Genomic DNA, 144179 nt, shown 5'->3' on the forward strand with positions numbered 1-144179 from the left:
ATCCTTTTCGCAAAATCCACCACCATTTGTCCTTCCAGATTTCTCCCCTTGACACCATAGCTACCCATCATCTCATCACCTCTGTTCCCTTTACCAACAGGTCTATTGAAGTCCGCTCCAATCACCACTCTCTCCTCCTTGGGTACCCTCTCCACCAGGTCATCCAACTCACTCCAGAATTCTTCTCTCTCTTCCATCTCACACCCAACTTGCAGGACATATGCGCTTATAACGTTCAGCAACACACCTTGGATTTCCAGCTTCATACTCATCACTCTGTCTGACACTCTCTTCACCTCCAGCACACTCTTGACATACTCTTCCTTCAGAATTACCCCTACCCTATTTCTCCTCCCATTCACACCATGGTAGAAGAGTTTGAACCCACCTCCAATACTCCTGGCCTTACTCCCCTTCCTGGTTGTTACGACCCTCGGTCTGGAGAGGGTGCAACTATTAGTGTACTGAGTAACAGTGAGGTGAGGGTGCAACACAGTGAGAGATAAACGTATAGATATAATAAATATATTTATTAACAATGACAGGACAAGGGAACCGAACGGTTGCCAAAACAAACTATTAACAAAAGTAACCCACCCTTGACAGTGCTGAAAAGCACCAAACCTAAAGACAAAAAGGTGGCAACCGCTGCTAACCTAGTGTGTCTAACAGAGGTAAGCTACGTGATGGGGTGTTTGCCCATGGGCATCTTACCTTGATCCCCTCGCCCAAAAGAGCTAAACATAACTCAAAATAGTCACAATGCAAACTAAACCAAAAACGGGCCAGACGTTACAAACACAAAGTAACTACATCTCACAAACTAAACTAGCTGGCCGGTGAACAGAAGACAAGTGGGGGTTTAAATGGGAGACTGCACAGCTGATGAAAATTGGATGATTCGTTGACCGGTTGATTAGGTGATGAGGAGCACCTGGCGGATACCTGAATGTAGAGTCAGTGATACAGGAGGCAACACAAAACTATACGGACACACCCGTGGCCGTAACACCCCCACCCATAAAAACAAGCCCCTACAGGCTTGTTAAAACAAAAACCCCACAAGAACTAGAACAAGACAATGTGCTACTTAACAGCAACATGTGACCAAACAAAACGGTGGAACACCTCAGCCACAACAAGTAGCGCCGCTACATCCAAAATGTGACCCAAATATGGCCAGCACCTTCCCACCAACACATGGTCACCTACCAAGTGGCCCTCAACCACAACAAGTTACTGACAGACAACACAAAGTAGCACACACACCGTCACGGTGGCGACCCACGCTAAATGACGTAGCTGCGTTCGACCCGCAGGTGAACCAGCTACAACTAGTGACGACACCTCGGTCACCGTGGCGACCCACGCCAAATGACGTAGCTGCGTTCGACCCGCAGGTGAACCAGCTACAACTCGTGACCACACCTCGGTCACCGTGGCGACCCACGCCAAGTGACGTAGCTGCGTTCGACCCGCAGGTGAGCCAGCTACAACTCGTGACCACAGTCACAACACAAGGTGTGCCAGCGTGGACCAGCTGGTGGTGGAAGCAAAGAGCGCAGCGCGCCCCGCACTCATAGCCTTAAAGGTCTACCGTCCGCAACTCCCCTCCAGCCTCTCTGCCACAAATCCCGCCCCCCAAATCTCCCACTGGAGACCTGACTCAGCCTGCCTCTCAGGCGGGCGTCAGCACCCACGCCGAGTGCAACACAGGGGACCAGGGATCGAACCACAACAGCCTGGCCGGCAGCTCCGCCCTAGCATCGGACCTCGTCGGCACGAAGCTCTGCCACCAGAACCAACACCATGGCAGAGGATGAAAGGAAGTGGACCAGCAGCCACGGCCGTACCCACCACCAAACCAAGAACACACCAACAACACTAAACAATAATGAACACTGTGCTCAACACCACCCAACACCGAACGCTAACACAGCACACTACAGGAAACAGCAACTAGCCAGACCAAAGCCGCCAATATCCCGGACGAGCCCCCATTTTGTTACGACCCTCGGTCTGGAGAGGGTGCAACTATTAGTGTACTGAGTAACAGTGAGGTGAGGGTGAAACACTGAGACATAAACGTATAAATATATTTATTAACACAATGACAGGACAAGGGAACCGAACGGTTGCCAAAACAAACTATTAACAAAAGTAACCCACCCTTGACAGTGCTGAAAAGCACCAAACCTAAAGACAAAAAGGTGGCAACCGCTGCTAACCTAGTGTGTCTAACAGAGGTAAGCTACGTGATGGGGTGTTTGCCCATGGGCATCTTACCTTGATCCCCTCGCCCAAAAGAGCTAAACAACTAAACATAACTCAAAATAGTCACAATGCAAACTAAACCAAAAACGGGCCAGACGTTACAAACACAAAGTAACTACATCACACAAACTAAACTAGCTGGCCGGTGAACTGAAGACAAGTGGGGGTTTAAATGGGAGACTGCACAGCTGATGAAAATTGGATGATTCGTTGACCGGTTGATTAGGTGATGAGGAGCACCTGGCGGATACCTGAATGTAGAGTCAGAGTGATACAGGAGGCAACACAAAACTATACGGACACACCCGTGGCCGTAACACTGGTCTCTTGCACACAGTATGCCTACCATTCTTCTTCCCACCATATCAGCCAGCTCTCTCCCTTTACCAGTCATAGTGCCAACATTCAAAGTTCTGACTCTCACCTCCACACTCCTACCCTTCCTCCTCTCTTGCTGCCTCTGGACATGCCTTCCCCCCCTCCTTCCCCTTTGCCCAACAGTAGCATAGTTTCCACCGGCACCCTGCTGGTTAGCAGTACCGGTGGCGGCCGTTGGTGACCAGGGCCTCCGGTATGGAAATCTTATTTATGATCTGCATATTTGATTTGACAAAGATTTTACGCCAGATGCCCTCCCTGACGCAACCCTCCCCATTTATCTGGGCTTGGGACCGGCACTAAGAATGCACAGGCTTGTGCATCCTCAGTGGCTGGTTTAAGTATATATTCACAAAGATAAACAATATATTATGCAGGACATTTCCACAGCGACCACACTGTCAAATAAAACAACTGCAAAAACATTAAAACAACAAAACACAGTATTTTCAGGTAGGCAACATCAACTCAATTTGAAGTGAACCTGAGCACATGACCAGCTAACCAGCCAGGGCACTTCGCTAACCAGTCTAGCATGAATAAGCAAGACACTAGCTCTGCCAAACATATTCAGATATGTGCAGAAACGACTCCAAAATGATACATCAGGAACTATCATCAATATAAAACAAACTAAGTTATGTAATACTCACAGGCATATATTCTCAAAACTTCACTGAGAGAAACATGCACACTACTTTTAGTAACGCAACAACTAAGATGGTGACTGGTGCAACGGACTTATGTAAATTAACAATGACCACTAGAGGGTACTCAACACCATGAAACTATACCTGGAGTTGGACAAATTATATGAATTACCAGCACAATTATGATAATTAAAAAGTGGACTTTGCAATTTGATTGATTTGATAATATAATAATTTCATATGTGTGTGTGTGTGTGTGTGTGTGTGTGTGTGTGTGTGTGTGTGTGTGTGTGTGTGTGTGTGTGTGTGTGTCTCAGCCCTGTGATGGCCTGGCGGCCTGTCAAGGGTGTCCCCTGCCTGCCGCTCAATGACTGCTGGGATAGGCTCCAGCATCCCCGTGACCCTGACGGCAGGATAAGCGGTTTGGATAATGGATGGATGGATAAATAATTTTGACCACTGCATGTCATTAAGTCAAGTCAAGTCAAGTCAATTTTATTTGTATCGCCCATTATCACAAAGTAAAAATTTGCCTCAGTGAGCTTTATAGCAACACAACATCCTGCCCTTAGACCCTCTCATCAGATAAGGAACAACTTCCAAAAAAAAACCTTTAACAGGAAGAAAAAATAGGGAGAAACCTCAGGGAGAGCAACAGAGGAGGGATCCCTCTCCCAAGATGGACAGATGCAATTGAAGTTGTGTGTACACAATTTGCAAAATACGAAATTGAAAGAGGATAACAGAATTATAATGGTTTATAAAATATATAAATAATATGATGAAGAGGATGCCAAGCAGTGTCCAGACGCCACTGGAACAGCCCGGGATCCGAGCCATGTGACCACCATGCAAGTTGCTATGGGATCGGTGGCGTGCTATTGCAGCTCCATGGGGATGACTGGAAGCCAGTAGCATACTGCTCCAGGAGATTGACTGATGCGGAAACCAGATACGCACAGATCGAGAAAGAGTGTTTGGCATGTGTTTGGGCCTGCGAGCGGTTTGAAAAATACCGCTATAGCCTTGAGAGTTTCAAACTAGTGACAGAAACACAAGCCCTTGGTCCCACTAATGAACAGCAAGGACTTAGACAATGTTCCACTACGGTGCCAGAGACTTCTTATGGGGCTCATGAGGTTTAAACCAATAGCCGAGTATGCACCTGGAAAGACACTCGTTGTAGCAGACACACTGTCAAGGAGCCCTGTGCGCCACACGGAGAACGAAAGGGACACACACTCAGATGTGGAGTGCTACATCGCAGCTGTCATTGAGAACATGCCTGCTACTCCACAGAAGCTGGCCAGCATCAGAGCAGCCACAGCAGCGGATGAGACGCTACAGATGGTGATCAGACACATCAGGTCAGGGTGGCCTGAACATGTGAGTAAAGTCCCAGGAAACAGAAGAGAGTATTTTCCAATGAAAAGTTAACTTTCAGAGTATAATGGAATGGTTACTAGGGAATGTCGAATAGTGATACCTGAAACATTGAGCACAGACATTCTTGATAGGGTTCATGATGGACATCAGGGCCTCACAAAATGTCGGGAGAGGGCAAACGCCTCTGTCTGGTGGCCAGGCATTTCCTCACAGATAAAACACAAGGTATCGTCATGTCAGTTTTGCTGTGAGTCAAGAAGAGCACAGCAAAAGGAGCCATTGATCTCTACTCCGCTCCCTGACAGGCCATGGAAGCGTATAGCTCTGGACCTATGTGAGTACAACAAACAGAACTATTTAGTTATCTCAGACTACTACTCTAGATACATAGGGATTCTACACATGACAACAACAACCAGTGCTTAAGTCACTCTGAAGCTAAAAGCAACATGTGCTCGGTACGGTGTACTGGATGTGGTCGTGAGTGACAATGGGCCACAGTTCTCAAGCGCCGAGTTTCAAGACCTAGCCTGTGAGTTCGATTTTAAACATATCACATCGAGCCCACACAACGCACAAGGAAATGGTCACGCTGAAAGGGCCGTGCAGATTGCAAAGAGAATCCGGAAACAGAAGGACCCTCTCATTGTACTCATGTGCTACAGGTCAACTCCGTGCAGCACCATGGGAGCCAGCTCAGCTGAGCTCCCAATCGGCCGGAAAATCAGGATGATGCTTCCTACCCTCGAGAGAAACCTGCAACCTAGATGGCCTAATTTGCAACGGATCAAACAGAAGGACAAGGCCAAAAGGAAGAAGCAAGCCTTCTATTATAACCAACGTCCCAGGGTGAGATCCCAACCTCCACTGCAGCCAGGTGGTCATGTTCTCACCAAGCTGGACCACCAGAAATCCTGGACAACTCCTGCAGTAGTGACCAGTGAGAGTGTCACACCACACGCTTACCTCATCAAGACACAGCAGGGTGGAATGTTCCGCCATAACCATCGCCATCTCCAGGCGATGCCTGCTCAAGAGCCAGCTGGGAGTATAGCGCCTGTCCCACCTGTTTGCAAGGATGCCAGTCAAGAGCCCTACGAGACAATTGGACATGGGACTGGTCCACACACCCCCAGTGTCAGCATACATGTTGGTACAGAGAAACTGTCACAGACCAGGTATGGACGGGTCATTAAACCAGTTGTTAGACTGGACTTGTGAGTGACTGTGTTCTCACATCTCATGGCCTTTGGGGGGATATACATTTATGAAAATAGGGGGGAAGAAAAGGGTGAACAAAAGGGGAAAAAAAGTTCCAGATGGTAAACTATATAACTCAGGAGTTATTTGGAAATTTCAAAGGAGTTCCAGCGTGTAATAGGTTGTGAAATGTTAAACTGAATGTTGAAGCCTTATTGTTGCTCTCAGTGTAGAAAGAGTTTTATTGATGCTACAGAAGAATAGCACTGTTTACATAATGTTTAACATAATGTTATATCTGTTTACTTTAAAAGGTGAAAGAAAAACTAAAAGGGGGAGATGTCATAGTATTACAGTTCATACGGTAATGTGCACGACAGTGACGGAAACTGTGAGATGTGGCTGTACATGAAAGGGGTTTTACGACAGTAGACTATGCGTGAAAGTCGTGTTGCATACATGTGAGCTGACCTATTAGCTGAATAAAGTAGATACTTAACCTGCTCCGTTTGACTGGACATTCCGTGATTTATTACACCAACTTTTACTGATGTCTCAGTTGTGGACGTGTGTTACATAAAATGTCTCTCCCGTTACCTATCTCTATCACAGAGTTCCTCTTAAAGGCACAGTACACCATTCTGTACATGACAGTGTCTGCCGACAAAGCTGAGCTAGTGCTAACAATAGTGTCATATATGTATTGTTAATTAGATTAACAATGAGGCGACACAATAACTCAGACGTATAGCACGTTGATTCTGCTTGACCGTCTTTTTACTGAATGCCTTCTTCTATGGTGTTACATGTCATTCAACTGGTACATTACAGCAGCAGCAGCACCACAGGCTAAGCCTATTTACAACACATCACAAATAGCAGGTCTGCTGTCAGGCCCGGGGCTAAGGATATCTGGAGTGCCCATCACATCTAATGTAATCCTAGCCAAAAGAAGCTGCTCTAACTCACGGACACGTCTCTCTAGTAGAGACAACCTATCTGTAGCTGCAGAACAGTCCCCACACACCATCATTTTAACGAGGCTGCTTTGACTGCAAATGCAATAGAGTAAACTGCTAAGCTAGGCAATCTCGAAGCTAGTAACAAACTAGCAATAAGAGGCTGCCTATTAAACACAAGAGTCATTTGAGAAAGAAAACTAGACAATCTAGTGATAAGTGAACTAAGTACAGAAAATAGCAAATAGCTACACTACCGTTCAAAAGTTTGGGATCACATTGAAATGTCCATATTTTTGAAGGAAAAGCACTGTACTTTTCAATGAAGATAACTTTAAACTAGTCTTAACTTTAAAGAAATACACTCTATACATTGCTAATGTGGTAAATGACTATTCTAGCTGCAAATGTCTGGTTTTTGGTGCAATATCTACATAGGTGTATAGAGGCCCATTTCAAGCAACTATCACTCCAGTGTTCTAATGGTACAATGTGTTTGCTCATTGGCTCAGAAGGCCAATTGAGGATTAGAAAACCCTTGTGCAATCATGTTCACACATCTGAAAACAGTTTAGCTCGTTACAGAAGCTACAAAACTGACCTTCCTTTGAGCAGATTGAGTTTCTGGAGCATCACATTTGTGGGGTCAATTAAACGCTCAAAATGGCCAGAAAAAGAGAACTTTCATCTGAAACTCGACAGTCTATTCTTGTTCTTAGAAATGAAGGCTATTCCATGCGAGAAATTGCTAAGAAATTGAAGATTTCCTACACCGGTGTGTACTACTCCCTTCAGAGGACAGCACAAACAGGCTCTAACCAGAGTAGAAAAAGAAGTGGGAGGCCGCGTTGCACAACTGAGCAAGAAGATAAGTACATTAGAGTCTCTAGTTTGAGAAACAGACGCCTCACAGGTCCCCAACTGGCATCTTCATTAAATAGTACCCGCAAAACACCAGTGTCAACATCTACAGTGAAGAGGCGGCTGCGGGATTCTGGGCTTCAGGGCAGAGTGGCAAAGAAAAAGCCATATCTGAGACTGACCAATAAAAGAAAAAGATTAAGATGGGCAAAAGAACACAGACATTGGACAGAGGAAGACTGGAAAAAAGTGTTGTGGACGGATGAATCCAAGTTTGAGGTGTTTGGATCACAAAGAAGAACGTTTGTGAGACGCAGAACAAATAAAAAGATGCTGGAAGAATGCCTGACGCCATCTGTTAAGCATGGTGGAGGTAATGTGATGGTCTGGGGTTGCTTTGGTGCTGGTAAGGTGGGAGATTTGTACAGGGTAAAAGGGATTCTGAATAAGGAAGGCTATCACTCCATTTTGCAACGCCATGCCATACCCAGTGGACAGCGCTTGATTGGAGCCAATTTCATCCTACAACAGGACAATGACCCTAAACACACCTCCAAATTGTGCAAGAACTATTTAGAGCAGAAGCAGGCAGCTGGTATTCTATCGGTAATGGAGTGGCCAGCGCAGTCACCAGAACTGAACCCCATTGAGCTGTTGTGGGAGCAGCTTGACCGTATGGTACGCAAGAAGTGCCCATCCAACCAATCCAACTTGTGGGAGCTGCTTCTGGAAGCGTGGGGTGCAATTTCTCCAGATTACCTCAACAAATTAACAGCTAGAATGCCAAAGGTCTGCAATGCTGTAATTGCTGCAAATGGAGGATTCTTTGACGAAAGCAAAGTTTGATGTAAAAAAAATCTTATTTCAAATACAAATCATTATTTCTAACCTTGTCAATGTCTTGACTCTATTTTCTATTCATTTCACAACATATGGTGGTGAATAAGTGTGACTTTTCATGGAAAACACAATTGTTTGGGTGATCCCAAACTTTTGAACGGTAGTGTAAATCAGTAGAACAACTAAAGAGGTTAGGGCAGAATATGGAGAAGCGATAGTAAGGTAACACAGGAGTTATCGATCTCATGAATGTGGAAGCCAGAAACAGCTGGCAGTGATGAGCAAACAGCTGGCTGATGTATTAGGTTATTTGCAATATTTAATTGAAGGGTTCCTTTAAAAGGGGCGGCACGGTGTTGCAGTGGTTAGCGCGGTCGCCTCACAGCAAGAAGGTCTTGGGTTCGAGCCCCGGGGTAGTCCAACCTTGGGGGTCGTCCTCTGTGTGGAGTTTGCATGTTCTCCCCGTGTCTCCGTGGGTTTCCTCCCAGTGCTCCGGTTTCCTCCTACAGTCCAAGACATGAAGGTCAGGTGAATCGGCCACATTGAATTGTCCCTAGGTGTGTGTGTGTGTGTGTGTGTGTGTGTGTGTGTGTGTGTGTGTGTGTGTGTGTGTGTGTGTGTGGGCCCTGTCCAGGGTGTCTCCCTTCCTGCCGCCCAATGATTGCTGGAATAGGCTCCAGCATCCTGGAGAGCAGGATAAGCAGTTCAGATAATGGATGGTTCCTTTAAAAGGGTTCCTTTACAAAAAAGTGTCCATGAGCACCCGCCCCTTTGTATTTGTTTGTTGCTGTTGTTGTTGTTGTTTAACTAGTCCCATTCTTAATCAAACAACCAATCAGGGTTAACTAGCATGTAACCAATCACAGCGACTCTGTACAAACAAGAGTCATCCAGGTTTTTTTGTGTCTCTGTTCGGCGCGGTGTGGCGCGCGCAGATGTTGTTTCTGGAGCTATGGCAATTTGTGCTAAATTTCCAATACTTCCTTTGCCAACAACTGCATATTGTACAAAACAAGCCAAAAGAAGGAAGGCCTTCAAGGAGAAGAGAGACAAAGAAAATGCTAAATAAAAAGAGATCAGACGAGGGTCAGCATCTGAGGCATATTCGAGATGGCAAGATCTGAGGGAGTGTTAAGGGACTGATGAGCGATGCAGAATGACACGAGGTAGCAGAGAAAGAGGCGGAAGGCTTTTTATTGGAATGTTCATGTTGCGTACTATGGCTTTAAAATCTCATAGGTTGACTGGAGCAGTGGCCCTTGTGGCTTGAAAAGCTCTGCACAGCAGTTCAGAAACCTTGCTATACCCAAGTGTATTACCATACCACATCACCATAAGTGAAATCATAAATGGATATAGTGCTTTTTAGCTGCAACAGCCACTCAAAGCACTTTAAAATTAACGTCTCGCATTCACACCAATGGTGGTGTCAACCATGCAAGGTAACAACCAGCTCATTGGGAGAAGTCAGGGGTTTGTTTAGGTATCTTAACTATAGGAGGAAGTTGGAGCAAAAACTTCAACTTCCTCCTGTAGTTGTTGTTCTGTTGGAGTTTTTGCTCCAACTTCCTCCTGTAGTCATCAGGAGGAAGTTGGAGCAAAAACTCCAACAGAACAACATGAGAGAGGTCTGAAGTGGTATGAAGGCTATCACTGGTTTCAGGCTGACTGGCAGCAAAGCAGTGGAGGGCAGCTTGGACAGGGCCAATGAACTTAATGTGTTTTTTAACAGATTTGACACAATGACCCCTCCCCATCCCCCCGGTCTCATCTGTTGCTTGCCCTCACCAACCGTCAACTTCACTGCCCCTCCCTCCCCCTCCTCCTCCTTACACCCCCCCCCCCAGCCTCCAGTGGGGGCCCTACTCCCCCAGCCCCGGGTTCTTGGACTAATGGCCCTCTCCATCCTGACGACCCCCCCCCCCCCACTTGTAACACCTACAGTGTGCTTCACGGTTGACCATGTCAGAAGACAGTTGTTGAGACTTCACGCAAGCAAGGCGGCAGGCCCAGATGGTGTTAGCCCCAGGGTGCTCAAAGCCTGGGCCCCTCAGTTATGTGGAGTGCTTCACCATGTCTTCAACATGAGCCTTAGACTTCAAAAGCTCCCTGTGCAGTGGAAAACATCCTGCCTCGTTCCTGTGCCTAAAACATCGCATCCCAGGTACTCCAAGGACTACAGACCGGTAGCATTGACTTCACACATCATGAAGACTCTGGAAAGACTCATCCTGGAGCAGCTTCGGCCCACGGTCAAGCCACACTCAGACCCCCTCCAGTTTGCCTACCAACCCCGACTGGGAATTGAGGATGCCATCATTTTCCTGCTTAACCATGCCTATGTCCACCTGGATAAGTCAGCAAGCTCTGTGAGAGTCATGTTCTTTGACTTTTCCAATGCCTTCAACACCATCCGGCCAGCTCTACCCGGTGAGAAGCTGACAGCAATGCAGGTAGATGCCCCCCTTGTGTCCTGGATTGTTGACTACCTTACTGGTAGACCACAGTATGTGCACTTGCGACACTGTGTGTCAGACAGAGTGGTCAGCAACACTGGGGCTCCACAGGGGACAGTCCTGTCTCCCTTCCTTTTCACCCTCTACACCACGGACTTCAACTACCACACAGAGTCCTACCATCTTCAGAAGTTCTCTGATGACTCTGCTATAGTCGGATGCATCAGTGATGGTGAGGAGGCTGAGTACATGGCTGTGGTGGGAAACTTTGTCACGTGGTGTGAGCCGAACAATCTGCAACTCAACCTGACTATGACAAAGGAGCTGGTTGTTGACCTGAGGAGGGACATGACACCAGTGACCCCTGTCTCCATCCAGGGGGTCAGTGTGGACACTGTGGAATACTATAAGTAGCTGGGGGTGTATATAGACAATCAACTGGACTGTGCTAAGAACACTGATGCCCTCTACAAGAAGGGACAGAGCTGAGGTCCTTCAACATTTTCCAGACAATGCTCAGGATGTGGTATGAGTCTGTGGTGGCCAGTGCTCTCCTGTTTGCTGTTGTGTGTTGGGGCAGCAGGTTGAGGGTAGCGGGTGAAAACAGGCTCAATAAACTGATCCGCAAGGCCGGTGACGTTGTGGGGGGTGGAACTGGATTCTCTGGCGGCGGTTTCTGAGAGGAGGACGCTGTTGAAATTACGTGCCATCATGGACCATGTCTCCCACCCACTCTATGGCATGCTGGTTGGGCACAGGAGTACTTTTAGGAATAGACTCATTCGGCCGAAAAGCACCACAGAGCACCACAAGAGGTCATTCCTGCCTGTGGCCATCAAACTTTACAACTCCTCCCTCAGACTCAGACTGTCAGACACTCTGAGTTAATGGTCATTGGCTTGGCCCTGTCGAGTTTTGTTTGTGCTACTTGTTGTGTGCTGCGGTAGTGCAGTATAGATAGGGTGTTATGTGCACCACGCTTGTTGATATATTTTGTTCTTATTTCTATTTCTTATTTATCTTTTATTTCTTTTTGTTTCTGTTTCTATTTTCTTATCTTGTATGTTGTTAGTTTTTAGTTATTAGAGCGCAAGTGTCTGTAATAGAACTCAATTTCCCCTCGGGGATAAATAAAGTATTCTGATCTTGCTCATGGACACCTTGACCTTTTTGCCAGGAGGAGCCAAGAATCGAACTGGCAACCGTCCAGTTATCAGATGACCTTGCTCTACCTTTTGAGCCACTGTTGCCCAAGTGCCAAGTGCCTGTAAATTAATCTCCATAAGTATCACCACCGCAATTACCACATCCCGCTGATATGTGGTAATTGCAGCAGGGTTCAAGCAATTAAAATACCAGAAATCCATTTTGAATTAAATAGTGGCCATCACTATTTTTTTTCAATACCTACCCCACTGTCAAACAAATAAAAAATCTGGGTTTTAACCATTAAAATTTAATCTCTGTTGATAAAGTATTTCTATAAGTAGGAGCTACTTGCTTTCCTCTTCTTCATTTTGCTGCTTTGCTGAAGACATAAAAGCTTCGCCTTATCATTTTTCCCAGCAGAGTCCTACAAAATAGTAATGAGAACTGAATGCTTTCAGAAAGCTTTTGTAGCCGCCCTAGTGGCTGATCTGGATATCTGTGGATGATCTATTGTCTTAAATATGCTAGTGATAGAAAGTAGCATCCATAGACAATAGTTGGCCTATAACATTTTAAATCTACAGGATTGTGGCTTTAAGTGTAAGATTGTCAACAACATCCAATCAAGTGCAAACTCTTAGGTATATCTGAGAGATTTTGTGAATAATATTTGCTGAAAATTTCAAGAAAAATTGTAGCATTCCAGCCGGACTTTATTCAGACGATGCACTCCAATAACGACTGATGGGTCTGTGGTGCGGTATCAGACCATTTATTGCAGCATTTTACTAGTCACACCGTAGACACACCATAGAACCACCGTAAGAGCTGAAAGCATATACATAAAACAATCATTCAATTATATGTGCGACCACGTTTCCCCCATAGCTAGCCACCAGTACGGGGTGCATAGCACTAGCTAGCATTAGCTTATCATTAGCGATCTCCAAATCACAAAGAACACATTGTAAATAAAAACATAACGAAATTCGAATCAAACAGTCAATCGGCACTCATACCTGTTCGCCTTCCAGCTAGGTGCTAAATAAATGATGATGATCAATGAATTATAAGTTGCGAATTCGTTCTGTGCATAGCGAACATGACCATCGTGTTCAACTTTCAGTTTTGTTCTGCCGTTTTCTCGCAGCAGCGAACAGCATCATGGGAGACCAGAGTTTTTCAAATAAAGGTCACATAACAAAAGGAAGTGTAATTCGCTGTTAATATCAATCAGGACTGTACTTTAGGCACCAAATACAAATCAATAATGAGCACCATACAAATCAATAATAATAAAAAATATTATGACAGAAGTATATGGGTCATTTACAAAAATTATTCTCTCAAAATGTGTGTGTGTGTGTGTGTGTGTGTGTGTGTGTTGGGGGAAGGGTGTAGATCTACTAGTAGCAAAGTAATGTGTTGAGATGGTAAGGCTGCTTTAGGTTCAACATGATTTAGAGTGTTTTATTTGTCTGTAGATCTGCTGCTATCCCAACACATACGTTTTGGCATTGCCTGCTGTGAACGGCAAAGCATTTTGGGGCAGAATCCACTTTTATGGTGAAAGCTGTACTGGGTTCAACCTACTAGAAATGGGGAGAAATCCCTTGTATAACCAGAGCCATACGAGATATTTTCCCAGTCTCTTGGCGTCCACCAGCTTAACATTGAGGGTGGGATCACAAAATACTCACTTGTCAGTAATGTAAGAAAGCAAGACACAATTTGTTGTGACTTTGACTATATCATTGTTACTACAATGTCTCTGCATATCATTGTTGTTGCACAATGTCTCTGCATGTCCCACTTAGACAAATCCCTACACATATTGCATAGTGCATTTAAAGCGATTCTAATTTCACACAGAAAATAAGTGATACTATATAACAGAAGCGGCATGCGAAAGTATGGCAATTCCCTTGTACACAAAAGTGATGGAAACTTTTTCCTTCATTGGAATCGATGAGGGAGATTATGCTGGAGGAGGAACAGGCATTTAAAAGCCAGATGTTAAATTTCAATAATTGTCCAACAAGCGAAGGGCATTCTGAATGTCAGAATTGCAAGAAGGTCATATCTATGACAACAGTCAATGGAGAAATGTGTCTCATGGGTGTGCAGTGCTGAAGAAATGAAACAGCTCTCACACAGGAACTAGATATCAATGAAGATGTAACATGCTACCGCGTAACAGCAAACTTGGAAGAGGAGAGACATCTCTCCTGTATTTGGATTTTTCTTTGTAAAAGTGCTAGGATTTCACAAAGACGCTGTACTCAAAATTGCCGAGATTGAACCCCAAAAAACTAATGAGGAGGACATCATAAAACATGAGGCTAGTGACCCCCCCCCCCCACCAATAGCTGTTCCTGGTCAAGCAGAGAAAAAAAACGGACTCTTATCTGATTCATCAAACATGTCTGGATCATTATTCAAAGGTGAACTTTCCAAAGTAATAAATCACAATTCAATTTCTGAAACTTTCCCACGCTTAGCGGTGGGAAAACATTGGTGAGGACTTTTAAATCGCTCTGTAGATAGTGTTGTGTAGGCTTGGGCATTTGTGGGACGATAGTATTGAATGGATCACACCATATTAACATTGAAACAGTAAAAAAACCTCTATCGAAAAATCACCATTAAACACCATAAAATAATTATAGTGACTGTGAGTGATTGGCAAAATTGATTGTTTTTGTGTTTAATAAAATATTTTCCTGCGGAGAGACTTGCGTTTAACTTTTAATTACAACGCGTCGTTAAACACCACCCCTTTTTGCGTAGTGGTTTCGTCCTCTCTCCAGCTGATCGGCCCTGGTCCGGATTCCCCGGTGGTTTCTCTCCGTCGTAGGTTTGCACGGTTCACCCTGGTCACACCTCACGCCAAATTACGGTTCGGATCGTTATGGTAACCGTGGCTGCTCGTGTCAGCAAAGTCATTTTTGGCCATTGACACTTTGAATTGCACATTTTACTGGACTACTGTCCTGTTTGCTTGCCATAAAAGCCAAAGGATCTAAAACACAAATACGAGGCCCTAAACCAGTCCCCGGATTCACCAGCTACACGGATAGTCTCAGTAAGAAGACCGACATGGGGGACACGGGGAGCGAACGCAGCAAGCCTCCGAGTAACGTAATACCCCCGCGCTGCCCTTGTGGGTTTTGGGGGTAAGGCAAATAATTTCTTAGATGGTAAATTTGAAAATGCTTTTATCGCTATACTTAAAGCTACCTAAAGCTGCTAGCCACTGAGGTTAGCGGCTCAAGAGACGATGAGCAGCTTTTCTTGTTGTAACACCCCCTCCCCATTGTTTTGTAGCGTTAGCTGCGTGCTAATATTAGCTAGTTGTGGCTAATTTACCCTGGGCCGTTTCCTGCACTCAGGCAGGATTTGGAGGTGGTGGAGTGTTAGCTAACCAGGTACTTTGACAGGTGTGAAAATGGTCCACAAGCTTGATAGATATATTCGGTTAGTTAACATTAGTTAAGCAAGCGGCCATATGCATCCATCAAACAAGTGTTTTACCATAAATTGTGCTTGGGGTTTGCTAGGTAGAAACTGATTGTTTTTTTTTTTTTATTTATTTATGATAAGCTTCCTGGTTTCCCTTGCTTCATACTACTACAAAATAATACTACCAGCAAAAAAAAATAAATCGCTGGTGCACACTGCCTCATTAGTGGAATAGTAACACATTTAATGCTCCACCAATTGTTTCCCAAATAAGGACAGTCTCTAGCTTGCACATTTATCTCATAAATATTTAGTATATCTTTATTTATAAAGCGTCTTCCAAAACTGGAATTACAAGTGGTTCACAAAGAACACAGAACTGCAGTGACTGTATAATACTATGGGTTGAGCTGCAGAGGCCTTCAGCTAAAACGACATTGCAAGTGTTTTCAAAGGCAGACATGTTCACTTTGACTTTGGCTCTGCTGGTTTGGACTTCTGTACCAGCTCATTTTGAGGATTCTGTGCATCACCTCACATTGCTTTAGTATTTTTTTTATATCTTTATAACAAACCATTCTCAATTTGTTTTTAGATGATTGGTACATAGCACATAACCTGGTTAAATGTGCATTGTTTGTGTATGTGTGAGTGCTTTTGAGTGTTTTTGCAAAAATGTTTAAGCTGCAGGTCAAACAATATATTTTGCGTCTTCAAGGACTTAATTCTTTTGCTCATGTTTGTGAACTACATTTGGGATATAAATCACTATAAGTTATTTGAATATTGCCTAAATCATATGGGATAATCTCTTGATAAATCATTAGGATGACATCAGATTTTTGATTACCTTCTCCACTCCTCCCCCATTGCAGTATGGTTTTATATTCAGCATGCCATTGTTTCTTGATTCTTTGTCTTAAGTGCACAATACATCATTCAGTAGAAGTGATCTTGTGTTTTTCATGAAATAGTTATTAGAGTTTTCTATAAGCAGCCTAGCTGAGAGAGTAATGATAAGCAGATGCAGTGTCTCACATGTGGATTGAAATTGATTAACACACTATAAATGTATTGGAATTGCTGAGAAGAATATTTTAAATTGCAGGCATGCTTAAATATGGGTTCTACACGGTATCTGCTTCCCTCTCTTTGGCTGACAGACTGTTTACCCCATTTATTACAAGGGGACCAAGTTAGACCATGGCAGACCAAGGCTTTGGCATTGTTTTTATAGACAGATCTGTCTAAATGCGCGTGTTCCAAGTGTAACACAGTTGATGTGATATGGCATTGGCTGAGCCTTTTGGTTTAACTCACAACTAGTTAAAAAAACATTGCTTTGTCACTTGAACTGACTTTGCTCAATACTGGAATTTTATAAGACAATGCACCTGTTTCACAAAGCAAGAATAAATGGCTAGCAATCCAAGTTTGGGGGTGTGTCCCCACGGTAACTTATGCTAGAACCAAGATGCTTAACGTAGTCTAGAGCAGGGTATGATCAGGCTGCCGGATCCAAACACTATCCTTCAACAATCAACTCAGGAAAAGAAAAAAAAAAGACCAATGACCTTCATGATCCTGTGTACTTGAGTCCTGAGACGTGAACAGCAATTCCACTATATTAGCTTAATATTTAATACATACGGTGGCTTCAGAAAGTATTCAGATCCATTCGCTTTTTGCAGATATTTTTTCGTAGAGTTAATTTTAAATGGGTAAAATTGCCATTTTTGCCCATCAACATAAGCTCAATAACCCATAATAACAAAGCAAAAAGATGATTTTAGAAAATGTTGCAAATTTATTAAAACTCAAAAACCGAAATATCTCATTTACGTCAAAAAAGGTTGAATCGGTTCAACTGGATACAACATTTATTGACTGATACGTTTCATCACTCATTTAAGTGACTGCTTCAGTCTAAACTGACTGCAGGTATCCCCACCCTATTATACATACAATACAGTTGCATAACGACCAAAACCAACAACCAGTTTCATATGAAAATATGGGCGTGACCATTAACTAGAGTTTCAATGGCCATGCGTACTATTCACAAAGGATTTGGGAATGTTTGCAATCACAGCATTGTAAGATGGCAACAGATGTACACCACCACCACCACCCCCCCCGGTTCAGGGATGGCGGTTCCCTCTTAATGTAGATGGCCTCTTTGAATCCCCTTTCAAACCAGTGTTCCTCCCTATCAAGGATGTGCACATCCTCATCCTTGAAAGAGTGGCCACTGGCCTGTAGATGGGTGGAGTCCTGGCCTGACATGTTAACTCTCCCATGTTGTGTCATTCTCTTCGCCAGCGTCTGTTTAGTTTCTCCAACTTACAAGTCACGGCAATCCTCCTGGCACTTAACGGCATATACTATCTTACTCTGTTTGTGCCAGGGGCCCCGATCCTTGGGGTGGACCAACTTCTGGTGCAGCGTGTCTTGGGGTTTGAAAGCAACTTAGACTCGGTGTTTGGGAAATAGGTGTCTCAACTGTTCTGACACTCCTGCCACATACGCAATCACCACTGGTTTACGCTGAGGCAGCTGTTGTCCTTCTCTCTTCGATTGGCTGGGGCACTGTTATGGCGTCTTCCTGGCTTTGACCAATGCCCAGTTAGGATAACCACACTTTATCGAGGCCTTTTAAATGTGGGATTTCTCCCCACCCCCAGCCGCTATGTTGGTGGGGACATTGTCAGCTCGGTGGTACAGTGTCCTGATGACTCCTAGTTTGTGCTCCAGTGGATGATGAGAGTCAAACCTTTAGTATTGATAAGTATGTGTTGGTTTACGGTAAACATCAGCAATCAAATGTCCCCCATCACCAATTGCAATTTCACAGTCTAAGAAGGCTAACCTGTCATTTTTCACATCCTCCCCGGTGAACTTGATGTGGTTGTCCACAGAGTTAATGTGGTCTGTGAAATGTGGTACATCCTGAAATGCATGTGGGGTATCCTGAGATGCAGCCAAGACAATGCTTGAGTGACTTCAGGACAAGTCTCTGACTGTCCTTGAGTGACCCAGCCAAAGCCCAGACTTAAACCCCATTAAACAAATGTGTGGAGAGACCTAAAGATGGCAGTTTACAGATGCTTGCCATCCAATCTGACAGAGCTTGAGATGATCTGCTAGGAATAATAGGTTAAACTGCCCAAATCCATTTGTGCAAAGCTTTTATGAACTTACCCAAGAAGATTCGAAGCTGTGATTGCCGCTAAGGGGGTTTCTGCAAAGTACCGAATTAAAGGTCTGGATGCTTATATAATTGAGAGTTTTTGATTTTTAATAAATTTGCAAAAATCTCTAAAAACATGTTTTCACTTAGTCATTATTAGTAATTGAGTGGAGATTGATGAGCAAAAATTGCAATTTTATCCATCTGAAATTAAATCTACAACAGTGAGCAAAAAGTCTGAATACTTTCTGAAGCCACTGTATATTGTAGAGATTGCTGACATTTCTCATCACTGCAATATATGTTACTGCTAGAAAGTAGAATCTCGCCATCTGCAATTTCCCCCCATAAGTCATTTCTCTTTCTACTAGTGGCACCACCAAGGTCAAGTCAATTTTATTTGTGTAAACCATTATCATTTGCCTCAGTGGGCAAATTTGTAATTTGCAACCCAAATGATTTGTTTTTGGTAGTTGCTATTATAATATTGTAACGTGCATGGATAAGTAGACACGCTGGCCGCTGGCTCGCGAGTCTGACCCCTTAGTCGAGCGGTTAGCGATTCCTCCTGCGGTGCGGGCGATACGGGTTCGCTTCCCGGCCGCGGCAGTTCTTGTGGTTGCGTTGTCCCCCGAATTCGCTACAATATTTTTGTTTTGCTCAGATTCATTTCTCATAACAGCTTGGTTTTCCTTGGTTGAGTGAATTTGATACCAGATATGCTTAAACATGTAAAATGTCTTTCACAAAGACATTGCCTGGTTTTACAATTTAAGGTCTGTACAAAAGGGATTAAAGAAATTGAATGGCACAACACAGGAGAACTAAGGGCCCAGACACACCAAACCAACATCAGAGAACTAGCGGCGACGAAGGCCGACTGTTGCGTCGCCTCACGTCGCCTGCGTCTGGATCAAAAAGTAGCACTTTAACACACCGCAAAGACTACAGCCAACAGCCAACTAGCATGTACGTTCTTCGCATGCGTGAGAGGAAATAACTATCCTAACCAGCAGGTGGCGGTAGTCTGTATTCGTCATTCAAAATTATAGACCGGAAGACCCAGGACTGCGGATATACAAATCATAAACAAAGCGGTGTTTGCTTACGATTTTCACTCAACTCTCGCTCATTACAGACAGTGTTGTAATATAGCTACGTCTAATCGAGAAATACGTCTGATAAAAAGTTGCAAATGACACTGGCGTTGTCAGCACTTGCTCTTTTGATTGTGGAAGAAAAAAGGAAGAGAGGCGGAGGTGAAAAATGAGGATAAATCGCACTAAATGGGTGAAATCATGGATACCACAGCGACAGGCTCAAGGGGCTTTCCCGAACTTGTTTCCGAACCTGAAATGTTCAGGTGAGGTTTAGACGAAAAATGAGGAGCCTTTTGTGTGTGGCCTCTTGACTTCGTCGTTTGCCTGCTTTAGTACCTTCCATTTCTCTTCTCGTGCACTGATTCCTTAAGCTGAACAGCCAATCAGAGTGATCTCTCTCACCGACGGGCTCTGCCGCCGATTCAACATGCTGAATCGGTCGAAAAGCTGCCGACAGGGGTCCAACTAGTGCCAATTGTGCGGGCCACACCGCAAAAAGGAGGGCCACAGACGCTCACCGACGACCCGACATGCGCCCATTTCACGCCGCGGCCATCTTGGATTTAAAAAAACCAAGCGGTGGGAACTTAACCACGCCCCCTTCTTACTTCATTGAAAACACTGCTGGAAGCAACATGTCGTACTTCTGTGTACAAGCAGTTGTATTGTACTGTCAGTACAATACAATTTTTCAAACATGTAGATTACTGCATTGTATAATATATATATATATATATATATATATATATACTACCGTTCAAAAGTTTGGGATCACCCAAACAATTTCGTGTTTTCCATGAAAAGTCACACTTATTCACCACCATATGTTGTGAAATGAATAGAAAATAGAGTCAAGACATTGACAAGGTTAGAAATAATGATTTGTATTTGAAATAAGATTTTTTTTACATCAAACTTTGCTTTCGTCAAAGAATCCTCCATTTGCAGCAATTACAGCATTGCAGACCTTTGGCATTCTAGCTGTTAATTTGTTGAGGTAATCTGGAGAAATTGCACCCCACGCTTCCAGAAGCAGCTCCCACAAGTTGGATTGGTTGGATGGGCACTTCTTTGAGCAGATTGAGTTTCTGGAGCATCACATTTGTGGGGTCAATTAAACGCTCAAAATGGCCAGAAAAAGAGAACTGTCATCTGAAACTCGACAGTCTATTCTTGTTCTTAGAAATGAAGGCTATTCCATGCGAGAAATTGCTAAGAAATTGAAGATTTCCTACACCGGTGTGTACTACTCCCTTCAGAGGACAGCACAAACAGGCTCTAACAGGTACTATTTAATGAAGATGCCAGTTGGGGACCTGTGAGGCGTCTGTTTCTCAAACTAGAGACTCTAATGTACTTATCTTCTTGCTCAGTTGTGCAACGCGGCCTCCCACTTCTTTTTCTACTCTGGTTAGAGCCTGTTTGTGCTGTCCTCTGAAGGGAGTAGTACACACCGGTGTAGGAAATCTTCAATTTCTTAGCAATTTCTCGCATGGAATAGCCTTCATTTCTAAGAACAAGAATAGACTGTCGAGTTTCAGATGAAAGTTCTCTTTTTCTGGCCATTTTGAGCGTTTAATTGACCCCACAAATGTGATGCTCCAGAAACTCAATCTGCTCAAAGAAGTGCCCATCCAACCAATCCAACTTGTGGGAGCTGCTTCTGGAAGCGTGGGGTGCAATTTCTCCAGATTACCTCAACAAATTAACAGCTAGAATGCCAAAGGTCTGCAATGCTGTAATTGCTGCAAATGGAGGATTCTTTGACGAAAGCAAAGTTTGATGTAAAAAAAATCTTATTTCAAATACAAATCATTATTTCTAACCTTGTCAATGTCTTGACTCTATTTTCTATTCATTTCACAACATATGGTGGTGAATAAGTGTGACTTTTCATGGAAAACACAAAATTGTTTGGGTGATCCCAAACTTTTGAACGGTAGTGTATATATATATATATTCACTAATCTTTCAATAGTGGATATCTCTGTTCTGACACATCATCTTGATAACAGGAAAATGTGTGGATTTATATTGCTTCCCACATGTATGACATATCCTCATGTGTCCAGTGAGGTTTGGGCGACTGGTTTGAACGGGGAGTCAAAGAGGCCATTTATGTTAAGAGGGAAAGACCGTCCCTGAACCCGGGGGGGGCGGGGGGGTAAAACTGTCATTTGACATTGCTATGATTGCAACTATTCCCCAACCCTCTGTGAATGGTACTCATGGCCATCAAAACTCTAGTTAATGGGCACACCCATATTTGATCATGAAACTCGTCGTTGGTTTCGGTCGTTATACACCCGTCACTATTTTACAATCTGTGTACTGTCTCATAAAGAATTTACTTGACTCACTTGATTTTATATATATATATATGGATAGATAGATAGATAGATAGGTAGATAGTTAATGGGCACCTTCATGAGGCCAGTCATCTATAACGGCCAACAAAAAGATAGCTTTGCTGTAAGCCATTCTCACATGCTGCCTAGCCCTTCGTACATGCTGCCTAGCCCACAAACCCTAAGCAATCCTTCCAATTTGACATGTTAGACTTGTGAGAACGTGAGCTGGAGTCGATATTCTGTAAAAGCTGTATTGGCAAATTGATGAAACGAGACCTGTAAGATTTAGAGTTTTTTTTTTTCTAAATGATGATAGCTTGAACAAAAGCCCCAATATTGCCATATCAGTCTTACATAAGACAGTTTTCCTGGACCGTGAAACACAGGCGATGTATCTGCGACTTTTCCCGAGCTGAGAGATTTATCTGTTAACCAGCAAATGTAAGAGCATATTTAAAAATGTCGGGAAACTGGATTGACCTAGAAATAGAGCTACCCTCAGGGCCCTATCTTTGTGCAGGTGCACAGTGCAAAATGGTGCTTTGTGCTGGCAAAGTGGTATTTTCATGTTTACTGCAAGTGCCGCACTTGTTGGTATTTTGGTGACTGTCCCTGTGTCATTGTTAATTCAGGGGCACACTGTAATTTTGGTAAAACTAATGGCCGCATCACGTGCTGTCTGCCACTCGCCTGCTTGGGCCAGGTCAACAGCAGTGCAGCTCACGGCGCACAGCATTTGTGTGCAAGTTACAAACACATACCGTACTGCATTTATAAATACAAAACATGTATGTGGCATGTCATGCTGTGAACTACAAATAACCTTTTTGCTGTTGATCTAATAGAGAGAAAGAGCAAGAGAGAGAGAGAATTTGAATTTTAAAAAAGGTCTTTATTGAACAGGAAAACAAAATGTAACAATGATGCATCTTTTGACAACAGTAACAATGTCACTCCTTTACAGTTCATCTTTCATCACAGAACCCCAGGTTAATTGGGGGGGGGGTGAGAATGTAGGCTTTATTGTGTTTATCAAGCCAAATCGGTGCTGTCTTTTTGCAGAATGTGCTATCTCCAACCACTTGTAGACTATTATTTGGTGGCACCAATGGCATTTAAACTATCAAATTTTAGTTTTTTTTTAAGATAGTTCTGCATTAAAACTCATATTTGCAGGTTGTATTCTGTTTGATAATTGACACTACATGACCAAAAGTATATGGGGACCCCTAAATTAGTGGGTTCGGCTATTTCATCCACACCCATTGCTAATACGTGCATAAAAATCAAGCATACAGCCATGCAATCTTCATAGACAAATGCTAACAGTAGAATGGGTCGTACTGAAGAGCTCAGTGACTTTCAAAGTGGCACTATCTTAGGATGCCACCTTTCCAACAAATTTCTGGCCTGCTAGAGCTGCCCCGGCTAACTTTTAAGTGCTGTTATTGTGAAGTGGAAATGCCTAGGAGTAACAGTAGCTCAGTCATGAAGCGGCAGGCCACACACGCTCACAGAACAGGACTGCCCAGTGCTGGATCACATGGCGGGTAAAAACCTCCTGTCCTTGATTGCAATGATTGCTACCAAGTTCCAAACGGCCTCTGGAAGCAGTGTAAGCACAAGAACTGTTTGTCAGGAGCTTCATTGAATGGGTTTCCATGGCTGAGCAACCATACACAAGCCTAAAATCACCATGTGGAATGCCAAGCATCAGCTGGAGTAGTGTACATCGCCATTGGACTCTGAAGCAGTGGAAATGTGTTCTTTGGAGTGATGTATCTCACTTCACTATCTGGCAGTCTGACAGACCAATCTGGGTTTGGCTGATGCCAGGAGAACGCTACCTGCCTGAAAGCATAGTGCCAACTTTTAAGTTTGGTGGTGGAGGAATAATGTTCTGGGGCTGTTTTTCATGGTTTGGACTAGGCCCCTCAGTTCCAGTGAAGGGAAATATTAATGCTACAGCATACAATGACTCTAAAGAATTGTGTGTTTCCTACTTTGTGGCAACAGCTTGGAGAAGGCCCTTTCCTGTTTCAACAGGACAATGCTCCCATGCACAAAGGGAGGTCCATGAAAATATGGTTTGCTGAGGTTGGCACGGAAGAACTTGACTGGCCTGCACAGAGCCCTGATCTCAACCCAAACGAACACCTTTGAAATGAATTTGAATGCTGACTGCGAGCCAGGCCTTCTCATCCAACATTGGTACCCAACCTCACTAAGGCTGCTGGCAACCCAATTTTCTCAGTTATTTCATAGATGATAAGTAGTTTTAAGCAAATTTCACTGAAAAAAATATGAAAAAGTAGTTAAAATGTAAAAATGTGAAAAAGTTCTAAAAGTAATACTTAAATACTCAGACACATACACTCATCCCAATACTGACAGAGGTGGTCTCCATAAACCACAGCAATATCAGTCACCAGATTTCAACCCAATTTAACACTTATTAGAGGTTCTAGAATTGTGCCCGAGAGTGTGTTTTATACCATCAACAACGTATCCAATGCACTTCTCATGAGAGAACTGTGCCACACATCTTTGGTTGACATCTACATTTAAAGTCTCCATACCAAAATTTAGCCCATTGAAGCTTCTTTGGCAGCATGTAGTGGTCTGAAACCCCATTCAATCATTATCACATTTATGTTGGCATTCGTTTTGTCAAAGAATATAAAATTATTATATGTCATAGTTTTTTTTTCCTCAGAGCATCTTCAGAATCAGAATGGGAATCATGTTTGTTGGCCTTGTAGGATTGCACAAACATGGAATTTGACCCTGGTTTTGTGGCTCTCTCAGTGTACTTCACATAGAATAACAACACCACAACGCAACAATCATCAAATACATACACAATGGTTTATTATATACAGACAAAATAAGCAGTGATAAGGTGCAATGGTAGAGAGAATATATCAGAGAGGCTGAAATAGATGTTAGCAGGTTACTTACATCCATGCCTGAGGTAGATGGACATGCCAGTGTACCAGTATATGTACAATGTGCAGTACAGTATAAAAAAATGGTTGAATTTATTGACAGTGTTAAGTATTCATTTGAATGACAGCCTGCGAAAAGAAACTGTTTTTATATCTGGTTTTGAGGTACAGTTCTCTGGATTCATCAATTCATCTCGTGTTTCTTTGCATTGCGTGGGTAGCCTCAGTGTGAGTGGAAACCCGGATACTATTTAATAATAACTTTATTTATATAGCACTTTTCTAAATCAATGTTACAAAGTGCTTTACAAAGAAATAAAACCAGACAAAAAAACCCCCCAAAAAACAAATAAGGGTAAAAATAAAAATATTATGAATAAATAAAAATTAATATCAAACATTTGTAAAAGCTTTAACAAAAAGAAAAGTTTTAAGACAAGATTTAAAAGAAGCTAGAAGCTTAGTTCAATAGGAAGATAATTCCATAGTGTGGGGGCTCTTAACAGCAAAAGCCCAATCACCCTTTGTGAAAAACCAAGACTTGGGAATAACCAGCAGGGCTCCATCTGCAGATCTTAATGGTCGACAGGGCGTATACCAGGTCAATAAATCAGAAATGTATGTAGGAGCAAGACCGTTAAAGGTCTTGAACGTGAGCATTAAAATTTTAAAATCAATTCGAAATATAACAGGGAGCCAGTGTAGGGAGGCAAGCACAGGAGTGATATGATCATGCCTCTTTGTCCCAGTAATGAGCCGAGCAGCGGCATTTTGTAGCAACAACAGATGGTGGAAGGAGTTCTTGCTGATAACCAAGTAAATAGTTTTGCAATAGTCAAGCTGAGAATAGATAAAAGCATGTACAGCTTTTTACAGATCGGCAATTGATAAAAATGACCTAATTTTGGAGATAACATTGAGCTGGAGAAAGCATGACTGAACAACATGTTTGATTTGATTATCAAAACCAAGGTTAGCATCGAATATTACCCCAAGATTCCTAGCAGCCTACTTAAGGCTAACTGACAGACCACCAGGATTAGTACCAAAAGGGCTGATGGAATTTGGGGGACTGAACAGAATAACCTCAAGACTTATTAAATGTAAGAACATTTTCGGACATCCAGGATTTAATATCAGGGAGGCAAGTTATGAGATTTGCTACGGCATGTATAACTGAGTGTCGTCAGCATAAAAATCGTAAAACACGATTTTGAATGACCTGGCCAAGGGGCAGCATATATATAGAAAACATAAGGGGGCCAATAACTGAACCTTGAGGGACACCACAACCCAACTGAGCCTTTGCATGTATATAGAAAACATAAGGGGGCCAAGAACTGAACCCTGAGGGACACCACAATTCAACTGAGCCATTGAGGAAGTAGTTACCCAGAACAACAGAATAAAGTTCTGTTGGTGAGTTGAGCATAATAAACTAAGCTGAGCCCTTGATGCCAACCCAAGTTTCTAAGCGATGTAAGAGAATGTTGTGATCAACCATGTCAAAGGCAGCACTTATGTCTAAAAGAACTAAAATTGAGCAGTCACTTCTTTCTGCAGTCAGCAGTAGGTCATTAGTGACCTTAACTAGAGCTGTCTCGATACTATGAAGTGCTCTGAAACCAGACTAGAAACTGTTAAAAACACCATTAGTGTTGTCTGTGAATGTTCTCATTCATCCAGGTCATAGTTATCCAAAGGAATTTAATCAAGTGCAACTGGACTTGGTTATAGTATATCCTTGAAGACGTTTCGCCTCTCATCCAAGAGGCTTCATCAGTTCGTGCCTTTCTGACTAGACCAAGCTAGTCTGACTGGCTGGTGATGAAACTCAGATATTTAGCCTCTTTGGAATCGTTATCAGAGCTATTGATGTCAATGGCTCTTTTGTGTTCCGATATTTAGCAACGACAGTCGTTATCAGAGCCATTGATGTCAATGGCTCTTTTGTGTTCCGATGTTTAGCAACGACAGTCGTTGGAGGTGTTAGTTTCGACTTGGTTAGTGGTCAGTTCAGTGGTCATGAGTCGTTGGAGCCGTTAGTGACCGTCTGTTGTTCTTGGAGGCTAAGCTTTTGAGTCTCCAGGGTAGAGATGAAAGGACGGCATTGTAAGTGGGAGATAGGTGGTGTCGCAGACCTCCTCCTCTGTTGAGGGATGGTTTTTCCAGTTTTGCATAGATGGCTTCCTTCTGGTGGCTTCCTTCTGGTGTATACTGTACAATGCAATGAGGATTACACTGACCTATACATAGGAGAAACCAAACAACCACTACACAAACGGATGGCCCAACACAGAAGGCCCACCTCCTCAGGACAAGACTCAGCAGTCTATCTACCCTAAAGGAGAAGACACACTCCTTCGAGGACAGCAACGTGCACATTTTGGACAGGGAAGATAGATGGTTTGAAAGAGGGGTGAAGGAAGCCATCTATGCGAAACTGGAAAAACCATTATCAGATGGCGAAACATTGAAGCTGTGTGCAGTAGAGATGGCTAAAGCTTTGTGAGATGATAACATGGCTAAGAACTTAGAAACATGTCTATCCGAACAGTGACGCGAAGAATTTGACATTCAAAATCATGTTGAGGGAAAGCTATAAGTCATGCTTGACTGCAAGTACGTCTCCTCAGTGTTGGATGAGAGTACAGATGTGATGGATGTTAGCCAGCTTCTCATTTACACAAGAGCCATTGACAGTTCATTTGAAGTGCACAAGGAGTTACTGAAATTGGTGTCTTTGCATGACACTACCAAGGGCAAGGATGTTTTCAATGCTGCTAAAAGTGTTGTAAGTGAGCATGGGGATTTTGACAAGCTTTCAGCTGTTGTTACCGATGGCGCACCATCAATGCAAGGAAGACGCACTGGATTCACCGGGCTCCTCCAGCAGAATGGCATTGACTGTCCAATATTGCGCTGCATCATATATCAGGTGGGTAATATTGCTAGCTAACTATTAATATATGGTTGTGAATGTGTGTTTTCTTTGTGATAATTTTTATCGTAAGCTAAATCCTATTTCATTTTTATCCTACAGGAGGCCCTCTGTGCCAAGATAATGAACTTCAGCCATGTCATGGATTTAGTTGCCAAGGTTACCAATCTCATTCGAGGGGAGAACAGGTCTCTCAATCATAGAAAGTTTGTAGCCTTTTTGGATGAAGTGAGTGCCACTTATGGGGATTTACAGATGCACACTGAGTTCAAATGGATCAGCCACGGGATCATGGATCAGTGCTTGGAGAGGTTTTTTGCGCTGCACATTGAAATCCCAGTGTTCTTGGAGGACAGCATTCAATGTGATACAAGTGCTTACTGCAGTAAACTCAGATTTTCTCTGCGACATGGCCTTCCATACAGATATTACCTCACATGTTAATAACCTTAATATGCAGTTGCAGGGAAGAGGCCAAACTGTGTTGGAGCTCTATGCACACATGAAATAATTTTAGCGTAAATTAGCCCTGTTCAAGTTTCATCCAACCATCCAAATTTGGCACACTTTCCCACTTGTGAAGAGATGTGCAAAGATGTCCCCGAATGTGAGAAAACATTTCTCAAGTACAGAGCAGACATAGAAACACTGCAGCAGCAGGTCAAGGAACGCTTTCAAGATTTCTACGCCATGCAGCTACAAATTGCCTTATTCGCTGACCTCCTCTCTCCTCTCTGCTGCTGTCAGGGAGCAACCCCCAGCGTTGCAACTTGAATTTTGCGAACTACAGTCAGACCCCTTGTTTCAAGCAAAGCCCAATGAGAGAGGAATTTCATTTTGGAGACTACTACCTGAGTCCCACTTTCCACTCCTCAGGGATTTTGCACTCTCAATGGCCAGCATGTTGGGAAGCACTTACATCTAGGAGAGCAGCTTCTCAACAACCAAGCACATCAATTCAAAAGAGAGGAACAGGCTGACAGATGAAACTCTGTTCCAGCTCATGCAGATTGGATGCACAAACATTGACACTGACATTCAGTATATTGTACATCAGCAGGAGAGGCCACAAGTATCTTATTAAGACAGAACTTTATACTGATCCACCTGTGGGTGAGTTTCATTGGCTTCATCAGTATATGAATGTGTGTGTGAATGGGTGAATGTGAGGCAGACATGGTAAAAAGCACTTTGAGTGGTTGGTAAACTAGTAAAGCGCTATGTAAAATGCAGTCCCCCCCCCCCCCCACATTTTACCATTTGGAGCTCAATGCATGTTTATTTGAAACGTCACAGAATGGGAGGGCAGAGTAGAAATACACTACAAACATGAATATTAGTTGTTGCACTTAGTGTGAATGTTAACTTTTGTACCATTATTGAATGAAATAATGTTATATCACTCAGGAATGTGGACGTTTTGTTTCTGTCCTAAACTCATTAAATAGAAATGATGGTATGATAAACTTTGATTACTGGTATATATTTTATTCTTTTCATTAAATTCGCAGCTATAATTGGTTAATTGAGTGATGGGGTTACAGTATCCCATTGGTGGAAGTGCACGGTCACAATCTGGCCCTCTGGTAGTGAGGATAACATGTTTGTGGCCAATTATCATCAAAGTTGCCCATCCCTCTTCTACAGTCTTCTAAGGGCACAAGTGTGATCGTTCAGCCGGGAGGGTTGTTTCCTAGTTTTAAATTGATACTGACATCAAAATCTGAACATTCCTATTGATAGGCTATGTTCCAAGTTGGAATGTGACCACGGAGAAATTCAGTGGCCAAAACAGCGCATCTGCGGCCAGTCGAGAGATCTGTGATTGACTGTAGATGGTGTCCAATTACAAATTGTGCTGGTGGATACGTAGACACCAGTCAATTTGCATATAGGGTGTCTGTAGCGAGATGCTATAAAAGCACGGAGAAGCCGTTCTTTCACCCCCTCCTGCTAGCTACTTGGCTAGAGTTTGTGCTATTTTGCTGAGATTAATTATCGATCTTGCTACGATGTATTGCTATCTATCTATCTATCTATCTATCTATCTATCTATCTATCTATCTATCTATCTATCTATCTATCTATCTATCTATCTATCTATCTATCTATCTATCTATCTATCTATCTATCTATCTATCTATCTATCTATCTATCTATCTATCTATCTATCTAAATATCGTCTATCTATCTGTTATTTGTATCACCGAATCCTCCACCTCGAAACTGTAATCCTCACAGAGGATCTCCCTCTTGTTCTCACTATCCGACATTTTTTGTAAATAACAAGTGACGAGCGGTACCACGCCCCACCCACCCAGTAGTCCATGGGCCAGACGATATTTCCGTACACTCAAGGTGGCAAAACTTACTTATAATTTTTGAAAGGATCCATGTCTGTAGATGATATTTTGGTATGATAACCATTCCTGAGTGGCAGCTGTATCACAGTTATCAGCTCATGAAGTTAACCACCCGCTAAACTAAATTGCATTTTAGACGCTGGTGCATATCCTGGTTTAGCCTCATGGTCAGGACATTTTTCAATGTTCTATAATATTGTCTTTGGTATCATTTTAAAGGGGACCTTCTTAGCTTTCATTCAAGCCCTGTTGTGGATATTTCTCACAAATATAGAGGTCACTTGAGCTCTTCAACCCGTCAATAGCACACATCTTTCTGCAATTTTCGCCTAAACTATATACTTTCTTTTAGCCCTGTGGCATCTAGGAATATCAGGGACACAAAACACAAAAACTGGAATACTCATAGGACTGTAAAGATTCAGAAAATGTATAATATACCCATACTATTTCATTGTGTGAGGTGATTGTGAGCCTTAAATGAGAACTAGACCAAAGCCAGTTAGGTCACAAACTGGTCTCTATAAATTTGTTTAAATACACAATCAAAATACATGATAAAAAGGAATACCATAGTGAGGTAATGAACTATTTTAATATTTTAAACAACATTGACATTTACATATACTTAGTCAATGATACATGTAATCCCATATCATTAGTGGGTATATGTAATGGTAATGGGTAGGGTAATGGGTATATGTGAATATGGTTACATTATTGTTATCAAGCTCTGGGTAACCAAGTCCAGAATCAACATCCTGTGCATCAATAGGCTACTACCACAGTAATACCATCAGAATCATCACACTGTCATTCATCAAACTGCTCGTTTCTCTCATCATCTGACTCCCCAAGTTCAAAGTCCAGTTCTGGACCATCCTGCTGTTTTTGGTTACTGCAGGTCTGTAACCTGTACATGTCTGTGGATGGAAGTCCATTTGACAGGCACATGCAGCTTGGCATTTTGCATGAATGCACACACTTGCATGTTAGCATTTCCAAGACCACATCTGGTGCAGGTGGGGAGCGCATCCAGTAAATGGCCAGCTTGCCTTCATCGTCTGTCCATCCATACTCAATAGGGCTTGGCACCACAGGGTTAGCCTGCAGACAGCACTTCCATATTGCTGCCTGATAGTTGGCTCGTTGAACATGCATAAAGAGACAGTCTCTACATGGTGGCAGCTGGCTGGACTCAACCTCTCCCCTTTTGGTGCAGAAGAGCTGGTAACGCAGTTTGTTCACCTCGGCAGTGCTGCTATTAGCAACATGCGTCCGACAGGTGAACTGCTCAATTTTCTGGAACAGCTCATCACTCACATTCCATGTCTGTCCCAGGTGACTAAAAGTCTCTTGGCAGGAAGTGTGCTTTCTCACTATCTTCAGGGCATTCAGCTTCCCTCGACCAGCGAATGCACTGACAGTGTCACAGCCTGTGAAGGCATGTAAGCCAATTAGGCTGTCACAGATGCTGTCTCCAAGTGAACTTGCCAGTTTGGTGATGTCGACAAACCGTGTGCGGTTCTGAGTCCCACACTTCTGGTAGATGGGACAGGTGATGTCCTTCTGGAAGCCAAGACAAAGCACCATGACATCAGTGTCCTCAGCTGTGATGATAACTGACTTTGAGCCCGCATTTGCTGCATGCAATGCATGCAGGAGCAGACGGGTGTCAGCTTCTTCATGTGTGGAGTGCAGTTCTGCTGCTTCCTCACACCCATCTTCTGTCAACTTGTAGCAGGTTTCCTCACAGGTCATGTACAACACCTTGCCATGCAGCATAGCTCTGTATCGTGGGAGTTTCCACTCTTCCACCAGAAACTTGATGAGACTGGTCTTGTTGGAGGAACTGCACAGAAATTTTCTCCACTGCTGGACGTGGTGTCCCCCTGCAAGATTCTTGTACTGGAGAGTGATGTCTCCACCCCGGTTCAGTCGTTCAGCATCTTTGATCGAAGTCTGGTGATAGACATCAAAAACAACATCAATCCTCCCACTCTGTGCTCCCTCATGGAGGACCTGGGTCAAGGCTGACTCTGCCACCTGTGCAAAGGTTTTGTTGTTGCCATTCATTTTTTGGACCAGGCTCATCCCATCAATGATGGAAGTAGATGGGATTGGGCTGTCTTCTGCAGGAGATACATTCTTTTCAAGCTCTCTGGCAAGTGCAGCCTTGTTTGTTTTTCGTAAGGACCCATCAGCATTTGCCAGTGCCCATGGTAGTGGGCCCAATGGGTAGGCAAGGACATCCTTCAGATTCACCTTCCTGCTTTCAGCCACCAGGATCATGTGACTGAAAAGGTTTCTATCTGCCTTCAGAACCACATCCTGTGCTTTCTTTCCATGAGCTTGTTTTGTGCTGACATTGGAAAATGTTTTCAGACTTTGCTTGGTCATCTTGTCGTGGAATTTCACAGGTGGTGGGTCTGCATCTAACCTTGTTTGCTGGAATGCTTGGTAGGCCTCTTCTCCTTTCTCAAGAGCTCTGAAGAGATCTATGGTCACATCAGGTGGAGCCATGTTGCCAGTGGAGAGGCTAACCAAATCAATCTCAAATCAATCATGATTTCGTATCTGAGCTGCCCTGAGCAGAGTTCTCCATGAGTCGACACTTTGTAGTGAAACCAGCTTATCTGTATCATCAGAACAGTGGATAATGCACTCCACCCGTGGGCGCTTTGGTATTGGGTAAAAACTTGCTTGTTCACCAGTGGCCATATTCAGTCAGTTTTCACCTGCCACATACAAACAAATACATGTAACTTAGGTGTATGAACACTACTAAAACAAAGTTTACTTTGCTTCACCAGCGTCATATTACCATTATTTATCTTACATAGCCACAAATAGATACATTACCTAGTTGCTATGCAACAGCTGTATTTTGTCCACATGAGGCCGCTAAAATCAACAAGATGAAAGTTCCTCGTAGCCACTTTAACTAATCATATTAACATATACATTAAAAGAACATGCTAACATTATGGGAAATTAGCTTACAATCTTCTCCAGAGTGAGACAAGAAGATAGATACCAGTTTCCTCTATATGTGTTTAGTAGAAAGCTATCTGGCTGCACGTTAGCCTAGCTTAGCACAATGAATGGAAGTACACAGTACTGGTTATCCTTGGTTTGCTGGAATGCTTGGTAGGCCTCTTCTCCTTTCTCAAGAGCTCTGAAGAGATCTATGGTCACATCAGGTGGAGCCATGTTGCCAGTGGAGAGGCTAACCAAATCAATCTCATCAGGGGACATAGGATTGAGCCAGTTATTCTCCATAAGGTCCATGAGAGACTGGACATATGCTTCATCTCTCTTGATCCTTGGACTCTGTAGATCTGGATGAGACCATTTGCACCTGCCTTGACCTGTCAGGTCTCTCAGCTGTCTGAGGTACATGCTTCTATACTCAGCTGTGAGATAATATTTGGTCACAGCTCCTGGCTTCAAGCTGAATCCCTTTGTCCCTCCAGCTGTTTGGGTGTCTTTGTTCACCGTTTCTTCTATAGCTTGGTCAACAGGGATTCGGCCAAAGGGATTGGTGGAGCCCAGTTGGACTGAGAAGCCTCCTTCCATGAATTCTGTGTACACATCTGGGTGTGTGATGGGCAGCTCAGACATCTGGGCGTAGTAGTAGGGGAGGTAGCGTGCATAATTCATCCTGTCATAAGCAAAGCACCATGGGATCATTGCTCGAATGCTAGCCAAGTGTAGCATCCAGTCTCCCTCTCTGGATGCTCGGATGAGCCCCAACAAGATTTCAACCATGTCCAAATAGGACATCCAGAAGTTCGAGAGGCTGCCGTTTCCACCTCTAAGGAACTCACGGTAGACTTCAAATAGATCCATGATGCGTGTACAAGAGCTGTTCTCGATGACCTCCTTCAAAGCATGTTGTGAGACTTCTTTCCCAAGGCTGTCAATGGTCTTCAGTGTCTCATTCAGGTGAACCATGTCATTCCTGTGAGTTTCTTCCAACCAGGACAGGAAACCATTCAAGGTCAGTCGCATGAGAGCCTCATACAGGAGCTTGTGTAGTCGCACTGCCCAGTTGTACTTGCGGCCATCCATAACACCAGCAATTGAGCCTTCTGCAATCATGCCAGACTCAATGCAGAGGTCTTTGAGTCCAGCATCTTGGAAACGCTTTCCTATTATTGCCAGCAGTGTGCAGATGGTGTGGAATACCCCAAGCCTAACGATGATATCATGGAACTTGTCATGGTGTTTCCATGTGATCTCGACAGCCTTCGCATACAGGGCTTGGTCAAAGACACAGACAATCTTCCTCAGGCCTAAGCACTGCATGACGCTCAGTGACTGGTTAAGCACCTCGTTGACAGTAGACATTTGTGTCGCTGGAGCATTGATGGTAGGCAGATAGCCTATATTGTCGGGGATGACCGTCATCTCTCCTCGAGTCAGGATGTTGAAGCCTGTCCAGCTGCTGACTGACTGTTCTTCTTGTTGTGACATGCGTGCTAGGACCCAAAGAAGGTTTTTCTCTCTGGCAAGCTTAGTATTGGCTGCAGTATCGGCATCTGACTTTTTGCTTTGTGGTGGCCCTACCCGTTGTCCAGCATTGTAAGTTGGTAACATTGGTGGGGGTCCATCAATGCTTCTCTTCTTTGTTTTGGGAACAGTGGGCATGGGTTGGACAGGAAGTGGGTTGACTGGCTTTGCTTGCACAGCAATCCCATTGACTCTGTGAGATGTTCTCTCACCACTGACAGTTTCTTCAAGACGGTCGATATTGTCCCAGGCTAAAGTTGTGAATATGCCAGGATGGATGTTAGCTGGAAGGGCAATGCCACTCCCTGATGATGAGAGTTTCTGGAGACACAGGGCAGTGTTGATCTCTTCCATCTGTGAATAGGACACACTGTGACCAAGTCGGTTGAGGATGTTTATCAACTCTACATTTCCTGTCAACGATTTGACACTGAATGGCAGAACAATGTGCTTGGAAGGCTTGGTATTTCCACATGTCACTGCATATACTATGTCATGGCCAAATGACTGCAGAAGGCACTGCACTCTCTGGGATGCATGATCAGGATCATTTGAGCCTGTGAGTAGAGAGTACAGGAAGATAATGAGCGACTCTGGAATGGTAGGACATTCTGCTTCTGGTTTGACTTCAGGCGGCCAGGTTTGAGGAACATCTTGACTTTTAATGTCTGCTCTCAATTTGATGGCTGCTTTGGCTATAACATCTTGTGCACTGACACTTTTCAGGGTCTGCAGCTCCCTTTTGAGAGACTGATTTTCTTTGGCAAGTTCCCTCATGGACAAGTTATCGGGATAGAGGAGGAATTTTCCTTTCTCATCAGGGAATATCTGCAAGGCTCCAGCAAACTCACTCTCCAGGTTTCGCCTTATGTGCTTCTTGGTTGATTCCTTGACTTGGGCAATGCCTTGGGAGTTCATTGAAGCTACCAGTCTAGAAGAGAGATCAGTCATTGTCATCACTTGAGGATTGCCAAAAAGCTCCATCCTGATGAAGAGGAACAGCTCATTGTATGCCTTATTCACAGCAGCTTCATACTGGGCTGCAGCATCATCCTCTTCATTGCTGGCAACCTCTCCTTTGGAAACCTCTTCTTTGGTGTAAAGTCTATAGCATGACCTGTGGTAGTGCCCTTCAGCTGCTACAAGGTCTCTACTCACATTGGCAAGGATTCTGCTGTCCCTTTTCTTTGTGGCTGCACTCCTGATCTTTGCATCAGCTCGCAGTTCTCGACACTGCACCAGTACTTCTCTCGTATTCTGTCTCTTGGAATATTTGCTGTTTTTCTGACAAAATATGCACTCTGCATCATAAGTCCTAGATGTACTTGGAGCATGTCGAGCTACTCTCTTAGATTGTTTCTCTTCAGCAGAGACACAACTTTTCTTTTCTTTTGCAAGGAGGCCATCAAGAATTTGCTTCATAGTGAAGATACTGCGACACTTTCTGTGGTAGTAGATTGCTGGAATCTGTCCCTCAGGAATGTCTTTTGCCAGTTTCAAAACTGGTGCATGATTTCGTATCTGAGCTGCCCTGAGCAGAGTTCTCCATGAGTCGACACTTTGTAGTGAAACCAGCTTATCTGTATCATCAGAACAGTGGATAATGCACTCCACCCGTGGGCGCTTTGGTATTGGGTAAAAACTTGCTTGTTCACCAGTGGCCATATTCAGTCAGTTTTCACCTGCCACATACAAACAAATACATGTAACTTAGGTGTATGAACACTACTAAAACAAAGTTTACTTTGCTTCACCAGCGTCATATTACCATTATTTATCTTACATAGCCACAAATAGATACATTACCTAGTTGCTATGCAACAGCTGTATTTTGTCCACATGAGGCCGCTAAAATCAACAAGATGAAAGTTCCTCGTAGCCACTTTAACTAATCATATTAACATATACATTAAAAGAACATGCTAACATTATGGGAAATTAGCTTACAATCTTCTCCAGAGTGAGACAAGAAGATAGATACCAGTTTCCTCTATATGTGTTTAGTAGAAAGCTATCTGGCTGCACGTTAGCCTAGCTTAGCACAATGAATGGAAGTACACAGTACTGGTTATCCTTGGTTGTTGGCCAACTAAGAACTGTCCCAGAGTTTAAGCTAGGCTAATCAGTACCAGGGGTGTTGAAATGCTATATTTGTAAAAATCTGGGCAAATACACAATCGTGAGAGGCACAGAAACAGGTTTCCTGAAAGAAAAATGAAATAGCTGCTCATTTGGAAAGGTTATCATGTATTATTTTACTTCTGTTAGTGTACCAAATAAAATGGCACCAGTGAAGTTGTGTCACCTTGGGTGATATCGATATCTGGTCTGACCCATGGACTAACTGGCTTTGGTCTAGTTAGTTTCTTAGTAATAATGCCCTTCTAATTTAAGGTTCACAATCACCTCACACAATGAAATAGTATGGGTATATTATACATTTCCTGAATCTTTACAGTCCTGTGAGTATTCCAGTTTTTGTGTTTTGTGTCCCTGATATTCCTAGTTGCCACAGGGCTAAAAGAAAGTATATAGTTTAGGCGAACATTGCAGAAAGATGTGTGTTATTGACGGGTTGAAGAGCTCAAGTGACCTCTATATTTGTGAGAAATATCCACAACAGGGCTTGAATGAAAGCTAAGAAGGTCCCCTTTAAAATGATACCAAAGACAATATTATAGAACATTGAAAAATGTCCTGACCATGAGGCTAAACCAGGATATGCACCAGCGTCTAAAATGCAATTTACTTTAGGGGGTGGTTAACTTCATGAGCTGATAATTGTGATACAGCTGCCACTCAGGAATGGTTATCATACCAAAATATCATCTACAGACATGGATCCTTTCAAAAATTATAAGTAAGTTTTGCCACCTTGAGTGTACCGAAATAGGAAATTTTGGGCTCTGGCCCATGGACTATTACCCCCACAGTCACACACATCATCAACTCCTTGCTTACAATGGGTCTGTTCCCCACTGCATTTAAGCAAGCTTGGGTCACCCTGCAGCTCAAAGAACCTACACTCAACCCAGCCCAAGTTGAAAACTACAGACTGGTTTCATTCCTCCCCTTTCTATCAAAAATATTTGAGCACACTGTCTTTAACCAAGTCTCTGAATTTTTGTCTGAGAACGATCTGTGCAATCCAAATCAGTCTGGCTTTAAGCAGGGTCACTCTACCGAGACTGCACTCCTGTTGTTAATGGAATCACTGCGTTTGGCTAGAGCTGCTGGTTAGTCCTCAGCTTTATTGCTGCTAGATCTGTCAGCTGCCTTTGACATGGTTAACCACCAAATCCTCCTCTCCACACTCACTCAGGATCTGCCCTCCACTGGTTCATGTCCTACCTCTCAGGGAGATCTTTTAGAGTATCTTGGAGGGGAGAAGTGTCCAAACTGCATGGCTTATCCACATGGGTGCCTCAAGGGTCAGTGCTCAGTCCCCTTCTCTTCTCAATATACACCACCTCACTTGGTGCAATCATCCATGGTTTCCCATACCATTGCTATGCTGATGATACCCAGCTCTTCCCGCCAGATGACCTCAGTCTCCGCACAGATATCGTCATGCCTTACTGATATCTGCATGGATGACAGAACGCCACCTTCAGCTTAACCTATCTAAGACTGAGCTCCTTGTCATCCCAGCCAGTCCATCCTTACAACAACAGATAAATATCCAGCTCGGATCAACCCAACTCATGCCCACAAAGTCTGCCCAAAACCTGAGTGTCATGATTGATGACCAACTAATCTTTAAGGTTCACATGGCCTTGATTGCTCGGTTGTGCTAATTTGCCCTGTACAGCATCAAGAAAATTAGACCCTACCTGTCTGAGCATGCAGCACAACTCCTCCTGGTACAGGCACTTGTAATATCACGCATTGACTACTGCAACTCCTTACTGGCAGGTATCCCTGCATGCACGTTAAAACCTCTACAAAATTATCCGGAATGCGGTGTCGGGTCTGGTCTTCAACTGACCCAAAACAGCACGTCACTCCGCTGTTGATATCCCTCCACTGGTTCCCAGTAGCGGCCCGCATCAAATTCAAAACCTTGATGTTTGCTTACAAAACGGCCGTTAAAATGGCTCCCATTTACCTGAACTTCCTCATTCAGATCTACACTCAATCCTGCTCACTATGCTCTGCCAATGAAAGGCACCTGGCACTTCCACCACAACGGGGCTCTAAGTCACTAGCCAGACTCTTATCTTCTGCAGTTCCCTGGTGGTGGAACAAGTTACCAAACCCCATGTGATCCGCTGGCTTCCTCTCCATCTTTAAGATTAAGCTATAGACCCAGCTCTTTCACAAACACCTTCACACCTGATGGTATTAATAAAAATGCAAAAAAAAAAAAAAGAAAAGAAAAAAGAAAAAAAATCGCTTCTATGCACCCTATGCATTGCCTTTGTGCACTGACTATCCTACCTATGTCCTATCGGACTTGAACCTATTTTTTTGGCAGTTAGTTGTGTTGTTGTCCCCTGACTACATCCTTGCTTGTATTGTATTAATTCTCAGATGTACGTCACTTTGGATAAAAGCGTCTGCTAAATCAAATTGTAACAAGTTGGAATAATTGCTGTGATGCTGTTGGCACAGTTTGTTGATGTAGACTACTTTTTAACTTCCCAGAATGTTTCGTAATGGCATGCCGGTTTAGTCAGTTTGCATAAAATCAAATTGGTTTAAGCTTGTACACCGGCCTAACTCTATTTGACATCAGAGGAGTCTCTGGGATTATTAATGACCAGCTTGTAACCCAGAGTGTCTTTTAACAGAATGGATGTTAGACAGATATGCTGCTGTGTTCAGTTTAGCATTTAGGTTTTATCTCAAGGCATAAAAAATCATTAGAATATTGAAGCTCAAGGTGTTCTACTTTCTTTAAGTTTATTTTAGTGGACAAGATATGCTTTTTAATTGCATGTAGACCAGGCTAAATCTAGCCCCAACTCAGGTTAAAATAGATTTTTTTTTCTAAGTTCTGAGGTTGGTTACTCAACTGCCATTCATTTCCACTGGAGTCTCCTGTTTTCCTGGCTAAAGACCGTTTGGGTTTTTTGTGTTGTCCTAATCACATCTGTGAGGGACCTATTGTTGGTGAATAATGGGAACCTGCTAGCTTAAGCAGAATCATGCCTTATGTTATCAGTCCTGTTTGAAGGTTAGCTTTGTACTTGCAGGTGTGTACTGTTTGTGTTGGACTTGGTTAGACAGTTTTGTGTGTGTGTGTGTGTGTGTGTGTGTGTGTGTGTGTGTGTGTGTGTGTGCGTGCATGTGTGCATGTACGCGCGTACCTGTGCACGGCCAGTAGTGTGGTGCACTTGCACTCCCTGCATTCCTAGCAACTACACCAGTAAGTGAGTTGACAAGTAGGAACAGCTGCTACTTTGCCTTTGATGGAACAATAATATGCTAGCTGGTTTAAATGTACCAGTGTTTCTTGCGAGATTCTCTCACACAAGGAAGATTCAAGATTATTGTCATATTCGTTAATTACTTGCACACATATACATAAAAATGAAACGCAGTTTCTCCCAGCTCACAGCAGTGCAACAGAGAAGATAAAAAAATACACATCCAAAAATTGCCTAAAAACCATACCACTAAAAACGTACATAACAAAACAAAAAACACAAACAATTAACAACACAGTCCATTAAAGTGCCATTTAAGTATATATGTTGACAGTCGGTGTCTGTCAACAAGTGACCAGCACTGATTGGGGGGGGGGGGGTCAGAGGGTAGGTGGATGGGCTTGACCGTCGGGGGACACAGTTTGTTAATAATCCTGACTGCTTGTGGGTAGAAGCTATTTAGCATTCTGCTGGATTTAGCACAGATGCTCTGTACCTCTTTCCAGATGGCAGGAGGGAAAACAGGTTGTGAGAAGGATGATGGAGATCCTTAATGATGCTGGAGGCTCTGTGAACACAGTGTTGATGGTAAATCTACAACATGAAGGGGAGAGGGGCACAAATGATCAATCAATCAAGTTGCATTTTATATAGCGCTTTTCTAGCTGCAACAGCCACTCAAAGCACTTTAAATGATCTTGGTAGCTGTCTTCGCTATCCTGTTCAGGTGATGTTGTTCGGTCACTTTGCAGTGACCGAACAAGGAGATGAGACCATAGGTTAGAATGCTTTCAGTGGTGCCCCCGTAGGAGGTGGTGAGGGCTGGAATGGGGAGGCTTGTCCTTTTAAGTCTCCGGAGGGGATGGAGCTGCTGTTGGGTCTTTTTAACGATGGCCAAGGTGTTAATGGTTGAGATCAGGTTGTCCGGCAGGTACACTCCCAAGAACTTGATGTTACTGATCCCCTCCACAGTGGCGCCCTTGATGGTCAGCGGCATATGGTGGTACCTGCCGGCCCTCCTGAAGTCAATCACCATCTCTTTTGTTTTGCTTATATTCAGGGAGAGGTTGTGGGATTCACAGAACGCCATTAGCTGCTCCACCTCCATCCGTTATGCAGAGTCATCATTATTGCTGATGAGACCCACTACTGTTGTATGAACTGCAATGCTCAGTGTTTTCAGTTTTTATTTTTCAAAGCCATCCAGCATGCCGAATTTCGCCACAAGAGGACACTGTTTAGTTCAAACCGATCTGCTTTACCGATTTTTTAGTGAAAATCGGTAAAAACCGAAAACACTGAGCCTTGATCATCTGCAAACTTGATTATGTGGTTGGTGTCAAATTTGGCAGTACAGTCATGGGTTAGCAGGGTGAACAAGAGAGGGCTCAGGACGCAGCCCTGGGGTGAACCTGTGCTCACTAAGATGGGTTTTAATGTGTGGCTGTCCACCCTGACTGTCTGCTGCCTCTGCATCAGGAAGTCCAGGACCCAGTTATAGGTACCAGTGTCCACGTCTAGCAACCTCAGCTTCTCCACCAGTTGTTGTAGTATGATGGTGTTAAATGCCATGCTGAAATCGATGAAGAGGATCCTGGCATAGGTGTTCTTCCCTTCCAGGTGTGACAAAGTAAGGTGGAGTGTGGTAGATATTGCATCTTCTGTGGATCGGTTAGCTCTATATGCAAACTATAGGGGATCTAGGTTTGCAGTGAGGCAGGCCTTGATGTGCCGCATGACAAGCTGCTCAAAGCACTTCATATCTATGGGAGTGAGGGCCACAGGGCGGAAGTCATTCATACTGGCTGGGTTTGACTTTTTAGGCAGGGGAATGATGGTGGCACTTTTGAGGCAGTTGGGCACTACTGCTTGACTGAGCGAGGTGCTGAAGATGTCTGCAAAAACATCTTTCACCTGTTCTGTGCCGTCCTTAATAACATGCCCAGGTATGTTGTCTGGTCCTGCAGCATTGTGTGAGTTGACACTGGCAAAGGCCTTCTTTTCCCCAGCTGTAGACAGCTGGAGTACCTGGTTGCTTGGTGATGGTGGAAGTTTCTGTGCCTTCCTGTTGTTGGTTACCTCAAAACATGCAAACAAGTCATTTAGTTTGTCTGGTAGGGAGGGATCTTTATGGCATGCCTGTGGGGGTGGGGGCTTGTAGTCAGTTATTGCTTGAAAGGAAAGAAGGTTCTAAGAAATTAGTATGTGATTCTCCAAAATGCCCCATGGTAGACAATTTGATTAAAGTTGTAAAGTGGACACAATATAAAAAACTAACTTTTTTAGTGTTTGTGCACACACATTTTGGGTATCTGGAGTGCCTTCCAACCCACAAATCGTGAAATAAGACAACAAACAATCAGAATCAAAATTTATTGGCCATGTAGGTTTGCACTACATGAAACTTGACTCTGGTTTTGTGGCCCTCTTGGTGTATGTAACATAGAATAACAACACAACAACACAACAATCTTCAGAAATATACACACGGGTGAAATAAGAGGTGATAAAGTGCAATGGAGCAGAGAATGTATCAGAGATCCTGAAATAGACATTAGCAGGTCACTTACATACATGCCTGAGGTAGATGGACATGACAGAGTGTCTTTACCCTTCTGCAAGGGTAAAGAGTTGGTCCATTGTTCCATGGCCAGGACGGAATCCACATTGTTCCTCCTGGATCCGAGGTTCGACAATTGGTTGGAGCCTCCTTTCCAGCACCCTAGAGTAGACTTTCCCAGGGAGGCTGAGCAATGTGATGCCCCGACGTTTGGAGCACACCCTCCGGTCCCCCTTTTTGAATATGGGAACCACCACCCCAGTCTGCCACTCCACAGGTACTGTCCCTGACCTCCACATGACACTGAAGAGGCATGTCAGCCAAGACAGCCCAACAATGTCCAGAGCCTTCAGCATATCAGGGCGAATCTCATCCACACCCGGCGCCTTGCCACTGATGGGCTACCTCAGAGACCTCTGCCAGTGATATGGGTGGGGCTTCCCCTGAGTCTTCAGACTCTACCCCCTCCACTGAGGATGTGTTAAGCGGTTTCAGGAGCTCCTCAAAGTGTTCTTTCGACCGCTTGACAACGTCCTCAGTCTGGGTCAACAGTTCCCCTCTCCGGCTGAACACAGCCTGAGTCAAGCCCTGCTTCCCTTTCCTGAGTCCCCGGATGGTTTGCCAGAACTTCCTTGAGGCAAACCGAAAGTCCTCCTCCATAGCCTTGCCGAAATCCTTCCACACTCAAGTTTTTGTTTCTGCGACCGACCGCCAAAGCTGCAGCCCTTCTGGCCTCCCGGTACCCGTCTGCTGCTTCAGGAGATCCCTGGGCCAACCAAGCCCAAAAGGCCTCCTTCTTCAGCCTGACGGCTTCCTTCACCACCAATGTCGACCAGCAGGTTCTTAGGTTGCCACCTCGACAGGCACTGGTGACTTTATGACCACAGCTCCTGCCTGCCGCATCTGCAGTAGAGGCTTTGAACATGGCCCACTCAGACGTCATGTCCCCAGCCTCCTTTGGGATACACAAGAACTTCTTCTGGAGGTGGGAGTTGAAGACCTCATGGACAGGGGCCTCTGCCAGACGTTCCCAGTTCACTCTCACTACACGTTTGGGTTTGCCAGGTCTGTCCGGCAGCTTTCCCCACCATCTGGTCCATCTCACCACCAGGTGGTGGTCAGTTGACAGCTCTACTCCTCTCTTCACATGAGTGTCCGAAACATACGGCCGCAGATACGATCACAAAGTCTATCATTAATCTTTGGCCGAAGGTGTTCTGGCACCAAGTACACTTATGAACTACCTTATGTTCAAACATGGTGTTTGTTATGGCCAATCCATGACTTGCACAGAAGTCCAATAATAAGGCAGCGCTCGGGTTCAGATCGGGGAGGCTGTTCCTCCCAATAACACCCCTCCGGGTTTCTCCATCATTGCCCACTAGGGTTTGAAGTGCCCCAGCAGAACTATAGTCCCGAGGTGGAGCCCTATCCAGGACACCACCCAGTGACTCCAAGAATGCCGGATATTTCAAACTGCTATTTGGTGCATAAGCACACACGAACAGTCAGAGCCCTCCCCCCCAGCGACTCGCAGTTGTATAGAGGCAACCCTCTCATTCCCAGGGAGAACTCCAACACGGCGGAGCTCAACCGGGGACTTGTGGTGAGTATCCCCACATCTGCCCAGCACCTTTCACCTTGGCCAACTCTGGAAAAGTAATGAGTCCAGCCCCTCTCCAAGAATTTGGTACCAGAGCCCCTCTGAGCCCAACTATATCTAGTTGGTGCCACTCCACCTCCCGCACCAGCTCAGGCTCCTTCCCTGCCAGAGAGGTGACATTCCATGTCCCGAGGACTAATCTGTGATGCCGGAAGTCGGTACGCTCCGGTCTCCTCTTTTGCCTGCCACCCAGCCTGCATTGCACCCTGCGCCAATGCTCATCAACAATGCTCTGCAAGCATTGTTGCACAATTCTCACAAATACACCTGTGCCAGGAAAGCTATTTAAAAAGTGACAACACTGCAGGTGTAGGTTATTTGAATGTTTTGTTACTAATAAGGACATCGGTCACCAAATGCAACAATTTAATAATTTTGTTAATGTAAAATACATAGTGTTTAAATGCTGTAATAACTTAACATACATTACTACGAGTTATTAGATGCTGGAAGACAATCCTGCTTGGCCCATTGACGGGTACTGTTGTCGAGAAAACATTGCTGGCTGTTACGAACAATGTTTGAGCTTGAGATTTACTGGTGTAATGGGAATAGTTTAATGACGTTTACATTACTTTCATTTATGTAAATGCAAGAAATCTAGCTTTTGATAACCGGTACATAAATACACTATATACCGACTCGAGTCACTAGCAGTGGGTTGTCTGCGACACAGTCACTACAGCCAGCAACTTCCTATGGCCTTAGACAATGTACAAACATACAAAAAAAAATGTTGAAGTGACATAAAATTAATAACTTACCATTCAGAAACGTCCTGTTGTATCCTTGATTCTTAAACTTGTTTGGGAGCTTCTTTTTGCTCAGGGTCTGATTCCGGTTCAAACAAAGATGGTTGCACTGCTATATTTTCTCTGACACCCCTGTTTCTCCAAGGGTTCACACTCAATAGTCGCCATGGTCACGTGGTAATCACATCGGCACACCCTGTGGAAGATGGGGGTGTGGTGAGCAGTGGCTCATTATCATTTAAAGGAACAGGCACTCAAACCTGCCATTCTGAACAGGGCTGTTTAGACAGGGTGAGAACAGTGTTGTGGTGCTTGATCCATGTGGTAGTTTGACCAAAGCATGTCACCGACATTTAATTAAGACCGCAGAGAATTGTGTTAACTTGTGGAAAAGGGGTATGTCACCTTTAATGGCAAACACTGATATTCTTATCACGAAGCAGATTTGTGATGTGGTTGCCAGCATAGAAACCCTAGACTTGGTGGGAGAGGTCAAGGAATCTCCCCCACCTGGCACTGACTTGATCCAAACACCGAACATCTAACTGTGGCGCTCCTCAGTACAGTGAAACACCTGTCAAACTGGACATCACCCAACTGTGTCACTTTCCCTCCCCCTTTAAATAGCCCTTAAGGCCTTTGCTGTAAAAACAGAATTTTTTTAGACACCTTTAAAAAAACAACCTAATAATTGATGTCAAAGAAGCTACGGTAATGTTCTTCATTTAAATTGGTATGGGCTGTCACTCTGTTTTGTTATTAACCCTCTTCAGTTCAAACCTGATCCACAGGATTGCGGGTAGACAGTATCGACTGAACCTGATATTTTAAAAAATAACATTGACTCACTCATGGACTTTTCTCTGTTTAGTCCAATGATATTGGTATATGTAGGGGTACTGTGTTACATAGTGTGTTGTATAACATTGTGTACTATTTAGTGCATCGTACACATGTATCATGTAGTGTACTGTATTATGTATTTAAATTCCCATATTTGTCTTTGTATAGTGTCCTTTTCAAGTCAAGGCAGAGAGAGCCAGGAGCACAAGTAGGCTATTTCAATGGATTTTTAAAAGAGTGGTTTAGAGGCTTAGAATATGACAATCCCTACTAAACATTGATGCAGGGATATTTGCTCATGTCAACACATCTACCTTTGTGAAATTTCAGTAAGAATTCATTAAGCACATGTTTTATATACCCAGTTTTCACAGAAATGCCAAAAAACTAATTTGAGCAGTGAGCATGTCTAAAGTGGTAAGACCCTCCCATTCAAATTGTGAGTGACTGGTGAAATAAAATCACACCAACATGGTTTCATGCACTTGTGTGTTAACATCTGTTAGCTTGTGTTTTCTGATATATGGCAGCTATTCAGCCATTTCAGAATAAGTCAGAATCAGACCCAGAATACAAACCTGAAGTCAATCACCCTCCAGTTCGAGGATTGCGGGACATTGGTGAATGTGAGTTGGCATAATTTATTAGAGTTGGAGTCTATGTATCTGTTAACTGGCTAGGTAGTACAATAAGCTGTCATGCTGTTTATAGCTCTATTGCAGCCAACACTGGTTGGCTTTTGCTCATCAGTGTCCAGGCAGGGTCTGATAGTGTCACAGATTGACATAAATGTTAACAACTCATCTTGCATCGAGGGCATTAACTTTGTCACCCCTGTCAATTCCATTGGTGCAAGTAAGAAAAACTTCGCTCAAATAGAGTCAAAGCAAGTGAGTTCTCAACCAAGAGAAATTTTGCTTGTCATGTTTGCTGTCACATGCAGCTGGTTAGGGCATAATTATTAGTATTATTTAAAGCGATTTAAAATGGAAAAAAAAATCCTTGCTCGCATTGCGTCATATCAGGATGAAATACATCTTAGCAGGATCTAGCAAGCGATTTTACAGCTATTTATCTCCACAACTACATCCCAAAAATCAACCAATTGAAATCCAGCTGACCTTTCTAACAAAACTCCTAAGCCTCAGCTTTTGATGGGGCAGAATTTAGGAGGCATTTTGCTCATGAGGCCAGTGTGGAAGATACACATTACTAATACCAGTGTATTTTTCTTACCCCAAATTGCCATTATAGTAATTAAACAATTTAAAAAACAAACCTTTTCACTGGACCAGACCTTTAATACTTTTCATCGTATTTGGGAATAAAAGTGAGTATATTCCTACCAGACAAATGACAACTTGATACCTGGGAGAAATATTAGATGACTTTGAGGATTCTTCTGTCTTTTTAATTAGTTTGTTTTTTTGCTCTTTATTCCTTAGTCTAAATCATCATTACATCATAATTTTGTTCAAACTTGTCATTCATCCGGTCGTCTGCTCTCCCCCACCTGTCACTCAAACTGCATTGCCAGCATGACAGAGCTCAGTTGCCAGTCTTTGCCAATCAGACACCCTCATTAGCAGTAGTAGCAGGTTAAGTACAAGCACTGACTGATTGGTTGGAATCGACTCAAACTTCAGTCAGTATAATAAAGCAATCTACACATTTCTGTTCATCTTTCATTCTGTCTTCCTGCCCTTGCCTGTAAAAATTTTTGTTTGTTTCCTCATCACACTTCCATCCTTTCCTTTTCCATTCCTTTCCAACTCCTAATTAGCCTATGGTCATAATTAACTTCGATTCTTGAGTTCATCAACAGGAAATTATTGTTGTTTACCTATGGCTGTCTTCATGCCCTCAGTTTTTTAATGATGAAGCATCTCTTCCATCAACCCTTGTTAACTTCTTTTCTTACCTATATTCCAGGCAGCTGGTAGAAAGTCAAGACAGACCACAGGGTTGTCTGCTACTGACCCTGCATTTAGAAACAGGGACAAGGGTGTGCAGCAGAGCAGCCAAAATAAATAGGATGCGACTGATAGCAATGACCGTCATGCTCCATGGGCTTGAGAGGAGACGAGCAGCCAGGGACTTATGTGTGGAAAGTTTGTGCTGTGAAATTTGAAGGGCTCCAGTGATAGGGCCTAAAAGATTAATAATTTTAGGGAGGAAAAATTAATATTAATCCTCATTTTCTGTGTGTATGTGTGTGGGTGCATACAGTGCCAAATGCATTGATTTGGGGGAAAGGGGTTCGACTCCAGCAAAAAAATGTGAGTGCTTCAAAAAATATATGCTGTTGTGAGATGCTAAAGATTTTGCATTATTTGTAATTTTCCATGGTAAGAAAATTGGCAAAATATACCCCCCACCACCACTAGTCTCCTTTAGTCTCTCCCTCAGATTTTATTGCTTGATATTGCCCATACGGCTTAATTTGAGGTAGAATTTCATGGAAACATGATCGACAGAGATATAAGATGTATCCTTTACCTTTATCATCTTTAACTTGCTCAGACATTTTGATAAAACTAATGTTTTCTGAGGTGCATCTTGTGTTTAAACATCGATTTTACATTGTTAGTGTTAAGCAGGGTGTTACGTAAATAATATGTAACGTTAGGTACTCAATTGAAAGTATGCAGTCAATACTCTTATCTTCAGTTACAAACTTGAAGAGTAACTAAACTCTATACCATTTTAGTGAATTTGCTGACATTTGTAGGTAAAAAAAACCCATCTAAAGGTTAAAAACATGCCAGGTTAGTCTTGGTGCTCTGTGATGTAAGCATAGCAGGATAAATACACTGCTCAAAAAAATAAAGGGAACACCTAAAAACACAATATAGACCTCGATGAATGAAATATTTCAGCTGAAAATCTTTATTTATTAGACAGAGGAATGTGTTTAGAGCAAAATAACCTAAGAATGATCAATGGAAATCAAAATCACTAGCCCATTAAGGTCTGGATTCAGAATCATACTCAAAATCAAAGTGGAAAATGAGAACATAGACTGATCCAACTTCTGTGGAAATTCCTCAAGACGATTCAAAATGAGGCTCAGTAGTGTGTGTGGCCTCCACGTGCCTGTATGCACTCCCTACAACGTCTGGGCATGCTCCTGATGAGACGACGGATGGTCTCCTGAGGGATCTCCTCCCAGACCTGGATCAGGGCATCGGTCAACTCCTGGACAGTCTGTGGTGCGACATCGCGTTGGCGGATGGTACGAGACATGATGTCCCAGAGGTGCTCGATTGGATTCAGGTCTGGGGAACGTGCAGGCCAGTCCATAGCATCAATGCCCTCGACATACAGGAACTGCTGACACACTCTGGCCACATGAGGACGAGCATTGTCATGCATGAGCAGGAACCCAGGGCCCACTGCACCAGCATATGGTCTGACAATGGGTCTGAGGATCTCATCCCGGTACCTAATGGCAGTCATGGTACCTCTGGCTAGCACGTAGAGGTCTGTGCGGCCCTCCAAGGATGTGCCTCCCCAGACCATCACTGACCCACCGCCAAACCGGTCATGCTGGAGGATGTTGCAGGCAGCAGAACGTTCTCCACAGCGTCTCCAGACTCTCTCACGTCTGTCACATGTGTTCAGTGTGAACCTGCTCTCATCTGTGAAGAGCACAGGGCGCCAATGGCGAATCTGCCAACCAAGATGTTCTCTGGCAAAGGTCAATCGGGCTGCACGGTGTTGGGCTATGAGCACAGGCCCCAATTGTGGACGTCGGGCCCTCATACCATCCTCATGCATTCTGTTTCTCACTGTTTGAGCAGAAACCTGCACATTAGTGGCCTGTTGAAGGTCGTTGTGTAGGGCTCCGGCAGTGCTCCTCCTGTTCCTCCTTGCACAAACGACCAGATAGCGGTCCTGCTGTGGGGTTGTTGTCCTCCTGCGGCCCCCTCCACGTCTCCTGGTGTACTGGCCTGTCTCCTGGTACCTCCTCCATGCTCTGGACACTGTGCTGGGAGACACATCAAATCTTCTTGCCACAGCACGTATTGATGTGCCATCCTGGATGAGCTGCACTACCTGAGCAACTTCTGTAGGTTGCAGATACCGCCTCATGCCACCTCTAGTGGTGAGGGCACTAGCAAAATGAAAAACTAACCAAAGATCGGCCAGAAAAGATGAGGACAGGCAAACGGTCTGTGGCCACCACCTGCAAATCCATTCCTTTTATAGGGGTTGTCTTGCAAATTGTCTAATTTCCACCTGGTGGAAATTAGACAATTTACCAACAGGTGAAATTGATTCACAAATCAGTGTTGCTTCCTAACTGGACAGGTTGATATCTCAAAAGTGTGATTGACTTGGAGCTACATTGCATTGCTTATGTGTTCCCTTTATTTTTTTGAGCAGTGTAGTTTTACTTGATAAAATTATTAATGGGTCTGGATCAGTTGATATTGCATTTAATCAGAGTGAACCAAATGCAATATTTTGTAATCTGCCTTAATTGTTTTAAAGCCAAAGATGATGCCAGAGACATTTGATGAAGAGCTCCTTGGCAAACACACACACTATGTCTGTTTGACTCAAAAAAATGTTTTGTTCATTGGTCAAATAATGGGTGTGCCTATATACACACTGAGTGCACAGAAATGAATAAGTAAATAAAAAATAAAAATTATTGCCAATGGTTGCTTGATGGAATGAGTTGACCTCAACATCACCAGTGTCTGGTTCAGCACTCAATGTTGAAGGCGTCTAGCTGTGCAGCTCCTTGTGGGGTATGGATATGGTGCTCTTCCCAGCCAATGGTCAAACTATGGAGAGCTGCACAGGTGACGGGGATGTTACTCACTCTCTGTAGGGAGGTTTGCAGGCCAATTAAAAGATATGCAAAGTGACTTAAATATGCCAAATGTCCTTTGCAAGTAGCAGTAGTGATTTTCCTGCTGCTTTTATTAAACTGGCTCTCCGCATGTGGAATTGGCCTCTGGAGTGGTGTCAAAGGTCACATCATGAGTGCTGCCTGGTTACCTTGTGACAATATTGTGAGGGTCATTGTCACACACCATCTGGCAATTCAGAATGATAGGGTACCTGTAAAATAATGTTTTTATCCCCAGTTGACTTCAGCTGCACCCCTAGCTGTATGCAGAGGGCGCAAACTATGAACTATGTATCCAGTTGCCCAAAGGGAAATTTGAATTTACAGCAAGTGTTGAAATTATGCAACATTTTTAAATAAATACAACTTTGTTGACTTTTAATTAAAACACTGGCATTGGGGATCTGTTCTCAATGTCTTGGGGGCCAGTTGTGCGCACTATAATTATGTTATGCATTTTGGGCAACTGTTGTATAAATTCTGTCAGAAAGAATACATCTGCCTTACATTTAAGTTAAGAGTTACATTTTAAAGTTGTTCAAATCAAGCAGAGTATGCTTCTGCAAGGTAATCAAATCCAACTTTGAGTATGCAAATTGAGTCGGCCTATACTTTTGTAATACATTAATTTCTTTATTCAACAGTAAAAATTGAATTCACAGAGCCTTAAAGTAGTTCAGCTGACCAGGCTCTCAGCAGTGCTGGTTTGTAGTTGAAGCTCATCAAATCAAGTATTGTGTCTCAACAGTTGATAAATTATATGTAGTCAATAATAATAACAATACATTAGGTTTGTGGGCGCCTTTCAGAGCACTCAGGGACACCTTACAGAACACAGTTAAAAAGCAGCACTGTCAAAACAAATCAATAAAATGTTAATACAACAGATAAATATAAAATCATCATCTGCACAAAACTCAAAAGAAGCGTGGATCAGACGAATATGCCAGTCTGAAAAGGTGCATTTTGAGATACACTGTACAATACACTGTAGTGTGTTTGCTTATCAGCTGGACCATCCAGCCCATAAGCAGACGATTTTGCGTTAGATAGTGTGATGTCACATAACCTCTCACCTGTCTGGCTACAGTGAAAGAAAATCCTGCTGGTATGCAAAATGTATAAAAACGTAATGTTAACACTTCTTCTCCGTTACTTACATTTTCTGGCTTCCCTAAGCAAATTGTTAATTGGAAAATCAGAAATTGTACAACTGGCACCAACATTTTTATTTCATCATTTACTGAGGAAATTTAATTTATGGAACATTACAAGGTGTTCTAAGTCTGTATGTCAGGTGGAAGAAGGCGATTTGACCATACTTCTGGTTTAGTTGCCATTTAGCTGTGGTTCAGCGGAACCTTTGCTGTGTTTGACAGTGTGTTCAACTTAATATGCAGGTGCATGCTAAACCCCTGAAAGTACTGGTAACTGCTGCGAAGCTAGTCAAATGCCAAGTGACAGAGCAGCAAGACCCTATGTGTCCTTGTTCCCTTGGAGAAAATCTCTGATGCTTGATTTTCAGAGTAACTGAGAATTGCTATTCACAGCTGTTATTCACATGCTTAAAGTGGTGTTAGCCGCAAGTTTACGGCTAGGGAAGGTGATAGTGAAGAAAAGGTGAAAAATGAAGCCACACAAATGATGAGCAAACATTTACTCCTACATCTTTCTTTCTTTTTTCTCTCTCTTTCGAGTTACAGTGAGACTAGAGGATCTGATGTTTATGACAGTATCAGTTAAATGGTTATATGTGTGATACCTTGTCTTGCTCAATCGTCTTGTGTAAGATGCATTGCAGAGGAGTGAGAAGATATGTAATTTGTTATGTGTGAAGCTCTGTGTTTTCAAAATATGTTCGGATTTCACGTCTCTTGAGTGTTTGTCTAGCCTAATTTGTTCTCCCCCTCTCTGGATTGAGATCTGATGAAACAACCTGGTTTACTGACTGATTGGAGTTAAAACCTTCATAAACACAGCTGTCGATAGCACATGGTTGGACGCCACTGGTTTAAAGTAGGCTACGTTGGCAGGCAACATATATGATTCCAGTCAGTAAGCAGTTTTGGATAAATTTGCTTCAGAGCAAAATTTAGGCTGTGTCTGGAAACAAAAGATATGATGATCAACCTAATCATTCTAAGCCTCTTTTTTTAAAGATGCAAGGCTTTTAGCCAAGCCTAGCTAGGGCAAAGGACCCCACCTGAAATGAGGGGTTGAATTTCAGTCAATTCAGTGTGTCCAATTACTTTGACTGTCATGATAAACAACAGCAGGTGTTTGTCATCAAATGGCGCCTATCTGTAATCAAAAGACGGCAACAGTAAATGAGCTGTACTTATACCAGTTCTATTGGTAGTAAGTGCAGGCTGCATGCAAATAAATAGGACTGAACTCAATCAAAAGAAACCAGCCAATTACTATCGCTGGAGAGGCTGCAAGACCCATACCATATTTAAACAAGGAAGAGCCTCCGATTTAGATGTCTCAAACTTGATAGTTTTATTGTGTGACAGCCCTGGAGTTAGATTTTTTTTTACCAGTGAATAATTTCATACTCTACCTAATCCCTCATGGATATTTCTCAGCCAGGATCCCAAGTGAGAAATTAGATCTCGGCCTGGGACCTATGCTCATGTTATTATTCCTGCCACATGGAGACCCACAAGGCAATGGCAAATTACCCTTTTCTGGTCCTGTTCCATATTTGAAGAACCCTTGCATTAGCCTATTATATTTGAGTAACTTGTCTACTCTTCTCTGCCCTCTCCTCAGGTCAAGCAAAACCATGAATCTCTGTTCAAAATGTTTTGCAGGTAGGTTCTCGTTCTTCTGTCTTACTGTATAATTGTGTATGGGTGAGTGCTAACTATCCAAATGTGCAGTATTACCTGTCTGGTTTGCTGTCTTGCCTTGTGGTTCACATGGCTGCAGATGGCTTTCACATGTGTACCTACATACTATGTATGTGTTTGTGTTTGGGTCAATAGCAGACTTTTTGCTGCAAAAGCTTTTCTGTAATGGCATCATAGTACTGGTGGGTGGGGACAAAGTAGAAACATGTTATGAGATATATGAGGTAATTTTCTTTTAATATCTGCCCACTGCTATGACTCCTTTACTGTTGTTAATAAGCTGTATGTAAGCTTACTCTTTAACTGCACATATTTGATTGCCAATTCATGGGTTCTTCCATGCTATCTTTGAAATTTCTTTTGGTCATTGTTGTCCAGACTAATGATAATTAGTCTTCAACTTCGATCATTTCTTATTGATGACAGCAGCAAACAGCTTTTTTTAACTTGCATGCAAATGTGGAAACTCTAGTTAATGTTAATAAACTATCATATCTAAGCATTCAGTATGTCACAAAAGCTACCTTGCTAAAGTTTTCCACAAGTTACCCTATGTTTTTGTATGTTGTACCATAGGTTAACTAATGTTAAGTGAGTTTGACAGCATTAGATTTCATTGTAGAAATAAAATCAATGCATCTTTCTCAAGTTTACATTAAGTCAGAATCCATATGAGCCTTGATGGCATTGTTACACCCACTAACCCAGAGATAGCAGTGAGAAGGTTTTGATTTTGAACTTATTAGAGGATTACCATGCTCTTATTCTGTATATACAGACTGAATTCTGACTTCCACGGTTGTTGCCGAGACCTAGTTTCACAGGAGAAGTAACTGTTGCCCATTTTATTGCATATACATTCATGCTCACATATGTGGCGACAGGCATGGGCGCAAGTCCATGAATACTGGGATGGCATCCAGCGCTTTACCTGTGCCCCCGTCCATAGGGTTAGTGGTTGTGTTAGGAAGGGCATCCGACATAAAATTTTGCCAAGTCAGTATGCAGACTGACAAGACCATACCGGATCAGTCGAGGCTCCATATTGGATCCATCAAGGTCCGGGTTGACAATGGCCGCCACTGGTGCTGTGCCCTCACAGGGTACCGATGGAAACTGTAAAATCCACTGTGAAACCCACCCCTGAGAAACAGGGAATAAGCTGAAAGAAGACGACCAGATTTTAACTAGAATGCCAAACCTAACATTACTTGAAAACTTGAAACTGTTACTTTTAAATGACAAAAACTTTTAAGTGACAAACCCTGCACTTTTAAAATGTAATCAACACCTCTTTATAATGGCATGAAATGCATACTTGTTCAAGAAGCAAGACAGCTAAAGGAACTGGCAACTTAATGGGAGATTTAGACCAACCAGCAGTCTAACATAAATTAAATCTAGTTTGTGGGGTTCCTCATTCTGCTGAATCTACCTGTAGCATCTGGCTCTGACTACAACCTGTCCATCGAGAAACATTCAGTAATGCTAATGTAGTTGGCTCACGTTAACTATAAATGTTGGATAATTATCAATTGTTATTGACTTATTGACTATTTTGTTGAAACATGACACGTCACAATCCTTATGGAAACACTCAACTGTCATCCATTGTTTGAACCACCACCATGTCATCTAAATGAAAACATACACATACACTTCGGGTTTCTTTTCCCCCCTTTTTCTCCCCAGTTGTACTTGGCCAATTACCCCACTCTTCCAATTCAATTCAATTCAATTCAATTCAATTCAATTCAATTCAATTCAATTTTATTGTCATTAAAAACAATGTGCAGGCACGTGTTAAAAATGAAATGAGGGCTGTGGCTTCACCAAATAGTGCAAGACAGACACAGACAAACACAGCAAACACAGTATAAGATATACACACATGAAGACCCTAAGCTAAAAGTTAAAAGAGAGCTGGAGTACAAAATATTTAAAAATATCTACAGACATTCAGTGGGTAGCCAGGTTCAGGTGGGCAACAGCTTGTGGAAAGAAGCTGTTTTTGAGCCTGGTAGTGCGGGCTCTGAGGCTCCTGTAGCGCTTCCCAGAGCGCAGGGGGGAGAACAGTCCATGGTTGGGGTGGGTGGGATCTCTGCTGATGCTCAGACCCCTTCGAAGGCAGCATTTGTGATAAATGTCTTTTATGGCTGGGAGCTGGGTACCGGTGATATGCTGCGCCGCCTTGACGATCCGCTGCAGAGCTTTCTGGTCTACTGAGGTGCAGTTGCCATACCACACTGAGATGCAGATGGTCAGGATGCTCTCTATGGTGCAGTGGTAGAAGTTGGTGAGAATTTTGGGGCGTAGACGGGCGCTCCTCAGCCCAACAATGCAGGCGTTGTTGGGCATTTTTCACAAGGGCCTGGGTGTTTAATGTCCACGAAAGGTCCTCGCTGATGTGGACTCCAAGGAATTTAAAGCTGGAAATACGCCAAGCCATCCCGGTTGCTGCTCCACCCCTCTGCTGATCCGGGGAGGGCTACAGACTACCACATGCCTCCTCTGATACATGTGGAGTTGCCAGCCACTTCTTTTCACCTGACAGTGAGGAGCTTCGCCAGGGGGATGTAGCGCATGGGGGGATCACGCTATTCCCCCAAGTTACCCCTCCCCCCTGAACAGGTGCCCCGACCAGAGGAGATGCTAGTACAGTGACCAGGACACATACCCACATCCGGCTTCCCACACGCAGACATGGCCAATTGTGTCTGTAGGGATGCCCGACCAAGCTGGAGGTAACATGGGGATTCGAACCAGCGAGCCCCGTGTTAGTAGGCAACGGAATAGACCGCTACACCACCCAGACACCTTACATGTCCGGTTTCTGAGAAAATTATCTTTTGCTTTTCTTTCCTCAGCAAGGATACAGAACAATATCGATAAGAATTTAGTGTTTATTTTCTGTTCATTTACTTATTTCAGTTGGGGTACTGACTGTAGGTGGAGCCCCTTCCCCCCTAATTGAATGGAAAGAGAGACCCTGGCATGCATGTTGTCAAATCCTCTGACATTTTTATCTTTCAATTTCCTCCTAGACATTCAGAAGAAACAGCCAGATGAGGATTGCACTCCAAAGCCTGCCCCAAGCTCCAGCAGCAGCCAAGCAGATGTTTTTTGTAACGAGACAAAAAGCAGCGTCACCCAGTCCCTGATGTTGACGCCCACAACCTCAGACGAGCCTTCACCAGCAGAGACAGGTGCTACATCTCTACCTGCACAGGAGGGTAAGATGGTCACTGCTAGAATGCTCGTTAATGAAGACGGTTAATAATGGAGTTGGATTTTTACTTGAGGTTTTTGTTTTCAGTGCTTAAAACACATAGGTACACAACTCCCTGTGTAATACAGCAAAGACAATACACTTCAAGGATAAATGCAATTGTCATTACATATTTGAAAGGCATGATTAATAGATTAGGAAAACAAAAGCAATTTATCAAACATTGTAGAAGAGAATTATAAGGATGATAATGGTGATAAACGTCAAGCTTTAGTTGTAGAAATTAAAAACTAATCTGAATAAATGTGTGTAGATGATTGTGGGCCCCCACTTGAAATACTTCTCTGTGATGCTGCCTCTGTCTTGCTCAGATTTCTAAGCACTGTAACAAAATTATGAATGATTAACTTTGCGAATAGATTAGACCCAAATCGAAAATAAATGCCATCTGTTCTAAAGACAGGAGCTCTTGGGCTACCAGACGTGATGCTATGAAACCTAGCTTTTGAAACAGCCACATATACAGAACATTTGCGTGGAGGTGGTGGTGGACTTGATTTGGTCAATAAAGAGCAGCACCTTGATTTTTTTTAATACCAACTCAAAGATATTCTTTTATAACACCCCGGTGATCAAAGTAATCAAGTGAATAATATTGTTTCCCACTCCAGAGCATTTTGAAAAAAAAACTCACAAAATGTTTAACATTAACATTTAATGTTATTTTATTTAAATTAATTATTTATTTAAATTATTGAACATTTAATGACCTGGGATGACCCCCAAGGTTGGACAACCCCGGATTTCGAACCCAGGACCTTCTTGTTTATTTTCTTGTGGGTTTCTGCCGGGTTCTCCGGTTTCCTCCCACAGTCCAAAGACATGTAGGTCAGGTGAATCGGCCATACTAAATTGTCCCTAGGTGTGAATGTGTCGGCCCTGTGATGGACTGGTGGCCTGTTCAGGATGTTTCCCCACCTGCCACCCAATGACTGCTGGGATAGGCTCCAGCATCCTGCGGCCCTACTTAGGATAAGGGGTTTGGATAATGGATGGATGAAAAATGTTTAACATGTCACACTGTAAATGTTGTGTGCTTCACTTGTACACAACCCAGAAATTTAAGTTGGGAAAAGGTTTATTCAGGGAAAAGGTGTATTCAATTGCAGTCTAATGGGGTATACTGTTTTGGGTTTATGTAACAATGTGTCAGTTGCAACAAAGTACATGTAAACAAGGTTGAGTGGATTTATTGTATGAAAACATGTGAACTAAATGTTGTACAAATCACTTATTTGTCCGCAGTGGTGTAGCGGTGTAAGCATCAGCTTTGTGTCGATGCAGTTGCCCACAGGGGACCGGGGTTCGCGACTCGGTGTCATCAGATCCGACTATGGCCGGGCTCGATGAAGCAGCAATAACTGGCAATGCTGTCTTCGGGAGGGGGACAGAGTTGGCTTGTGTTCATCACATGAATGCGTCTCTGTGTGTGTGTGTCGGAAAAAGCAGTGGTTTGGCCTGGATTGACCTTGTCACAAAAGTGGCGAGGCATCTCCTTTGAGACTGCCGGCCGGAGAGGTGCAGTTGGTGAATGCATGCAGTACGAGGGTGGGTGTTTGAACTAAAATAGGGATCGATTGGCCACTAAATTGGGAGAAAAAGGGAAAAAACAGAAATAATTAAAAAAAAGAAATCACTTATTTGTACTGAAATAGTATGACTAATTTTACGGACATGTAATTTTTATCCCTAGAGCGGAGTTATTTGGAATTAACTGAAGCAATGGTGGACTTTGTTGTAGAAGCCAAAGAGATGCTAGATAATTGGAAAACACTCAAGTCTGCAATTTAAAGAGTGGATAGACCTACTGAGTCATAATCATATGAGAACATGTTTGCCAAGGTCAGTGATAGAGAAGTAAGGGTAAAAACTTTTTATGACATCGATAAAGGACTTACATTTTGTGTGGGCTAAAGAAATTCAACAAGTTAACAAGGTTAAACTAATCTCAGTTTATGTAACTACTTTTCGTAAACAAACATTTAGAACTTTGCAGTGTATTTCCATGTTTGTTGGTCTTAAAATAAAAAAATCACATAAAATTGAACCACACTAAAATCTGTTTAGGGCGGCATGGTGGTGCAGTGGTTAGCACATTTGCCTCACAGCAAGAAGGTCCTGGGTTTGAAACCCAGGATTGCCCCACCTTGGGGGTCATCCCAGGTCATCCTCTTTGTGGAGTTTGGATGTTCTCTCCGTGTCTGCGTGGGTTTCCTACCACAGTCCAAAGACATGTAGGTCAGGTGAATCGGCCATACTAAAAATAAATAAATAAATAAATAAATAGTCCCTAGGTGTGAATGTGTGTGTGTGTGGGGGGGGCACTGTGATGGACTGGCAGCCTGTCTCCCCGCCTGCTGCCCAATTACTGCTGGGATAGGCTCCAGCATCCCTGCGACCCCAATTGGGATAAACGGCTTGGATAATGGATGGATGGATGGATAAAGAAATTCAATCTAGGTTTGAGACCTTAGATCAGTAAAATAAATAATTTGTTCTCAGGAAGGCTTTCTTAAAATTAAACTTACTGTCAGTTCTAACTTTGGATCTGTATTATGAGAAACAACAGTTGTGTACTCTTCCTTCAAGGAGCCTCAATTCTTCCCTCTTTTGAATAGTTTTATATGCTCCAGCCTGTAACACAGCACTTGTCAAAATCATTCAGTTGAGATAGTCCAGAAGAGTCATTGTCCTGGCACATTGTTTTTCCTTAGCTTTTATTTTCTGTGAGGTAAGGTGCAGTCTTCTCAATTGTACTAATGACTGTTTTCCTGCATGTTACTGTTTGAGTTTCTGATGCTGTGATGTTAATAGTCACATTTTGGAGATTTTCTTTGATTTTAAAAGTTTTCAGTGTGTTTCATGTGGACAAGGTTGATTGAAAACTTAAAGCCTACAGTGATTTTCCAGAGCAATGGCAATATTAACACAACATATACAGTGCATCCGGAAAGTATTCACACCCCTTCACTTTCCCCACATTTTGTTATGTTACATCCTTATTCCAAAATGGATTAAATTACTTTTTTTCCCCTCATCAATCTACACACAATACCCCATAATGACAAAGTGAAAAAGGTTTTGTAGAAATTTTTCCAATTTTATTAAAAACAAAAAACTGAAATATTGCATGTACGTAAGTATTCACACCCTTTGCTATGACACTCAAAATTGAGCTCAGGTTAATCCTGTTTCCACTGATCATCCTTGAGATGTCTCTACATCTTGATTGGAGTCCACCTGTAGTAAATTCAATTGATCAGACGTGATTTGGAAAGGCACACACCTGTCTATATAAGGTGCCACTGCTGACAGTGCATGTCAGAGCAGAAACCAAGCCATGAAGTCAAAGGAATTGTCTGTGGACCTCCGAGACAGGATTGTATCGAGGCACAGATCTGGGGAAGGGTACAAACAAATTTCTACAGCTTTGATGACCCGAAGAGCACAGTGGTCTCCATCATTCGTAAATGGAAGAAGTTTGGATCCACCAGGACTCTTCCTAGAGCTGGCCGCCCAGCCAAACTGAGCAATCGGGGGAGAAGGGCCTTGGTCAGGGAGGTGACCAAGAACCCGATGGTCACTCTGACAGAGCTCCAGCATTCCTCTGTGGAGATGGGAGAACCTTCCAGAAGGACAACCAACTCTGCAGCACTCCACCAATCAGGCATTTATGGTAGAGTGGCCAGACGGAAGCCTCTGCTCAGTAAAAGGCAAATGACAGCCCGTTTGGAGTTTGAATGGAGCAAAGTACAGAGAGATCCTTGATGAAAACCTGCTCCAGAGTGCTCAGGACCTCAGACTGGGGCGAAGGTTTACCTTTCAACATGACAACGACCCTAAGCACACAGCCAAGACAATGAAAGAGTGGCTTCGAGACAAGTCTGTGAATGTCTTTGAGTGGCCCAGCCAGAGCCCAGACTTGAACCCCATTGAACATCTCTGGAAAAACCTGATAATAGCTGTGCAGCGACGCTCCCCATCTAACCTTACAGAGCTCGAGAGGATCTGCAGAGAAGAATGGGAGAAATACCCCAAATGTAGGTGTGCCAAGCTTGTAGCTTCATACCCAAGAAGACTTGAGGCTGTAATAACTGCCAAGGGTGCCTCAACCAAGTACTGAGTAAAGGGTGTGAATACTTATGTACATACAATATTTCAGTTTTTTATTTTTAATAAATTTGCAAAAATTTCTACAAAACCTTTTTTGCTTTGTCATTGTGGGGTATTGTGTGTAGATTGATGAGAAAAAAAAGGAATTTAATCCATTTTGGAATAACGCCATAACATAACAAAATGTGGGGAAAGTGAAGGGGTGTGAATACTTTCTGGATGCACTGTAAGTCACTGTGCCTTATTCAAAAAGGTTTAGACTTGGATAATTATTTAATTATTTAATTTTCCACTGTCTTTCAATTCTTTCAGATGGTAAGAAAAGTTAAAACTTGGGAAGGCAGCCTAACCACAGTGAAAACCCTGCCATACATTGGATATAAACAGTCTACACACCCCTGTTAAAATGGCAGGTTTTTGCGATGTAAAAAAAATAGAACAAGATAAATAATGTCAGAACATTTTCCACCCTTAATGTGAAATTGCAACCTATAACATGCAAGTGAAAACAAACAAACCGTTTTGAAGCACCTTTTGAGTTAATTACAGCATTCAGTCTTTTTGGGTAAGAGTATCAGCTTGGCACATCTTGACTTGGCAATATTTTCCCACTCTTTAAAAAAATGTTCTAGATCCATCATATTGCGAGGGCATCTCCTGTGCACTGCCTTCTTCAGGTCACCCCTCAGATTTTCAATTGGATTCAGGTCTGGGCTCTGGCTGGGCCATTCCAAAATGTTGATCTTCTTGATGAAGCCATTCCTTTGTTGATTTGGATGTATGCTTTGGGTTGTTGTCATGCTGAGAGGTGAAATTTCTCTTCATCCCTAGCTTTCTAGCACACGCCTGAAGGTTTTGCGTCCAAATCAATATGGTATTTGGAGCTATTCATAATTCCCTCCATCTTGACTGAAGCCCCAGTTCCGTCTGAAGAAAAGCAGCCCCAAAGCATGATGCTGCCATCACCATGCTTAACTATGGGTATGGTGTTCTTTTGGTGATGTGCTGTGTTGTTTTTGTGCCAAACATAACTTTGGGAATTATAGCCAAGTGTTCAACCTTGGTCTCATCAGACCACAACACATTTTTCTACATGGTTTTGGGAGGCTGGATGCATCTTTTTGTAAAATTTAGCCAGGCTTGGATTTTTTTTTTCTCATGTGAAAAGGTTTCTGTCTTTCTTTTTTTTTCCTCATGTGAAAAGGCTTGTTTTGCCACCCTACCCATAGCCCAAACATGTGAAGAATATGAGAGATTGTTGTCACGGGTAGGGAGCAACCAGTACTTGCCAGAAATTCCTGCAGTTCCTTTAATGTTGCCGAAGGCCTCTTGGCAGCCTCCCTGACCAGTTTTCTCCTTGCCTTCTCATCAATTTTGGAGGGACGTCCTGTTCTTGGTAATATCCCTGTTGTGCCATATTTTCTCCATCTGTTGATGATTGTCTTTACTGTGTTCCATGGTATATCTAATGCCTTCGGAATTCTTTTGTACCCTCTCCTGATCAATACCTTTCAAAAGTGAGACCTTGTTCATGCTTTGTAAGCTCTTTGTGGGCCATGGCTTTTGAAATTGGATGCATCCAAGAAGATGTCAGGAAAATCCTATAGGAACAGCTGAACTTTATTTGGGGTTAATCATGGTCACTTTAATTGATGGCAATTGTATATTGACTACTATTTGAATTGGAATGTGATTGGTTAATTCTGAACACAGCCACATCCCCAAATATTAAAGGGTGTGCATACTTTTGCAACCAGGTTATTATAAGTTTTGTATTTTTCTTCCCTAAAATGTTTCTGATTGTTTTTCCACTTCATTTTTATAGGTTGTAATTTGACATTAAAGGTGGAAAAAGTTCTGACATTATCTTAGTTTCACTTTTTTACATCACAAAAACCTGCCATTTTAACAGGGGTCTGTAGACTTTTTATACCCACTGTAGTGGAGTTACTGAGTGTCAAAGATGGGGCCAAATTAAATGTTTGTTTGCTGTTTTTTTATTTGAGTCACCGTTTATTTACAGCGGTTGTAAATCTAATAAGATTAATTATAAACAAAATATGCAAAGAGCATAATGCAACAAGTGTCACAGAATATTGTTTTGTGGGGGAAATTCATAGACGTGGATAATAAGTAAATCCCATGGCCTTACTGTAGTGGGCTGAATTGAGAGCTTGATATCATAGAAAATAGCTACTCTTTTTATTAAAACTGAAGCAGTGAAAATAGCTGCAGTGGCCCTTGCTATATTTGTCCTGGTGGCACAGATAGAGAATCATAGGAAAGGTTATGTATTCTAAAGAGAAGGAGAGGAAGACACTTGCGGTTTGCCAGGGCATCCTTCATCACTGTACAGAGACAAGGTTATTTGCTAATAAAAGGCTGGAGCCGCATATGGGCTGGAGGCATGGAGGCACAGTGAATGAATGTGGTATTAAATGGACTATGGGACAATGCACTGGCCATCAAATGGCTGGGTAGAAGTTTAACCCGTGAAATAAATTTACCCATTCCACCCACTCCTAACCATGCATTTTAGAGGGAGGCATTGTGGCAAAATACATTAAGATCAAGGGGTAACTTTTGCTGATAGTGTATTATGGACTGTTAAGTATATGCTGAGTAAAAAGTGTGTGATGGTTCAGCCTACTAAAACTTCATCCCAGAAAATATATGGAGTGGCTGTACAGTATTTATTTTTAGGATTTATTTTCAACTGCTCCATATATTCCTCACATAAGACTATATAGCTATTTGTTAATATATAGATTAACTGATATATATATATGTGTGTGCGTGTGTGTGTGTGTGTGTGTGTGTGTGTGTGTATATATATATATATATATATATATATGAGAGACTGCTGGGATAGGCTCCAGCATCCCCGCAACCCTGAGAGCAGGTTAAGTGGTTTGGATAATGGATTGATGGCTATAAATATATATATACTAAGCACAAAAAGTAAGGAAATTTGTGTTCGGTAGATTATTTCTTTGTTGTAGTAATGCTTCTTGGCAATAAATCTTATACCGTTAGAAAGCCTGTTTATTTCTCTTTTAATGGCGCCACGTTTGTAAGGAACATGCATTTGTGGGATGAGCAGCAGAGCTGAGTATGTGGGTTGCGCCCATGAAAAATTTGCCAAATCTTCTCTGCCAATGCCAAACAGCTTATTTTGCTGTTGCTATTGACTCTTGTTTTGAGCTTCTGATACCCCAGGTGCTGACAAGCAGGTGCATGATATACGATTTATTGCCAAGAAGCATTGTTACAACAAAGAAATAACCTACCAAACACAAATGTCCTTACTTTTTGTGCTAAGTATATATATATATAAACACACACATATATATGTGTGTGGGTGTGGGGCGTGGGGCACGGTGGTTAGCGCAGTCGCCTCACAGAAAGAAGGTCCTGGGTTTGAGCCCTGAGGTAGTCCAACCTCGGTGGGTCATCCTGGGTCGTTCTCTATGTGGAGTTTGCATGTTCTCCCTGTGTCTGCGTGGGTTTCCTCCCACAGTCCAAAGACATGTAAGTCAGGTGAATCGGCCATACTAAATTGTCCCTAGGTATAGTTAGGTCCATAAATATTTGGACAGTGACACAATATTTGTAATTTTGCCCCAGTACACCACCACAGTGGATTTGAAATTAAGTAACCAATATGTGATTGAAGTGTGGACTTTCAGCTTTAATTTAAGGGGCTGGACAAAAATATTGCATTAACTGTTCAGGAATTACAGCCAATTTTATATATGGTCACCCCATTTTCAAAGGATAAAAAGTTTGTAATTGGACGCTTGACTAACAAGTGGTTTCATGGGCAAGTAAGACCTTTTCCACCATTATTCCATGACACATTAAGCAGATAAAAGGTCTGGAGTTCATTCTAAGTATTTACATTTGCATTTTGTTGCTGTCCATCGGAACTCTCAACATGAAGTCCATAGAGGTGTCAATACAAGTGATGGAGGCCATCATTAGGCTGAAAAAGCAAAGGAAATCTATCAGATGGATAGTAAACACTTCAGGAGTGGCCAAATCAACATTTTGGTACATTCTTAAAAAGAACGAATGCACTGGCAAGCTCAGCAACACCAAAAGGCTTGGAAGACCACAGAACACATCTACAGTGGATGATCGCAGAATTCTTTCCCTAGTGAAGACAAACACATTCACATCATCTAGTGAAGTCAAAAACAGGTAGGGGTATCATTGTCCAAGTCTACAATCAAGAGACGCCTGCATGAAAATAAATACAGATGGTTTACGACAAGGTGAAAACCACTGGTGTCACTTAAGAACAGGAAGGCCAGATTAGACTGTGTTTAAAAACATCTAAAAACCTACCCAGTTCTGGAACAAGGTTCTTTGGACAGATGAAGCAATGATTAACTTGTGCCAGAAGGATGGGAAGAGGAAAAGTGTGGCGAACAAAAGGAACAGCTCATGATTCTCAGCATACCATATCATCTGTCAAACATGGTGGAGGTAGTGTTATGAAATGGGCATGTGTGGTTGCCATACATGGTATGTATGGTTGCCAATGTATGGTTGCTAATGGAACTTGGTTATTGGTGTTTATTGATGATGTGACTACTGACAGAAGTAGCAGGATGGATTGTGATGTTTGTAAGGATATACCATCTTGCCAAAATATAGCCAAATGTCACAAAACTGAGAGGACGGCGCTTCACACTGCAGATGGATAATGACACAAAACAAGCTGAGAAAGCAACCCAAGAGTCTCTCAAGGCGAAGTGGAATATTTATCAGTGACCAAGTCAGTCACCGGACCTCAACCCAATTGAGCATGCTTTTCACTAGCTGAAGATCAAACTAATGGCCAAAAGACCCACAAACAACCAGCAACTGAAGGCAGCTGCCGTTAAGTCTTGGCAGAGCATTTCAAAGGAGGAAACTCAGAATTTGAAGATGTCGATGGGTTCCAGACTTCAGACAGTCATGACTGCAAAGGAGTTTCCTCCAAACATTAAATATAATTGTTATAATCATAGTTATGTTTGTTTTTCCAATTACTTTTGAGCCTCTGAAAATGGGGTGACCCTGTATATCCATGGCTGTAATTCCTTAAATTAAAGCTGAAAGTCTACTCTTCAGTCATATCTCAAATACTTCATGTCAAATCCACTGTGGTGGTGTACAGGGGCAAAATTACAAATATTGTGTAACTGTCCAAATACTTATGGACCTAACTGTATGAATGTGTGTGTGTGTGTGCGTGCGTGCGTGCGTGCGTGCGTGCGTGCGTGCGTGCGTGCGTGCATGCGTGCATGCATGCGTGCCCTGTGATGGCCTGGTGGCCTGTCCAGGGTGTCTCTCTGCCTGCTGCCCAATGACTGCTGGAATAGACTCTAGCATCCCCACGACCCTGAGAGCATGATAAGTGGTTTAGATAATGGATGGATGGAGATACACACACACACACACACACACACACACACACACACACACATATATATAATCCAGTGAGCCAAGTAAATTCTATAGATTCTATATGAGACAGTACAAGCCTGTGTTCACCGGATTATTTTGCTCCTTATTTGTTGAGGATGTTCCCTACCGTTGAGTGTTTCTTTTAACAAAGTTATGTATATATATATTTATAGCATTTTTTCCGAAACCGTCAATGGTGTTGTGAGTGCTCGACAAATGAGGAGCGGAATATCAACATAGCAGCTGATGAGTGTGAGACGCACGAAACAGGCCTGTACTGCAATGTATTAAAATCTTTTTTCCTGTTTCCGTGTTTTATATATATATATATATATATATATATATATATATATATATATATATATATATATATATATATATATATAAATGTACAATGTACATTTTTTGGTCACTATCAATTTAATGGTATCAACCGCTGCTGTAAAGTGTCAAAAACCAATGGTTTACATTTTTTCTATTGGATGCTTTTTTTGGTTGAAGTCATTTGAATATGATTGGATGCTGTTTAGAAATGCTAATGGAATGTATGCACATTATATGGAAAAAAAAAGTTAAACTGTGTGTAGTAATTTGTGTGCAGTCGGGTGTCTACAGTTCAGAAATTTTCACATCACTTCAGATAGGAACTGTTGCTTTTAAGCAGAGAATGGTCCCGGAACATGGCACATTAGTGAAAGATGTTCCCTATTGTTCTGTTTTATTTAAAGGTATAGAAAATGAATGCATGGGTTTGTAGCTAGTAATATTGAGTGCCCATAAGAAAGGTTTTTGGCATATTTTACCTTTTTTTTTTTAGAAAATCGAGCACACAGCTGCCATCTTGTCTGCTGTGTGCAGTCATGGCAGCTCAGTGTTAAGAAACTCCACCAGTGTCACCATTCAGTACAGAAGGGGAAAAACACAGCTGAAGTCAACATCTGCAGACAAGATGTTGGCAAGTGACTTTGAAGACAACAAGTGTGAATTGGACTAACAGTGTCCTTTAGTACAGGGAACCAGTGTAAAAAACGGTTGATGTAATGGCCTGCAACTCCATTGCTTTAAGTCTTACATGCCATGTACTGAGCAGGTACATGGCATTTATGCAAGGGACCCAAAAATGTTGCAATGGCGGCACCCATGAAATCATAAATTCTTCCTGAAAACTGAATTTTGGATACAGATATTGTAGTTGGATGAGCCCTTTATTTTCAGTCATCAGAATGAATAACTAATTTATGTCCAAATCTCTTACTCAGTGTATATTTTTCCTTGGGTTTACTTTAAGTCCTCATCAGGGGATTGTTCGCTAATCTAAATATATTTAGCTGTTTTCAACAGCTTTGCCTTTTATGTCCTCTCTTTCAGTCCAAGCCCCAACGAAGTCTGCAGTGTCTCCATGTTCAACTGTCTGTTTGTAATACTTCTCTTCTTCTCTCTCCTCTCTCCTTCTCTTTGTACATCTCTTCCATATTCCCCATTTTTTTCTACCTCTACCTTTCTTTGCCACCCTCTCCCTTTCTCTCCTTTCATTCTCCATCTGCCTTTCAGAATCATCCAGTACAGACACAGCCCTCAGCACAGTCTCCACCCCCACAAAACGGCCCTTTGAGTCAGGTATGCTTCAGCAAAACCCACAGCAGTTTTCCTGTCTGCCTGCATGCTTGCCTGTCAGCTCCACTTATGAAGCCTGAATGGAAGATACTGTGGCATGAGCCACAGTGGCTCGATCCAAAGTGGTCAGGTTAATTGGCCCTCCATGGAGAAACCAGTGGGGAAAGAGATCAGGGATGCGACAGTGCGTAACTGGGAGAGGGTGTAAATGTAAAGACCATTAAGCAATAACTAAACCAGGTTCTAGCAGTTAATACATAAGAGTCACAGAAATGGCACAGAGCTGTAACTGAAGGACATCATAATAATGTTACTGTTATATGGATGAACTAATAATAGTTGTTTGCTATCAGGTGATATTTTGCATGTCGGCATCTGACACACATACATGTAGCAGTCGCACACGTACAGCTACACAAAATGTAAGAATACTGTATGGTGGACAAGACTCAAGCAAGGAACAGCGAGTGGATATCTTGACTCCCTGTCTTATCGACCATGATCATATGACCACCATACAGTAATACATACATAAAATATAAGCAGGATCTTTTGAAGATAGTGGAAAGGGGATTCGAACTGCTGATCCCTGTGTTGGTAGGCAATAGAATAGACCACCATGCTACCCGGATGCCCGTCACTTATCCACTTTGCAACTGCTCGGAAGATGTCGGGATATTGTCTCGCCCACAACTCACCAAAATATGATTGGCTAAGACAACTGTCAAAATCAAATTCATGCCCACATTGACTTGATTTATAGTGCATTCAAGTGCTCCTTGAATGGTCCCATTTCCCAAGTTGGGTAGTTGTTCCTTAGATTTTGGTGTGTTCATGAGCTTTTAAGTCATAATGTGGAAACAACATGGACCCTACAAAGAAGATGTGTTGTGTTTTATTGCTAACACTTGTTGCTGCACCAGTATATTCCCTAAAACCACTACAATATTGCTTTACCTGACTTGTTATCAGGGTTAATGCTAATAAATAACTTTTCTAACTAATCTAGGTCACTCTACCTGGACAGCAACTAATGGTTACAACCTAATGTCATATGGCTTACCTTACAAATTACATGTGAGCAAAAAATTGATAGGCAATATGTGAATTAATATCATAAAAGGTTTCTTACCATCAATCAAACATTTACTTTTGTCCACCATGTTTTTGCGTATATAACATCACAAGTCAGCAAGTCGTGTACCAAAATTTTCGCCGACTTTCCGAGTTGTTTTTTCCGACTTGAGGGGGCGTTCATGTGAATTTTCCCAGTCAGGAACTAATTTTTCTGATTATTCCGACACCACATGAATGCAGGAATATACAGGCATTTGTTACAGCTACTGAAGGTGCTGGCAGGGGGGAGTCACTGACTCACCCACATATTATTCCAAGTTTATAACGATGATCTAGAAATTATTACTATTATATCAGCGAATAAAAATTAAAAAATATATATATTTATTAGGAGTACAAATATTCTTTCAGTATCTTTTCTTAGGCCTTGACTGAACACCTTGAAGGCCAAGAGGGTTCCCCATTGACTCTATTATTTCTCCTGTCTACATTTACTCTAAATGTGTCTTTCAGGATATGGATTCAAAACTTGAAATTCCTCCTTTAAGTTGAGCAGAGTTCTTTTCTACAACCCACCATTTTCAAAGCAATTCCAAGCTACTGTCTGTATGACAAAAACAGTATTGTGGGCTTCAGTGGTCTTGTGAATCTTGTTAAATAATAAAAAAAGTTGAGTTGAAAGAAATTTCCATGATGTTTTGCTGATGTACATTGGCCAATGAGATTTACGAGAATAATAGAGGATAATAGTGAGGAAGCGGTTTTTGATTTCCTCACGCACCTTCTTTCACTCACTCTCTCTCTCTCTCTCTCTCTCTCTCTCTCTCTCTCTCTCTCTCTCTCTCTCTCTCTCTCTCTCTCTCTCTCTCTCTCTCTCTCAAGCACCCCCCCCCCCACACACACACACACACACACACAAAACTTTGGGATCAATGGGGCAAGCTGAGAGGATCTTACTGTTCAGCTTGGCCTAGTTCTCAGAGATTTATTGAGCACTGATCTGTGTTTAGCTGGGCCAGGGAAAATGTTTCCAGGATGGACGAGAAAAGCTGAGTTGAAATTCCAGTCAACCAATGATAGAAGATACAAGTTTATCCTGTCTGAGGTGCTGGATTGAATGGAATCCAATACAGGAGGAAGTCTAGAAGTCAAAGCATTATCCCCCCAATTCACATTTTATTCAATGTAAAAGAACAATATTTCTGGCCCAGTAGGCCTATACAGGTATTGTCTGTTACAGACCTTAAGAAGAAACTGTCATATTGTATTCAGTGGAAGCTTTTGTGGAGTTCAAAGGAAGGCAAATCAGTTCATCTGGACACAGCGTTTATTAACAGAAATGTTTCATCATCTAATTGACCTCTTCAATCTAAACTGACTACAGGTATTCCGACCCTTATAAACCATACATTTGCATAATGACCGAAAACGATCAGTTTCATATGCAAACAGGCGTGACCATTAACTAGAGTATCAGTGGCCATGTGTACTAGTCACAGAGGAGTTTGGAATGTTTGCAATCACACAATCACAGCATTGTAAGATGGTGACAGATGTACTCTTAGCCCCCCCCCCCCCCCCGGTTCAGGGATGATTGTTCCCTCTTCACATATGTCCCTTTTCCACTACATGGTTCTGGCTCACGACTCGCAGTGTCGTTTTCCATTACCGTAACAGTAGCTGGTCTGCATTGATTTTGGTAGCTGCTCCAGTTTTTTTGGAACCTCGACAAAGGTGGTACCAGAAAAGTGGTAACGGCTACCATAATGCCGGTACTTTCCAGTAATGGAAAATGAAAAAGTCGAGTCGAGTTGAGCCGGTACCAAGTAGTGGAAAAGGAGCAATAGATGGCGTCTTTGCCTCCTCATTCAAACCAGCATTCCTCCCTATCAAGAATGTGCACATCCTCATCCTTAAAAGAGTGGCCACTGGCCTGTAGATGGGTGTAGACTGCAGAGTCTTGGCCTGATGTGTTAGCTCTCCTGTGTTGTGCCATCATCTTGGCCAGCATCTGTTTTGTTTCTCCAATGTACAAGTCACAGCAATCCTCCTGGCACTTAACAGCGTACACTATATTGCTCTGTTTGTGCTGGGGGACCCGATCCTTGGGGTGGACCAACTTCTGGCACAGTGTGTTTGAAAGCAGCTGAGACACAGTGTTTGGAAAATACGTGTCTCAACTGTTGTGACACTCCTTCCACATACAGAATCACCACTCGTTTACACTTAGGCAGCTGTTGTTCTTCTCCTCAATCATCTGGTACACTGTTTGGGCATCTCCATGGCTTTGACAAATGCCCACTTAGGATAACCACACTTAACCAGGGCCTTTTTAATGTGGGATTTCTCCCCTTCCTCAGCCTATGTGTCGGTGGGGACGTTGTCAGCTTGGTGGTACAGCATCCTGATGACTCCTAGTTTGTACTCCAGTGGATGATGAGAGTCAAACCTTAAGTACGGATCAGTATGTGTTGGTTTATGGTAAACATCAACAATCAAATGGCCCCCATCACCACGTGCAATTTCACAGTCTAAGAAGGCTAACCTGTCATTTTTCACATCCTCCCTGGTGAACTTGATGTGGTTGTCCACAGAGTTAATGTGGTCGGTGAAATGTGGTACATCCTGAGATTTAATTTTAACCCAGGTGTCGTCCACAAATCTGAACCAATGGCTAGGTGGTGTTCCTTGGTAGGAAAACACAGTGTATGAGTACATCTGTCGCTATCTTACAATGCTGTGATTGCAAACATTCCCAAATCCTCTGTCAATAGTACACATGGCCATTGTAACTCTAGTTAATGATCCCGCCTATTTGCATATGAAACTGATCGTTGGTTTCGGTTGTTATGCAACTGTATAGTTTATAAGGGTTGGGGATACCTGCAGTCAGTTTAGACTGAAGGCATCACTTAGTTGAGTGATGAAATGTATCTGTCAATAAAAACTGTATCCAGATGAACTGATTCAACTTTCTTTGATTTTCTTACCTGTATTATTGAGCATGCATAGAGGCGCTGTTATGGAGTGTAGTATTGGATATTCCACATCTTTGGAAATTATAGCTAAATTTGCAGAGCTTGTTAAAATGCATTTCAGATAATTTGTCCATCTTGGGAGAGAGATCCCTCCTCTGTTGCTCTCTCTGTGGTTTCTTCCTATTTTTTTCTCCTTGTTAAAGGTTTTTTTAGGGAGTTGTTCCTTATCCAATGCGAGGGTCTAAGGACAGGATGTATTGCTGTAAAGCCCATTGAGACAAATCTTTAATTAGTGATAATGGGCTATACAAATAAAATTGACTTGACTATAATGTGAGTAAGGCTGTAAAAAGACAGATGTTTATGGAAGCTCAATTGTCCTTCTGATTTCTTTCTGCAGCAGAAATGTGATAGGAGCTTTTTAAAGATATGACAAACTAGAAAGTCTCTGTTTGGTTGACTGGCTACTGCTACTACTACTACTACTTTCGGCTGCTCCCGTTAGGGGTCGCCACAGCGGATCATCCGTAAGTCTTATTTATGATCCGCATATTTGATTTGGCAAAGATTTTACGCCGGATGCCCTTCCTGACGCAACCCTCCCCATTTGTCCGGGCTTGGGACCGGCACCAAGGATGCACTGGCTTGTGCATCCTCAGTGGCTGGGTTCTTTGGTTGACTGGCTACATACGGTATCTTTCTTTCTATTTCAGTAATTCTAGCTGATAAGTGGACTAACAGTGGGTCTCGGTGTCAGCTATACTGTGGGGAAAAACCCGCACATAAATTTAAATACATATAGTCAAAGAATATTCACATCAGCTATGGGTGAATAGCACCGTGGTCTCATTAAAATCCAGCCTTGAAGATCGGTAGTAACACTACAAATTAAAAAAACAAAACAAAAACAAAACCCGAGAACATACACTAAGCCTATTTGGGTCTAGCAAAACACTGGCAACTGTAAGGGACTGATCTATTAAAATTTTTCAGCATTAAGAATCTACTGTCCATATTTCCTATAAGGACACAATGGGCATTTTGCATGAATGAGAAGGAGGAAATGGGTGGGTCAAACTTTTTCCACCTCAGCTTCATTGCATATGCATTTATAGGAGTTACCCTTTTCAAAGCGCAAATCTGGAAGGAGATTATAGAAATAAACCCCAAATGTGATTTATCAAGGCTGTTTGCAAATAAGACGTTGGCTGTAACTGACGCCTTTGAAAAGCATGTCTTAACTCTTTCCACCGCTGACATGGCTGTGATCATTGGGACTCACAGGATACAGAAAGAGGGCGTGTTAGAAATGAAATAGGTTTTTCTGCATGTTCTTGCAAATCCTTAATGCACAAATATGAAGACTGCTGAATCATATACAGTTACCAAATTGTGATGCTTTCAAAGCAGTTGAATGGGGGTTTTACTATAGAACAGAGTTGCTGGATGTATTTGGAGCAATTGAAGGGACACATGCACAAAACGTATTTATATAGCAGCAGTCATATGTAGACTAACAGACTGCGCTTGTGTTAATTGTTCTGCCCAGTAGGCCGCCCCCTTCAGCGAAAATTGTCGGCAAGCTTGCACTAATTTCCCTTGGTAGATCTGGCCTTAAGTGTTTTGTCATTCATTTTTGTTACAAGTTTTCAAAAAAGCTGTTTTCTTTAGTTTGACACATTCACCTACTAGTCAGAGATACTATGTAGCGGTGTACCCAGAATGCCATGTATAGGTCTTGCTGAAGAAAAAAGAAATCATCATGAAGAAAAATTCAATATATAAACAAACTCTGATAATTGCTGAATGTGGAACAGGGATAGGACATCTGTACTCTTTAAATGACTGTATCAAAGTTGTCCTACAAAAAGGAGTAATTTTTTTTGAGGTAGAAAGACCCTTTAAATTGAATTAAGCAATGCTCAACATCCTCCTCACAAAATTATATTGTCCTCTACTTTTATGTCCCCATGTTTGCATGCTTGTTTGTGTCTCCAGCCTCAGAGTCAGAGAGTGATGTCTCACCTGAGAAAAGGGCAAGAGTGGGTGAAGTGCCGGGTGCCATGGAATCTTCATCATCATCATCATCATCACCATCTTTGTCTCGTAGTGCTTCAAAACAGAGGAGCCGCAAACGCTGCCATCGCTGCCAAACCAAACTGGAGCTGGTACAGCAAGAGCTTGGCTCCTGCCGCTGTGGTATGAGAGTACACCTTTATACATATACTCTCAGATAGCAAATGCCAGCTATGTATATATGTGTGTGTGTGTGTGTGTGTGTGTGTGTGTGTGTGTGTGTGTGTGTGCATGTGTACATGTATACCAATCAGCCAAACCATTAAAACCACTGACAGGTAAGTGAATAACATTGATTATCTCATTATAGTGGCACCTGTCAAGTGAACAGTCAGTTCTTGAAGTTGATGTGTTGGAAGCAGGAAAAATGGGCAAGTGTAAGGATCTGAGCAACTTTGACAAGGGCCAAATTGTGATGGCTATATGACTGGGTCAGAGCATCTCCAAAACAGCAGGTCTTATCGGTTGTTCCCAATATGCAGTGGTCAGTACCTATCAAAAGTGACCCAAGGAAGGACACCCGGTGAACCGGCAACAGGGTCATGGGCACCCAAGGCTCACTGATGCGTGTGGGGAGTGAAGGCTAGCCCATCTGGTCTGATCCCACAGACGAGCTACTGTAGCTCAACTTGCTGAAAATCTTGGGCTGGAGGATGGCCGTTGCTCAGTCAAGATCAGGCGTGAGACTCGGAAAAGGTGACATGGTTACTCGTGATGCTTCAATGGTACCAGAATCACATGAGCCTCTTTTCTTTTCTTTTTTTTAAAGAAACATGCAAGTTTCGGCAAACCAACTTTTTTTTCTCCACCTTTTCTCTCATTTTCTTGTACTACATGGGTAAGGGGCATTTAATTTTGTTCAGACTTTACAATGTTGCGACGTACATCTGAGTGTTAATACAACACAAACAAGGATCTAGTCAGGGGGCAATGCAAGTAAGTGCCAAAAAATTAGGTTCAAGTCTGATAGGACATAGGTGTCAACAGGCAGTGCACAAAGGGAATGCATAGAAGCATTTTTTTTTTTATTACCATCAGGTGTGGAGGTGTTCTTGAAAGCGCTGGGTCTTTAACGTCTTCTTAAAGATGGAGAGGGACTCAGTGGATCGAATGGAGTTTGGTAACTCGTTCCACCACTGGGGAACTACAGAAGAAAAGACTCTGGCTAGCGACTTAGCAAACTAATAAACTGCTACCTTCATACCAATGCTTGCACACATGAGTTAACTGTGTTGCTACACCAGAAGCCCCAACATATTGGCCATTGTCTGACCCTCTGGGTTCCGAGATTGGCCAGAGAGAGCCCAGGGAACGCCTTGACAGTACACATCACTCTGTTTGAGATTACGACACATAAACTGCCCGCATTTAGGATGCCACTGTGTTCAACATGCTGGCTATATATGTCTGCTGATTTCATATTTGCTCATTTCATTATCCAGCTCCATATCTCGCTGTATAGTTGAGACTGTTAATAGTGATCACCTGTGTCCAAGCCAATATGATCACTATCAAGGATTTTCCATAAGCCTTCAATGAAGCAGACAGCTTTTTATATTCTACTGGATTTAATTGACTGAAAGACAGTAGCCTGTTGTACTGTCACAAATATAACACATCAGCTGCTTCAAACAGGAATTTAAAAATAGATTACAGTATTGATTACAGTAATATTGCTTAGCATTGTCTAAAGTGCATTTTTAACAATAAGCCGAGGTTTAAACATGAAAGTTCGCACGTTCACTATCGTTTATCTGGTTAATTCTGAGGCTGATTTTTAGAGTAGAGGTGGCGCTGTTCAGTATCTTGGGAGTAAGTGAAAAAGTAATTGAACTGGTTTACTGAAAAGCAAACATTTTGCAGGAATGCACAAAGGTGCCTATGGTGTTTACATCACCAGTCAAACCTCCAGCATGCTCAAGGTAAATGGTGCCATTGGCGTCACTAGGACATTTTGCTGGGGCTTAAGCGCCGAACGTTTTGAGTGTAGCCCCGAATCTAATTTTAAATTTAAGCCTATGTGAAGCCCGACAAAAAGCATAACGTGTGTGAATGTCCGATAGTCTTCATAACATAACAGCCTGTCAAAATAAACGCAGGTCTCTAAACTAACTCAGTGTGTGTGTGTGTGTGTGTGTGTGTGTGTGTGTGTGTGTGTGTGTGTGTGTGTGTGTGTGTGTGTGTGTGTGTGTGTGTGTGTGTGTGTGTGTGTTAATCCAATAAAGTAATGTTAACATAAATACATTTAACTTTTTTTTCTCTAGTCTGGTACTGTAGCGTGTCAATAAACGTTTAATGATAGCAGTTGTGATTGCATTCTGTTTCTACACAATACTAATACTAATAACTACTAATATTTTTAACATAATTCATAATTAATCTGGAGAGTAAACAACAGTTTTTGAGGTACAAATTTAAATTTTTCAATGATTAAGACATGTGCTTTGAATGTAAATAAGGTGCCAGAGTGCATAAAAAAGCATTAATATAGAGCTTGTTTATCAAAAAAAATAAATTTTCTGGGGGAGGATCTCCCCGGACCCCCCTACAGAAGTCTGTGCTAAGCCCTGAATGTCCTCAAATCCTGGAAATGCCCCCAAATGGCGCCGCTTCGCTTGTCGTTCCTGGTTTATGGAAAATGGCTGGAGCTGTGCATGCAGTACAGGCGGTAATCATGGTTGCTCATGACACGGGACATTGTGAGAAAATCAAGTCAAGTGGAAACACCCGAATAGACAAACCTATAAGGAGAACGCAGTTTTAGGTCAGTTCTGCATGGGGTGTGAAACCCAACATTTGTCCATAATCTGTTATGGACTTTTTAAATGCCACTCGCCATCCAGGCTAGTGCTCTCCTTATCATCCTTGCCCATCCTCCAAGCCACTTGCCTCGGGTGACCGAGTGAGCTACACTTCCTTGTCTGTGCACCTACGTGCACACAGGTGTGATTTTGTCTTATGAGTCTCAAAAGCTGTTAGCACGCTAAAAGGGATTCAACCCGGGGACTGTCTGTCATGGGAACATGCTGCAACTGTCCTTAAAACATTTAAGTTTATGCAAATGAGGGCTCGGACTGAAAGTCTTTGGGAAAGTCAACCAAAATTTGGATTTGCTAAAAAGTTCCTCCGAGGTAAAGCACTCTTCCACCAATAATAAAATTTAGTATGCAATAAATAGTATGACTTTACAATGGCTATTTCAGTAGACGCATATGTACAGCCTTGCTCACGCCAGTACTGTTCCAGAGAAATAAGGACCTATTTTAGAGAACAGTTCATTAACAACCTGTGTGTTGGTGTGTGCATGTGAGTGTGTTTGTGTGTACATGTGTTAATTTATGTGTTTGGGGAAAATGTTGATGACTGTGGTGCTCTTACAAGCCTTGAGGGAGCATTACAGAGCCTTGTTGTTTACACATTGTGCATAAAGCATAAGCCAATTACCACATACACTAATGCAGTTAAACCTATACTTGATCCGGTAATCAACTTGTTTGCATACAAATTAAAGTACTTAAGAGGAAAAATCATCTGCTTTTTAAGAACCTTCTGCCTTAACCCACAAGATTGCCTCCAAATTGGAAGTTGACTAGTGAATGCAAAGCCCATACATCTTCAACTGTTAAAACTGTTAAATGCATTCTACAAAAATAAACAACAACACACGGAATAGGGTAGTGGTGGCATTTGCAGGGGTTTCCCATCATTAGAATGTTGCGTATTAACTACTTTGTTTATGGGGAAGTGGAATGATTCTCTTTGAATTCAAAGGTAAGTCTGATCATGAGTTGTGTTTATGGGAGCTTTTTAGCATGTGAATAAGTAAACAATGATAGCTTCAACTGGACATCTAATCTGATTAGTGACACAAAATAGGCTTCAATTGTTGGCTAAGAGATCTCAATGAATTGTGTTTTTATGTATGTGTTATGTACTCTGCCAGCAATGCCTGATTTATCGTTCTGTGTCGTGGTGGCCATGGGGCATTGCACTAGGCCATGGCAGTGTCTGTAGCTACACATGGGGTTACCCTGTAGCCTACGGGCCAGTTCCCTCAAAAGAAGAGCACACCGAGGCAATGGACTGAGGCTACATGAACACCACAAGAGCTGTGATTGGTTTGCTTGGGCCTGCTACGTGTCTGACGCTTGCACCCAGCAGTTCATCCATCTCTCAGATTTGATGAACAAACAGCGAATTTCATGTTAAGTGCTCTCACAGACCATCTCCTCTTCCAATGTAATTTTTTCCCTTCTTAATAATGCAAAAAATGTAGGTCCTTTTGCTTATCTAGCAAAGCCCTCTCATTTGTAAACACAATTACTTTGGTGCTTGATTTGTCTGCATGTTGTGGCATATCAAGCACAACACTGCCATCTAGTTTGTGGCAGTGCTATAACAGTCTACAGGTTGCATCTACATAGCAAAATAAATCAAATGCTGTGCCGTAGGCGCCTACCGCAGAGCTTCATGGTACCTCCTTGCGGAACCATAAATCCCCCCCCACACACACACACATACACACTGTGATATTGGCCCTCTTAGGGCCATCTCAGACAAAATTCCTTGACACGGGCACAGGGATACAGCATTAAAGACTGGATACGGCACCAACCTAGTGAGTGACCAATAGGAGCATGGTAGAATATTATGGCATCCATCGAGATTATGATTAACAAAATATATAACTGCCTGGTTGGATAAAGGATGGACGGATGGATTTTCACCCCTTTTCCTCCCCAATTTTATCCGGCTAATTACCCCACTCTTCCGAGCCGTCCCGGTAGCTGCTCCCCCCCCCCCTGCCAATCAAGGGAGGGCTGCCGACTGCCACATGCCTCCTCTGATACATGTGGAGTTGCCAGGTGCTTCTTTTCACCGGACAGTGAGGAGTTTCGTCAGGGGGATGCAGCGTGTGGGAGGATCATGCCATTCCCCGCAGTTCCCCCTCCCTCTTGAACAGGCGCCCCGGCTGACCAGAGGAGGCGCAAGTGCAGCGACCAGGACACCTACCCACATCCAGTTTCCCACCCATAGACACAGCCAATTGTGTCTGTAGGGACGCTCGACCAAGCCGGAGGGAACGTGGGGATTCGAACTGGCGATCCCCTTGTTGGTAGGCAATGGAATAGACTGCTACGCTACCCAGACACCCATAGCTGCCTGTTTTTAACAAAACAATCACTCTACCCACATGCACTATATCTTTCTGTGCGCTTGTTCATGTGTGTGTATTGCTGTCAGGAAATCATTAAGAGTCATTAGTGTAAAATTCCTTATTTATGAAAAATATGTTGAGATATCGCTGTACTGCAAGCTCACTTTGAAAAATTGGTAACTTGTGTTGTCTCTTCTTGTTGAGCCTCTAGACAAAAACTGCTGGCCTTAATGCAGCTGCATGTTTTTTCCTTGAGACCATTTTGAATGTCCGAGGGACTGTGTCACATTTTTGAGGTGGCCACTGCCATTGGTCGACTTAATTCGTTTGTCACTCTTTGTACGATGTGATGGCAGGGTCACTTCAACTTGCACAGTGTGACAAGGGGATGTATAAAGACTTGACTTTTTTCCATCATACAGTGTAACATACTGAATGTACAAGACAGCCACAGCGGTACGATGTCTTGGGTTCTTTATGGCACTAATAACCTTGACCTTCATAAACCAGGGACAGAGATTGCAGTCCTGTTTATGTAATTTTTTTGTCTGAAAAAAACAAAACAAAAGCAAAATTAAACGATACAGAAGTGGGTTTAGGTCTTGGTTCTCTGTTTTGTTTTTTGAAGATCACAACATACCAGTCCCCCCTCCCCCCCTTTTCCCCTCCCAAGTCTGCTGGTCAAAGTACAAGCAAAAAACAAATTTGGCACACCAGCAACTAGTTTCTGGTGTAGTTTGTGCAGCCATCACTCTTCAAACACAACAAAAACAAAAGTGAAGATGTCGCACATGGAAGAAGGCATTACTTGAGAGACAGCCACCACAAAGATTGTAGTTATACCCTGCAAAAAGAGTAAAAGCGGCTCTATAAGAGTCACTGTTTGGGCCAATGTTATTAAATGTTCTCTCATGTGTTTGCCAGGAGTAGTTTTTGCTGATAAAGGGATTGTTGGCTATTGGCAGAGCCGGTTACTGATTTCAGTCTGATCCATTATGCACTACGAGACACAGTCATGACAAAATAAACATGTTTTAAAAAATCAGCCGCTAAAATTGGTTGGGAGTTGGTATGGGTCAGCCAAACTTGAATCTTGAGCTCTGGCTCCTGTGGCTTCAGTTGGTGAAGACAAGCTCAGTACAAAAATAGCCTCGATTTTTGCCAAATGTAGAGGCACCTTTATTGGGTATAGTTTAGATAGTAATAACGGAAATAAAGCAATGAGGACTAATACATTGAGTTGTGTTGATATTGCAGTGAAATTCCTACATTAATGTGCATGTAAATACACCCACAATTACAACGTAATCATACTATTTGCAGCAGGTGGATGATAAGGAGACCTAAACTACTCGGCAAAATATCTGCTAATTTATAATAAATGGCAGGTTAAATGCTCAGCAGGTACAATAAAGCAAGCTACAGTTGTAATTTAAAGTACTGATATTCTGATCAAATATGCAGCAACCTAGCAGTAAAAAACACAAAAAAAATTGTACAAATATGTTTCATAATTAAATGTTACAATTATTTGTGTAATTGTCCAAAGGAGCATGTAAGTGATGCAGCACTTATAGTTTTACAAAAAACTGCCATTTGCTATATCTATGCCCTCGATAAGGTAAACCCATCTCTGTCATGGTTTTCTTTTCTTCTTTTTTTTCTGGTAAAATAGTCTGTAGCAATCTATAATAAAACTATATGCTTATTCCACATACACTATAAAAACTACAAACTATAAAAAAATATTCAATTAAATCAATAATTTTCATTTTCTTTGGTATTTTTGTCATACAGATATGCAATGATGATTGCTGGGTGGTATGTATGTTGTTGTCCAATGTCAAGTCTCTAGTTGTTCATGTGATGCGACAATATGATATAGCTAGTTTAGGGGCAAAATCTGAATGTCAAGACTAATGAGCTGAGCACATCTGCAAGCCGAGCGAGCAGTCATACCCTTCAAACATAAAAGTGGCAGATAAACAGACAGATAGACAGACACACTCTGATTGACAGTCCATTTTCCCTCTGCCAAATTATTGCATGATTAGAAAAGCAACCTTGAACAAATAACTTCATTATTGTACATGAAATACTGTACAAATGATTTACACCACGACACGAGGATTTAGAATTGCAGGAATGGCACATCAGTGCATGTTTTGATTGTTACTTCTTTGAACGTTTAAAACGATTTTTCCTGACATTTCAATTGCAGAGATCAGCTGATGAAGGCATCTCCCTTCTGTGAAGCTGACAGCAACAAGCAACTGGTTAAACTGACTGCAGAAACAGTTTATCAATTTCAAAAATAAACTTAACGTTAGCTCTTGTCAGCTATACATATTTACAGTAGTTTATATGTTAGTTATCTAGTCAAGTGAAGTCAGTTTTATTTGTATAGCCCAATATCACAAATTGGCCTCAGTGGGATTTACAGCAACACAACATCCTGTCCTTAGACCTTCGCATTGGATAAGGAGCGACTCCATAAAAAAAAAAAAAACCTTTAACAGGGAGAAAAAATAGGAACACACCTCAGGGAGAGCAACAGAGGAGGGATCTCTCTCCCAAGGCGGACAACGTGCAATGGATGTTGTTTGTACAGAATAAAACACAATTTACAGAATGAAAATGGAGTTATTAGATAAGTCATCTGGCGACTTACCTGCTGATTTATATTTTTTACCTACTACATACCTTCCCTATAACAGCTATAGTTATATAAACATTCCAGCTATAGCTGGTTGATTAGTTGACTTTTTGATTTGATTGCCCATCTGTTTATGTTACCGCGCTGTCCACGGTCCTGATAGCTTTCTCTCTGCCCTCTACTTTCCCAACACAATAGCCTAAGTAACTCATTCAAATGTAAAATCCATCACATTGTTGGTAGAATATATATATACTATAAGCCTAGTGTGTGTGTGTGTGTGTGTGTGTGTGTGTGTGTGTGTGTGTGTGTGTGTGTGTGTGTGTGTGTGTGCATGCTTCATAACTTGTAACTAGTGTGCAGTAGGGCCCATCTTTACTACCTTACGCCACTGGCTGCAAGTCATCCACTAAATCAGTGTATGCGACTGTGGACTCAGGCATACAGTCAGTGTGCTGTTGGGTTGATGTGTTATTGGTGTACAGCCTACAAAATTCATAGCCTAAAGTCATACATGCTTGCTTTCAGCACATTTTCTTTTGAATGAAAATGCATACATCACCTCTAGAAATGACAAATTCTATAGTGACTTCTGATGACTGACGTCCTCTGGAGATCATACAGTATAATGTCTTAAATTTTCTTAAAATGATGGGCAAATAATTCATACTAAGGCGAGTCTTGTATAAAATGTTGCGTGTTTTTCCAGATAACCATGTCATTCCAGTAAATATGATGCTGTCAGAATACCATAATGCACAATATTATTAATTACATTCTATTAATGCTGTAATTAGTATTTTTATGGTTAATTATTTGGTTGCTTCCCTAAGTGTGCAGAATTCATTTTACATTAGTTTCTGTTCGTAATTATACTATAATGCTAAGTTGCGTACTTGACCAGAATATCAGTACTTTAATGACACTTGATCCTAGTTTTGGTGTAGCTACTGAGCTTTTGACCTGCAGTTCATCACAAGTTAGTAGATACTTTGCTGAGCAGTTTAGGTCTCCCTGCAAGTGGTCATTCACCCGCTGTAGATACGTTTTACTTTGTAACATCACATCTATTTACGTATAACCCATGGCTGATTAATAGAGTAATGTCACTGCAGTATGAATGTAATGTAACTATAAATGAGTCATTATTGCTCCTCTTTCCATACTTGCTGTCTAACTATACCCAATAACTACTAGAGATTAGCCTCTAATTTACATTGCAACATTTGTATTTGTACACTATTGCTTTTTAATCAATAACTACTATCTAATTATACCACAAACTACTTACAGTCATTCTAATTTATCTCTAATAGACAGGCTGGAAGATAAAGCCTTACCATAAATAAATAATACAAAATACTGAAACAGGACCATAGGATCTTTAAGTTGCCGCTCAGTTCAAACAGAATATTAATATCAGTCCACAATGAACATAGAGCATTTACAAAGCCTACTTTAGGGGAAATACATTTTAGGTTGGGCGGCAGGAGGGGACACACCCTGGACAGGCTGCCCAATGACTGCTGGGATAGGCTGTAGCATCCCGCGACCCTGAGAGCAGGATAAGCGGTTTGGATAATGGATGGATGGATGGACATTTTAGGTTTCTGACAGTATCTCCATCAGCGGCAATTCGATGGAAGGAAATCTAAACCATAATTTACTGTTCTAATTATTTTTAGTAGTATTATTAGATGTTAGAACTTTGTTTCCATGTTGAATATATGACACCAGAGCTGAGATCAGTGTCAGAGTCTAAACAGAAACAGGCTTAAGCTGGATTAAATATCTGCATCTGCAAGTGTGTGCAATGTGTGGTTGTGTGTATTATGTCAGCTCTGTTGTCCCTGCTACTTTCACGTTGATGTCACGCTACCACAAAAGTGCTCAAGGAATCAGCACTGGTATGTCCCTTCGCCCCGTGGACATGGTTGCTGTTTAGATTTTCTAGGCTTTGTGAGACAGTCACCCAGAAACCCCTTTTCTGCCTTTTTCATGTGGACAATTACACACACCTTCGAGGAAGCATGTACCAGCCTCCATGTCTATGGTTGTACTTTCAGACCATCTTTGCCCAACAGGGTCCTTCATGGGCTACCAGGAATTCCTCGGAGAGAGTGACATGCTTGTACTGCCACTGTTTAAGGTGTAATTAATGAAAATTGGAGATTAAACATTTTAGCTATAAAATGACAGCTGGGTTTTTGTGATGATCTGTGTTGTATTGTCCATGGCATAGTTTGTGAAGGCCCTTGGCGTTGCATCTACAATCCTTTTGTCCTTGTTATGTGTCTGAATATGCTCTTAAATGGTAAATAATCAACATCCTCCAGCGCCAATGTCAAGATAAATTTGTGTTAACTTATATACAAGGCAGCTAGGTGGTTGTGATTGTCTCCGTTTAGGCCAGTGCCTCTTTGTATGTCCTGTGTAAGTCTCACAGTTGCATGTCGTTACTCTTCTCACACTGTTTGCGTGCACTTTAATCGTTCAGGCTTTAATTGCACAGCGACAAGCTGTCAAGCTGGGCTTTTAATCACTGCTCACTGAATGCCACCAGCATTATTATGTGTATTAATGAATGAATTTGAGACTATGAGAGCTAACAAGGTTCTCTGAGCTTAATGGGTCTTCTACATCGTTGGGCCTTTAAGTGTTACTGACGGGAGACAATGAGAAAGGGTTGTTTACCTTTAGGCGTAGTTACTAAAGGTTTAACCCTACTTGTAACAGTTGAATTTCATATTCAAAATTAATCCGTAGTGCTTTTTGCTAGGTCCTGTTTTTCATACATGTCTGTATATTTTATGTGGCTCTGTTACTTATGTTTCAGTGCAAATGTTGCCAAGACAAATTTCTGTATATTTACTCTTCTCTCTCTCTCCCTCTGTCTTTCTCTCCTGTATCCAGGCTACGTGTTTTGTATGCTCCACCGGCTCCCGGAGCAACATGACTGTCTGTTTGACCACTTGGGCCGTGGTCGCCAGGAGGCCGTCCTCAAGATGGTCAAATTGGACCGCAAGGTGGGCCGCTCCTGCCAACGGATCGGGGAAGAATGCTCTTAAACCATCGTGCCAGCATGCCACCATTTCCCAAAAGGTATCAAGGTGTTAAGATGGTGCCTTGGCGCTATTAAGGATAGGGTTTTTGTTTTTCCAACTCCCAGGATTTGTTGCAGGCTTTTTGGACTGGCCTCCACTTGTTTGTTTCTATGGATGAAGACTTTTTACTTTCCCTTCGCCTGCATTGTGTTATGCTTCTGTTGTCCTGATCTTATGCCTACTGCTAAGAAGCTTTTTTGGGGAAATCTGGCTGACTCTTTGAAGAACAATAACGAGGAGGAGAGGAAATATGTGCTTTGTAAGCCCCCACCTTGTTTTTTGCAAGTTTCCTTATGAACAGGAATGACAGGAGGAAGAGGACAAATAAAAAGATGGAGAGGTCGAGGAGAAATGCAATGATTTGTACAAACTTTTTTCCTGCAAGCCTGTTTGAGACTATGCTCTTTACCTCAAGAAACAAGACCAAGAATGAAAAGGGGGGGGGGGGATAATTGAGCTTTGTTAACACTTTTGTCCCGGCGTTGTTTGTACACCATACTCTTTACCTCAAAAGCAGACAGAACTGCTAAGTATTCTGCGCCAAGCATGGGACTTGTAAAGCGCAACCAGCTAGCCAGCCTCACCTTACGTCAGTGTCTTACCCCCTTGGCCACCCATCACGCTTAACCCTAACCTCTTTTACACACTCACACACTGCTCACATACACCCTCTCAGGTTAGGGCAATATACCCTTCTAGCCATCTTTAGCCAACATTCTCCCACCCTCCCACTCCCATCCTCCTGTTTTTCTCCACAGGACAATAGGACATTGCCATCCTCCTACTTGCTCTTTGTCTTAAAATAAAATTGATGGTGTTTCAGCCCCACTGAGAAGCACACAGTGGACAGAACTAAGGAAAAGATGCAGGATGAAGTTGGGATGACAAGTTCAAGACTGAGGTTGTGAGCCAAAATAAAACACAGCTTTGCAAGTACATGCGAGTGTGCCGCAGTCTACCGAGGTGTACCGCAGGCCCTAGGTTTTTCCCTTTTTTTTTTCTACTATGGGGCCACAGTGCCTAAGCTGCAGATGACTTTTGTCTTGTTGGAAACGATGAACTGGTCTTCCTTCTATTGGGTACAGATTTGTCTTAAATCCTTTCACTCGCTCTCCCAGCCTCCTACCCATCCTCACTCCTTCACACCCTTTTGGTGACATTTGGATCAACAGGTGTTCGAAAAGTACAGATTTCACAATGACAGAAAGTCAACACGGACACTTAAAATGTGCTTTCGGAATTTGATTGAACCTGGCATATCTGGATTGAAAGCACCCACAAAAGACACACGTGCACGTGGGCTTACTTAAGCAAACACTTTCAATATTTTGTTGTATGTTGTTCACTCGTTGTGTGCATTGAGCACAATCCAGTGTCTGGATTCTGCAGAATGCCACTCAGAAGTTCCTATTTGGGACGGTGATGGTTGTTGTTGTTGTTCAGGTCTTTCTAATAACTATTCATAATGTCTTAATCAAAGAATTCTTTTCCTGTCAGCCCGCCCCTTTTTGGAAGTGATTTTGTGACTCTGGCCACTTGAAGCCTATGCTATCGTCTAAACAAGACTCCATCCTTATCCTTATCTAAGCATCATCTGTCTCTTTCCCTCCCTTCCTCCTCTGTTCCTTTCACCATCTTGTAATTTCTCTCCCGCATGTGCAATCTTGCATCCCTCTCATCCTGCTTTTTCTTTCTCTTTCATCTTTCCACCTTATTGATAATTTTTCTTCCTTTGTCCAGCCCCCTCCCTTCCTTCCTTCATGTCTCCTAGCAAACGATGGATGTGTTTGTAGATGTGGCTTGCGTTAGCTGAGTGCTTACAGTTGGTATCTGTGCATTAATACTTATGATTTCTCAAATTTTTGTGTTTTGGTGAGCTGTGAAAAGAGCGGAAAGAAACGGAATGATGAAAAAGTATTTTGATCCTCATTTAACCTCTTTTTGGGTTCAGATTTACTTACACTTTAGCATAGAGAGCAACATATTTTTTTTCAGTTGTAATGTGTTAATCACAGGAAGATGAAGATGGAAAATTCTGTATTTTTCTTTGTTGTCTTATTGCTCCCACTTAACACCTTATTTCTTTTGTTGAGAGAGAATAAACTGGATTAGACAAAGTGTAAACATCTCCTGTTGTGTTTATTGGCATGATGAATGAAGGGATGAATGGATGGTTTAGAAGAGGGAGGAAAGAAGGGATGGTGTGTTTGTATCACTAGATAGGCTGACTCAATTGTTTTCTTTAAATTAATAGTTAGGTTTTTGTTTTTTCTTGTTTTGTTTTTTTTCCCCCCCTTTTCTCCCCAATTGTATCCGGCCAATTACCCCACTCTTCCGTGCCATCCCGGTCACTGCTCCACCAAATCTGCTGATCCGGGGAGGGCTGCAGACTACCACATGCCTCCTCCGATACATGTGGAGTCGCCAGCCACTTCTTTTCACCTGACAGTGAGGAGTTTCACCAGGAGGACATAGAGCATGGGAGGATCACACTATTTCCCCCAATCCAATCCCCCAAACAGGCGCCGCAACCGACCAGAGGAGGCGCTAGTGCAGTGACCAGGATACCCACCCACATCCAGCTTCCCACCCACAGACACGGCCAATTGTTTCTGTAGGGATGCCTGACCAAGCCGGAGGTACACTCCAGATTCAGTTTTAATATTACATTGCACTGGCACTCTGTACAGGAAGATGTTTGAGAATAGAACAGTAAACATTTACTTACACCAGTCATTCATTTAGGATAGTGTTAATGTGTGTACATGTTGGTGTTGGGTCAAGAGGAGTGTCTTTTTTGACATTTGTGTGAAAATGAGTCATGCTGGCTGGCTGGCTGCCGTGTTGGTTTTCACACTGTGCCAGTTTTTTCCCTTTTTTTAATTGTGATGTAAACCTCTGTTTACTGTTCACAAAAGGCCTCTAAAATGCTACACCCATTTTCTTAACAAAACTGTTTTTGTATACTCGTATGGGTGTTGTACTTGCAAATGGAGAATTTATAATAGCCGAAGAGGAGGAGGTTTCTAATGGCAGTGATGAGTCTTGTGGGCTGGCTGCACTAATTGGTGTTGTGAACAAAGGTAAACATATGTAGCTATGACCAAAAAGGTGTTTTCAAACTCTGCTGAGGCTGGCCGATTGCCAGTCTGGGCTAAATCCCACCCTCCACTTTGGCCAAAACAGAGGCAGAAATATGAAAAGATGTTTCTCCTCACTAGTAGCTAGTTACCCTATCACCATCTTTCTCTTTCTCATTAGTCAAAAGCAGTGCTGTAAGAGCAGCTTCACATTTACCGTAATCACATCTTGTCACTCTGAAAGATTTGAAGAGAACTTTTGGCAGTACGTCCTACTTGTTTTGCACAGTCACTTCACTCAAAAATAACACCAAGTGTATTCGTGTTTGCTTTTGACTTATTTTACCCCGTCGTCCATTTCTCTGTCACATTTCTCTGATTAAATGTTTTTGTGCCATTTTTTCAGTTGTTATCCTTTCTCTCACAGTTTTGTTTTCTTTTCAATCACATTGTCTGGCTCTCTCTCTGGCTCTCTTGGACTCACACACTTCTCTCCTTTTTCTCCTTGATCATGTTTTCATGATGAGTTCACAGTAAAGCATCGTTAGGACCTAAAGGCATGATGCTAACATGCCCTGTTGACAGAATGAAACCTGTTGCAGCATCAGGTTGCTTGAGCAGTTGTGAGGGTTTACCAGGACACATACACATACATACATAAATAATGAACACAAGTTCTATTTTTTTCCCATGGATTTTCTAGTTTCCTGTTTTTCATTGATATTTCTCTTACCTTTTTGATCCATACACAAACACACACCGCAATGTTTTTTTAAAACTCTTTTTAAGGTGCCATCATGTTTTTTGAAGACGATTTTTGAATGCATTACTGCTCATCCCCCTCGTCCATTTTAACTTTTTTTCCCTAATGTTTTGATCACATCCCAATAAACAACAGGATAAAGCTCAGTGCTAGCACTGGGCAGTAGTACAGAGCATGGTATCTAATTGCTGGAGGCTTACTGGTTTTGCGAGGGATTTGGGGGATAAGGTGATACGATGGATGGTTACTAATCTGCTTACAGCTGAAGAAGATGAGACCCTGTCCTTCTTATTGCCTTAATTGGCTAATGTAATGTATATGCACCACTCCTGTATTGGATATTGCCTCATTTAGAGCTTCCTAGATGCGCTCTCGCTCTCTCTCTCTCTCTCTCTCTGTCTCCCTCTCTCTCTCTCTCTCTCTCTCTCTCTCTCTCTCTCTCTCTCTCTCTCTCTCTCTCTCTCTCTCTCTCTCTCTCTCTCTCTCTCTCTCTCTCTCTCTCTCTCTCTCTCTCTCTCTCTCATCTGTCTCCCTAACTTATAGTTTGTTTCGGGCCTGTATTTTTTAAAATCTTTTTTTCATACACAACACTAAGAACTAGGACAAAGATGAATAAAGAGCAAGGGGAAGAGGGTTCTCAGGTATTGAACTGCGAATAAATGCCTCTGTGTGTACAGCAAATTCAATGTGATCATGTTGGATCAGTTTCCTCGTCAAATGTAATAATACAGCTGACTATTAGCCAGTCAGTACTGGTGGTATCACCCAAGCATTTTGCCGAATCCCTTATTAGATTTACTGAGTCATTATTGGTACAAATAATAATACATTTACATCTCAGATGCAATGCACTGTATAAAATGCAGTCCATTTTCCATTTACTTAAGCACAGATGGTGGTGTACGTATATAGTGAACCAATAACAAAGTTGTGACACAGCAGCCTGAAATGAATGAGATCTTATAAGGGCCAATTGCATCCCTCAGTAAAAGATATCTTGCACGATGATTAACATAGAGAAAATACCAAATGCCTAGCCTAAGGTTTCCCACAAATACACAGATTAAAATGACGTCCCATATGTAGTTTGAAATTCACATGTAAACTGCAATTTCGGTCATTTTGGCACACGCAAGAAGAAATCATTCAATTACATGGGGAAGTCAGGGAGGGTTACAGTTATGAAGTTGTAGACAGCAAGGGGGATTTAAATAAGATAGATATATATTTAAAATAGCTATGATAGGTTCCTAGTGGAATGCGACGTGCAGCTGCCCCCCTCCAAAAAAGAAGAAAACTCTATGCTTCTATATGGTAATGGACTTCATTTTTATAGCGCTTTTCTAGTCTACCGACCACTCAAAGTGCTTTACAATGTATGCATCACATATTCATACACTGATGGTGGAGGCTGCCATGCAAGGTGCAAACCTGCTCATCAGGAGCAGTTAAGGGTTCATTGTCTTGCTCAAGGACAATTCGACAGGCTGTCCGCAGGAGCCGGGGATCGAACAAGCGACCTTCTGGTTGCTAGATGACCCGCTCTACCTCTGAGCCATGCTACCCCTCTTGTAGACAACTATTGTAAGAGACCACTAGATCCAAGGTTCACTTCCCTTGCTGCTTTCCCCCCTTTTCTGAACCAGTCAGTTTGCTAATAAAATACACTGAAAATGAAACTACATGTGAAACTTAGATGAAGGCTTGCTGATCTGTCAAGTGGTGCATGGAAAATGGCTGTATGCTAACAGGTTCCTGAGAACTCTCAATTTAAGTAACCTAATATTACTTCTTTATAATGCCTCCCATGCCTAAAGTAATTTAGCATCACTTGCCTTTAGGAACCCAGAGCACCCAAATTTCCACGTTGTATTATATATGATAGTGCGATAAAGCATTCACCTCATTTCATACAAACACATTCATACAAGCAAAACATCAAATAGGTCAAACATATCAGGGATCAGGAACACTTTGTCATTTCATTTCATGCACTTGTGCACATGAAATAAAACAAACAGTTTCCCCCAGCCCACAGTGGTACAACATAAAGACAAAAACACACATCCAAAAACTACAAGAACTACAAGAACACAGTATATCCAAACTAACAGGTATATACAAACTAAACAAAAAAAAAAATCACTTTCCAGGAGAACGAATGCCAGCCAGGATGACTGTTGGAACTGCCGGTCTGCATGGGCTAGCAGTTAGCTTAGCCTGCCCCACTTCCGCATTCTGTCAGACCACCCTTGGTGTTTCCTCTTCAAGTGCAGTTTCCAGGCAGGGCCGTGGTCCTTGGGCCCACCGGACGCCATAGAACAGGCTCCCTCAGCTGACCCAATGCTGGCTCTCCCAGCCAGATACCCTCCACACACCAACCTGCACTCCACATGATGACACTAAAAACACAGTCGATGCTAAGGCAAGGTAGCCGCCAGACCACCCTCGGTGTTATCGGAACTGCCAGTCTGCATGGGCTAGCAGCTAGCTTAGCCTGCCCCGCTTCCGCATCCTGTCAGACCACCCTCAGTGTTTCCTCTTCGGGAGCAGCTCCAGCCAGGGCTGTGGTTCCTGGGCCCACAGGATGCAGCAAACCAAGCTCTCCCAGCCGATCCACCGTCAGCTCTTCCAGCTATCAAATGAAGACAAACTTAGATGCAGACGTTGACAAAGACACTGCATGGATGGTACTGGGTGAGGCCCTGCAAACACTGCAAACATGAATTCGCGCCACCATCGTCCCACACCGGTATTGCATGAGGCTGCTGCAAACGTGAATTTGCGCTGCTATCTTCCCACACCACAAGCAGAAAACAGCACCGTGTACAGCACCATTCAAGCAGGAAAGGGATCAATGCCTTGCTTAAAGGCAATCTAATATGAATAGACCGTGGGCGTCACCAGAAAATTGATCTGGTGATCCCTCCGACTAGCAGACTATTTGCTGATCTTTGAATCTGCTGCGTAGCACAAACTTAACCCTATGCTTTTAGTAATGTCATGTCGCAGAAAAAGTGATATTGTCACTTCTCAAACCAGTGGGTAGTTCAGCCACAAAGAAAGGCCAATACAGAGAGACTTTCATCACATTAGGACACGTGGGAGAAGAAAATTGATTTGGAATGTCACACCATAACCTTACCTTACCTTACATCCCTCTAGATGTTAACTATGTTATTGGCATGCACTGTTGGTTCAGATATAATCCTTTCTTCAAAGTAGTCTATGACACAAATCCCTCCCTATACCCTAACCAATGATTTGTAACACCATACTTTCCTATTCCAGCCACTGTAAAACCCCACAAAGTGGATCGTATGCCACGACAATTGTGCTGACATTTAGTCGGCTTAAAGAGAATTGAGCAGCGGTGGTCGAAGATGCCAGGCCAGCCATTATTGTTAGTTGGCTTTTTTTTTCATCTGACCTTTAAGGAGGGAGCTGACTGCACACTTATTTTGTTATTGGCTGACTTCAAAGAGGATGAGGTGAACCAGTGAAAAGAATGAATCCTTAATGAAGAGTTGGTGATGAACCGGAGGGTTCATGTAGCACCGGAGGAGATTCTGAGAAATGAGGAATAGGAGGGGAAGTCAGGTTTCAAAATTGTGCGGATGAAAGAGGAGAAAAATTATCTCCTTTTCCAAAAATGCCCTGTATCCATCATGAAAAACCTGAACGTCGTGATTCACTTTCTCATAAAAACAGTAGAAGGGCTTATTTTGTTAGCAAAGGACTTGAGTTACTAAACTGTCCTCCAGAAAGGATCAATTTGTTTTAATTTTGCTGTTATTTTCTCACTTTAAAGGACAGGATTAGGAACGACTATATTAGAGGGACAGCTCAGGTTGGACAGTTTGGAAACAAAGTAAGTGGGGCAAGATTGAGATGGTTTGGACATGTGTGGAGGAGAGATGCTGGGTATACTGGGAGAAGGATGCAGATATGGAGCTGCCAGGGAAGAGGAAAGAGGAAGGCCAAAGAGGAGGTTTGTGGTGAGAGAGGACATGCAGGTGGCTGGTGTGACAGAGAAAGACACAGAGGACAGGAAGACATGGAAACAGATGATCCACTGTGGCGACCTCTAATGGGAGCAGCCAAAAGTAGTAGTAGTAGTAGTAGTAGTAGATTGTGTCACTTTAAAGTTTTGGGTATGTTCTATTTGGACGTGAACCTGTCGATTTTCAAAGTTACTTGAATAAACACTACAGGATATAATTCTGGGATTTAGTATTGTATTTATCTATCTTTGATAAAGGGACCCCCCCCCCCCCACTAACTCTCAAACTACAGTATGGGGTAGGGGTTTTTTTTCCGATGGGGGTTGCGGAGGAGGAGGCTGATGATCAGAAATACAGTCAACACAATTTCCCAGTGGATTCATTTACTAGAGCCCTGCCCCTAACTAACACTGTACTCTGAGACTTCAAGTCTTTCTGCAGACTTCATGGGCTGCAAAGGTTGCAGGTAATCAAGAGGCTTTCTGTCCAACTCTGACCATGCTTCAGTGTAAGCTTTTTTTTCTTTCTTATTTTGTAACTAAAAGCAGCGTAACATGGATTTAACATCAGAAGATGACCATGATGTAAAATGGCATGTCACCTGATTTTCATTTCTTGCTTTAAGTGACAATCATCAACAAAATACTTGTGTGTGGATGCTTGCATTGTGCATGAGCTTGCAATAAACATTCTCTAGAAATCCTTCACGTCATGCCCAGAACACTGCTTTATATTGACCTTGCCACAGCATGAGATCGCATCTTGTTTTCCCTCAAAAAGCATTTCCTTATTCATTTGTAGTCCTCGAAGCCTCTGTGCTATTGTAAAGCCTTTATTTGGCTGTCTGGGTGGTTGCCATTACTGATTCCCTCATCTCCCAGTCTCTTTACAGGAGCCAGAGAAGAAGAGTTCCTTTACTTTGACCTACTTTCTTTCTTTCTTTCTCTATTGTTCTCATATGTTCCTCTCAATTTTCTCCCTTCTTGACTTCTCCCCTCTCAGTTTTGACTGCTGTCATATTGGTGTAAAGTTTTGGACTGGTGTTGTTGATGGCATATTTGGTCTAATGTTAAAGAGAGATGAATTTACTTTGGCGAAGAATGAGCTTTAATTCTTTCAGTGTAACAAGCAGCAAAACGGCCTTTTCACTTTGTCCTTCATTGGACTTTAAGGAATTTATTGATGTTTGCAGAGAATCTAGTCTACAACATTTTTTTTTCAAACCAAGGCTCTAATCCATTCTTTGATATTATTTTATAACTGTAGGTTTCACCTCCTTTAAACGATGATTATGTTATTTTGGAACAAAGCTCCACGTGTTTGAAAAAAATATTAACTTGTAGAGCAATTTTCAAACTCAAGTGTTTTCCATACATTTAAGAACAATGGCTATAAGTCTGAAGATTTATTTAAAAAGAAATGTCCTCTTAGATTATTTCCATTGCTGGCATGTTTAAGACCATAGCTAATTGATAAATATACAAAATTGTTGATGTTCTTTTAATTGCTTTAAATGGTTACTGTTGAGTTGGAGTTTCCCTGAAAAAATTATGAGGTGCATAGCATTTTATGACTTCTCCATAGCCAAATGTAGGAGAACAGGTCACAGAGTGATGAGGAAGTGGAGTTGTTGTGGTTTACAAGCAGATATGGCAGACAAAGCTCATAGAAGAACTTTATTAATGGACATTTGAATATGAAACTGAGGTTTAACCATGTTGTTTTGCTCAGTGGTACATACGTAAGGTGTGGACACAACAGCCCCGGTGACGGTTTCATTTTGGATGGATCTCTTGGGTTTGGGGTGGTCAAACACCAATGCAATCACCAGTTTCACCATAGGTGAGAGTAGGTTTCACAAAAATCACCAGCTTCAGCATTGCAGCTTGGAGTAAACAGAATCGGTGGCTGCCTGAAGCACCTGGGGAGTCAGGTCCACCTCAGCCTCTAAATAAGAGAAATAATTAGGGCTTAAACTATATTGTTTTTGTGCTGGTTTATCCTTTTTTCTTTAGAAATCTTTGCACAAATTCCCACGAGATGGTGAATGGAAGAGAAATGAGATTTTGCCCATTGATTGGAAGTTGTGTGCAAGTGCTGCCGAAGAAATGCAACCCAAATTGGCCAGATGGGGGCACTATAATTAAAGGTCAACTTTGAAAACTCATAACTCCTACGCCGTAAGTTAGATTGACACAAAACTTGGTGCAGCTAACCGTTTATCCTTACAAATTTGCCTCAAGAACAAATAAAACGTATTTTTATTTATTTATACTGTTTTTATTTTTATTCCTATTTATTTGGTCGTATTAATTTATTATTTACCTCTCATTTTTGCTTTGTCTGTTTTTGTTTCTTTTGCAAAGCACGTTGTAACATTGTTAAGAAAAGTGCTATATATATAAAGTTTATTATTATCACTATTATAATCATCATTATTATTATTATCTATCATTATTATCATTAATAATTCCGCCTAGCTAGATTTTCCGCCATTTTGAATTATTTGAAAAACACATTTTTGACATATCCTCATAAACCGTAGGTCTGATTGCTATTTTTTTTGGGATCATTATTGTACGAAGCTTATCAACATTTGTATAAAGCTTGTTGATATCTTATTTAGTTTTTAAGATATTGACCAATGAACTTCAAAGGGGCGTGGCTCAGCACATAAATAGACCACAGTCAACAAATGTTGGGCCAATCATCACAAAAGTTGCAGGATATGTCCACATATGTACCTGAAAAACAGCCTGAAAGGTTCATTCAAATCAACCTCAAGGGAGCGCCACGGATACAAAAATTGCCATGGCATAACACATCAGACTATGAATCAGAAATTGTTTGTCCAATCATTACAAAACTCACAGGATATGTTTCATAACAATGATGATCCAAGTGTTCAAAATTATTCTGAAATCACTCAATAGGGGACGCCACCAGTTCCAAACACTTGCATGGTCCTGGTGAAAATTTGGCCATAAATCAATGACAGTTTGTCATAACATCATCAAACTTGGTGGATTTTTTATTTAAACTGTGAAGCTTTCAACGTCTAATTTTGTGTCTTGGCTTTTACCACACAATCACTGCTTGCGGCTTCAAGTTGGCCTTTTAGGATTTGCATCCAGCCTCTGTTTGTGCACCACCTTCCTCAGTCTAAATTTGGTTATTTTCGGCTGATAAGATTTGAATCATTTTTCAATATGAACAGATCCTTAGAAATTAAAACCACACTTCTCGGGACATGAATGGCGCTGTCTGTTGCTTAGATACATTCTGGCCCACTTCCTTACCGTAACTCTGGTATATGGACCAATAGAAAAAGCAGTCATTGTTCAGTATCAATAAGGCACGATCAAATTATACACCTTCTATAGCTAATCTGCTTTTATCAGCACACTAATGCTCATTGGACCACAAATTAGTGTGGTTGTTTGCAATGGGATTTTTGTGTTTCAGACATGTCCTGAATTTACCCTGTCATACTAATAGGGAAATATAATGTTACATGGTGGAAATGGTTAAAGGCAAAAACAAAACTTTTTTGTTTTGGGGAGCCGAGTGTAAGAGTTGCCCCATAACTCATTGATGAGGATAGCCACAAACTATTGTTTGTGTTTGTGTAATTTCTTGCATTGAGGCTGAGGTGGACTTGACTCTCCTGGTGCTTCGAGCAGCCAACAATTCTGTTTACTCAAAGCCACAATGCTGAGGCTGGTGGTTTTTGTGGAACTTACTAAAACTTTTTCTTTTTGTATTTGTGGAGCTTCTTGTGTATTGCACCATGACAACATACCTCTGACTGAGATTTGTTGATCAGTTCCCGTAAAATGCCGGTGGATATTCATGGTATTACGCAAATAAAGATAGCAAAGAGCCAAAGATCTATGAAGTATGGAGAGATGTTTTTTTTCTTCTTTAAATCGGTAGCTTTCGCTGACCATTTGCTTGTGTTGGGCAGAGAAATGTGCGAGTGTTGGTATACTGAATAAACCTCGTAAAAAAAAACCCATCTGCTGACATTGTTCACATTTGTGTCATGCTCACAAGTAACATAAATGTGTAGTTGCGCCATATGAATTATAAGAACTCCCTAGGCATTGAATGGTAAACTGCTTGATACCATAAAACCTTAATGATTTCCTGGCTAAAGTCCATATAAAAGGCTCTGCTTGATATAATAAATTATCTGATGTATTTTTTTCTGCAAAATAAGTTAAATTATCTTGTTAAAATCCTGAAAATCACATCTATTCCTTCTCCCTCATTAAAAATTGCAGTATCGAATATTCAAATTATCCCCACCCTCAATTCAAATCTCCCCCACCCCCCAACCCTCTGCTACTTGCCTGCAGTGCATATACCTGCTCACCATCAACTCTGCTTATCAAACACAGTTACCCCTGCTTGTTTTGTTTGCTTCTGTATGCTACACAATGGCAAGCAGCATTATAGGAGTAATTCAGCCAGCCATACATGTTCGAACCAGAAACTGAATCCAAAGAAGAAGAGCAAATTGGACAGGGTCACTGTGGCTTGTTAGCTCCAGTGGAGAGGAAGAGGCGAGTTGGCATGATTGTGGAGTCTTTATCCTCCCTAGTGAGCCACCGGTCAGCTCTCTTGGGCCAGCATGATAAGCGGCGCCTCACCACCACTGCCACACTGGGCGGAGGCGAATGTACGTACCTCATGACCTAGATGGATGAGACAGATGAGAGAGAGACGGCAGGCCTGCGTGGATGGAGAGAGAGGGCCTGAGGGAGATGCCAGGGACACCACACAGCACCAGGCGGGGCTGCCGCTGGGTGGCTATCACCCCACGGAAGCAGAGCCGGGGAAGAGAGGAAGGGGCGCAAGGTGAGCTGGGGAAAGACTGGGCAAGCTCGCTGTGCCAGCCAGATCTGTGGCCGGCTGTCTACCGTTTGTGTATGTATGTGTTGTAATGAATAAATCTGTGACTGACAATATTTGCCTCCGCCCCTCTGTCCAAATATCTTTGTGACAACCAACTTGCCACAGTCGCATACAAGTGGACATATCAGACATGTTATCAATGTGCTAAAAATGTGCTGCTGTTAGATATACTTTGGTGCCGCTTGCCAGCTCTGACAACAAATCGGATGCATATAGAGATTTGTTTGCCGAGTTTGATGTGTGGATTTGTTGATCACTTCAGATTATTGGCAATGGCTTATGTACAGATAAATACTCAGCTGCACCGTTAGGAAGAAACACTTTGAACACCATAGAAAGTCTCTGGAAAAAGAAAGAAAAACAAATGTATCACTTGACCAACATGTCGGCTCGTACTCGCTGTGTCCCTAGGCTAAACTGATGTCACAGCATCGGGCTTCAATATAGTATGTTTTGTGGAAAAACCCATCTGTTTTGATGCTGGTCGCGTGGCTTGGGTCCTGGACTGCTCCGTTGGCATGTGGACACTGCTTGGCATCCTGTGCATCATGTTCTTCATAAATTTTATGTCCATTATAATTCTGTTATCCTCTTTCAATGTTGTATTATGTAAATTGCGTGAACACAACATCCATTGCACGCTGTCCGTCTTGGGAGAGAGATCCCTCCTCTGTTGCTCTTCCTGAGGTTTCTTCATATTTTTTCTCCCTGTTAAAGTGTTTTTTAGGGAGTTTTTCAGTATCCGATGAGAGAGTCTAAGGACAGGATGTTGTGTTGCTGTTAAGCCCACTGAGGCAAATTTGTAATTTGTGATATTGGGCTATACAAATAAAATTGATTTGATTTGATTTGATAATTTTCAAAACCGTGTTCCTGAAAATGGCTACTGCAAACCCGCATTTTCTCTATAAGTTTGTCTGGGACATTACGATTTTTCAAAATGAACTGCAGCCATTCTCTCAGATTTTTGGATCCTTTGGTAATAAATGAAGGCTCAGCTTTTGTTCTTTCGCAAATTTGCAGCCAAAAACAAAACGTATAGCTGGCAAAATCACGATAAGTAGCTACACCACTTCTCCTCTTGCTCGTGTCGCCGAAGCGGGTGCACATAATATGCAAAGTGCTCCTCCGTCCATTAACGGGATTGGTTCCTTAGGTTTGTAACATATGAAACCCTGCCTGTCTGAATCTGGTTTTTTTTGTTGTTGCTTTTTTGAGACTGTCCCTGATACGCTGTCGTTACAAAGCAGATATGCTCAGCCATGGCATTGACGGCTTATTTTGCTCCTGATATGTTTCGCAACATTACCCTAACACCATATGGACATGTTAACAAGGTTGAAAACTTGATTTTCATCGAAGGGGGTTCTTTAAAACCTTATGAAATGTGCAACAAAGTGGCATGACCGCTTTTCATTCCTCTGCTTTTGTGCAGAAAGAAGGAAGTGCATATGCTTACACACACTGGCATATTGTGTCAAGAGTCCTTCAGTGTTAACTCAATCTAAAAGACCACAGTTTTCTTCCCTCTTACCTTTACAATTCAACACACACCCACAATCACAAGAGCCAGTCTGGGAAACCACATACAAGACTTATCAATCAGAGAACCACTCAGCAACCCATTTCCTTCTCCCTCTCTCCCAACGGATGAAGAAATCCAAGAAGAGGTCCATCTACTGAAATGGGATCTCAGATAACCCAGGATAAAGGGGTGTATGTATATCTCACTAAGTGTGTTTCAATATGTTCCAGTGTATGAGTCTCAGAGTTGGCATCTGTCTAATGCAGAGAGACACCTAGATGTTCATGGTTTGCTTGCTTTGTGTGTGTTTGCTCATCTTTAATGCTGTGGTATTACGTCTGTAAATGTCAAATTGGAATAAGGCTTTTTAGCCTTTTCATGTTGGTGCTTAAAATGTTTTCGGTTGTTATAGCAAGACAACGTAGATTATATCCAATCATTTATGCAGAAATTATATATTTTCCGCATTGTCATAACATTTGTCATCATTTTTTGTCTCACTTGAGTGGTTATTGTTAATGCTTGTCTAGTCTGCCCATTAGACACCCATGGCATGTCTATCTGTCTGGGAAGAAAGATCTCTCTTCTGGTGCCTCTTCCTGAGGTTTCTCCCATTTTATTTTTTTCTGATTTATTTTCCTGTGGTGTTTGCCTTCATCTGAATCGAGAGTCTAAGGATAGTAGGGGTTGTCATACATTTGCACAGAATGTTATGAGATTGTGAGATGATTTGGGCATTAGCGCGGGAAAGGAGGGGGGGCTAGGAGGGCTGCAGCTCCCCCTAGTGGTGGGTGCACCCCCCAGTAGCGGCAGGTGGCTGTGTAACATCTTAGACCCAACAGCATGCCTAACTTATCCTAACGTACAAATCTCATCTCATCTCATCTTCAGCCGCTTTTGCAGGTCCGGTCGCGGTGGCAGCAAGCTAAGTAGGGCACTCCAGACGTCCCTTTCCCCAGCAATGCCCTCCAGCTCCTCCTGGGGGATCCCAAGGCGTTCCCAGGTGTTGCTGGGGAGAGGGGTGTATAAATGCAAAAAAAAAAAACTAGGGATGCACCGAAAATTCGGCCACCGAAAATGGCCCAAAAGTGCATTTTCGGTTTTCGACCGAAAGACCTAAATCACCGAAACAACACGGCCGAAACAGAATTGTGATGACGCAAGCAAAAAGCGCAGCCAGCACACGGTTATCTGGATAAGAGCCAACATGTCTGCGGTGTGGACGTATTTCAATATCTCGGAGAAAGACACACGGATAGCGATTTGCAAAACATGCAATGCTGAAATTTCAAGAGAGGCTGTGTCTGCAAAGAGTTGCTCCACGTCGGGTTTAATTTATCACCTGAAATCCAAACATCCCGATTGCCATTCTGAATATGACAAGAAAAGTCAATCCGAGCACGCCCACTCCGTCTGTAGCGGATTTATTTGAAAAGGCAAGAAAGTTTTCCAGTGATGGTGCTAAGGCAAAGGGCATAACACAAAACATTATGGAGTTTATTGCCTTAGATCAGCGGTCGGGAACCTATGGCTCGCGAGCCATATATGGCTCTTCCGGTGACGGCATATGGCTCCCAGACAATTTTGAGTTGAAAAATTTTTTTTTTTTCAAAAAAATCAGTTTGGAACTGATTTTAAAATACTTGTGATATTTCTTAATAATACTGTGTCATTTTAAAGTAAACAGAAATTAGTTTTGAAGATAAATTTCACGGGTCACGGGTCACCCGTGGGTCGGGTCGGGAACCAATGGCTCGCGAGCATGTCCGGGTCATTGTAAAGGTGAAGAAATCAATTTTATCAGATAGCCAACTAGTTTATCCGCTTCAACCCTTGTAACGGAAAAGATGGCGAAAAGAAAAAAAGACGATGATTACCGTGCATTCCAGGCTGCGTGCACAGAGGAATTTGCATTTGTGGAGAGAGCAGGATCTGCGGTATGTCTAATATGCAATGATAAAATTGCATCGATGAAACGGTCAAATATAAAGCGGCACTTCGATACGCACCATGCTTCATTTGCATCGAAATATCCAGCGGGGGACAGCAGGAAAAGGGCACGCGAGGAGCTACAGCGGAGAGTGCAGACGAGTCAGCAGCAACTACGTGTGTGGACCAAGCAAGGTGACGGGAATTCCGCTAGCTTTGCGGGGGCTTTGGCAATAGTAAGGAATGGAAAGTCATTCACAGATGGCGAGTATGCCAAAACATTCATGCTTGATGTGGCCAATGAACTGTTTGATGACTTCCCAAATAAAGACAAGATAATCAAACGAATAAAAGACATGCCCCTGTCAGCAAGAACTGTGCACGATCGTAGCATCATGATGGCAAATCAAGTCGAGGAAACACAAATTAAGGACATAAACGCCGGGACATACTTTTCTCTCGCGTTAGATGAGTCAACAGACGTTAGCCATCTATCTCAGTGCAGTATCATTGCCAGGTATGCTGCAGGTGACACACTGCGTGAGGAAAGCTTGGCTGTTTTGCCAATGAAAGGGACAACAAGAGGAGAGGATTTATTCATGTCTTTCATGGAGTTTGCTAAAGAAAAAAAACTACCGATGGATAAACTTATTTCTGTCTGTACTGATGGTGCACCCTGTATGTTGGGGAAGAACAAAGGATTTGTAGCGCTTCTCCGTGAACATGAAAAGAGAGCCATCCTAAGTTTTCATGGCATCCTGCACCAGGAGGCGCTTTGCGCTCAGACGTGTGGCCAGGAGCTTGGCGAGGTGATGTCTCTGGTCATTCGAGTGGTCAACTTTATTGTTGCCCGAGCTTTAAATGATCGCCAGTTTAAAGCTCTGTTAGAAGAAGTTGGGAATCATTATCCCGGTCTGCTTTTACACAGCAACGTGCGTTGGTTGTCAAGGGGGAAGGTGCTCAGCCGTTTTGCAGCTTGCCTGAGTGAAATCCGGACTTTTCTTGAAATGAAAGGCGTCAAGCATCCTGAGCTAGACAACACTGACTGGCTCCTGCAGTTTCACTATCTCGTGGACATAACTGGCCATCTGAACCAGCTCAATGTGAAAATTCAAGGTATTGGAAATACAATCTCATCCCTTCAACAAGCAGTGTTTGCATTTGAAAGCAAGCTGGAAGTCTTTCTCAGGGACATTGAAACAGGTCGTCTTCTGCACTTTGAAAGACTGCAACAATTTAGAGATGCATGCTTAGCAAGTGACTCCACTCAACATCTGGATCTCCAGCAGCTAGCTGGCTTTACGTTCAATCTCCTGCAGTCATTCAAAGCACGTTTTGGAGAATTTCGTGCGCGCACTGGTCTTTTCAAGTTCATCACTCATCCACATGAGTGTGCAGTGGACAAAATCGACCTGACATGCATCCCCGGGGTCTCTATCGGAGACTTTGAGCTGGAAGTTGCTGACCTGAAGGCATCAGATATGTGGATGAGTAAGTTCAAGTCACTTAATGGAGAGTTGGAAAGTCTTGCGCGACAGCGAGCAGAGCTGGCGAGGGAACACAAGTGGACAGAAATTAAAAATCTTCAACCTGAAGACCAGCTGATTCTTAAAACTTGGAACGAGCTTCCTGTGACATACCACACAATGCAGCGTGTGAGTATTGCCGTATTGACCATGTTTGGCTCTACATATGCATGTGAACAGTCTTTCTCGCATATGAGGAACATTAAGACCAACCTACGCTCACGTTTAACTGATGGAAGCCTCAACGCCTGCATGAAGCTCAACCTCACCACGTATGAACCAGACTACAAGGCCATCAGCAAAACCATGCAGCACCAGAAGTCGCATTAAAAGTAAGACATATTTAATTTATTATACGTTAAAAATACTATATGGCTCTCAATGAAATATATTTAGAAATATTTGGCTTTTATGGCTCTCCCAGTCAAAAAGGTTCCCGACCCCTGCCTTAGATGATCAGCCGTTCTCTGTCGTAGAAGATGTGGGATTTCGTAGGCTGATTGATCACATTGAGCCCCGTTATGCCATGCCAAGCAGACGGCATTTCTCAGACGTGTGTTTCCCTGAGCTGTTTAATGTTGTTGCAACTCATGTCCATGAGCTTATAGCATCAGATATTACAGCTATCAGTTTCACGACCGACATATGGAGCTCAGACGTCAGCCTCACCAGTATGCTCAGTCTAACCGCACAGTGGATCGATACAGATTTCAAGCTGCAAAAGATTCTGCTCCATTCACAAGAGTTTAGAGGGTCACATACAGCAGCAGCCATTTCTGCTGCATTCGCCAATATGTTCGACACCTGGCATATCGACCGATCTAAAGTGCATGCCATAGTCAGTGGCAATGCACTTTGTTGTAGTAGTCCTACAGAGAAAATTTTAAAAGGCACTTGACTTAAATGCACTTTGTGTTTTTATGAGAGAACATATTTAATTTTAAAATCTTTCAGCAGGCCAGTCAGTTATAGGCCTGTACATTATTATTTAATGTATACATGAGTGGGGTCAAGTTAAACATTTTGTTTTGAATTTTAATTTATATTGTGCATTGTTGTAATGTCAGTGCTAAATAAATATTTTCATACTTTTGTAATTGATTTATTATTTGAATTGCAATGCCTTGATTTTAGTGAGGTTAGTACACAGTCATAGCCATAAATGCAATGGTTCTAATAATTGACATAATAATTTCTTTCGGTTTTTCGGTTTTCGGTTTTTGGCCTTGGTTTCCTCATTTTTGGTTTTCGGTTTCGGCCAAGAATTTTCATTTCGGTGCATCTCTAAAAAAACCCATACCTTTATTTAAACAGTGGGCTACAGCTGCGTAGAATGTACATTTTTAATAATAAAGTAAGCACTCCATTCCAGATCTGCTACACGCGCACCTTACAAACAAAACAATCAGTCAATCAATCAATCAATCAATCAGATTTTATTTGTATAGCTTTTTTCATACAAACAAATGTAACACAAAGTGCTTCACACAATAAAACATCAAAATCTCCCCCCTCACAAAAAATAAATAAATAAAAGTACAGGCAAATTTTATAAAAGTACAGACAATTTTAAAACTGAATTAGTCAAATAAATAAACGTGCCATAAAACGGATCAATTAAAAGTAACAACAGAGCAGAATATTTAAAAATAGCAAAATATATAAACACACACACACACACACACACACACACACACACACACACACACACACACACACACACACACACAATGAACTTAGCTGTAGGCTGTTTTAAAAAGTAAGGTTTTTAACCTGCTTTTAAATGTGTCCAGTGTGGGGGCCTCTCTCAGGTCCTCAGGCAGGGCGTTCCATCTACTTGGGGCATAAATAGAAAATGCAGCTTCCCCTGCTCTAGACTTAACACGAGGAAGACCACTGCCATTGGACCCGAGAGTTCTTGCTGGTCTGTAAGCAATTAGCATGTATTTTATATAGTGTGGTGCAAGGCCATTTAGAACAGAATTTTAAAATCAATTCTAGTTTTGACGGGGAGCCAATGCAGAGATCTAAGAACAGGAGCAATGTGCTCATACTTTTTAGTTCCGGTGAGAACACGTGCTCCCACATTTTGAATTAACTGTAGTTGGTGCACAACTGTTTTTGGGAGGCCGGTGGATAGCCCATTGCAATAGTCTAGTCTACTTGTTGTAAATGGATGGATTAATTTCTGATACTGATAGAAAGCCCCTTAAGTTTTGAAAAATTTTAAGATGGTAGAAGGCTGTGACGTCAATACAATGACAATGACGTTATACTGTAGCGACCGGGGGAGGCGGTCGGTGGTTACTACATCGGAGTAGCATAGTGTACGGAAGTGGAAGTGACATAATAATAGCGGAACTCCAAATTTGTAGTCTTTTTTGTTGTTAATGTTACATTAACATTCATTGCAAGTTGTCATTCATTGCAAGTTACTTGTAACTTGCAATGAATGAACGTTTGTCATGCAGAGAGTCATCTTTTTGATGTCACTTTGAACTTTCTAGGTTCAAAGTGACATCACAGGTGATCTGTAAGGGCAGTTTGAATATGATTATGATCAAATCTGAATCAACCAGTAATGTATTACTGATAAAACACCAGGCCACCAAGTAATTGGATTATTTTCTCTGGTATTAATTTCACTCCTGATATAACAGAGGAACATTTTGCTAAAATGGTAAGTTTCTTTTTTAATGATTTAAAACTTAAAATATTTTTTGTTGTTGGTATTTATAGTTTCTATTTGAGCCCTTATAACAACCTGACGTGTTCAACATGGTGTTATGCTTTGTAAGTTCATTGATACACATTGATAAAGTATGCCATGTAACGTTACACCCAAATAATATGAAATGATGAAATGGCTTAAACAATAAAAACGAAACATGGGGAAATATTCACCATGATTTGGGCACCGTATTTTTAATTTTTAGGGCCAACGTAACTGAATCCATACCTTGGAGAATGCAGCAACATATGTTAGCTCGGACTCACTTGAATACATGCATGCAATAAGGTTTCGTAACAGTGCTTTGTAACCAGAGAAATTTAATAGGTTAGACGTATTCAGTTGTATTCATGTGTCACGACGACTTATTAGCCTACTTAGCTAGTTACGTTACCGATATGTACGAAGCCTGCCTGTCTAGCCCGCTAGCTAGCAGCACAAGGAGTGTTGTGCTTCTTCTTTCTCCTCGCTATTATTACGTCACTTCTGCTTCCGTACACTATCCTACTCCGATATGTAACCACCGGAGGCGGTCGCTCTGACTGTCGGCGGTTCTGCGCTGGGGGAGCGCAAAGACTGATGGGACTGTTGATGTTAGATTTAATAGAATGAACGGGATTTCACTCCTACCTAAAACGACCATGGGCGGTCAGAATTACTGCCAGTTTTTAAGCTCTATACTCTGATAAGATAAATACCCAATTGAGATATTAATGCATTGCATATGTTCGTATGTCTGTTAGGAAATTACTGACACAAAAATTAAAATCTTATCAACTATAATACCATTTTTAAACGATTTAAACTTCAGAGAGACATGGTCGAACTTGAATAGCAAAATTGAAAAAGTGAAAATATGACCTGAAAAACAAAACGGAAAACACATATTGCTAACCTAAAAAACGCAACAGGGCCTATAAAACGTGAAATGTAAAAAACGAACTGAAAATAAATATTGAAACAGTCCCAAACAACGACCGGAACTTAAAAACTACTCGAGTGACCGTGGGCGGTCATTTGTCATTTTTAAACTCTATATTCTGTCGAGATAAGTACCCAGTGAGATTTTAATGCATTACATGTGTTAGAATTGTAACCGAGCATATTTTCGCCCGCTGCTGAAACAGTTGTACTGCACCACGAGGCGACATCGCTAACCGCTCGACTAAACGGGACCGATCCCCTGGCCAACCGGCCAGTGAGTCTTTTTAGTAGGTTGCAGTATGTCTGTTAAGTAACGACTGACACCAAAATTAAAATTTTAACAAGTTTAATACTATTTTTAAAACAATTTAAAATGGCCGCTGTGTTGAGCTGGGGTGCGCTATCTTCTTGTTGCGTATGGAGGATAAGCAAAGCGTGACTGTTTTCCCTTTAGCCTTTAACGTTAGGCATATTTATTCAGGCAAATACAGCAGGTTTTAGCTCTCTACTACCAACTCTTACAACACACACTGTCGCACATTGAGAACGCGGCGACGTCACATCCGAATGTACCGTAATACAATGAGTAAGGGCGTCATCAAACAACAACACTTAAGACCCCCACTCGCTCTTAGCTCATTGGATTACCTGGAAAACAAAACATCAACTTCTTCTTTACCTTGACAATGAGAACACACTCTGCACTTCTAAGTGCCAAACATGTCTTGAGCAAACCTCTTTAGCTTTAGCTTGGTGGCTGGCTTTGTCATTACATCAGCGATCATTTGCTCAGTAGGACAGTATTCCAAGATGACCTTTCCATTATGTTTTTCTCTTGTATACACACAGTGATCAGCGGGATTCTGTACAAAACCATTTTCACTCAAACATGTATGTAACATAGCATTCCAGTTTCTGCCTGCTTTAGACCATAGAGAGACTTATGCAACTTGCATACTAGCTTTTCACACGTTTCTGACATTTCTCATAACCTTCTGGTTGCTCTATATAGATTTCACAGTCAATTGGTGCATGCAAATAGGCTGTCTTAACATCCATTTGGTGTAAGACTAGGTTCTCCTGCACTGCCTTCTGCATGACCACTCTTACACTTGTCATATCTGCTGTGGGTGAGAATGTCTCCTCGTAGTCAGTTCCTGGTTTCTGACTGTAGCCTTTTGCTACGAATCTCACCTTGTACTTATCAGATCCATCAATGTCACACTTGAGTGTGTAGACCCATCTACCCCCCACTGCCTGTTTACCTAGTGGCAACTGGGTGAGGCTGAAGGTCTCGTTCTCCTCCAGTGATCGCATCTCCTCGTTCATGACATTTTTCCACTGACTCGATTTGGTTGATGCTATGGCGCCCTGGTAGGTTTGAGGAATGTCGCATACTGCTCTACAACAAGAGTCCATGCAAGTTTGCTGTTTGTCCTCTGTATCCTCAGTCTCGAATTCCTGTAGGTAAGCTGGTCTACTCTTGGTTCGCGGTGGGCTCCTTCTGATTACAGTCTCGGTGACTTTGCCCGGCTGTGTGCATTCAGTCTGTTCAGGTAAAGTCCCAGAAACTCCACTCTGAACACCCTGACCTGGTACATTTTCCACATTTTCATCAACAACATTTTCTTCACTGTCATTGACCCTGGTATGTACATTCCTATCACCATATTCTATGTATGACTAAGGCGTTTGTGTTTCCTTTTCTTTGGCTGTCTTGGTTGTGAACTTCACCAACCTGTGCTATTGGACCCTCTCTATGTCTGGATAGTACACTAGATAAGCTGGGCTGTTTTTATCATAGCAAATGGAAACACCTTGCTCGCACCTAGTCTAGCTTCCCTTTCTCTTGCTTGTAAGTAAAACACATTGATCCAAATTTCTGCAGTTTGGATATGTTTGGTTTCTTGCCTGTGAACAGCTCATATGGCGTTTTCTTTGTGCGCCTGCTGTAGCACCTGTTCCTCACATAAGCTGCTGTCTGCATAGCGTAGTTCCATAGCTTATCTGGTAACTCGCTTTCTATCAGTAAGCATCTGCTCATATCATAGAGAGTTCACCAACCTCTCTCTGCTGTGCCATTTTGGTGGGGTGAATAGGGTGCAGGCATCTCGTGTCTAATCCTATTCTTGGTTAACAGTGCCTGGAAGTCTCGTCTTGTAAACTCAGTGCCGTTATCTGAACAGATCCACTTGAATTCTTTGCAAGGTGCTATGTCTGCTAAGAACCTTTCTGTGGCTTGCACTGTATCACTCTTGGACCTTAGAAAATACACCAACACGGTATCTGAGTAGTCGTCTGTAAAAGACTGTGCATATCTGTACCCTTCTATGCTCGGTGTTGGCATGGGACCGGCTAAGTCAGTGTGGACTAGTTCTAAGGGTTTCTTAGCCTTTCTGTCCGGCTCCCTATTTCTCGTCTGGGTGAATTTGCCCTGTGTACACATTTCACATAACTGACCTGGTCTGACTGCACTTCCTTTTATCTCTATGCCTTTCACTACACCTTGTAACTTTTGTACATCTCCAGTTACAATGACCCAAAATGTCATGCCAAGTTTGCATGTCATGACACCCTTTACATCGGTCGACACTCTCCTCAACAGTTGGCAAGTAATGCAAATTTCCACTCTCGTGGATGTCAAACCTGCTACCGTCCTTGGTAACCATGCGACTGTCCCCTTTCTTGAAAGCGATTGTCGCCCCTCCGTCTGTTGCTCTTGCCACTGAAAAAATGTCATATGGGTATGAAGGCATATACAGTGTATCCCGTAGCTGTGCTCTGTGCTGTTGTCCGGCGCTGTTTAGTAGACATATCATCACCGTTCCTCTTCGTTGTGCTATTCCACTGCACTTGGTGCCATCGGCTAACTCCACTGAATGGGTGTCAGGCTGGAATGAGTTGTCGAAGCTTTTAAACTTTCCTATGTCGTTCACGATGTGGGATGTTGCGCCTGCATCCACCATGATGCCTTTCATCTTCACATTGTCTGGTGGTCTCTCGTTCCTTGTGTGCTGGGCCTTGAAGAGATGGTCTTGGTCACTATTTTGTTCCTCGGCGACTTTTCTGACACCATCTTGTTCCCCATTTTTTTTGCACAAGGATTCTTGGTGTGTATTAGTTTTGCAGTAACTGCCCCCCACTTTTCGAAAACATTTTCTTGCCTTGTGCCCCTTTATTCCACACTTGTAACACGTCACGTTGGCATCTTCATCTTTTCTGTTGCTAGTGTGCGTCTTGGTGGGGCCTCGGCCTTGCCTTGCACATGTCTTCATCACATTATCCGTAGATCTTGCCGTGTTCATTTTCTCTGCCTCTTCATAGACCCGTAGTCTTCTTTTAAAGTCTGCGAACGTAATGTTATCTTCGTTTTGTGTTATGTGGACGGCTAGTGGCTTAAAAGAGTCTGGTAGCCCGCCTAGTATCATGGCTACGATCAGTCCATAACTCATGGTCTCGCCTGCATCTCTCAGAGCCGTAATGAGGTTCTCCGCCATTATGTAGTCGGTAACACCCTCGTTGTCCGCCATGTGTAGCTTGGTCAACGACGTGTATAAATCTATTATCCGCGGCTTGCTTTTTTCAGGAATAATCTTCTTTCAGTATTCTCAGAGCCTTCCTGCCATCATCAGCAGCTTCATGTCTTACCAGTGATAGGCTTTTATCATCTATCAGTCTTATTAGCTCAGCATAGCAATCTTCCTCCTATCTTCAGCTAACTGTTCTTCGCTAGCGCCGGTGGGCTCGTGTAAAATTGTCTCTTTTAGCTTCATAGTATGTAAGCAGCTTAGGAATCTTGTTTCCCAAAGGTCATACTTATCTTCGGATCCGTCGAACAAAAGCTGCGGTGCCAAGACTCCTGTTGCTCTGCTTGCCATTTTGCTAATGCGCTAATTTTACCGTGGCCTACTAGCTTGCTATACTTTTTCTTTGCTAAGCTAGCTTGTTGGCTTCATTGGCTAACGCATAATACGTTGCGTAAAACTTCTTCCGAGAATATAAACACTGATTAAGAAACTCTGTGATATAAATGCTCACTTATCTCCAAGCTGGTCCACATAGCCTGTAGAAGTTCCATGTAATACTTTGCGTTAAACTTCTTCTGAAATGCTAGCTTGTGTCCAACGCTGCTTGGGCCCATAACCTTTTGAGCTGGGGTGCGCAATCTTCTTGTTGTGTATGGAGGATAAGCAAAGCTTGACTGTTTTCCCTTTAGCGTTAGGCATATTTATTCAGGCAAATACAGCAGGTCTAAGCTCTCTACTACCTCTACTACCGACTCTTACAACACACACTGTCGCGCACTACGAACGTGGCGACGTCACAGCCGAATGTACCGTAATACAATGAGTAAGGGCGCCATCAAATAACAACACTTAACACGCTGTCCATGGCCTGTAAATAATGCAATGCCTCAGTGGTAGTCTTGGTGTGTCTGATACGGCGTCTGTAACCAGCCATGTTGGCAATAATCAAAAACCAAGTAGACTATTACTCTATACTGGAGAACGCTAGGTTTTGTTTTTGTTTTTTGTTTTTTTTCTAGGACACAGCACTGAACTTCGCGAAGGAAATGATGCAACCAAAACACATCAGAAATAGTAATATGACGCTCACTATCACTGAGATTCTGCTTGGGTGTATGTATGTGTGTGGTGAATTGCTGTGTTTTTATCTTGCAACCGCTCCTCTAGCTCTTAAACATATTACCCCCCCCCCCTTGACCTTTCATCTCAGGTCAGCTAGCAACCATCCGATTCTAATTCTGTCTTTCACACACCTGTTCTTATCAGCTACTGATCTGTACACTTTGTAGGCTGGAGAGGCGTATGTGTGTGTGCACGTGTGTGTGTATGTGTGCATGTGTGTTTGTGTGTGCATGCACGCGTGTGCACATATGTTTGTGTGTGTGTGCCCCTCAGAGGAGAGGGTAAGACAAAATGAACCACTGAGAAAATGAATTAGTTGAGATGGGAGGAAGGTCAGTGACGGACAGCTTTTAGAGGAAGGAAAGAAAAAATGATGAAAGAGAAAAGGTGTGAAGGGACAAATCAGATGGTTTGGGGGTTGTTCTACCTCGGGTTCCATTAAACTGTAATCCAGTTCGCTCAGTTGTTAGGTGTAGCTAACAACTGGAGTTTCCTTCCCCATGGGACCTGTTATACTAAAAAAGAAGACTATCTGTAGGGGCATGTTAAATTCTGTCTAAGCTGTGTATATATCTTAGTAGCCAATTGTTGTAAGGAAAATGCATTGTTTTAGCTTTTTTGTTTTGAGTGAAATAGGCAGAATATAGTAATATGGCATAGAGGAATGCTGGCATGGTCTTAAATTGTTTGATTTGACAGAGCCTGGCATGTAAAATTCTTAGTTTGGGGTTTCAATTCTCAGGATGTCGCATTAGAAATGGATGCAATGGTATCACTGTAGGGTGCATTTGGTAACTGTTTAGCAGATGGTACACAATGAACACTGTATGAAGTCATATAAAAAAACAGAGGACAGCTAGGAGGTTAGGGCTATGCTGGGAAAGCGGAGGAAGAAAGGAGTGTATGGAAGTAAGAAAGAAAGAGAAGGAAGAAAGCAAGACAACAAGTGTGTGCATTGAGAAGGGGAAGTTTTACAAGTAGAAACACTGCTTGTGTATCAGGAAGCTGTGACAACCCAATCTGTCACCCCCCCTCCCACCCCCCAGACCCCATTACTCAAGCAGTGCTAAAATTTCCTAATGACACCCGATGCTGTTGCATCTCCACAAGGCGCAGCTAGGAACATAAATTTAATGCCGCCTGGACTAGATAGCTCTTAATTGCTGCAATCTTATATTACAGGCAATGGGTGCTAACTAAATGCAGTGGCTTGTGTTGCATGCATGCGTGTGTGCAGAACAGATTAAGTGGAGGAAGGGGGAAAGATAATTTGTTTATCTAGAATGATCCACAATATCAGACAACCCAATCCAAATAGAGTTTCAGGAGGGCAGCAGCTTAGTCCTCGGGAATCAGAGTGCTACTCTTTTTGTGATCTGCCAGGTATTGCAGCTTTACAAGCAGGGAGTTTTCAGACCTGGTACAATAGAAAACCAACACATACTGAGGGTCTTGAGGACCAAAGATGCAAACCACTGTTATGTAGCTCCAAAGGTTTGCCAGAAAAATGCTCAACATTTTAGATAGCATCATGTGATTCCCCTATTATTTTAATCAAAGAGAGTCTGACTGAGAGATCCATTTTCTTTTTCAGTTTTCTCATTGTTTTGTTTTGTACAAGCTTGTGGTTGGGGCCTGGATGGACTACAGCCTCCACCTACTTGCGCTTGAGTATCATGAATGATGGTTGAATGAAAGTTATAGGGTGCCGATAGGGTGATGCTTACAGGTCCCTTGTGAATTTCAGAAAATGCATGTCAAAGTTACCTTTGGCACCAAATGACAGCGAAAAATTGAAAGCTGGAAATCTACTTACAGTCACTACCTGTATAGCACTCAATTTCTACTCTTCTCCATTTTCTCTACAGTCTCAAACCCCAGTGTTTTTCTGATGGCACCTATTCAGACCTGGCTATTGCTATGGCAGGGCACTCACTGTGTGCAGCGGAGAGTGAAAAAAATTTGCTTTTTAACTGGTAATGGAGAACCTTTGTCAAACCTCAGTACTGCCATCACTTTTCTTTAAAAAGAAAAGTACAGTGGACTGGACAGTCTCTCGGTTCTTGTTTTCTTTTAGTTTTTCAGATGGGAATGAAGATAATGGCAGAGAGAGGCTGCAACCACACTCGGTGCTATTTCAGCCAGAGAGCTGGGCAACTCTGTGAGCACTGTAACTGGTTTCATGGTCTCTCCTCTGGTGATTGCCCTTTTTGTCTTGTTGCTCACTGTGGTGGGATGGCATGATCTTGGTAGTGTCCAGATTGTGCCATTATTTTCCCATTTTGTTACAACAGACTTTGTGATGGCCCTGGGTTGGTTCAAAGTAATTCTATATTTCAACAAATTCCTTTGCACACTTGGGGCCTATCTTAACTAGACTGTATAGGGTTTCTGTCAATACCTTAACACAAATTCTGTCTTATTTTCCTTCTATCTTTCTAGCTTTATCACCACACACATGCACGCTATGTCACGCTATACTTGTGAGGACCCCTCGTTGACTATATTCATTTCCTAGCCCTTAACCATCATAACTACATGCCAAATCTTAACCCTTACCTGAATTTTAAACTAATCCTAATTCTAACCTCGACCCTAAACCCAAATCCTAACCCTAATATAGACCCTTTCCCTAATGGGGATCCATAAAATGTCCCCACAAGGTAGGTGGTTCCAGGTTTTTCTATCCTAATGGGTCCCCATTAGGATAGAAAAACCTGACACACACACACACACACACACACACACACACACACACACACTACACACACACACACACACACACACACACACACACACACAGATTGCTGAATGTGTACACACATGGTAAATCACAAGAAATCAGGGGTAGTTTAAATTAGTTTTATCCATTTTGGGTTCTGGCAAATTTCAATTAGACTAAACACAATAACATAAACACACAAGCACATACATCATTGTGTCTTTTCCCATTTCACAAGCAGGATTTAATGGGAAATGAGTTATCTAATAAGGAAGAAAACTGTAATTACTTGAGTGCTTGTTTTGACACTTTGGGTAGATGGTGTTGATTAGGTATGTCATGACACCTTCAGGTAATCTGCATAGTCCAGACCAAAAACATCTGATATGCGTATAAGACAATGAATCACTGTGGTTATAATTTAATTTCTTTTGCCTGGTGCAGATCTACCTCTGACATTTCCCCCTGAATAACCCTTTTAGAAACAACAGTTTTTTTAATCATTATTTTTTTTTCTTTCATTAAATCTACCTTCATTGGTATTAGGAGCATGATTTTGACACTGTGGGGATGAATAAAAGTTATTGAGTGACATCGTGACTCCTTAACTGCTCAAGAACTTTTATGAAAAATATGGTATAGAAATCAAATCTGAATACTGAGTATCTTTAAAAAAACAAAATCTTTTCCTATATGGTGGCTTTAAACACACTTGAATTAAAATGTTGTGGGAACGTGGTAACATCATAATTTGTCCATGTTCATGTTTTGGCGACATTTCTATTTTCTCGGTAGCATCATAGTCCATTTCATCATAGAGAACTATGATCTCAAACTTTCAAATCCTGCAGTTGAATGCTGACTGATTTTGTTTTTCTTGTCAGTAAATGAAGCTGAATGTATCGTAACCAGTGGCGAACCGTGGCCCAGGACCCTTGGTCTTCAGTGGGACCACATGTGGCAATAAAAAAATCAAACATAGCAATAAAAATAATAGCCAGAGCCCTGTCACATGGAAGTTCAGCATACGAAAGGTTTCTTTGCCCTAACTGGCTTCACAACACACAAAGGTGATTCCAGAAAACCCTATAATCCAGCTTCTAGTACACCCCTCTAGTCAGCTGTTTACAAACACACTAAAAATATTATACAAGATGCCTCATTAGAACAGCAGATGTCAGGAAATGTTGAGTAGTTTTGAGATAGAATAAAGACAGAGAAAACCAGCCGATTACTGAAAAAAGTTGTGTACTCACCAAATGGAGATCACTTGAAAACAAAGTCCATCCTGCGATCCTTTTTAACAAAGTGTGCATTTGCTGGGTTGTACACTTTGTCCTTTGACTTCAACTCCATAAGAAGTTCTTTCTCAACTGAGATTAAAGCCAAGGCTGACAGATGAGCCTGTCCAGTACTGTTTCTTGTGTGCATTTTTTTTCCTTTTTCACTGCTGAGAATGTTTTCTCCACAGAAGCTGTGGACACAGGGATGGTTAAGACTAGGCAGTGAGAAGGTGGAGTTGGGGAGTACTTTCGGTCAGTCCCTTTAGCTGGAGAAAGTGGATGAGATCAGAAGAGCTCCATCCTTCAAAGTCAGACATAGCATACATTACACACAGCTCAGTCTTCAGACGGAATATGTCGAAGTGGCACCCATAACTTTCCTCCAGACTGCCAACAGCCATGTTGGGGAAGCTCTGCTGTGCGTCTAGTAGTGCAAGAAACGAGTCCCTCGTGGTCTTTGAACCTGTCCTTCACCTGTGTGTGCAGGTTGTCTATTATCCCATTGTATAGTTGTTGGCAATGAGTGTGGTCTCTCTCCGCTGCTGCTCATTCAGCTGCAGGTCAATACGTGTTTCCAAATGTCTTCCGAGAAACAGTGACACGCAGGTGTCCGGGGGTGGACTGGTGCTTCATAGCTGCTTTAGTTAAGCAACTCAATTTATTAAATCCCGTGCCGGACCGGGGCCCCTTGTCGGGATTGAAGAGCAAGCAATCCCAGCGTTACAGCCTGTTGGTGTGCCTGCTAGTTTGAAAATGCCTAGTAGCGCTTGGTAGCTTGCACCAATTCTGCCAAAGCGGGTGATGGTCGACCTTTCTGGATTATTTCTAGTTTTTCCTAAAAAGGCAGTCTAGAAAATTGAGTTTCTATTAATTCAGCCACACGCCATTTCGCTGCTCTCGACGACATGGTGGCGCAGTGGTTTGTGCTATCGCCTCAAAGCAACCCCAGGGTAGTCCAACCTTGGGGATCATCCTAGGTCGTCCTTTGTGTGGCGTTTGCATGTTCTCTCCGTGTCTGCTCCGGTTTCCCCCACCATCAAAAAGACATGCATATTAGGGTTTATACTCCTGTCTGTGCCCTTGACCGAGGCATAGCAAGACGAACTGGAGTTGGTCCCCGGGTGCTGCACGGCGGCTGCCCCCTGCTCCTAGCTACACAGCTAGGATGGGTTAAATGCAGCGTGCAGTTTCGCTACGGGGATAATTGAAGTCTCTCTCTCTAAAGCCTTCGTTGTCGTTCTGCCGTTTCTTTTTCCCCTTGCTCACTCATTGACGACCTTCACTGGTCGCTTATCAAATTCGTGAATACCCGGAAGATTTCTGGTATTGACTACGGGACCATATAGCCCAGTGGTTCTCAACCTTTTTGGGGTCCTGGACCCCCTGCGTATTTTTGATCTACCCTGAGGACCCCTCCACCTGATCTTGGGGGAGGGGGGTTGCAATTTGATAGAAACAGTAGAAACTGCATTTTAAATTGCATTATAGCATTTATTCACTCTTTGGGGCAAAAATAAGAGCTTTCAGTTGTAACTTAGATATAGTTAACAAAACAGAATTCTTACGCAGTAACTTTCAGATATATGTAACAAAACAGAATATGTATTCAGTAACTTTCAGATATATGTAACAACAGAATTTTTATGCAGTAACTTTTAACAATGCAAACGGGAGCGAGATCTCTTATTAAAATACAATAAATTACACTTGTGAAACAGATGTAATTAGAGAAAAAAGTCCTGTTACCCTTTATAGTTTAGGTAGATAAAGGTCTCAGTCACATTTGAGTAAAATAATCCTATTTCTATAAATGTCATAGGATCTTTTTTTTAAAGATATTTTATTTTCACGGACCCCTTGCAATTACACCACGGACCACTAGGGGTCCGCGGACACCCGGTTGAGAAACACTGATATAGCCGATGGAGCTTAGCTGGCGCGTGCTTGTTTCTCAGGGAGATAATAGCCTACGCAAGGTAATCTTAAAACAAATGCAGAAAAGTTGAATTGCTTGCAGTTTCAGAGTTTTGACATAGTAAGCTACTACTGATTTGTTTTAATATAATCATTCGTGAGTTAACTTTTTGTTTGATTAATGGCAGTGTATTTTAAGTCGAGGAGTGGTGGGAATAGTATAGCAGGACAATCCTCGCGGTTGTGCGGAGTTGTCAACAGCTGTACCGAGAAGTTGCAAGTGAAGGGGGGAGGGGCCTGTATATTTGGGCTGTGGGGAGCCATCAGCTAGCATCCGGTGGGAGGCATCTGAAGCTTACATTAGGGGTCAAATTATTAATTACACGAGTTCCAAATCGAAAAGAGTCAATCAAAAAAATTAATCTATTGGATTCCAAAATAAAAGCCCTGGAGAGGAAAATGTTTCAAGATGGCTCTCCGAACATTCACCAGGAATTGTTACTACTGAGGTCTCAGTACAATGAGATGTCTGCTTTTAAGGCGGCAGCGAGCCTTCTGAGGCTCAAACAGACATTTTTTGATCAAGGGGAAAAACCTGGGAAATTGTTAGCCTGGAGGATTAAACAGCTGCAAACTGAGAGAGCCATTACAACAATACAGAATGAAGATGGAACATTTAGAATAGAACCTCTAGAAATAAATAATGCTTTCAAACATGTTAATGAAAAACTGTATAGCTCTGAAAATTCATTAAATATGGATTCTATAAAATACTTCCTGGATGGCCTTGTCACTCCTTGTTATTCCGGAGGGACAGAGTGAGGGGCTTGGGGCAGAGTTAACATAGGAGGAGATAGCGGGTGCAATAGATTGTATGAAACCCGGGAAAGCTGCAGGGCCAGATGGCCTACCCATAGTTATATAAAATAAATTTAAAGCAAAACTACAACTCCCTTTCCTAGATATGTTTTATGAATCATTCCAAAATGGCTCTCTCCCACTATCATTAAGGGGTGCTTTAATAGCATTGCTTCCAAAACCAGGGAAACCCAGTGACAAATGTGAGAACGTGAGACCAATAAGCTTATTAAATTCAGATGTAAAAATATTATGTAAAATTTTAGCTAGCAGACTTCAGGATAAACGGATAGTCACAAATGATCAGAGTGGATTTGTACAAGGTCGGCAGGGGTTCCACAATGTTAGACGTGTGCTAAACATTTTACATCGCCAAAAGGGGGCGCCAGATACAGCGCTACTCTCCTTAGATGCTGAAAAGGCTTTTGACAGGGTCAATGGCCGTATCTTTTCGAAGTCCTTAGACGTTTCGGTCGCGGGGAAAACTTTTGTAAATGGGTGGAACTGCTTTATGATAATCCAACTGCTGAAGTGTTGACCAACAACTTGGTATCTAACCTAATTAATATTCGTAGAGGGTGTCGTCAAGGTTGCCCGCTGTCCCCCCCTACTGTTTATTCTTGCTATCAAGCCCTTCGCAATAGCGGCGAGGGCGCATACCAGCATTTCAGGTATAACCATAGAGGAGGTGGAACATTGCATCGCGTTTTACGCGGATGATGTGATCCTGTTCATCAAAAATCTGGATAAATCTATTGACGAAATTTTTAAATTGATTAAAGCTTTTGGTAAAGTATCTGGCTAAGAGATCAATCAATCAAAATCTTCAATTTTATTACTTAATTCGGAAGAAAGAGACAATCCTATCCCCCAGGTGTCTACCTTTAATATAACAAACTGCTTTACATACCTAGGCATACAAATTGCACCTAACATAGAGGAAGTGGTGAGGAGGAATTACGACTCCTTCATGGATTCTGTATCTAACTCAATCAATAGGTGGATGCCCCTGCCAATTTCTTTAATTGAAAGAATTAATGCTCTAAAAATGAATGTACTACCTAAGATACTTTACTTGTTTCAAAACCTCCCTCTACCCCCTCCCTTCTGACTTCTTCTTAAAATTGAGGAACAACAGGCACCACAGATTCCAGTTATCTTTACTATACTTACCTTATGACAGAGGGGGGCTCCAGTGCCCTAATCCTCTTTGGTACTAATGGGCTGCTCAGCTGTGAACTATCATGTTTTACTATACAACTGAAGTTGTTCCTAAATGGATGGAGATGGAATCTCATTCGCTTTGGGTACCTCTCTATGTATATGTACTCTGAAAATTTGAAGAAAAAAAACTAGGAAAACAAACCCCTAACCCCATTATACGGAACATGATAAATGTCTGGAACGAGGTGCGAAGATATTTGGGTGAAACACACCCTTTGTCTTGCTTCAGCCCAATATGGGGTAATGATGACTTTATTCCTGGCAGGTCTGATGCTGGTTTCAAAATCTGGGCTGATATAGGAATATTAAAGGTTGACGACCTATCTAATCCAGAGGATAAAAGTCTCATATCATTTAAAAATTTGTCTAATAAATATGATATCTCACGTAAGCATTTATTTAAATACTTACAACTCAGAAGTTTCATTACAAAAACTCAAAACCACTCATTGATCCAACCACCTCTCTCCCCTCTGGAGATAATGTTGTCAAGAGACAGTCTTGGGAAAAATATCATAACCCGTTTCTATGACGTGCTTCTATGTAGTTCGCCTGAGTCCTCCGAAAAGAGGCTTATGGCATGGAGAGAAGACTTACAAGAGGATATTTCAATTGAGGAGCGGAGTGATGCATGCATAGGAGGTCAAAAACAAATGGTCAACACTTGCGTGAAACTTCTGCAGTATAACTGGTTAATGAGGACATATATTACTCCAGTTAAATTAAACAAATTCAATAGTAATTTTCCAGATGATTGTACTAAGTGTTAGCAGGCAAAATTGACTCTATGGCATTGTATGTGGCCATGTGAAAAGATACAAATGTTTTGGGAAGAGGTGAGACTCATGGCAGAAGAGATCTTAGGGAGTTGTACAAGAGAGGATTCCTAATGTGATGTCACGTCATTGCAAATCGTCCATTGGTAGTTTAGGGTAGAGGGGGTTGCGGTCACTGCTTTGGAGTAAATTCTGTCAGCTCTCGGAGGCCCCCTACTGCCTGGGGCTCCAATCAGTTGCCTGGCTTGCCTGTTCAGAAGCAACTGCATCGACACAAAGCCGATGCTTAGACCGCTACACCACCGCGGACTCTTTCTTTTGTTTTTCTTAAAAATAACACCAATGTTTATGTCATTACCAAAACTGAGAGTTATATAACTCATAAGAGCCTCTCAATATCACGCACGCACGCACGCACACGCACACACACACACACACACACACACAGATATTCATGTGCATATACTCATGGACATGCATGTACACACACATTACAACATTTAATCACATTTGAGCCTGATGCAGAAAATTGAAAATATCTTGTTGTTTGAACGTGCTCACGTTTGGAGAGCGGTTAGCTATCAATGGTTATGAGTTATGACGTACATGCCACGATGTTGCAGGACAATAGAAGGAAGCTTTGTAACATTATCGCCTTTGATTTTTAATTTTGTATATTCCTAGCTACCTTTTTTATGTCTCAAATGAGCCAACAGGGCAGAAGAAGACATCGTTGCATAAGCAATGCTGTTCTAGTTTACCAAGTTATTTATTTTCAAGGAAGGTTACTGTGAGTGTTCAAAAGGTGTTGTTTTTAAAAGGTAATATTTTGTTTATCTTTTATTTTTCTAAAAATAACACCAGTGTTCATTGTTTATGTCATTACCAAAACACATAGTCATTACCGTCACAATACATGTTTTGATAGAAAATGTTGTTTTTTTTACCATGGGTCTTCCGCAATCATTGTGGTAAAGTGTTTAAAAGTGTACATTTGCATTATATCAAAACAAAAACAAAGAGCATTTGTTGTGTTTACTGGAATGATTGTTAAAACGTTGCTTGTCATATCATTTTACATTAAAATCAGTTTTGTTTAGTTGTGATGGTAATGGCATTTGCTGTTACAACTTTGAAAAAAGCATCATAATATCAAACTTATTTTGAAGAACGATCAAAGCTATGCTAAGACAATTGTTCCAGACCATTTGATAGAGCTTTTGAGAAAGGAAAAAAAAACAAAAACAGATTTTAAAGAAATTTTTCTCAAAATTTCAAAATCCAAAAATGCCCCAAATTGAAGAATCACCCATTAGTCCAAGTTCATAATGATGATCTAGAAATTATTACTATTATTTCAGTGAATAGAAATAATAAAAAAATTTATTAGGAGTACAAAAATCCTTTCAATATTTTTCTTGGGTCTTCACTGAATACTTTGAAGGTCCAGAGGGTTCCCCTCTGATCGTAACATCATGGTACAGATTTCGGTATTTTGATTTGTTAGATACATTTAGTGGTTCAGGGGTCCAAATTTTCCACAACAGCCTCCTATCTACCTTCATATCTATATGGAATTAATGGGTAACCAACAGTCTCCATGAAACCAAATGGTTTGTATCAAGTAAGTCAGTGGACTGTTTCAAAGTAGAACTTTACCTGCTATGGATTGCAATCTCCCAATGGGAGACAAGGGCTCATTAACAGCATGTATTAGTGGTTACATCAATGTCAGCAAGCGTCCATGCAAACAAAAGGACTTACAGGTCCAAAAGAGAAAGAAAAAAGGAGAGGGCTAGTGAGGGTAAGACGGAAGCTCTAAAAAAAAAAAAACAGAACCCCCACCCCCCTTTTAGGTTGAAAACAAAAGCAAATGTCAATGGATTCATCTCCTCTCCTTCCCCCATGCTAATTGAGGAAACAGACATCCCATTGTGATGGCGATTGGAAACTTGGGCTTGGGTCGATTCCCGTCACTCTCCCACAGCTGATCAACACGCCACAGGAGAGGCCCTTGTCAGATGCATGCTTATTTATTCCACTGCTCAATTAACACATGCTAGCTGCAACCCCCTGTGTGGTTTAAGAAACATCACACTACCTATCCTTTCTACCTTCCTTGATCACCTCATCTATTTATCCTTTGATTTTTCACACGAAACCCGAGAATGTGGCACCACTCTTCCATTGATTTTTGCTTTTGCTCTGGATCATCGGTTTATGTCTGTTTGATAAAGAGGAATGAATCAGTGAGATGTCTAATTGAAGTACTTATCCAGTTATGGGCCTTGTATGTCCTTAATCGGCCTCTTACTATAAGCAGTAGCGTCCGGCATGAACATATACATTTGACTGATTACAAAAATAACAACACTGCCACTCATTCCAAGTGAGAGATCCGTGCAAAATGTTTTTTTTTTCCTGTTCTCGTCTCACTGGTTTAAGGTAGGCGAATTGTGACTGATGTTATGAAATTCACATGATCTGAGCAACTGGTCAGAATTAGAGAGACAAGTACATCAGCTACATCTTTACTATACTACAGCGAGACATTTACTGATATTTGCATCTTTGCCATGCAAAGAAAGTCAACAATAAATGTGCAACAGAACATAAGGAACATAACAAGCAGTAAGTGGTTGGTCAAAAATCAGATGTAGAAAAATGAAAGTCAACATACAGCTTGGAGTTATTATAACCAGACATTTTTTACTTCACCTAATGTAACATTTAATAAATTAGGACAACCAACATGACGGGGAGAAATGGACTGCATTTACATAGTCTGCTATACAATTAATGCCTCAACCACACCGATAGTGGTGTCAATTATGCAAGGTAACAACCAGCTAATTGGGAGCAGTTATGGGGTTATATTAGGTGTCTTGCTCAGGGACATCTCGACATTTTGCCAGGAGAAGCCTGAGGGTCGAACCGGCATCCCTCCAGTTACCAGATAACCTGCACAATCTGCTGAGATGCCAGTGCCAGAGAACCTAGACCACACTTTATTCCATCTCACACGACAGCTGACAGGGACGCACATACCCCGTACCTGCAGCAAGCTCCAAGGGAAGCAAACAAAAACACTACTTGAGACAATTTGCTTAATTTGCTTGCTCCTATGGAGTCATTATTACAAAAACAGACTCAAGTCTGTACCACTGCGTATCTTATCTAGTATAAGCTCCACTTCCATTTACTTTCTGTCTTGTAACTCACCACTCAATAGTTGTTTGTTTCTGGTGGCGGAGGACCCCCTTACCTAATCCTCAGGTTAATGATTATCTGTACATTCAAATTGCTGGCAGAGCTCTAAATTGCTTTCACTGACCATGGTGTCATTTGATTTTTTTGTTTATCTTCTTGCTGAGACTGTCAATCATCATGTGATTGGGCCACACCCACACAGACCCAGCAGCGGATTAAAGCCGGTTAGGCAGTTTTTTTTTAGTGTTTTCTTTTTCCCATTGAAACTTTGGTCAGTGCTTCTTAAGTCACAACTCTTGAAAGCCGCGTTATTTAACATTGTATTCTTACAACGAATTGTATTCTTACAATGAATGTGTTCTCTGCATTCAACACATCCTGTTGTATAGGAGCAGTGGGTAGCTGCAGCACCCGGGGACCAACTCCAGTTCTTCTTTCCATTGCCTTGCTCAGGGGCACAGACAGGAGTATTAACCCTAACATGCATGTCTTTTTGATGCTGGGAGGAAACCAGAGCACCTGGAGGAAACCCACGCAGACACGGGGAGAGCATGCCAACTCCACACAGAAAGGACCTGGGACAGCCTGGGGTTCGAACCCAGGACCTTCTTGCTGTGAGGAAACAGTGCTAACCACTGGGTCACTGTGCCACTTTCATTGATAAAAAAAAGAAAAGAAAAAAAAGTCACAACTCTTGAATATTGTGGTGAGCCGGTGTGGAAGAATGAGTCGAGAGGCAGATACCTCTTTTTAATCGCAACTCCCATGCCCCATGCACCACATGACCCCGGGAGTGCACTCGGCCAGAACAGACCTGATAACGTAACGACCCCCCCATGTCACAACTAGTGACATCAGTCTGAGTCAAGGTCCTACAGTCAGTCAGTCAGTCAGTCAGTAAACGGTCTTCGACTTAGTCTGAGTCGAACCCCAAAACAACCAACACAACAATAACCACAACATGACCACCGCTACAATATCATATACTAGACATTTTCAAATATCCGCCAAGTCAGAGAGTTTGATATAAAGTCTTAAGCATTGAGGATCCAAGCTACTGTCACTCTTGTTTAAATTGTCTTCATTCATTACCACATGAACATGAGGCTGAACAAAAGACTGCCATATCAACTCTATTGGTTTTGGTGTTTAAATTTTATTTGAAAAAACTGAGTTTGATGAGCAGAAAAAATGGGATTTTGATTTAAGATTCTGATTTAGGTATATGTAAATTGCGTAAAATTGCATACAACACAATAAAAAATATTTAGGTGCACCAAATATAGTGCAAAAATACACCAACCATGGGTGATTGTGGTCAAAAACTCAATATAGCAAGTTTTTTGGGGTTTTTTTTGTTGTTTTTTTGTTTTGTTTTGGAGAAATTGCCTACTGATGTTAATAACATCCACTTATATTTCACAGACTTGCATTTTATAGGCCATCGTCTTTTTAAAACCAAGTTTTGATTTTGTATTTGGCAACAGAAATTCAATATTCCTGGGTGGAGTCTGTGTCCTCAAACCAATTACTTATTTTTTCTAACAGGTATTTTTCCTGACAAAATGAAAATGATTAAGGTGGTTCCAATCTATAAAAATGGTGACAAACTTATTGTATCAAATTATAGACCTGTCTCTTTGATACCTCAATTTTCTAAAATACGTGAAAACTTATTTGTAAAAAGACTTTATGACTTTGTTGACAAATATGAGTTATTGAGGGACCATCAATATGGGTTCCCCAGCAATAGATTGGCATCTTTAGCAGTGATGGATTTTGTAGAAAATATAGCAACAGAGTAGATAAGAAACAAAACACTGTAGGTGTTTATATTGATTTACGTAAAGCATTTCACACAATCGATCATTCCTTACTCTTGCAGAAATTGGAACGCTATGGTATAAGAGGTGTCATACAATGCTGGTTAAGAAGTTATGTAAATAATACGTAGATTTCAATATGTGAAAATTGAAAACACTGAATCACATCTAAGAAGAGTAACTTGTGGTGTTCTAAAAGGCTCAGTATTGGGACCTAAGTTGTTTATACTTTATTTAAATGATATTTCTATGGTATCTAATATGTTGAAATTTGTTACATATGCTGATGATACAAATTTATTTTGTTCTGGGGAGGACATGAAATAATTGTTGAAAACAGTAGAAAAGGAATAGAGAATGTTAAATAAAAAAAATTATGGTGTTCGGTGGTTTTAGGGTTAATTGTGAAATAAAACTGAAGTTAATTGGAGTTGAAATTGAAAGAGTATTTAAAACAAAATTATTGGGATTGATTATAGATCATAAACTCTGTTGGAAGCCACATATAGAATATATTAAACGGAAATTATCAAAATCTATTGCTATTCTTTATAAAATAAGGGATCTGCTGAATACGAAATGTTTGCATATATTGTATTGTTCACTGATAATGCCATATCTGTCATATTGTGTTGAGGTTTGGGGAAATGTTTATAAAACAAATATAGACCCTATAATTAAACATCATGAAAGAGCTACTATTAAAATAATAAATAAAGCTTGTTACCGTGAATCTACTAATCCATTATTTATATGGCCCTGCACCTTAAAATTATTAGATATTGTGTATTTAAAAACAGTGGAAATACTTTTTCAAGTTAGTAGTAAAAGCCTTCCTGTTTGTATCCAACAACTTTTTTAAATTAAGAGAAGGAAACTATAACTTCAGAGGATTGTGTATTTTTGAAACATGTAAAGTGAGAACCAATGTAAAATACAGATGTGTTTCAGTTTTGGGAGTCAAGCTATGGAATGGTCTTAATGATGAGTTGAAATTGTGTAGCTTGCTGTTGACTTTCAGAAATTTTTTTAAATAAAAAATAATTAAGGATTACAACTTAGTATACTTTTTTCTCTCTCTTTTTTTCCCTTCCTTTTGTAACTCTGATATTCTAGGTTAACTTAAGGCTGTATATGATAGGCAACAATAAGCCTTGAGCTTCAGCCTATTCTTTTTTCGGTCATTGCTTGATTTGCTGTGTGAAATGGACTGATGTAAATATGTACGATGATGTTTTTTTTTCTTTCTGTCTGTTGTATATAAACACAAATGCACGACTGAAATAAATCATTCATTCATTCAAGTTCCAAACAAAAAAGGGGAAGTGGGCAATTCTTAAGAATACTACTCTGTTTTCATGAGCCTTGTTCCAGGTGCAAAATTGAGAAGAACAAAAAAACTCAGTTGGGGCACATGGCTGAGAAAGTTCAAGAACAGTCAATATGCAAAACTGGAAGTGATGTCGGTGTCTTTAACTTGCTTCAAAACTGTATCCATGCTGGGTCCATGGTGGTGCAGCGGTCTAAGCATTGGCTTTGTATCGATGCAGTTGCCCACTGCGCCCCGGTCTCGTCAGATCCGACTATGGCCAGACTCGATGAAGGAGCAATAATTGGCAACGCTGTCTTCGGGAGGGGGGTGGAGTCGGCTTGTGTTCATCACATGAATGCGTCTGTGTGTGTGTCGGAAAAAGCAGTGGTTCGGCCTGGATTCACCTTGTCACGAAAGTGGCGAGGCATCTCCTTTAAGACTGCCGGCCGGAGAGATGCAGTTGGCGAACGCATGTAGCACAAGGGTGGGTGTTTGAACTAAAATAGGGATTGATTGGCCACTAAATAGGGAGAAAAAAGGGAAAAATCAGAAATAAATTTATGAAAAAAAACAAAACAAACAAAACTGTATCCATGCTCACGTAGGAGAGACACCTCTTCAACAATGTAAGAACAAACATGTGAGGCCTACTTAAGAAAGAAAATAATTAAAATTGGCCTAAACATACTTGCCTTATTTTCTTGCATTATATTTGGTATATCCTCAGATTTGGGAGGCACAGTGGTGCAGTTGGTGCGGTCGTCTAACAGCAAAAAGGTCCTGGGTTCGAGCCCCGGGGTAGTCCAATCTTGGTGGGTCATCCCGGGTTGTCCTGTCTGGAGTTTGCATGTTCTCCCCGTGTCTGCGTGGGGGTTTCATCCGGGGGCTCCGGTTTTCCTACCACAGTCCAAAGACATGTAAGTCAGGTGAATTGGCCATACTAAATTGTCCCTAGGAATGAATGTGTGTGTGTGTGTGTGTGTGTGTGTGTGTGTGTGTGTGTGTGTGTGTGTGTGTGTGTGTGTGTGTGTGTGTGTGTGTGTGTGTGTGTGTGTGTGTGTGTGTGTGTGTGTGTGTGTGCTCTGTGATGGCCTGGCGGCCTGTCCAGGGTTTCTCCCTGCCTGCTGCCCAATGACAGCTGGAATAGGCTCCAGCGACCCTGAGAGCAGGATAAGCGGTTAAGACAATGGATGGATCCTCAAGATTTGGGATATTCACTTTGGTGCAGGCATAGAATCAAGTCTGTTTACCAGCACTTGACCTCTGTTTCTCTGCACACTGCAGTTTAAGCTGTAGACAGGCCTTACAGTATATTTCAATGCCTCTTATTTGTGAAAAATAGGATCTACAACAAGAAAGACATTTATGCCCAACAGATACTTTATTGCACACCGCCAGCTCCAAGCCAACTGACAACTATCTGGAGATAACCAGGCTTTTTGTGTGGTAATTGACTGTGTGGATGGGTATTCTAAGGATACCACTGAGATGACTACCATCAATAGAGTGAATCTGAGGAAAGTATCTACCCAGTAGTAACCACACACACACACACACACACACACACACACACACACACACACACACACACACACACACACACACACACACACACACACACAAATAGAGACTGATGGTGATGGAATATCTAAGGCCTGGGAATGCAGAGGGCTAGATATGGTCTTTGTGCCAAACCTTCTTTTAATGGCCAAGTTTGATTCATACATTGCATCTGGTGTAGAAACAACCTCTTTGCTTTGAGCGTGTGATGGCTTTAAAGGCTGTGACCGAGTTGATACAGCAAGGGGATTTATCACGGGGATCAAAAGACGAGGGCAGACACTTTCTTTTCTGATGATTTTGTGTGTGTGTTCTGCTTTGTGGAGAGTCTGCCCTTTAGCCAGCTTATCTCAATATCTGCTGGCTGGCTGGTAAGTGTGTGTGTGTGTGTGTAGGTTTGTGTGTCTATGTAAATGTGCCATTGCTATGTGTGAATGTACATGCATTACACATCCACGTTTTAAGTGTGTGCATGTGCATTTGTGTGTGTGAAGTGGCTGATGGCCAAGTTGGACTGAGTTAGATGAAAAGAAGTATGCATCACAAATAAGAATAATCCTGTTCTCTTCCCTCTTCTTTCTCTCTGCCTCTTTCTCGCTCCCTCACTCATTGCTATGCAGAATGCAGAGAGCTGACCCTCAACATGCCAGAGAACAAGACTTCAACCCTCAGGGGTGGCGCTCTTTAATTTACTGCCTTTACTCCACCTCCCACTCCCCACTAACAGGCCTATATGGGGTGACAGAGCCTCAGAATGGACCAGTAATTGAAAAGGAGTAGAGAATGTCGACTGCTTGTTTGTTGTTAAAGAACAAAGGCAGAATGAGAGGCATCAGAGAGAGGCCAGGGGTGAGGAAGAATTGACTGCCCTTGTGTTGTAAGGATAGACAGATAACAGAGACAAGAGATTTGATAAGAGGAAGTTAATGTAGTTAGAGCTGTTGGAAAAGTCCCCGCTTTTAACTGTTCCAATCTTCCTCTGGTTCAAGTGCCCTACACACGGCACATGAACACACCCATTCATTGGCCAATTTCTTGAGATTGAATGGTTCAATTATATTACAATATCTTTGGATGTTAGTGTGATGATGTCACTCATACACTCTGGCATCTATGGTCTATCTGATTTCTGTCTAATTCTAACTTCTTTTAGTTTGAGGGTTTCTCCCCCCCCCCCCAGTTGTACCCAGCCAATTACCCCACTCTTCCGAGCCATCCCGGTTGCTGTTCCACCCCTTCTGCTGATCCGGGGAGGGCTGCAGACTACCACATGCCTCCTCCGATACATGTGGAGTCGCCAGCCACTTCTTTTCACCTGACAGTGAGGAGTTTTGCCAGGGGGACGTAGCGCATCAACGCTGTGTTCACAGAGCCTCCAGCATCATGAAGAATCTCCATCATCCTTCTCACAACCTGTTTTCCCTCCCGTCTGGGAAGAGGTACAGGAGCATCTGTGCTAAATCCAGCAGAATGCTAAATAGCTTCTACCCACAAGCAGTCAGGATTATTAACAAACTGTGTCCCCCCCACAGTCATGCCCATCCACCTACCCTCTAACCACCCCCACCCCCCGTCAGTGCTGGTCACTCGTTGACAGACACCGGCTGTCAACATTTGAACTGAAATGGCACTTTAATGGACTGTGTTGCACTTGAATGGACTGTGTTGTTCATTGTTTTTGCTTTTTTTTTTTGTTCTCTCTGCTTTTGTGTTTTTAGTGGTATTAATTTTAGGGATTTTTTGAATGTGTATTTTTGTCTTCTCTGTTGCACTGCTGTGGTCTGGGAGAAACGGCATTTTGTTTTTATTTATGTGCACAGGTACATAGTGAAAATGACAATAACCTAAATCTTGAAATCTTGAATCTTGATCATGCTATTCCCCCCAGTTCCCCGCCCCTCTGAACAGGCGCCCCAACCAACCAGAGGAGGCACTACTGCAGCGATCAGGACACATACCAACAACTGGCTTCCCACCTACAGACACAGCCAATTGTGTCTGTAGGGACGCTCGACCAAGCCGGAGGTAACACAGGGATTCAAACCGGTGATCCCTGTGTTGGTAGGAATCGGAATAGACTGCTACGCTACCCAGACTCCCTAGTTTGAGGGTTTCTATCCACAGTCCCTCGGTTACCCTCAGTCTAAAGACGCGGACTAAGGGTGAACTGGAGTCTCCATAGATGTGTGTGTGTGTGTGCTGATGCTAAGTGATGGACTGCTGACCATGCCAGAGTTACTCTACAAAATGCCTCCTTGGATTGGCTTCAGCACCGGGGGGAATAGCATGATCCTTCCACGCGCTACGTCCTCCTGGTGAAACTCCTCAATGTCAGGTGAAAAGAAACAGCTGGTGACTCCACATGTATTGGAGGAGGCACGTGGTAGTCTGCAGCCCTCCCTGAATCGGCAGAGGGGGTGCAGCAGCGACCACGATGGCTCAGAAGAGTGGGGTAATACAACTGGGAAGAAAAAGGGGGAAAATCCCCCCCCCAAAAAAAGTAAAATAAAATAAATAAAAAAATGGCTGCATTTAAGCAGTGAACTTGATAGTATTTACTTGAGTTGTAACAGCAGCATCATATCCTTCTTAGCCACACGCCCTCTCGCACTCTCAGATCCTGTTCTGCGTTCTAACTCACTACATCATCAGCCCGCTTAACTACCAAGGGGTCTAGAGCCTTCAGTCATTCTGCCCCCCGCCTATGGAACTCTCTCCCACAAGACATTTGCAACATTAACTAGTGGACTCTCTTTCAACCTTCAAATCCCATCTCAAAACGCACCTTCTCAAACCGGCATATTCAGTCTGATCCACCCTTCATTGAGTTTTGTACAGATGTTGATTTTATACTTATCTGTTGTATTAACTTTTTATTGTCTACCCTGCTTTGTTTTGATTTTATGCTTTCTAATACAGTGCTGCTTGTTTTTTTGTTTTACTGTGTTCTGTAAGGTGTCCTTGAGTGCTCTGAAAGGCACCCACAAATAAAATGTATTATTATTATTATCTAATAAATGTGCAGCCATTTTGATGCTGGAGCTACTAAGTAACCAAGTCAAGTTTTTATGTTTTATCATTTTTGTACAAAGACACAAAGACAGGTTGTTCTTGTTAACCGCATACTTCATCGTGGTATGCAAGACTTGAGAGAAAATTATTTTCCAATTAAGCATATGAGTTGCATATCAAACTGTACTGTTTAGTGATTAACCCCCCCCAAAAGAAAAAGATAGATTCTTGTGAAAATTCAACGTTACCCACAAATCTTCCCACCACCTGTGCAAATTTTATTTCCCACAAGCCTTTGATTTATTAAGAACTACCAAGTCCACTCTGTGAGTACTGGTATGAACATCTGAGGAAAAATCACACCGAGAACTGCCGGGACTTTGCTTTGAAAATGTTCGAGATGGCTGAAGCTTGAGAAACCACGAATGTGCAGTATTACCGTGCTATCAAGTAGACAGGAAAAGTGGGCAAGGATGTCAAAAAGAGAGCAGCTACGTTACTATGATAATGAGAAATAAGCCCTCTCCCGTTGAGCAGCAGAGAAAATACTTTATTCACCTGCACCCAGTGATATATATGCATGCTGTGAATTGGATTAGGATTCGATCTTCACCATGTGTGCACTGGACTCACATGAAATGGAACACCCGTAAGAGACTGGGCATTTTGGGAACTGTGGTGTTTTGTTTTTTTTTAAGGTCGCTGTAGCTCACCACAAAGTGATTTGGTGATCTGTGGGTATATTTGAGCTGTCTCTGAAGGGGGAGTGGTGAGCCCCTACCAAAGATTAAATCTGCTCTCTTCATGGTAAATGGTAAATGGACTGCATTTATGTAGTGTTTTTCCAGTCTACTGACTACTCAATGTGCGTTACAATGTATGCCTCACATATTCACCCATTCACACACATTCATACACTTATGGCGGAAGGCGTAGGCATACGTGGAAAGATATGACACATTCCAGTTACTTTGTTCTAAATGGATATTTAAAGGGATCTCAAATTATAATGAGTAAATTTATTTATTTAGTGAATGCAAAGTCCTCGCGCTAAGCAGTTGCCTCCTCATCTGCTGTATGGAGAGTGACTAATCCTCCTTTTAGTCTTTGGAGAGGGCAAGCTTAAATGATGTGCTCAATTAAAGTGGTAAATGGACTGCATTTATATATAGCACTTTTCTAGCCTACTGACCCTTCAAAGCGCTTTACAATGTATGCATGCCTCACATTCACACACACATTCACACACTGATGACGGAGTCCTGCTCATCAGGAGCAGTATGGGGTTCACTGTCTTGCTCAAGGACACTTTGACACACTCTCTGGAGGAGCTGGGGCTTGAACCAGCGACCTACCTTCTGAGCCATGCCGCCCCATTCATCTGAATGATGACCTACAAGTAACTTGGGAGAAGGAAGGTCCTCCCCACTGAATATAGCAACAGAATGACATCAGCAGAGCCCCCAATTAATGACTTGAACCCCAGCCTGCAATATTTCACTGACCCATTGTGTCCTATAAGTGATTGCAGCCTGGTTTGATAGAGCTCTTGAGGACCTGATTTTAATATACGGAAACATTACGGTTTGTGGCTAAGGGTTGGAATCTCAATTCTTAAAGGTACTGAAGTTTTTAACCTCCCATCCACCTTTACAGAGATTGTATGCTTGAAAACATTTTTATTGTGTCCTGTGAGCCAACCCACTGAAGCTTCCAGGAGCTGTAGTCCAACAGTAGAGGCCTCCAACTCTGGTACAGTTTTAGTTGACTGGTTTGTTGAGATTGATCCCACATTGGATAGTTTAAATTTGGGTTCTACCACGTTCACTCGAGTTAGAGCCCTAGGGTCTGAGACATAATGGCAACCCCCTGGTGTCTGGAGGGCAACTTGTTAGTCAATCTTTTTGGAGCTAACAGTCAAGGTTTCGATTTTTTTTAATATCCATCAAAGTTCTACCTTTCACTTTTGATGTAAAGCACCTCATGAACCTTGCGTCAAACTCACTCACTCACTCACTCACTCACTCACATCTAGGATTATATTTCATATATTATATTTATATGGATCAAAGCATGGGGCGCAAAACTTCATAGTGTGCAATGTGGACAGGCTGTGGTGAATGCACATTTGGTATTTTTGTGGCACAGGTGTTGAATCATGTTTTATTAGAATAAAATATCAGTCAGAAACAACATGATGCAATCTAATCAACAAATATGAATTTTCATGGCAGAACTAAAGTAATGAACAAAAATCTTAAATTCGATTTGATAGGCCCGTGAAGTAACCAAAAAATAGTCAACAAGTGGTTGGAGATATCACATTCCTAAATAACAGCATTGATTCAGTGAGTCACCAAATTACCGAGGGCAACATGTGGCGAATACATGACTGCGCCTCAGGCTAATGTGATTTCGTCAGTGGAAATCTGCAATTTGTACTGCACAATTGTGGGAAAAGAAAGGGCCTCTATAGTCTCACGTTTGCCTGTACCATCTGAATAAGTTTAGGGGTGGTCATTTGCCCTCTAAGAATGTATGTCAGTGAATGCATTTAAAAATATGCGTACTTTATGTTGTTTGATTTTTTAATTCATAGCCTGATAGAAAAACTGGCAAAATACATACATACATACATACATACATACATACATACATACATACATACACACACACACACACACACACACACACACACACATACATACATACATACATACATACATACATACATACATACATACATACATACATACATACATACATACATACTGTAGTGGAATTATGGACACAATTCACCATAGCTTGTTTGTATGAAGTTGACAAGCTCACTTATAGGGCTGTAGGCCCTTGTAGGCCCTTGTAGGGCTTGTAGGTCCATAGGCTGGAAGTCATGTCAAAGCCTACAGGTTCCCTTGCTATTTTCTGTCTTGTCTATATGTGTGTTAATATTTCATTACTTTGATTTGGTGGTGGGGGCTGCGGGATGGAAGCCATGTAAAGGCCAGTAGGTTACTGCACTATTGTACTGTCTCGTCGATCTGTGGTTTTTTGAATTGGATCTCTTTGATTTGGTGGTGGTGGGGGGGGTTGTAGGCTATAAGCCATGCTAGAGCCTATGAGTTACCTCAATTTTTCTGTTTTGTCTATCTGTGTTTTAAATTTAGTTGAATGTCTTGTAAAAAAAAGAAAAAGAAAAAACTTACAGGGCTCAGGGTGTGGCTTTGGCCACGCAGCGTCATGTGGATGGGCAGGTATAAGGAAATAAATGACACACGCAGGGTGGTAGTCAAAGAGAGAAGTTGTCCGTCTCTGTTTTCTCCCAACTTCCACAGTGGTGATCCTGACATTAGCCTGTTGGACGTTTCCAGAGACAGCTCTTCACAAACACGGCGGCTAATGCAGTTTCTCTGGGAGTCGTCCACAGAATAGAGATCCTACATACGCGCCAATGAGCTGTTCTACGTCACAAAAGACGTAAAGACGCACCGCCATTGTTGTTTATCTGGAGCAGCCGGTGATCGCGCGCTGTCAGTAATTCAATGGCGCCACCACGAAGATTGTCTCGTTTCAATCAGTTGATGATCTGTGATCATTTATCACAAATGCAAAGCTTCGGAGAGTTAATCCAGATAGGCACCGTTTGTCCCGAAACATCAGCACAGAAGCGATCTCAACGGGATCGTTCCATTTCTTCTTAGCCCCTTTGTTTACAAATATTATTATGGGCAAACTGTAGAAATATCACTCAAATCGAGAGAATATTTTATACTGTGATGCAATAAAAAGACGCAAAATTCCCCGTCAAAGAGTCATGTCACATGACTCTGACGGGGAATTTGATGACACATGACTCATGTGTCATTGCCACATAGCCCCTTTATTTACAACTATTTCAGTGAAAAATAAGAGAACATCACACTCAAATTGATGGAAAATTGTGTGCTTCTGTACAACACACAGGTGTCAACGATATAAGACACTTGTTCGACATTCCACATATCCGACATCCCATTGTCCCAGATCCAGATGTCCGACATCCTGAAAACTGCTAAATGCCGCGATCCAACGCTCGAGTCACTATGTCTTGCACCACCTCGAACTACAAATTAATGAGATAGTAGTGTAGCGAATTAAGGGGGGGGGGGGGCAGTACGGGACCGCCACAGCCGGAACGCGAACCCATATTTCCTGCAACGCGGGCGACAACGTTAACCAGTCGACTAAAGGGTCCGACCCGTTAGCCAAGGGCTAACGTGTCTACTTATTCGTTTACGTTACAATAGTTTTTCAAGTCGCAATATTTGTAATCAAATAAAACTGAGCAAATTTCTTTAGTTTTCTTTCACGTTGTCAAATATGAAACCAAAATTTATTTGAGGAAATCGTCAGTCAAAAATAAAGTAAAAAGAAGAGAAATATTTTACCAGCCTGCGTTACATGTTCAATTTCTTGTCCTTGTTTAGCTAAGTGCCCTTCGTAGGTTGGTTGAGTTTGCGATTACATAGCTTGACTCAGTGATAAATGCGGATGGTGGCATAAATGTCAAGAATTTTGAGGATTTTCGTAAAGTGATGGAGAATAATCATCATTTGAAGGGAGCACTGGCAAATGACCGTCGTCTTCCGAAGCCTCACTTTTGCGTTTCTTAGCAGGTGGGTCTGGTCGGTCTTTAGGGGGCGTCGTGTTGGCTGGGAAAGTCATCTTTTCCAAAGTGGACCTTGTCTGAGGATACGATCAGGTGCCCGTCTACCTGCTGGATGTCCCCAAAATGGCGGTGATCACCCCATTTGGACTGTTTGAGTTCCTGCACATGCCGTTCGGCCTCAAGAACGCCGCGCAGACATTCCAGCGCCTCATGGATTCGGTACTACGGGACCTGCCTTTCGTTTTCGTCTATCTAGACGACATCCTCATCGCCAGCACCTCCAAAGCAGAACACCTGTCCCACCGCTGGACTCTTTTCGAGCGGCTCAGACAGCATGGGCTGATCGTCAATCCAGCCAAGTGCCAGTTCAGACTGACGACCATCGACTTCCTCGGACACAGAGTCACCGGGCAGTACCCCCCCCCCCCTCAAAAGTGGATGCCGTCCTGGACTTCCCACGACCGCTCACAGTCAAGTCCCTACAGGAGTTCCTCGGCATGGTGAACGTTTACGACCACTTTATCCCCGAGCTGCTCAACCCATGTGACCACTGTATGATGCCCTGAAAGGCAAGGCCACCACACACACTGTGTACTGTTCCGCAGGGAGGGACAAGGCATTTGTGGATGCTAAGACTGCTCTGGCTGACACAACAATGCTGGCGCACCCGTCACCCAGGGCTCCGATCGCCACGGACGCTTCGGATTATGCAGTCGGTGCGATGCATGAGCAGTGGTGAATGATGCTTGGCAGCCGCTCACATTCTTCAGCTGACAGTTACGCCCCAGCGAACGGAAGTACAGCACCTTCGATAGAGATCCCCTCGCCCTCTACCTCGCCCTCTATTTCGCCGTTTGACACGTCCGCTCTCTGCTGGAGGCCCGCCAGTTCACGGCATTTGTGGATCACAACCCACTGACGTTTGCCATGTCCGAGGTGGCTGAGCCATGGTCCGCCCACCAGCAGCGACATCTCTCCTATCTCGGAGTTCACCAAGGATGTACAGCATTTTGCTGGCAAAACCAATCTCATCGCTGACTGCCTCTCATGAGCTTTAACGGGGGCCCGTCCACTTGGGACTTGACTACGCCCGCCCACATGGCAGCTGACCAGGCCACTGACCCGGACGTGGAGGCTTACAGGACGGTGGTCACAGGGCTGCAGTTAGAGGCCGTGGCTTTCGACGACGCTGGTACCACACTCCTGTGCAACGTCTCCACAGGTCAGCCGTAGCCTGTCATTCCTACTGGATGTAGGCAGTGTGTTTTTGATGCTGTCCATGGCCTCTCTCACCCGAGCAAAAAAACATCTCAAAGACTGGTGGCAGCCAAGTTTATCTGACACAATCTCAAAAAAGATGTGAGAGACTGGGCTGACGCCTGCGTGGAGTGCCAGGTGCACTGCCACACCAAAGCCCCCTGGTGCAGTTCCCAGTGCCCAAAAGGAGGTTCGACTACATACATACACATGGACCTGGTGGGCCCTCTGCCCCCCTCCCACAAATTTGCTTACCTCCTCACCATGGTGGACAGGACCTCTCGATGGTTGGAAGCCGTGCCACTGTCGTTGATGATGTCCACCGAGGTAGCCCAGACATTCATCGGGACCTAGGTTGCCCGGTTCGGCACCCCATTTGACCTCTCCTCTGACCGGGGCTCACAGTTTACATCTGAGCTCTAGAACGCAGTTGCAGAGAGCCTAGAGGTGAAGCTCCACCACAGGCCAATGGGTTGTGCGAGCGCAACCTGTTGCGCTCTATGGAGGATGCTCTTTGGGCCAGCCTCACGGACAGCAGCTGGGTAGAAAGGCTCCCGTAGGTCATGTTGGGCTAAGGAGCACCTCCAGTCCTCATCCGCTGAACTGGTTTACAACCAGCCACTGCGGGTCCCAGGGGATTTCACCCCCAACACCACTGCTCTCTGGTCTGCAGCCCACCAACAGACTATGCTTCTGGATAACACCAGAGTTTTCGCACTGGTCCCCACTCCGCAATACAGCCGCCCACAGTCTCATGTTCCTGCCAGTCTGCAGTCGGCAGAATAAGTTTTCATCCACCACAACACCCACTGTGGTCCCCTGCAGCCTACCTACGATGACCTGTTCCGTGTTCTGGAGACAGGGAACAAGCACTTTGTCGTGGATATTGGTGGCAAGCCAGAGCGCATTTCCGTGGATTGCCTCAAACTAGGGCCCCTCCAGCGGGAGACCTGGACCCCACTCCCATTCGGCAGAGGTGTTCCGGCTGGACCATCTGGCCCCCACCACGTTAACTCTTCCTGTTATGAATTCTGGGGGGATGTGTGTAGTGGACTTATGGACATAACTCACCATAGCGCGTTTGTATGACGTTGATGTGCTCCCTTATAGGGCTCAGGGTGTGGCCATGGTGACGTAGTGCCATGTGTTTGGGTGGGATCGTGTATATAAGGAAATAAACGACACACACAGAGTGGTGGTCAAAGAGAGAAGTTGTCCGTCTGTTTTCTCTCAACTTCCACAATACATCCATGATCCATCCATCTACCCATACATACATACATACATACATACATAGAGTACAGAATCTGTACTTATTTGTATGTTGTATACTCAGTTAGTTAAGTACTAAAACCCTTCAGACCAACACGGGCACCTGAACAGAGTTCTGGAGTAACTTCATCAAATCCTGTTTGAAACCAGCATGCAAGCAGCAAGAGACTGACCTTAACTGTGAGATATAACCACAGGTATAGAGGCCAGAAAAGTGGATTTATGGCTCAAGCATAACTGCTCCAATTTCTTGACCCGCTGGAAAATAGGGATGTGCAAAGAGAACGTGTAGCACTTGGCAAGGAGGGTAGGACTTGAAGTTCAGCATAATATAACATAATTTGATAAACTTCATCTTAAATATCTGACAGTTACTTTTTGAGTCTTCATTCTTTCTTCAACAGAGAAGTTCAATAGTATTGACTGAGAGTCCTTAACCTGAGATGTAAGAAATAATAAATTCTCAGTGAGCACAGTTTCCTTTTAAATTTGAGAAGACTGTGTAAGAACTGGATTCTCCTGTGCTATGAATTGATGCAGAGTACACACACACACACACACACACACACACACACACACACACACACACACACACACACACACACACACACACACACACACACGCACACACCAAAAGTCAACTCTTCGCCAGTACAGCTGAATCCCAAAACATGCCTTGCCTAATAAAATATCGGGGGGGGAACCCCCAAAACAACCAATAAGCAAATAAAGAAATTAGCTCCAGAGTACCAGCAAATATCCCTTTTTGCCAGGGTTTGAGAAGTAGAGGCGGCATGACGCGTAACACAACAGCGTCGGCTGTTGCTGCTGTCCATGAGTTATTGTTGTGCAGGGTGGCACAACACCTGCTGCCAGGCTGCCACCTTGGACAAAAAAACCCAAAAAAAAACAAAAAAAAAACGTGCGGCCCGTCCTGCCGGCTGTCCTTTTTACACAGAAGTTGATTCGGCTCTGTGACTGTCTCTGCTGTGGGCTTAACGCCGGAGAAACAACGACCCCTCATTCCATGTCCCTGCCTTTTGCCTTTTACACTGAACGGCGAGGCAGATTATTGGTGGTAAGTTCCCGCCTTGAAAAGGCTGTGTGAAAAGCCTCAGATAGAGAGAGAGAGAGAGAGAGAGAGAGAGAGAGAGAGAGAGAGAGAGAGAGAATGAGAGAGTATGTGTGTGTGTGTGTGTGTGTGTGTGTGTGTGTGTGTGTGTGTGTGTGTGTGTGTGTGTGTGTGTGTGTGTGTGGTGGGGAGTCTTATACCACTGTTGTAGTAATGAGAGTGTTTGCCCTTGGCGAAACAGCTCTCTCTCTCTCTCTCTCTCTCTCTCTTTGCGAGCAGCAAACGGAGGATAATACCATAGCACAGAGATTTATTAGACAGAGCCAGTCAGTGTTTGAGTCAATTTTTTAGCCTTATTACACACTGCAGGGAGATAAGGAATATGAGAAAAGAGAGGAGAAAAAAAAACAGGGAGGGGAAGACATTACAAGCCATACTGCTGTATTGTACTCGTTAAAGGGTGGCAAAGATTATTTATCCTGCTCAAATTTAGACAAAAACACAAATTTAGACAAAAGGCACACTATGGGACCGACACGTTCCTTCCCTCTTTACCTCCTTCTCCCCACTCTTCATCCCTCTTTCTCTCCCTTCTCTCTTCCCACCTACGTTTCTCCTTCCCTCCATTTTTTCCTCCTTATCTTCTTCTTATCCTCCCATCTTATCCTCCCCCTCTTCACCAGTCCTTCCCTCTTGTTCCTGTCTCTTCCTTTCTCCCTCTCTTCACTCTGCCGCTCTTCTTCCCTTTTCCTCTCATTTTTTCCCTCCTCTAATCTTTCTCTATCGCCCTCCTTTCTCCTGTTTACTCTCATCCCTTCTTCCTTCTCCTCCTCCTCCTCTCTCCTGTTCTCCCTCTTCTTCCTCTGTGCCTCGTCAGATCGGCGGCAGTGTGGGTAATGAGGATCAGCGTTGTTTTAAACATGAAATGGTGAGGGGCCCCTGGCAGGGCAGAATCAATATGAGCCATTACCTCCCCTCTCTAATGATGCAGCCCCCGCCTCCTTCACTCTCCACCCACTGGCCCTTGTCTTAGTCCATTCTTCCCCGCTATCCAATATTCGATGCGAGGAGGTTATGAATTACCGAATCCCAAGGGCGTTCTGACTCGCCGCCAATTACACTGTGAAAAATGGCCCTTTTGCGTGTTTGTGTGTGAGTGTGTTGGAAGGGGGGAGTTATCACAGATCAGTTGATGTCAAACACTCATAAATATTTTTTTTCTCTATCTATCTTCTATCACACTCACATAGACTCTTAATTACTCACTTATTTAGTTACTTAGGGCTGACCATGGTGACAGTTTTCTTTTTCATTTAGGAATTTTATATAATCCTCCCTCTCTCCCTCACCCTCTCGCGCGCTCTCTCTCTCTCTCTCTCTCTCTCTCTCTCTCTCTCTCTCTCTCTCTCTCTCTCTCTCTCTCTCTCTCTCTCTCTCTCTCTCTCTCTCTCTCTCTCTCTCTCTCTCTCTCTCTCTCTCTCTCTCTCTCTCTCTCTCTCTCTCTCTCTCTCACTCACTCACACACACACACACACACACACACACACACAGATGACATACCTCTTGACCAAAACACTAGCAGAATTTGTGTTGTTCCTTTGTGGAATTTACATGGTGAAAATATTATTTTTTTAGTAATGGAGGTGGGTTGGACAAAAGTGGGGATTATTTTATTCCACCAAAATCTGCAACCACATGCACTCAGTAAACCATGGAGTCGAATTCATACTTTTTGAATTGATAATTGGGCAAATTTGTATTTGTATAGGATTAATCCGTAGCATTTACAGGGAATGTAGACTAGCAGGATTGCTTTAAGTGAAGTTACAAACACATTTCTAAATACAGCACACAAAGAAAAACACTGTATAAATGGAACTGAAAAATTGTGCTAAACTCAGATATGAATCAAACACACACACACACACACACACACACACACACACACACACACACACACACACACACACACACACACACACACACACACATTCATACCTAGGGACAATTTAGTATGGCCGATTCACCTGATATACATGTCTTTGGACTGTGGAAGGAAACCGCAGACCCCGGGGAAACCCATACAGATGCGGGGAGTACATGCAAACTCCACACAGATGATGACCCGGGATGACCCACCAAGGTTGGACTACCCTAAGGCTCGAACCCAGGACCTCCTTGCTGTGAGGCAACCGCGCTAACCACTGCGCCACCGTGCCGCCATATATATACACTCACTGGCCACTTTATTAGGTGCACCTTGCTAGTACCGGGTTGGACCCCCTTTTGCCTTCAGAACTGCCTTAATCCTTCGTGGCATAGATTCAACAAGGTACTGGAAACATTCCTCAGAGAGTTTGGTCCATATTGACATGATAGCATCACGCAGTTGCAGCAGATTTGTCGGCTGCACATCCATGATGCGAATCTCCCGGTCCACCACATCCCAAAGGTGCTCTATTGGATTGAGATCCGGTGACTGTGGAGGCCATTTGAGTACAGTGAACTCATTGTCATGTTCAAGAAACCAGTTTGAGATGATTCGAGCTTTATGACATGGCGCGTTATCCTGCTGGAAGTAGCCATCAGAAGATGGGAACACTGTGGTCATAAAGGGATGGACATGGTCAGCAACAATACTCAGGTAGGCTGTGGCGTTGACACAATGCTCAATTGGTACTAGGGGGCCCAAAGTGTGCCAAGAAAATATCCCCCACACCATTACACCACCACCACCAGCCTGAACCGTTGATGCAAGGCAGGATGGATCCATGCTTTCATGTTGTTGACGCCAAATTCTGACCCTACCATCCGAATGTCGCAGCAGAAATCTAGACTCATCAGACCAGGCAACGTTTTTCCAATCTTCTATTGTCCAATTTTGGTGAGCCTGTGCGAATTGTAGCCTCAGTTTCCTGTTCTTAGCTGACAGGAGTGGCACCCGGTGTGGTCTTCTGCTGCTGTAGCCCATCTGCCTCAAGGTTCGACGTGTTGTGCATTCAGAGATGCTCTTCTGCATACCTCGGTTGTAATGAGTGGTTATTTGAGTTACTGTTGCCTTTCTATCAGCTCGAACCAGTCTGGCCATTTTCCTCTGACCTCTGGCATCAACAAGGCATTTTCGCCCGCAGAACTGCTGCTCACTGGATATTTTCTCTTTTTCGGACCATTCTCTGTAAACCCTAGAGATGGTTGTGCGTGAAAATCCCAGTAGATCAGCAGTTTCTGAAATACTCAGACCAGCCCATCTGGCACCAACAACCATGCCACGTTCAAAGTCACTTAAATCACCTTTCTCCCCCATTCTGATGCTTGGTTTGAACTGCAGCAGATTGTCTTGACCATGTCTACATGCCTAAATGCATTGAGTTGCTGCCATGTGATTGGCTGATTAGAAATTTCCGTTCACGAGCAGTTGGACAGATGTGCCTAATAAAGTGGCCGGTGAGTGTATATATAGTATGTGTGTGTGTGTGTGTGTGTGTGTGTCCACAGATTGTTGCAATGAAACCTTCGATGTAGAAAAAAGAGCTCAGCAACTCAGGGGCAAAGATATATTTTTTAGAGCTCAAAGTTGTTAAATGGCAGAACAAGCTTGTTTCGTGCTCAATGCACTCCTCAGCTGCCTACATGGTTACAGTAAACGTCTTTAATTGCTTGTTTCGCCATTTAACAACTTTAAGCTATACACACACACACACACACACACACACACACACACACACACACACACATATATATATACAGCGCATCCGGAAAGTATTCACACCCCTTCACTTTCCCCACATTGTGTTATGTTACAGCCTTATTCCAAAATGTATTAAATTCCTTTTTTTTCATCAATCTACACACAATACCCCATAATAACAAAGTGAAAAAGGTTTTGTACAAATTTTTGCAAATTTATTAAAAATAAAAAACTGGAATATTGCATGTACATAAATATTCACACCCTTTGCTATGACACTCAAAATTGAGCTCAGGTTCATCCTGTTTCCACTAATGATCCTTGAGATGTTTCTACATCTTGATTGGAGTCCACCTGTAGTAAATTCAATGGATTGGACATGATTTGGAAAGGCACACACCTGTCTATATAAGGTCCCACTGCTGACAGTGCATGTCAGAGCAGAAACCAAGCCATGAAGTCAAAGGAATTGTCTGTGGACCTCGGAGACAGGATTGTATCGAGGCACAGATCTGGGGAAGGGTACAAAAACATTTCTACAGCTTTGAAGGTCCCGAAGAGCACAGTGGTCTCCATTATTCGTAAATGGAAGAAGTTTGGATCCACCAGGACTCTTCCTAGAGCTGGCTGCCCAGCCAAACTGAGCAATCGGGGGAGAAGGGCCTTGGTCAGGGAGGTGACCAAGAACCCGATGGTCACTCTGACAGAGCTCCAGCATTCCTCTGTGGAGATGGGAGAACCTTCCAGAAGGACAACCATCTCTGCAGCACTCCACCAATCAGGCCTTTATGGTAGAGTGGCCAGACGGAAGCCTCTGCTCAGTAAAAGGTACATGACAGGCTGCTTGGAGTTTGCCAGAAAGCACCTAAAGGACTCTCACACCATGAGAAACAAGATTCTCTGGTCTGATGAAACCAAGATTGAACTCTTTGGCCTGAATGCCAAATGTCACATCTGGAGGAAACCAGGCACCTCTCATCACCTTGCTAATACCATCCCTACAGTGAAGCATGGTGGTGGCAGCATCATGCTGTGGGGATGTT

General features: G+C 42.5%; 1 protein-coding gene across 1 annotated transcript; it reads left to right on the forward strand.

Moving 5' to 3' along the window:
- The first annotated feature begins 14991 nt into the window (after positions 1–14991).
- LOC130111603 (AN1-type zinc finger protein 3-like) lies at positions 14992–87566 on the forward strand. Its single transcript, XM_056278835.1, has 6 exons — positions 14992–15329; positions 53853–53893; positions 56977–57165; positions 68343–68408; positions 74459–74659; positions 85264–87566. The coding sequence occupies exons 1-6, from the start codon at positions 15253–15255 to the stop codon at positions 85416–85418; spliced, it is 729 nt and encodes a 242-aa protein (XP_056134810.1). The 5' UTR covers positions 14992–15252; the 3' UTR covers positions 85419–87566.
- Positions 87567–144179: the final 56613 nt, after the last annotated feature.

The sequence above is a fragment of the Lampris incognitus genome, chromosome 4 (assembly GCF_029633865.1).
Source record: "Lampris incognitus isolate fLamInc1 chromosome 4, fLamInc1.hap2, whole genome shotgun sequence".
NCBI classification, from domain to species: Eukaryota; Metazoa; Chordata; class Actinopteri; order Lampriformes; family Lampridae; genus Lampris; species Lampris incognitus.

What these genes read in the sequence shown, in the direction of transcription:
- LOC130111603 (XM_056278835.1), top strand. Translation starts at nt 15,253, where the DNA reads ATGGGGGACACGGGGAGCGAACGCAGCAAGCCTCCGAGTAACGTAATA. An exon ending in TGCCCTTGTGGGTTTTGGGG is followed by an intron (nt 15,330 to 53,852) that starts GTAAGGCAAATA and finishes CCCTCTCCTCAG; the next exon opens with GTCAAGCAAAACCATGAATC. An exon ending in ATCTCTACCTGCACAGGAGG is followed by an intron (nt 57,166 to 68,342) that starts GTAAGATGGTCA and finishes TCTGCCTTTCAG; the next exon opens with AATCATCCAGTACAGACACA.